Source organism: Tiliqua scincoides, chromosome 5 (assembly GCF_035046505.1).
Source record: "Tiliqua scincoides isolate rTilSci1 chromosome 5, rTilSci1.hap2, whole genome shotgun sequence".
NCBI lineage: Eukaryota > Metazoa > Chordata > Lepidosauria > Squamata > Scincidae > Tiliqua > Tiliqua scincoides.
In genome coordinates, this window is record NC_089825.1 from 29017273 (window position 1) to 29161451 (window position 144179).

Genomic DNA, 144179 nt, shown 5'->3' on the forward strand with positions numbered 1-144179 from the left:
GCGAAACTAGGATTATAATTTATGATCCTGATTTTTGTAATTGAGCCAGAGGAAAGTAGATATTCCACACTGATAATATGGAATATTATGTCTGTAGCATAAATGTCCTCCATGAAACCCATGATGGTAAGCAACCAGCGTAGACAAGACCGTTAGCACAATTCCATATATGTTTATTCAGAATTAAGTCTCACTGGGTTCAGTGGAGCTTACTTTGAGATAGGTATGGATAAGAAAATAAGGAAAGCCCTGTTGGATCAGGCCCAGGGCCCACCTAGTCCAACTTCCTATATCTCACAGCAGCCCACCAGATGCCTCAGGGAGCACACACAAGACCACAAGATGCTTGCATCTTGCTGCCACCCTGCATCTAACATTCTATTTATGCTCATACCCCCCAGGAAAGACACCAGATTACATGAATGGCTTTGCAACCTTGAGGTTATGAATGAGGAGCACACATATATGTACACATAAAGAGCTAAAGAGAATGCTGCTGCTGCAGATCTACAAAAACAACTTCCTTATATATAAGGGTTGGTATGAAAGTAATGTGTCCTTTTTTTTTGTTTCAAATCTGGTGCAGCATAATTTTTCACGTTTGACTGGGTGGTCACTAGAGGTGTTTAGTTTCACCACAAGGAGTGGCAATGCTATATGTCATATGAGTGCAGTGCATGAGAAGTTCAAAATGGTGGGTGCCTCAGATACTTGTGTAAAACAAAGGGCTGTGATTGAACTCCTTACTGTGGAAGAAATTGGTCCAATTCAGATCCATACTCGACTATTTATGGTGCCATGCCATTCTATCATGTGTATGGTGCAAGATGGTCTCAATCAGTACAAGGTAAGCTGTAAGCTGGAATCAATGCTATGTAAGCTGATTCCAATGTTAGAGTCAGTCCTATGATCTCACATGTGACAATTCTGCTCTGGCAGGGGAAAGGCGGGGTTAAAATCTTTTGAATGAATGAATCCTATGCCAAGTATCTTTCCCTTGCTACTGGATAACCACTGTTAGCCCTCATAGACCTACAGTGAGGCGACAATGCAATTCTTCCATACAACACATCCAAGTCAATCCGAGCCACAGTAGCTCCTTCTAGCACAGAATATTTTGTACAAATTGTGCTAAATTCTCATGAGCTGTGCAGAAAGTTCTGTATTATCAGTAATATTAGTAATATTCCTTGATTGTACAATCAATTTACGAGGGGAAGTGGGAATATCCCTTCTTATCCTTGCAAAAGATGATTTGGGCTCCACCTTGTGGGTTCTGATGGCACAACATTGGATTCAGATTAAACACAGTAGGGTAGTTTTGGTACTCACAAAACTTTTTTGTCACGTTTTCCAGACTCATAAAGAGAGTCTGGTCCAACAAGAAGCTGACAGAACATACCAAGATCCAGGTCTACAGAGCTTGCATCCTGAGTACACTTCTGTACTGCAGCGAGTCATGGACTCTTCACTCACAACAGGAGAGGAAACTGAACGCTTTCAACATGCGCTGCCTCCGACGCATTCTCAGCATCACCTGGCAGGACAAAGTTCCAAACAACACAGTCCTGGAACATGCTGGAATCCCTAGCATGTATGCACTGCTGAAACAGAGATGCCTGCATTGGCTCGGTCATGTCATGAGAATGGATGATGGCCGGATCCCAAAGGATCTCCTCTATGGAGAACTTGTGCAAGGAAAGCGCCCTACAGGTAGACCACAGCTGCGATACAAGGACATCTGCAAGAGGGACCTGAAGGCCTTAGGAATGGACCTCAACAAGTGGGAAACCCTGGCCTCTGAGTGGCCCACTTGGAGGCAGGCTGTGCAGCATGGCCTCTCCCAGTTTGAAGACACACTTGGCCAACAGTCTGAGGCAAAGAAGCAAAGAAGGAAGGCCCATAGCCAGGGAGACAGACCAGGGACAGACTGCACTTGCTCCCAGTGTGGAAGGGATTGTCACTCCCGAATTGGCCTTTTCAGCCACACTAGACGCTGTTCCAGAACCACCTTTCAGAGCGCGATACCATAGTCTTTCGAGACTGAAGGTTGCCAACTAGGTAGAGTGAATTAACTTTGCACAGCCTCCTCAAGGACCCCGCCTTCAGAAATTCCAGTTTCTCCCTTCCCTTAGAGTAGAAAAAACCCTCCCGCAGGCATGGGTTAGGCAACATGGTTAGGACTGGGCTGAAATCCCATTGAAACACTGAAAACTAATCGCACTGAAAACATCTCCTGCAGAGAGCATTCACATCGATAGAAACATGCAGTACTAATTCTCACTACCGGTCACTGACTTCAGGAGCAGGCAAACTTTCAACTTTAGGAATCCTGGACCTTTAACAATTGTACAGAAGAGGGAATTTCAGCAGTTGCAGCTTGTCTCCTATACAATCCTATCCACACTTTCCTGGTTGTAAGTCCCATTGACTCTAATGGGGCTTACTTCTGAGTAGACTTGGACTCTGAGGTTGCAACCCTATCCACTTTACTGGGAATAAGCCCCATTGACTCTAATGGGGTTACTTCTGAGTAGACACACATGGGCTTGGGCTCTTAGGCTGCAACCCTGTCCACACTTTCCTGGGAGTAAGTCCCACTGACTCCAATGGGGCTTACTTCTGAGTAGACAGGCATAGGATTGGGCTCTCAGGCTGCAATCCTAGCCACAGTTTCCTGGGAGTAAACCCCATTGACTCCAATGGGGCTTACATCTGAGTAGACAAGCATAAGCTTGGGGTTTTAGCCTCTTAACTAAGTGTCCACAGCCAAAGCCCGCATGCCCAACATTGAAAACCAGCGCCTTCCTTGCCCCCCTCAATGTTCCACGCCGACTCCGCCCCCTCTCCGGCGCAGCCAATCGCCTTGCGCCGAACCAGCAAGTGGTGCGAGACCCACGCCCACCGCTTCCCAGGCGCCCGCGTCCCTCCCGACTTCCACCGGAAGTGCTCCTCTCTCGCCCCGGAAGACGTAGTGGCGCTTCCGCTTCTTGCTGCCCTGAAGGGTGGGGAGGCGGAGGCGGCTGCTGGCGGTTCTCTGGGTGCGTGTCCCTCTGTTCCGCAGCTCTCCCAGGGACTGCCCTCTCGCCCCTGGCGGCAAGTCCGGCCCGTGGGTCACGTTCAGCGGCCGCGTCTCAGCGCGGCGCCGGGAGTGCCAGTGGGAGCCTCGCGCGGGCCAGGCCGGGGGGCTTGGGCAGCGCCTGGCGCTGCGGTTGGGCTGGAGCCCCGTCCTCTGCCTGTCTACTCAAAAGTAAGCCCCGTTAGAGTCAGTGGGACTTACTCCCAGGAAAGTGTGGACAGGGTTGCAGCCTGAGAGCCCAATCTGTATGTGTCTCCTCAGAAGTGAGCCCCATTAGTGTCAATGGGTTTTTTCAAATACTCCTAAAGGTCCTGGCAAGTATCCCTGGAGGTGGATTGGAAACCACTTTGATATTGAGCACCTTGGTATGATGCTGGATGACAGATGCAGCACTTCTGTTAGGTGACTCTCAATCCGGCTCTCCATCTAAACATGTGTACTGGCATTTCAGCAGGCAGCACCAACACAAATGTTAAATACATTAATACCCCAGCTATTGGTGAGGGATGGAGTCTCACATTGCACTCAAGATGCATTTTTAATTGAGGCTCAACACAATGACTCAACGTCAGGGGTGCTGTTTAAAGAAATCTTTACTGGGATTTAAAGATGAAGTCAGAGGCAGTACTGAAGCCTCCTTTGTTTAGCCAACACTCCTAAAAATAAGATGCTGACTCAGTGCATTGTGCTCAGTAAAGTGCTTTAATGCACCTTTGAAATTCCTTTTCTTTGTACTTCTGCGTCGGTGTCTTTCTTCTTAAGGAGAGGGAAAACCACACCCATTTTAACAGTGGTGTTTCACACGTAGAATCTTTGTCTAAGAGAGAAATTACCTAAAGCAGTATTCACAAAGGTTCATTAGACCAGTGGTGCCCAAACCCCAGCCCGGGGCCACTTGCGGCCCTTGGGGGCTCCCAATCCGGCCTGTGGGGAGCCCCCAGTCTCCAATGAGCCTCTGGCCCTCTGGAGACTTGCTGGAGCCCATGCTGGCCCGACGCAACTGCTCTCTGTGTGAGGATGACTTCAACCTCTCACCTGAGCTGTGGGACAAGGGCTCCCTCCACTGCTTGCTGTTTCACACCTGTGATGCAGCAGGGGCAGCGAAGGAAAGACTGGCCTTGCTTTGTGCAAGGACTTTTATAGGCCTTGAGCTACTTCAGGATCATTCATTCATATAAGTTCCATCTCTAATAAATTCATTTATGTAAATTTATTCAAATTTTAAATGGAACTTAATTTTTTTTCCCAGCCCCCAACACAGTGTTAGAGAGATGATGTGGCTTTCCTCCCAAAATGTTTGGACACCCCAGGGTTAGACTCCCATTACATAGTGACTTCTGAAGGAATTGGGGACTGAAGCATATATAAATGATATTGATGGAGAAGATATTTGCAGTATTTCTCCAGCTTATAGCTGGAAGATATTTAGGACCTCATTGTGTTTTAACTTTCTGTATTTTTTTTTAAGTGTCCACATGATTGAACACAGCTCTAGTCTTCCAGCAACACTTTAAATTAATTCGACCAATTTGCAGCAGTAGACATGAGTGGCTCCAAACCTGATATTCTGTGGGCTCCACACCACGTTGATCGCTTTGTTGTGTGTGACTCGGAACTCAGCCTTTACCACATTGAATCTGCTGTACGTTCTGAACTCAAAGCAGGATCGCTGCGTTTATCTGAAGAAACTACAGCTACCCTATTGTCCATTAATTCAGATACTCCATATTTGAAATGTGTGGCTTGGTATCCTAAATATGATCCTGAATGTCTTCTGGCCGTTGGTCAGGCCAATGGTCGAGTTGTACTTACAAGTCTTGGCCAAGATCATAACTCAAAGTCCAAGGATTTGATAGGAAAAGAATTTGTTCCGAAACATGCTCGACAGTGTAACACTCTGGCATGGAATCCACTGGACAGTAATTGGCTTGCTGCTGGCCTGGATAAACATCGGGCTGATTTTTCTGTACTGATTTGGGACATAAGTAGCAAATACACTCCAGAAACTCCAGTTACTACAGAGAAAGTGAGGCTTTCATCTGGCGATACTGAAGTGGGGCTGGTTGTGACAAAATCACTTTATGAATTGGGGCAGAATGATGCTTGCCTTTCTCTTTGTTGGCTTCCACGGGACCAGAAACTTCTTTTAGCTGGAATGCACAGAAACCTGGCTATTTTTGACCTTAGGAATACAACCCAAAAAATGTTTGTCAATACAAAAGCTGTTCAGGGGGTAACAGTTGATCCATTCTTCCATGATCGTGTGGCTTCCTTCTATGAAGGTCAGGTTGCCATATGGGACCTTAGAAAGTTTGAAAAGCCTGTGTTGACCCTAACAGAACAACCAAAACCCCTAACAAAAGTAGCTTGGTGTCCTACAAGAACTGGATTGCTAGCTACTTTAACCAGGGATAGTAATATCATCAAACTCTATGATATGCAGCACACTCCTACACCTATAGGGGATGAAACTGAACCTACAATCATTGAAAGAAGCGTGCAGCCCTGTGAACATTATATTGCTTCCTTTGCATGGCATCCCACAAATCAAAATCGAATGGTAGTAGTGACTCCGAACAGGACTATGTCTGACTTCACTGTGTTTGAAAGGATCTCTCTTGCTTGGAGTCCGGTTACTTCTTTAATGTGGGCATGTGGGAGACATTTGTATGAATGTACAGAAGATGGAAAGGCTGATTCCTTGGAAAAAGACATTGCTACAAAAATGCGACTCCGGGCTTTGTCCAGGTATGGCCTTGACACAGAACAAATCTGGAGAAACCATATTCTTGCAGGAAATGAAGACCCACAGCTGAAATCACTTTGGTACACTCTGCACTATATCCTTTTAAGTACTGTTTAATAATCAGGAAAGGTATTGTCAGATCTCCAGGACTGCCTTCGTTATAAGGCAGCGTTTTTTGCTTTGATAAAAGGTGAAAGGGTTATTACCTTAATGCATTAAATGTCTTTATTTAAAAATAAATAATATTGCTCATTCATTCGGTGCAACACATGATGGTTCTTTGACATAACTAAAAAAAAACCGTAAACCTTTCAAATGTAGATTGAACATTGTCCTGAGCAGACTTCAGGAAATAATCACCTGTTTTTATTCATTTAAGCAATTGAAGTTTAGCTTTCTGAGGCATTTTTGTTGCTTTGTGACTATCTTTGTGAATGTCTTTGCAATTACAAAAAAGAAAAAAGGAAAATCCAATTTGTACTGTTTACAAAATCTAGTTCTCCACGGTGATAGGCTACATTTCACTGGGATAACCAAAAGTTGTTTGTGTGGACCTGAGTAGCACTATGAGGGCCCAATCCTATTGTCCCGTAACACCAATGCTGAGCTGCAGCGCTGGCACTAGGTGTCGTAAATGTGCGTGTTTACGGCAGCACGGGAGAAGGGAGATCCAGCGCCAGGCCAATGCCAGTCAGAGGCCTCCTCCACGGATTCTATCCTTTTCAGCCCAATACGGAGGTTCTCAGGTCTGTGCTGGCAAAGTAGCCAGTGCAGACTTTAAAAGCCCCCTTGCCAGGCTTGTGCCCTTACTGGGCCTGTGCGAGGCCGCTGGATACAGCAGTTGCCATTTTGGCACTGCTGCACGCTGCGCTGATAGATGGTGTGAATGTTTCGCCAATAGTATGTTTTTATCAGGGGCTTAGGTAGACCAAATCCAGGAGGGAAAAACTTCCAGGACAGTGAAAGAGCAGCACAATGTTTACCCCACCCCATATAATTAATAACCAAGTTTCCTATATCTGAAAATACTTATGAAGCAGTACACTGAGGATATGGATCAGAAATTCACAGGAAACAAAGGATCTTTAGTTTATGCAGGCATCAAATCTATTGTGAAAACATCCATGGGTAAGTGCTTGTTGATTGGTCATTTTTCAAAAACATGCCTAGCCTTTTTTGAAATGAATGATTTAGACCAGGGGTGTCCAAAGTTTATGGCAGGAGGACCACATCATCTCCCTGACACTGTCTGGGGCCGGGGAAAAAAAGGATTAATTTACATTTAAAATTTGAATAAATTTACATAAATGAATATATTAAAGATGAACTTATATGAATGAATGAAGGTCTTGCAATAGCTCAAGGCCTATAAAAGGCCTTGCACAAAGCAAGGCTGGCCTTTCCTTTGCTGCCGCTGCAGCATCACAGATGTGAAACAGCAAGCAGTGGAGGGAGCTCTCATCCCATAGCTCATGCGAGAGGTGAAATAGTCGCCCTCATGCTAAGAGCAGTTGTGTCGGGCCAGTGAGGGCTCCAACAAATTTCCAGAGGGCCAGAGGCTCATTGGAGACTGGGGGCACCCTGAGGGCCGCATTGAGAGGCCTTGAGGGCCGGGGTTTGGGCACCCCTGATTTAGACCATCCTCTCTCTCTGCCTAACCTACCTCACAGGGTGGTTGTGAGGAGCAAATAATTAAATACCTGTATGTATGCTACTCAAGTTCTTGAAGGAAGGATGGGAAGAAAATGGATCTCAGAATAAGAATATCCTCCTCTTTTGTAACTTTTAAACTGTTTGCGTGCTGTTCCAGAGTGCACTTTCTGAATCTCTTCTCTGACTTGCATGAAATTCCAATTTGCCACCTACACCCCCAAAGCAAGAGCACAATTCTATGCATGTTTATTCAGAAGTAAATCTCATTGAGTTCAGTGGGGCTTACTCCCAATTAAATATGTGTTGGATTGGAAGTGATGTCATGGCCTGAAGTGACATCATCAAGCAGGAAAATTTTTAACACCTCCCATACAACAAAATCAGATTAAATATGCAAGGAAATTAAAAGTTTACAATACGTATAAATTTAAAGAATTATTTAAAATAAACAACCATCCTCCTAATCGTCCCAAGCAGTTACTGATCGGATTCAAAAAAATTCTCCAAACATCCCAAAAGCTGCAATCCTATCTACACTTACCCAGGTGTAAGCCCCATTGACTAACATTGTTAAAAGCATATACATATTATATGCATATACATATTAGCTTGTTAAAAGTACAGATCTGTAACATTTCCCCAAATTCAGTCATATATCATGGTAGTATCAAGTCTAATGTATTAAAAAATAAAATACACATTGAAATGGGTGGAGACCCACCTGAATTGGCTCATGACCCACCTAGTGTGTCCTGACCCCTAGTTTGAGAAACACTGTCCTAGACCAGTGTTTCTCAACCAGTGATGATACTTGAGGTGGTGTCCAACGGTATGCATGGAACCCCGAGACCCCTACTGCCTGGCAGCCTTCCAGCACTGCAATGCAACAAGCAGCAGTAGGAAGCTCAGCAGGCAGAGTTCCAGCGTGTACTTTTTGCATGCTCAAAAAAGCCCTCAAAAGGCTCATATCCTTCCTGAGCCTCTTACTGGTATTTGTCATGTTGCATCTGGCCTCCCAATCCAGAAATAAGTGGTGAAGACATAATCACCAATTACTTCTGGTGGTACTTCCAACAGGTGAACCGTGTGAAGTGGTACAGTGTGGGACAATGTTGAGAAACACTGCTTTAGACAATTATAGTTTGTCATGTTTTTGAATGCTAAAAGGTTGCATTTCTGTGTGCAATAACTCAAACGATTCCTCTTCAGGAACAACAGAGAACCTCAGGCATAGCAGGGGCGGCTCTGATAGACAGGCAGATATTATTCAGTATCTGAGTGAAGAGAGATCCTTGGCTTTGCAGCTTTGTGGATGGATAAAGAAGAGTACAGATCTGGATGTGGAGCCCTTTCTGAACTCCTTGGAACAAGAAGGAGACTGGGAACGAGCTGCTGCTGTAGCGCTGTTCAACTTGGACATACGGCGAGCAATACAGATACTGAACAAAGGAGCTTCTTCTGGAAAAGGTACGTATTTTGACTAGGTATCTTCCTGGATTCCTTTTTGTTGCATTTTGTTTATACCTGCTCAGTTGTGAACTAGGTGTTTATCTTGAATAGCATCTCAGCAAGCACTTGTACCTTCAGGAGCGTACTCTGCAAATGGTAGCTTCCTCTGTGAATAGAAGGAGTGTTCCATTCTTGGAGAAAGTTTCCATTTGTGGAGTGAATTCCTGACTGTGGAATCCCTAGTTGAGATGATAATAATAATAATAATTAATAACTACTAGGTATTTATATACCACCTTTCTGGTCATCGGATTACTCCTCTGACTTTATTCAAGGCGGTTTACATAGGCAGGCGTTTCTAAATAGGCAGGCGTTTCTAAATCCCTCAAGGGGATTTTTACAAAAGGTTCTCTCTTTCAAAAACCAACAACATTTCAGAATGGGTCTTCCTGATTTGGTCTCACTTCTGGCCTCCAGTTCTCCCAGGCAAGCTGACAAGCAGCTCCATCTCTCACATGGAGGTCAGCCAAGACGCTTCTTGCTCACACCAAGAGCAGGTGGAATCACTCAGCTCAGCTTGTCAGCTGCTTCAAGATGCCACACACTATCTCCAGTGTAGGCTTTATAAAGTACAGGTGTGCCTTGGTATCTGCAGGGGTGCAGTTCCGGAAGCTGCGCAGTTAGCTGAATCCTTGGATACCGGGGATGCCCCTTGCCCTCTGGAATTAAAAAAAAAAGCACCTTGGAGGCTTCCCTGGTCTTCCTGATGCCTTTTAAAGGCTTAAAAATGTCACTTCCAGTTTTACTAAAAAAGAAGTGACTTTTTTTGCCTGAATAGCCATTCTGAGGCCTGCAGAGACCGCAGGCAGATGCATACAGCCTCTGTAGGGCTCGGAAGACCCTTCAGAGAGTGTGGGGGGGACGCAGGGTGCAGGGGGCCCTCCTGCATCTGCAGTTAAGTGAATCCGCAGATATGTGGGGGGGGGGCTTCTGGATCTGAAGGTCACCTTCCATCCACAGGAGGTGATTTCTTCTTGCAGAAGGGCTATTTTGTGCCTCACCTTAAAACGTTGCATGAGAAAAGTTGTACTAAATTCAGAGATGTTCTCCTACTTGGAAAAGGTTGAGAATTGCGGTGAAACCTCCCTACTATAGCTCTGTGCAAACTCTTCTGCTTGCACAATAATTTATGGAACAGAGCTAACAGGTGATTTTTCACTTGCTATTATTTGGATCCAGCCAAGTACATTGGAAACAGCTGGCTGCCCAGTTCAGTTAGTGAATGGATGAGCATCGCAATCCTCTTGTACACTGAGATGTGTGAGCAGTTAGATGATAAACACTCAACCGAAGCGTTTATTTGATGGTGTATCAAGTCTTGGGATCAGCAGTTCCAGAGTGGCAGATCAGAATAAACAGTTTTGCAATAACAAACTGCAATAAGTATAAAATGGCCCATGTAGATTGTGTTACTTTTTCACTTTAGTAAACGTTTTATCTCGGCAAGACAACCGAATCTCAGGATGCTGTAAAACTTTCTGCATCACTGAGTAAGTTTTGTTTCAGGATCCATGCAGTAGCACTTTTATATTACTTGAGTGGTTGATTGCTACAGTGGAGGAGGGTGCAGATCCTTACACTGTTCTAAAAACAGTTGTATTTTTTAAATTATGTATTAGAAGCAGAGTCACACGGCTTGAACTGTTGGTTACTGTACTATGTTTGTGTTTGTTGTGCAGGCAACCTTAATCTCAATGTAGTGGCCATGGCATTATCAGGCTACACAGATGAAAAGAACTCCTTGTGGAGAGAAATGTGCAGCACGCTGCGGTTACAGCTAAACAACCCTTACCTGTGTGCCATGTTTGCTTTTCTGACAAGTGAATCTGGTTCTTATGATGGGGTTCTGGTAAGCCTATTTTGTTAGTCCAAACCTTCTTCAAGGAAATACAGTACAGAGTGGGGAACTTGACCTAATGGTTTATGTATTAGAAAATTGGTTCCTGGCCAGTTGCATGATTTCTTAAGTAGCTTTTGGGAAACAATACTCTATGGAAAACATTATAAAAAGAAAAATACCAACTTAGGTTTATAGACCGTGGTCATGAACTGGAGAGTGTTGTTGGGTATCTTCAGAGGTATCTGTGTTTTTGCCCCATTATGGCGAACTGCTACTAGAATTCCTTCAGGAATAGGAGGAGGTGCTTGGAAGGCAGAGAGAGAGAGAGAGAGAGAGAGAGAGAGAGAGAGAGAGAATGCCATATATCTTAATGGACAAACAACTAGATGGGAGTGTGGTTATAACACAGTGACTTTGAATTTGTCAGATGCAGTTTTCAGTGTTGCGAGATGTATGTACGTTCCAGAGCAGTTTTTCAGGGGGCAGAGGGGGCTCTCAGGCTGAAGTGGAGGTGAGGAAGATCAGTGCTATGTAGAAATCTTTCATGTGCCCCCTCTTAAAATAAAATCAAATATATTTACGGTATATTCTTAACACCATCCTTTTTGGAAGTAGTGATGCTTTTGTCTAATGCTAATATTTTGCATTCTTCCAGTATGAAAGTCATGTAGCTGTCCGAGATAGAGTGGCATTTGCTTGCAAATTTCTGACAGATGCTCAGGTGAGACTATAATACTTGCCATTATTTTTCCCACTTTACCATGGGTCTTTTCTAAAAAGAGAATGGTATAAATAATGTAAGCCGTAATATACACCTCTGTCTTTATGGAGGAAATGAAGGACTATCTTGCGCAAAGAATTTGATAGCTACTTGCCAACCACAAGTATGATATCAACTTAGAACAAGGGTTAATGTGGCTATTTTATTAATTTATATTTATATTATTTACTACATTTGTATTTGCTTTTCATGTAAGAGAATCAAAGCAGCTTACAAATATGAAGTAATATAATGCAACCATATTTTTTTTATAAAGGTAGCATAAAAAGAATCAAATTTAAACTAAGTTGAAAATGCTTTTTCAAACAGCAGTGTTTTCGGTCAGTATGTAAACTCTTGCAAGGAGAAAGCCAATCTGCTCTATGGGGGTAGTGCATTGGAGCGCCACCGCTAAGAAGACCCCCCCCCCTTTTAAAAGACCTGTGTACAAGCTTGCGTTTGTTTGTCTGTAGCAATTGCCTTCAGAGCAGTTGCCCAGGGAAGAATTTAACTGGAAATGTTTGTGGTCTGTTCTTAAGCCACTGATGTTTTCACAGATGAAGAGTCCATATGTGAAGCCAGCCAGGCTAGTAAACGCAGGAGGGCTATTAACTTTTGTTAATGGAGTTGCTGGGCTGCCTTTGTAGCAAGTTGATGTATTGTATGCTTACGTATTGTTAAGTTTCTTATTGCAAACCTTTGTAAATAGAATGTAACTGAAGATTATTTTAGATATTCCATGTTATCCTAACTGCAAAACACTGATCGTTACATTTCAGTGCTGTGCATGTTTGTTCAGAAGCAAGTCCCATTATTTTGAATGGAGCTTACTCCCTAGTAAGTGCAGTTTAAGCCTTCGATAATGTAATCAGGGTTTTGATGTTGCAGTGATCCTTCTCTGGACACTTCATGTTCACAGCTTGGGAGGTGGGGTTCTGAGGCAGGGTGGGACTGAAAATTTCTGTGGCAAAACCCAAAGGCTGTGGTAGATCATCTTCTGTGTTTTATAGCTGAATCGGTTCATTGAAAAGCTAACAAATGAAATGAAAGAAGCTGGGAACCTGGAAGGAATCCTCTTGACGGGACTAACAAAGGATGGAGTGGACTTAATGGAAAGTTATGTTGATAGAACTGGAGATGTCCAAACAGCAAGCTATTGTATGTTGCAGGTTTGTATTTCTCTATGTAATAATTCCAGATTATATTAATAAATATGCCAGTTTTATTAATGTTGTGATTTATTAATGTCGTGATACACAACATATACTGTACAAGTTAGAATACTAGGATACTGTGGTTTTGTGCGTTCAGATTTTCTAAAATAATCCTTTCTCTTTCACGTGTCACTATCACAGTCTATAAAATTATGGCAGATTACCCTCCTTATTAGTCTAATTTATTTTTTTGTTTTGATCTAGTGTTTAGCAAAAGTTGCAGGATACTTGGTTATGTATCTGAACCTTTTAACAATATACTCTACCATTTGATTCTGCTTTCTTAAATGATGAATGTCTTTCTTTTTAGGGTTCTCCCTCTGAAATACTCAAAGATGAGCGGGTTCAGTATTGGATTGAAAACTACAGGAATCTGTTAGATGCATGGAGGTTTTGGCATAAACGAGCAGAATTTGACATTCATCGAAGTAAGCTGGATCCCAGTTCAAAACCTTTAGCACAGGTAAATGTGCTTCTAATTTTCCTGAATGCACACTGGATAACTAACTCTCATGCACATTGATTAAGTTGCAGCCAATTCACAACTAGAAATTAATCTCTTGGACTTCCATTGCTTCTGATCTTACACTGATGAGTGAAACTTGTCTAATTGTATTATTTTATAAGTTCATGTCCCCTTCTAGATTTCATTAGTTCTACAAAAACATTTTTGGTAAATATATTGAGACATCCTTCTATTTATTTTTTTTCCATCTCCAAGGTATTTGTAAGTTGCAATTTTTGTGGAAAATCAATCTCCTACAGCTGCTCAACCATACCACATCAGGGCCGGGGGTTCAGTCAATATGGTGTTAGTGGCTCTCCAACCAAATCAAAGGTCACAAGTTGTCCTGGCTGCCGCAAGCCTCTTCCTCGCTGTGCGCTTTGCTTAATAAATATGGGAACTCCAGTTTCCAGTTGTCCAGGTATGGGCTCTTGTGTTGTTTATTTTTCCCACTTTAGTTCATAGGCTTCTAACATTGATATACAGACACTGAAATGTTTGTTTTGCTTACTTGCTTTCCTTTATAAATGTTGAATGGCATTCTGTTAGAATCAACTGTTTTATTAAAATTATTACTGACTTCGAACTGCATTTTATCAGCATACATCCGATCCTCTGTGTTGGGGGTATACTTTCCCCTTAATTCATTTTTAAGTGACTCCAAATACAGTTTGAATACTAGTGAATAGCTTTTTTTTCATTTTAAGTGCCAAGATCTGGCTTAGAGAAAGCAGATATTTGTAATACATTCAAACACCTGGTTGAGAAGGATACTTGAATTCTTGAGGCCGTTTATAGGACATGAAAAAAACTATAGGAATCCTGGAATCCAGAATCTGGAATCCAGAAAACTTCTTTTGTATGCACCAAGAGTTTGCATGTACCCGGATATTTTTGTAAACACGATATTTCAAAGTGCTACTGAAAGTAACTCTGCCAAGGGGAGGGGGCTGTTCTCAGACAAACACAAGACAAAGTTGCAAGCGTGAGTATATGGAATTAGTACTGCGCTTTTTGGGTTCTTGCCTATATGTGCCAATCTGTTGCACTGAGTACCCATGATGGGAAGGATGATTGACTTCACCTTTGCGTTATTCTGAGCTGTATCCCATGAAGAAGTGCTGTCAGTATAGGAAATGTAGAATATTTAAAAAGCCTCAGTGATTGCTTGCATGGCTTGGTACCCAGGGTCAGCATCAGGGACTAGCACTGTTGGCAGCTGCCAAGGGCCTACTGCTGGTCCCTGACACCATCTTTATGTCCATTGCTGTCCTGTGGTGGAGGAGCTCCCTCAGGGCCCTACCCAGTTAGGTGGGGGTCCACGGAGGGCAGTTTACTAAGGGCCACCTGAGACTTAGAACTGGTCCTCTTGGGAATAAAATGCTAGATTTTATTTAACTAAAATATCTGTAAGTATCAGTCAGATAATTCCAATTAAATTGTATAAAAACATAAGAGCTCTGCTGAATCAGGCCAAAGGCCTGATCCAAAACAGAATCCAGCAGATTCTGTTTCCCACATTAGCCAACCAGTTACCACTCGGAAGCCCACAAGCAGATAAGGCTGTACCCCTCTCCCACCATTGTTCCCCTGCAAATGATATTCAGAGGCAGCCTCTTGAATCTGAGGGTGGCATATAGCCAGCATAACTAGTTGCCTCAATAGACCACTTCTCCACAGAATACTTCCAACTGTATGATATTTGAAAAAATGTTCTGTGCTATAACAGGTATGAAATATAAGACTGATGAATATTTGTAAACTTATTTTTTTCTTCAGTCTGCATAAAGAAAATATGAAAATTATTGAATACTCTTAATACAAAGAATTAGCTGTCTGGATTTTGGTGATGAGATGTTGACTGCTAATTGTTTCATTTCTCCTGAATTATTTCATATATTATTATTCTGTATTCCTTGCCCTTTTGGTCTCTGCTGCTTTTAAATAATGACTATGGAAACAAAGACAGTGAATTTATTTTCTTATATATAGGAGGATCCAAATCAGATGAAAAGGTGGATCTCAGCAAAGACAAGAAATTGGCTCAGTTCAACAACTGGTTCACCTGGTGTCATAACTGCAGGCATGGTGGTCATGCTGGACACATGCTTAGCTGGTTCAGGTAAGGTAACAAGGCTTACTGTGTTGCATGAGGCAGATATCTTTTGCTGGCCATATCCCTGTATGCAGCCCTAACTGCATGGTTTGTTGGATCAGCATTTACCACCAGAATGCTAATTCTACAAATTGTAAGAATGCAATAGCTCTAATTATTAAGGCTACAACCCGAGAAATGGTTGGATTATCAGCAAATTACAGGGTTGCATGATTACAGGATAAATGTGCTTTCTCAAGATATATAACAAATATCTCTCAGCCTTTTTTAAATTAAAAATCCTAACATCCAGGGGGTAGCAGTTCTAAACAAAAAACCATTTGCAGTTTTTGTGCCATTATGTACCTAGTACATAATGTGGAACAAGCTATTGGTAAAACGAATATTTTAAGTGCTTAAGGAAACAGTTCAGAGCTGAGATTGCCTTCAGCATTTATTGAGTGTCTCAAGTGTAATGTTTAATGGCACTTGTTGGATCAGTGTGTTTCTCAGTCAGTATATTCCCATGTCTTGTAAAATAAATGAAGTGTGATACTCTGAGCAAGGACTGTTTTAGGCACGTTTGCACCTTGAACATTGGACCTTCATACTGAAACTCTTCTCAGTTTCACAAACCATTTGTCACATAGTATTGGGGCGGAGGCTCTTTGATGAAATCCAGATAGTCCTCCAAAATTATGGTTTAGGACAGCAGTTCCCAAACTCTCAGGGAAGAGTTTGAGAACCTGTGTTTGCGGGAGATGGGCAAAACCAGAAGTGGCTTTTTTTAGTATTTCACAGCTGTTTGGAGGCATGGGGAGGCCTGCAGAGGGGGTTTCGGGCTCCCTGGATCCTCTAGAGAGCCATAGTGGCCCCCACGTAAGTTTTAAAACCCTTTCCTTCCCCAGCGGTGGCACGACTGTGGCAATTGTGTCACTGTCACTCTGTCCCTTAAGGGAGCAGCAACAGAGATTCCCTGGCTGGGGCGTCACAACACCCAGTTGAGAACCTCTTGTTTAGGAGATAATGAGTCACAGTGAGCTTCTGGTTTGCATGCTTCCCCCCTCCCCTTTGAGAGCATGAGAAGAAACTAAAGCTTGTACTGAAGTCGTACTCTGCACCCCCTCTTTTGCCCATTATCTTCCGTTTTCTTCATTATCAAGCAGGCATGTTCTTTCTTTTACAAGCGCTAGAACAGGAATGCGACAAGCAGGCAGACAGTCTGCACACTAGAGGGACACAGAACGTTAACAGGAAGCAGGAAGCTTCTTGTTTCTGTCCATCTAGCACAAGGGTGCTCAAACATTTTGGCAGAAGGGCCGCATCATCTCTTTGACACTGTGTTGGGGGCCGGGGAAAAAACCCATTTGATTTGCATTTCAAATTTGAATAAATTTACATAAATGAATAAATTAGAGATGGCACTTATGTGAACAAATACATTTTACTGAACTTTATAATACAAAAACACAGGAGAACTATGAACTTTGAGCACTATGAACTTTCAATGAGAGTGGTGGAGCTGTTGTCTTGATCTCAATAGTTCATTGTAATCTGGTACTAGTTTGGAGGAAGGGAACCACAGGAAAAATTCCACAACAGAGCAAGCATTTTAAAAATCAGAGGCAGACAATACAGAGCAGGTATGCAACTTTTTATCCAGGAAAAGGGGGCGGGAGAGGAGGGGAACCACAGGAAAAATTCCACAACAGAGCAAGCTTAGGGAGGGAGCCTTATAGGTGAGGGTGGCGGCGGCTGCTTTTGCTTCTGTGGTGGCACTCACGCACTCTCCCTGGCACGAGCTGCTGCTGTGCAGTGGCAGTGGCAGAGCAGTCGCTCGCCCACTCTCCTTGGCATGTGCTGCTGCGCAGTGGCAGAGGAGCAGTCGCTCGCCTGCTCTTCCTCGTGCCTTGCGGCTGAAGCGCCTGCCTGCCTGCCTACTCGCATGCCTGCCCAACCTCCCTCGCGGAGGTGCCAACGCAGGCACTTTGTCTCTCCCTGCTGCTTCAGGCTCCACATGTTGCCTGGGAGTCTGGCAGGGAAAGACTAGCCTAGCGCGCACGTGCAAGGGCTTTCAGAAAAAAGGTAACGTGAGACCTGCAAGGCTCGCGTTACTTTAAGATTATAAAAGGTCCTGCGCAGATTGCTGGGCTGGTCTTTCCCTCGCTGCTGGCAGCGAGGAAAAGCCACACCGGGAGCTCGAGCGTTGGATCAGCACGGGCCCCGGTGATTCTTCCACAGGCTGTGTGCCCATTGGAGGCACAGTACCCACTTGGGGGCCAGATGGGAACCCACAGCAGGCCGCAAGTGGCCTGCGGGCCAGGGTTTGGGCACCCCTGATCTAGCATGTTGATGCCTCTCCCTCTAATGTGCAGGCTGTCTGCTTGTCATGTTCCTGTTCTAGTATTTGTAAAAGCAAGAAACATGCCTGCTGGGTAATGAAAAAATGGAAGGTAATGGGCACAGGAGTGTGAGCAGAATACTTGTCTATACGTATAGGGCTCCCGCATATCCGTGGTTTCTGGTATTTAAGTCTGAATGCCATCGTCTGAGTTGGTTGTTAAAATGAGAATAGAAGACTACAGGTATTATTTGAGAGAGGCCTTTGAAACGCACTATAATATGCTAAGCTTGGAGAAGCCCCACATACATAGGCCTCTGCTAAAATAAAATGAGTTGTGGGCAAAATTTCAAGTAGGAATAGCTCTGGAAAAACGAGAGAGAACGTAATCTTTAATAGCTCTTAAATTTCTTGTTGCCTAAATTTATTATCTGTATTTTGCTATATCTGTGTATTGTTTTACAAACCCTTTATGTGCTTTTGTTTTTTGTATGAAAAATTTGATTTTAATTTTTTTGGGGCAGTGTTTGCTATTGAACAGCTACAATTTCTGAGACAAATGCATTTATTTTAAAACAATCTAATAGTTTTATGTTCCTTTCTTTTCTTGTCCAGGGACCATACTGAATGCCCCGTTTCTGCATGTTCATGTAAATGTATGCAGCTGGATACAACAGGGAATCTTGTCCCAGCAGAGATGGTCCAGTCATAAAATATTAGACCTTCAAAACAGGGTCTCTCTAATAGATGTCCTTCTCAGCCCACACACATACCTCAGAACAAGTTGCTCATGACTTGCCTGTAATAGAAAAATAAATCATTCTATCACATCAACCAATTTGATGTGTGGATGGTTTTGATGTGCTTTATATAGCATAGGTATTGCTGGACCAAGTCTTCAAGTGTGTCATGTGGACTCTGTTCAGTGGATTGTGAAGCAATTCATTTCAAAGGCATTTACTGAGGCTTCATTGAAATTCGAAGCACCGTTCAGGAAGACTTTCAGCATCACACTGTCCAGACCTTGAGCCTTCCAGCATCTGAGATGAGCCAGCATTCTATATTGTGTTTCTTCAACTCCATGAACTTTCAAAATACTGTTGAATCTGTTCTTGGAAAGATAAATGAACTGAGTCATGCGGTAGATTTATTGTATGCAAACAAAGTTTCTGTCAAGTTTTTTAACTGATATGCCCATCTATAGTTTGTTCATATAGTGCTGTTCTATGACATCTCCAAGACAATCTTCAGGTGAGTCAAATCTTTTTTTGGTTTGTTTGTATGACTAGATAGCCAGGCTCCAATTTCAATATGACATGCTTTTGTGGGGCATCTAAAATTATAAGCAAGGTAATTTCTCATATTGGTTATTAATTAGCAGACACTGAAAGTATCCAGCATTTGAAAAACATGTCCTGGGATTTTGCAGTATGAATTACACAGATCCAAATTTTGCTTTGGGTCAAAAATTCATTTGTGCTAGAAAGCATAAGAGTATAATGTGTAATTAATAGTATCCTGAAACATAGATAGGGTTTAACTGCAAAGTTTGGGCAACTTATTTCTTACCAGTTGTCATTCTGGCAACGGTTGCTCATACTACACATTCATGAACAACTTCTTCCGTAAAATAAGAGATCTGGCTTAATGAAAAAATAAAGAGTTCTGGGGTTTAGGTGACTTGCCTGTTGGTTGAACAATATAGGAAGAATTGCCACTGAGAAAAGAACACAGGATTATAATACACTGACTGGTACAGTAAATATAATTTGTTACAATTTATGTTAAGGGATTTCTACTGTTAATTAGCAACGAGGCAAAAGCATGCCATTCAGACTTTGAATAGATAACTAGAAACTTGAATTTCCTTTGCAGTTTCAATGCAGTGTTGTAATTGTTTGAGATACATTATAGCTGCCTTGTTGACAATCTTTTAAGTCTTAGGTACAAGGGCTTGGATCCAAGGAACAGTGCATATTATGTGTGCTTTCCCACTTCAGTTCCTTGTGTCTCCTGAAAGGCCACCAAGGGTTGGGGAAGCCTTTGAAACAGGAGGTAATACAGTGCAGGACCTGCACCGCAAATCACTGAGACACACACATTCTGTGCTCCAGTGGAAAGGCGCAGGGCACTTGATCCATGTGCTTGTACACAGACATTTTTAAAAGGGAAAATTGAATCCTTAATGAAGATAGAAATATTTATTTCTACACTAAGTACCTACTTGACTTACTTCCATTCAGAATTCCATTTTTTTCTATAGAATTTATATTGTGGTGCATATCATAATACCCAACTTGTTAGTGTATTTTTTTACATTGACAAAAAATAACATTTGCTTTAATGATTAGGTTTCTAAAAGTAATTTTCAGCCATTAAGAGCAATGTATAGACTTTATTTTTGTGTCATATTTGAAATATTAAAGCATGAATATTGGTGTCTTCTTTGTAAATGGACTTATTTTTAATATAACGATGGATTGCCTTTAACCTGTAATCTGGGTGTCTAAAAGTAGTATTTTTGTAAAATAAAAGGAGCTGTATTTTAGACTTTAAAGGCATCTGCTCAGGAGTCTTTCCTGCACCTATCTTCTTTAACAGAAGAGGCAGCGCTGCAAGTATGCAGTATGTCCCTTGAAGGTATAGAGCTGTTCTCCCATTGAAATGTAGAAGACACCTGTGTATATAACAGGAGTTCCGCATAAACATTGATGAACTCGTGATCAACACCTTGGGCTTTGTCGTTGCACTGTATAATCATTCTGGCCTGCACCGTTAGGAGGGACATGCATTGACTTCAATAGATGAAGGTTTTTAATACATCTTTCCCTTCTTCCTGCAACTGTAAAATTTAATTTAAAAGGATTTAGTTTGACATGTTTCAATTATGATAACCTCTTCATGTTCCTCATATAGCTTCTTTGGGCTGCAGTTCAGTACTTGTAATATTTTTTCTATTATTGTCCAAGTTATTGTTCAGGCAGTGGAAGTGAGTAATTAAATTCTACAGGAGTAACTGGCATATAGCACACAATTTATAGCCATTTGAATTACTTCCACATGTTTTCCCACAACTCAGCAGTGAAAAGTACAGGAGTAAACCCCATTCAACAGTGGAACTTCTGAGAGCTTGCACAAAATTGACCTAGGAGTAATTTGTCCACATGCTTTAAGTTTTCTCTCATATCTACTCATACAATTGGAAACTCTGCAAAACCAAAGTTAGAATTTTGTACATTCCTTTTTGCTGTAGTAACCATTCAGTTACTTCAGTAACATATCTAGTGGTTTAATGTACTGGGAAAATAATTCAAAGGGTATACAAACACACAAGATTGTCATTTCTGTTTAGGCTTTGTTTACATGTGATAAATCAGATGACAGGCATTTTACAGAGATATCTAATTGTAATTATTTTAGCACATTCTACCATATAAAAAAGTGATGATCAGCCTGTTTTTGTAACCTTAATCTACAAAACTGGCAGCCTAATCCTAAGCTGCCCAGTGCGCAGAATTGCAGCATCTAATACATGGGTTCCTGCATGCTCCAGGAAACCGCTGGCAGCTCCTCAGGAGAAGGGGACATTGTAAAGCACATAGCCCCACAATGGGGCTACTCAATTCTACAGCAACCCAAAGGTTGGCGTAGAATCAAGAGTCTCCATGTTGGGCGGCCAGCCTGACACAAGGCTCCAGATCCGGTGGAGCAAAACGTCACAGGTCCCGTCTCCCTCCACTCTAGAATGCTTCCACCGACCTCTGCATGAGCAGCGGAGCCCCGGCGCTAGGGCCTGCAAATGTGCCTTACAGCATGCTGGTGGCAAGCTGTCGTGTAAAGTTTAGGATTGGGCCCTGAGTTTTGTTACTGTTCTGTTAAAGGCAGATGATAGCTCACATGAGCTATCTAGATGCTGGTCTACACCCATCAGTAAGTGGCATCCTTGAGTGAAGTCTGAGCTTTATGCAAGAACTATATGATCTTTAGTGTAAAAAGACTGTTTGATAAATACTTTCTTTAATCTCTCAGTAAGTCATGAAAGTAGTTTTTTTGGTACAAGCCTAGGCATGTCTACTCAGAAGTTTCACAATGGGACTTACTCCCAAGTAAATGGGTAAAGGATTGCAACCTACTTCTCAGTTTGTCCCCTACTGCCCTCTGCAATGTGGAAACACTACAAATCTTACTTCATATTTTCTAATTACCCAGTATTCCAAATACAGGTCCAACTTTTTATACACTTTTAAAAAAACTCATGTATTAGATTCACTGATGGCCACTGCAGATAAGAAAGACCCTACTCATCCCCTGGAGAAAAGGAAAAAAATTCCCTTTACAATCCCCATTCTAAAAACTTTTCTAGGGGGTCAGACTATTAGAACTGCTATTTTGCTGCTAGTTCCAAGAAAGGCGACCCTCTACCTTGCCCTGGCTTGCCAAATAATGGAATGCAGAAGTTATTAATCACCAGCCATGAGCCAGTGCAAAGGATGGAGGTCACTTTTCTCAGAGTGAGCTGCAAAATAGTAGTTCTAATTGACTACCTGACTGACTTGTGTTTTAACTGCTTTTATTTAACAGTTTTGGGTATTTGTGGAGAGTCCCAGAACCAAACCCCAGCAGATACTGAGGTCCCAACTATATTCTAAAAGAGCAGTGCCTGCTGCAAGTAAATGTCTTTAGGAGCCTCTAGATTCATGCCAATCTAATATTGTTGTTTTGAAAAGAACCACATTTCACACTGAAATTATAACGTTTAAAAAAAGATAGCATATATTCACCTCTTTTCAGAAACACAAAGCAATATAACTAGATTGCTTAGTTATAACCCCCATAGGTATTTTCTCATCCAATCTAAAGTACCAAAGTGGCATTCAAAGAACATTACCTTTCACAAGAGACAAAGGCTTTCCCCCAGGAAGAATAAACTTCATTTAGACCCACTGGGAAGTATAGAAATACAAAATCCAAAAGTTTATCATTTTAGCAGAACTTATTCCCCACAGAGATTCTTTAATAGTGCAGTTCACTCGTGTATCAGCTGTCCTCTTTAAAGTTGTATCAAGAAGTGTTGGTTATGGCTCAGCACCAAAAGGATAATACTCAGGAAATTCGTGGATAACTTTCAGAGCTTCATTATAGAGAGCAAGATCTGAAAGAAAGAGCAGGGGAGAAGAAGGAAGTGAATTTACTAATGTAGATGGAGAGAAACTGCAATATTTTCATAAATGAACTTCTTCCCCATTAATTATTCCAAAGTCAAAGCAGCTCAAAATATTAGAAGGGTTACTTTTACAGATACCATAATCAAGTATTAACTAACAAGAATTAGTTGCTAGAAATCCAATTGACCAACTGTTGCCAAGCGCACACACAATAGATCATCTATAAGAGCAAAATAACCAGATGGAATGGAAGAAGCCAGGATCTTGAGTCATATAATGGATTCTGGGCATTAGTAGAAAATTGTATTGGCTGCAACATCTAGTCAATTACAGTCATGCGTCACTTAGCAACAGTGAGGCAGACTGGCACCCCCCTCGCCAAGCAAGTCCTGATATTATGCAAAGCCTCTGAAGGCAAGGGGAGCCATTTCCCCCTTACCTCTGGAGGCTTTCTGAGCCTCGCAGAGGCAGCGTGCATTTTGTCTGTTTCAGGCAAAAAGACATGACTTCTCAGGAAACTGACGTCATGTGTTTTCCGCCAAAATGGCCAGTCTGAGCCTCGCAGACACAGCATGTGGAAGTGTGCTGCCTCTGCGAGGCTCAGAAAAGCCTCCAGAGGTGAGGGGAGCACTGCTCCCATCGGCTTTAGAAGCTGAAGGGTGAACAGGATCAGCGATAGCCATTGCATATGCGGGCTGTTGCGGGTTGGAATGTCGCTAAGCAACGTTCACCTGCATATCTATACCCTGCTTTTCAGTCACGATAGATTCCCAGAGCAACTTAGAATTAAAGTTCATTAAAAGGTACAACAGGTTAGGAATACTGAAGTATTTATTGCACTGTCATCTGATCTTTGGCATTTCATGGCATAGACCACTTTGCAGGCTTTTCACTTCAGAAGTTAGGAAGAAGAGCTTCAGATGGACACAGTGTGGCTGGTGGTAATGATGAGTAACATCCACAGTTTTCATTCCTCCAAAGCAAGGAAATGGTGGATTCTACCAAATAACAGTCGATATGGAAGCCCCTCTTAAGTTGATTTGCATTCTTTGATCTCTTTGAACAGCTAGGTCTGAGAATGATACACAACTATGAAACTTGTATTGATTTCCTGATAGCAGAATGCAAGACACTTAGATTAATGTATGGAAAGCATGTTTAGGAAAGCATGTATGGAAAACATGTTTAGGAAAGCATTGGGAATTGCTCACAAGATGAAATTTAAAATGCAAAAGAATACAATTTACGTACCAAACACACTTTTATCTTCTCTGAATTGTGTATATGATGCGCACATTATGTTTGCTTGATTTGTTACACTTCCTGTGACTTCAATGACTCCAGATATCTCTTCATCAAGCTAGCAAAGCAGATGTACTAATTAATGCTTCCAGATATTAGGAATTTTAGTTGGTCACTTTCAACCCTTTCTCCCCCATTCACTCTGCAGTCTGTAATAGGCGTCCAGCATAATCTACTTTTTGCCCAAACTCAGCAGCTATAGCAAACTATACTTACAGCTATGAAGCATCATCTCACTTAGGGAAAGTCTATGGAGAACCCAGTTCTATCAAGGCATGTTTATCTTAACCCCATCACTTGCCTCATTTCCTGTTATCTTTATTTTCACCCACCTCTAAAATTTAAATGGCAAATTAAATAGGGCAGGGGCTATTTCTTTTGCTTATGTTGCTCAAAGACATAAAATTTAATACTGATGATAATAATAAAAGAACATTGATATGGTTTGAAATGGACAACAAGCAATTCATAGACAAACCAACAGGGAAAAACAGTAGGGAATCATCATGTGTCTACCACTTTTATAAGATCAAGAAAGAGATAAAAAGCTGTTCAGTAGCAGAAAAATGTCCTTAAAATACAACCTCTGTGCATATTTGCCATACTTCAGTAATCACTAATGCAGTAGTGCTCATTCTTATTAGTGCGTAGATACTAGAATTGCACTAATTCTTTGTATGGACCAGAGTTTAGAATCTGATGTCCTTTCTCAAAACTTTGGTGCTTATGCAACAGTTCTGTTATTAGATTCCTTCTCTAGAATTAAACGTAGGACATGAAACCTTCCAAATAGATACTCACTGGCTCATTTAGCTCAATAGTTGCATTTTTTCCTTCCCCATCTGACAGGAAGAAAAATTTCCCAGATGGATGAATCTGCAAAGATTAAAAGATACTGCTTATTTTTGAAAATAATTTATATTAATTATAGTACTATACATAGTACTATACTGTACAGTACTATAGAACACTGTAATAGAACAACATGAATTCATACAGTCATACAAAGCAGTACTCATATGAAATATCTATAGTAAATCAATAGTAAAAAACAGTATTTGACTGGACCTTGCCCACCAAATAACCAATGAGCACACGTTTTCTAACACAAAGCTTTCATCGAGGAAAAGCAACGTTAATTGTATTCCAGTATAATGCTTAACATTAGAAAAATAGGTGGGAAAATACTAAAATTGGTGAGAACATCACTAGCTAGTTGGCTCTTCCATCATACATTTGTGTAACATGGACATGTAAACATGCAGAAATACCCATATCTATTCAAGGCCGCAAAAAACAGCAATGCCTTTAAAAGGAAGAGTGTACAACATGAAATAAATTATTCAGGTTTTGTCTGATCAATTGAAATCAACTCAATGGTGGCTGGTCTTATGACTGTAATAAAGATTTTCTTCTTCTTCTTCAACTCAGTGTTCACTGCCATGCACCTGATGAACACAGCTATATCTACAACAGCTGAATTATTTGTTTCAGGATGACAATGATCATCATTAAAAATATCCCATTAAACCAAGTGGCTTTTTTTTTTGCCTCTCCAGGCCATTCTGAAACCTGCATTAAACTGACATAGAAACCAAGGCCGAAGAGAATACAGGCAGGGCCTTGGGATCTGTTCTTGGACACCACCACCACCCCCCCAACCGAATTTTGCAGATACCCAAATCTGCTATCTTTGCCCCATTAATCTTCGCACCCAGCTGTGCTCTGGCCCTCTCTGGAGGGCTTTCTGAAGCCCTGGTTATGAGATTAATGGGGTGAAGATTGCAGATTTGAGTATCTGCAAAATTCAGTATGGGGGGGGGGTTCTGAGAATGGATCCCAAGGCCCCACCTGTATTCTCTTCAACCTTGGTTTTTATGTCTAATGAGGGTTTCAGAATGGCTTGGAGAGGCCAAAAAAGCCACTTCCATTTTCCCCGGTGTTCTTCAACTTTGTGGGGTTGCAGCAACTTACAGGAAAGAAAAAAGATGAAGATCACTGAAGACTAACTGCATGTCTACTCAGAAGTAAGTCCCATTAGAGTAAATGGGACACTCCCAGGAAAGTGTGGATAGGATTGGGCTGTAAAGCACCACCAGCTAAAGGAGGAGGCATCTGGAGTCCTTTGAATTCAGCCTTTTTGGTGTCCCAGTCCTGCTCAGCTTCCTAGCAACTGCGCTGACATAGCTTCTGCTAGTGCCAGGCTTCCAGGCAGCTTTTTCTGGTCTTTCTAATGAGAGCTTTTGGTGGCAGTGAACAGTGCTGGGAGGGCATCAAGGTGGTGGGGATGGACGCATGGTCTCGGTCTCATTGGGTTCGTGGCAGAAAAGGCTGAAGACATCTTCACCAGTCATGTCCAGGCTGGGAGGCCACCTGGAAGGCTTGGGGTGGCTGGGAGGGCTTTTGTGAGCATCAGAAAGCTGCTTTGGAGTTCTGCCCATCAAGCCAGACCTGTGTTGCTTGCTGGGTCATGCTCCTGTTGTCCTCGGGTCCTACCAGACACCACCACCAGGACCCTGGTGGTGCCCTACCATGCTTGAGACTGCTGCAGTGGACAAGATGCCTGGCTGCCGAGAGTGGGGCTGTTGGTCAGGCCCTGTGGCCAACACTCAGGCGAGCTTCAACCCTTTCTGCCCACATTTGGTCCCTGTTGCGTATATGCAACGCTGGGCAGAAGTGGCTTAACTCATCGCTCCTGGGTCAATCCCTCGCCCACGCAGGCAACCCTCCCCTGCGGGGGGAAGTCCAGGAAGGAAGCGGGGAAACGAACGTGAGCGGTCCATACACGTGAACCGCTGTTCACACGTGAGGCCTGCCCGCCCGAGGCACACGTGCCATGCAAGGCTTCGCTCAGCAGTGCGGGGGCTCCTCCTCACCTTCTCCACGCGCCCCACGAAACAGACGGGCCTCCCAATGTACTGAGCCAGCTGGCTCGTGGCTATGCGGGGCCGGGCCGCTGCGAACACGTCCGCCATCTTAGAGCTGTCACGCCCCCTGCCCGCTTCGTCGCAGCTCGCCTAGGCGGGAAACGCCGACTTCCGCTCCCGGAGAGGACACTCGTTGGGCTGCCATGGCAATGGCGACGCTTGGATACGCGGCGCCTTCCGGTCCCATTTTCTTATGGAACGTCACTTCCGCTTGGCGAGGGCGTTGTTGTTCTGCCCGGCAAACGGCGCTCCTATTGGTGCGACGCCAGTGTCTTTAACAGGATGTGCTTGTGAGGAACCCGGAAGCGGAGGGTTGGTTGTTGGTGTGGAGAAGCGACTGTAGGAGGTGAGTCGACTCATAGCAAGCAGGGTCTGATCCTGGCCACTGTGGCGAGCTTGGGTGGCCTTGCGCTGGGCGCTTTAGCCTTTACAACGGTTGAGACCGTTAGAGGCGGGTGGGTTCTGCGCATGCGTATCGTCGCCTGTTGAGGGGGGCTGCGCTGGGCGCCTTAGCCGTTAGTGACGGTTAAGACCTTTAGAGGCGGTTGGGTTGTGCGCATGCGCATCGTCGCATACTGAAGGGGGCCAGAGGGAGGGGGAATGACTGAGGTGGCTACGTCAGGTGATGCTCACCTGAGGGAGCCACCCCTCAACTTGAGGCAGGCTGACCAGAGGTCCTCTTTTTCCAGGACATGCCCTCTTGTTGTCCCCCTTGTCCCTGTGAGTAGCCCTTTCAGGCAGTGCAGGGATGTGCAGTGGGTGGGGAGGCAGGTGAGGCAGAGCCTCCCCCCCAGAAGTCCATCAAGAAGCACCACTGCCTTGTGAGGTGCCCAAGCACCCACAACCCTCTCGGGATGTGTGGTGGGTGGGGAGGCAGAGCCTCTTCACTGGAGTCCTTTGTAAAGTGCCAGTGCCATGGGAGGCACCAAAGCACAAACAACCCATGTGCTGTGTGCATGGTTTATGGGTGCTTGGGTGCCTCCCACAGCAGTGGCGCTTTTTGAAGGACTCCAGTGAGGAGGCTCTGCCTCCCTACCCACCGCACATCCCTGAGGCAGTACATAGCATTCTTTATATGTAATATCTTATTACATTCAATAACAATAACTAATGTTTAAATAAACCACACAAAAATCAGTACATGAGCCTTTTCACCTTTCGTTTTCTCCTGTCCTACATTCTTCTTGGATGCCGTACATTTTGGGGTGCCTGGTCCTCTAGTGGCTATGACATCCGATCACCCTGCGCGGAGAGGTGTTAGAAAATGCTGTTATTCCGTTACAGATTTTGTGAAAAAGATGTGTTGTGTGTTTTTTTAAATTCTAAGTTCTCATTTTTATTTAAGTGTTTTAAAAGTGCATGGTGTAGCTGATATCGTGTCAGCAGATGCAGCCGCAATATAAGTTCTAACTGGAAAAGTAATCTATTTTAGTTTCTGGAAAAGATCTTAAAGGCCAGCTGGCAGTGGCTTGTGTTTTTCTGTGCTTTTAGCAATAAAACACAGGCAAATGAAACCATGTCGAATAAAATAACCCCCAAATTAGCCTATTTTTTTGGATGGCCTGCTCCATTTTCTTTCTCCTATGTACACAACCATCTTTTTGGGAATTGGTTCTTCATTGCTGCTTCTTTACCATAATTGAAGCTTCCTCTAATAAATTGAAGAGGATGTCTATTAATAAACTGAAATACATTGAAACATCCTCTAATAAAAAGTATGTTTTTAAGGAGTGGAAACTCGTCTGTAGCAGGCTTTTTAAGCTGGGCCTGACGTCAAGTAAAGAAAGAGCCAGTGTCATGCAGTGGTTCAGTTAGGACTAGTGGTGACCCAGGTTCTAGGTGACACAACCTCCCAAGCTCACTGGACAACTTTGGGTCAGCCATTCTCACAGGGTTATGATGCAGCTAGGTGACAGAAAAAAATGTAGAGCAGTGTTCTTCAACTTTTTTCATCTCACAGCACACCATCAGTCTTTTGACAATTGACAAGGCACACTGTGCTGCCAATGTGGGGCTCACATCCCCCAATAGACCTACTAATAAATATCCCTCTCCCAAATTCCCGTGGCACACCTGGGGACCATTTGTGGCACACCAATGTGCTGCAGCACAGTGGTTGGGCTGAGGTCTTTTTATCTGTTTATAATTTGTCTTGTCTTTCTTAGCAAGTTCATATGCTTTCCTACGTTTTATATCCTTTCTGCTAAGTTACGCAGCACTTGTGCCTGGCACTATGATTTGAACATGTATTCACAATTTAAAGAATTTGAAATATATTTCCTTGCAGTAAAACTTAAAAATTTGTGTTAATTTCCAGATAGATTATCCCTGTCTCTTGCTTTCTGCTTAACTAGTCTGCTTAACAAATAACTAATGTGTTTCCTTATGTGTGTGCTAGTGTTTACTAGCAAAGGTATGGCAAAAAACAGTGGGGTTGGATGTTCAGGGGAAAACAAGATTGGGATTTAGATGAAAGATTCAAGGAGTGGCATTTGAAACTGGGACTGAGATGAAAACTTGGTTTGAAGTTCAGCAGGGAAGAGAAAAGAAAGGGGCTTGAATTTGGAAATCAGGGAAAGTGGAATCAAGATAGGAGGGTAAAGAATTGTATTTAGAGTTAGGATGGAAGCATCATACTTGGGCTTAACAGGAAAGATGGGGAAGAGTGGAATTTGGATTTGGGGGAGTGGGTGGGGTGGGAATTAGGATTGACGCTTCTGGGGGAGAGTGGGCTCAAGTTTTTGAAGGAAGAGAGATCTCTGTGGTACCTTCTGTTTGTAGGAAGCTGCCTGCTTCTTGAATAAAATGTACATCTTTCTAGATATGCTCTGTAAGTTTTTCTGGGTATGCTATACAAGCTCTTGGAATAGGTTGAGAGGGGAAGGGTTAGAACTTCCTGCTGTTTTTCTGCAAAAACCGGAGTCTTTGTTAGACTCTTCCCTCCTTTAGACTCCTGGGATATCTGTATTCAGAAATCCTAGTATAGAAATTGATATAGTAATATTAATGATAACATTTATAGAGCACTTTCTAAGTGTGTAAAGCACTTCATGTGTATTTTCTTGATGTTGTCCTCCTTAAATTTATCAGAGGGAGAAAATAATCCTGTGGTGAAGTTTTTGTTTTCTTTGATAGATATGTGGGTTCTTGATTGTTTAGAGCAGTGCTTCCCAAACTCCTTCAAGGGAGTTGGGAGTACTGAAAATGTGTGTGAGGGAGGGGCCGTGTCAGCAATGCAGTCCCCAGCATCATTGCACAGCTGCTGGGGGGGGGGTTTAAACTTACCTAAAGGAATGCCAGCCTCTGGGGGGCATGGGGAGTTCTGCAGGGTAAAAAAGATTGAGAACCACTTCCAGATCGAAAACCACCTCCCTCAAGGCCAGCACTCTCTCAGGTAAGTTTTAAACCCCCTCTCCCTGCCCCTTTAAGGGGCAGGAACAAGTGCTTCCTGGCTGGTGGGTTGTGACTCACCAGTTTGAGAACCACTGGTTTAGAGTATGATTTTAAAAAACAAAAAAACTAGAGCTCTGTCTTATATCATAATGTGTCCGATTGCATAGAGTTGTGTACTTAATCATGATTAAGGAAGTTAGTCATGTTTAAATTCTATTGAAATGTGTCCAGTCATGACTGATTAAACTTAAGATGCAACCATAATACTAAATTAATAAGTTTTGGTTGGACTTTAATGTGTTTCTTTGCATAATCATGTAGAAATCCAAAGGTCTGACCATCATGAATGAGTAAAAAGTGTAAATCTTTCTTTCAGTCAAATTTATCTTTCTGTTTGCAGGTAAAATTGTAAAATCATGTCACCATTATGAAGTTTCTATAACAGTGTGTAACTCAAGAATTATTGTTTTCTTCCTCTTGCTGTCTCGCATGTGAAGGAAAGGCATTCTTGAAGTTCTAGAAGAGTATATGGCATAGACAAGCCTTTTCGAAAGAAGCAGATGCTTTGGGGTTTCTTGAAGTGAAAAGGTAAGTAACACAGGATTGAGTGAGTGTCCTGCACAAAGGTTTGGGAACCAATAGGAAACAAAGGGTCATGGGACTGAGAAGGGCAGCTTTCCTGCAAGGGAGCACATACAGAATAAATGGGCTGCTGGCCATGGGAGATCAGGGATATGATGGGAGGAACAAGTAACAATTAGTAATTCTGATAATATAATGCCCACTTCCATGGGAATAAGCCCTATTGAACTTGAACAATGGAAATTACTTTTGAGTAGACTTGCATAAGATTGCTCTGTTAGAAAAGCAGACCTTCAGGGGCAAATTCCTTTCCCCTACTTGTTAGTGATGAGATACATACAGTTACAGGAAGTTTGCTGAAGGATATGTTATGGTGCAGAGGAGTTGCGATTGATACTGTTTTTTAAATTAATAAACTCCCAGATTGGCATGATGGGCTTGCAAATTCCATGTGAGTTAAAATTCACACACGTGCTCATGAAGGCATTTTCTCATTGAATAACTTTGAATTTGGTCTGGGCCACAGAGTCTGCTAGGAAATCTAACATAGCTTTGTATTTACAAAATTGTATTGGTTTATTAGCATTCTTTGATCTCATGGACTCCCTCATTCTGTTAAATCTTCCTAAAAGTTGATCTGAAAAAAAAGCTGGTTAGTGTTAGGTTACATTTGCTTTAAAATGTCTGTGTGGGTTTTTTTTTTTTTTGAGAGAGAGAGAGAGAGATAAAAGTAACTAACTTGATTCAAATGTGTATTTTATCTTCTTAGTAATGACTTGATTATCTCACTATTGAGTGTGGAAATAGCCATATTACCTTGGCTTACTTTTCCATTCCTTAAGAACAGCACCACTAAATCAGGTCAAAGGCCCATCTAGTTGTTGGCATCCTTCAGTCTCGGAAGACTATGGTGTCACGCTCTGAATGGTGGTTCTGGAACAGTGTCCTCTCCAGTGCGCGAAGCCTGGGTAAAGTAGATATGGAGGATAGGCTGTTACCCATGCAGCAAATCCCCCCTCTCCACGTCGCTGAAATGGTCCAATGGAAAGGCAGAGGCCAATACGGTTGGTTCCAGCAGCGTCGTAGGAGTTGCCAGAACGTGACTGTGTTCAGCCATGAACTGCCTCAGGGACTCTGGCTCCTGATTTTGCCTCGAGGTTGACTCCTGAAGCCTTTTCCATAACTGGATGTAGCCACAAGGCAGTGGAGGTTTGGGATCAGAGTTTTCCTTCTCTCAGATGAGCTGCCTTCTCAGGCTAACGAGTCCCATCTACCCGGTGGCTGTTTAGTCGCCTCTTAAGACAAGTACAGCCAAACTGAGGGCCTGGCCCCCCGGAGGCTGAGCTCTTCCTCCGCAGCGTGAGTCCGCTCCGGAGCAGCGCCGGCAGCTCCTTCAGCTTCTGCCGCAGCTGCACTTGCTGCTCCTGCTGCTGGTCCTGGGCTCTGGAGGGGCTCCGGCTGAGGAGCAGCGTGGAGTCGGCCCTGCCCTGCATCGCCCTGCATCTTCTTGGCCACTGAGCCCCCAGCCCCGCCAGGCTGCGGGGCATTCCCGAGCAGCCCTCCACGCTCCCTGCAGCCTTCCCCTGCCTGCCTGCTCCAGCGGCCGGGCGCACCCCCATCTAGTACAGCTTCCTATATCTCACAGTGACCCAACACATTCCTCAGAGAGCACACAAGACAACAAGATACTTGCATTCTGTTGCCACTCCCATGCATCTGGAAATCCTTTGTATACTTCAGCTTGAGAAACAACCCTATCTGGTTGGTGGTAACTTCATTCAATTTCTGTGAAGGAGTGACAGTGAACAAGTTGCTTATATTTTCATCTTTTGTGTTGATGATTTGTTTGACTCTGCAAAAATTCTCTTTCCATCTGAGTCCCTTGGAACTTGTTACATAGAATATTTTCTCATGTTTATTTTGGTAACATCTGAATGTTTCTTCATTCGTGCAACATTGTATGTTTCTGCCTTTTCTTTCGTAGTCTTTTATTTTGAAGAGATGTTCAACTTCTTTCGAAAAAGCCAGGATACCAAGAAGGTCTTGGTGACAGAAAAAGAAACAGATGGATTTGTTCTTCTGGGTAAGTGAATCTAGTCAATACTGAGTCTTGCTGACACTTGCACTGTCTCTACTCTGTTTACAGAGCTGGTCTGAGCAGTGGGAAAGCAAGATAAAAATATTTTAAATACATAAATGAAATGTATACACAGTATTAAATAGATTATAATGCTGAATCTATTGTATTGTTCTTTGAAGTCCTTGGACTTCTTTGATGGTGTTTTGAATGAGATCTAGAAATAAGTTCTAAAAAATCTGCACCAACTTTGGTAAAGATTTAAGCCACAATTCTAACCGCACTTATCTGGAAGTAAGCTCCATAGACTATAATGGGAATTACTTATAAGAACATAAGAACATAAGAACAGCCCCACTGGATCAGGCCATAGGCCCATCTAGTCCAGCTTCCTGTATCTCACAGCGGCCCACCAAATGCCCCAGGGAGCACACCAGATAACAAGAGACCTCATCCTGGTGCTCTCCCCTACATCTGGCATTCTGACTTAACCCATTCCTAAAATCAGGAGGTTGCGCATACACATCATGGCTTGTTCCCCATAATGGATTTTTCCTCCAGAAACTCGTCCAATCCCCTTTTAAAGGCGTCTAGGCTAGACGCCAGCACCACATCCTGTGGCAAGGAGTTCCACAGACCGACCACGCGCTGAGTAAAGAAATATTTTCTTTTGTCTGTCCTAACCCGCCCAACACTCAATTTTAGTGGATGTCCCCTGGTTCTGGTATTATGTGAGAGTGTAAAGAGCATCTCCCTATCCACTCTGTCCATCCCCTGCATAATTTTGTATGTCTCAATCATGTCCCCCCTCAGGCTTCTCTTTTCTAGGCTGAAGAGGCCCAAACGCCGTAGCCTTTCCTCATAAGGAAGGTGCCCCAGCCCCGTAATCATCTTAGTCGCTCTCTTTTGCACCTTTTCCATTTCCACTATGTCTTTTTTGAGATGCGGCGACCAGAACTGGACACAATACTCCAGGTGTGGCCTTACCATAGATTTGTACAACGGCATTATAATACTAACCGTTTTGTTCTCAATACCCTTCCTAATGATCCCAAGCATAGAATTGGCCTTCTTCACTGCCGCCGCACATTGGGTCGACACTTTCATCGACCTGTCCACCACCACCCCAAGATCTCTCTCCTGATCTGTCACAGACAGCTCAGAACCCATCAGCCTATATCTAAAGTTTTGATTTTTTGCCCCAATGTGCATGACTTTACACTTACTGACATTGAAGCGCATCTGCCATTTTGCTGCCCATTCTGCCAGTCTGGAGAGATCCTTCTGGAGCTCCTCACAATCACTTCTGGTCTTTACCACTCGGAAAAGTTTGGTGTCGTCTGCAAACTTAGCCACTTCACTGCTCAACCCTGTCTCCAGGTCATTTATGAAGAGGTTGAAAAGCACCGGTCCCAGGACAGATCCTTGGGGCACACCGCTTTTCACCTCTCTCCATTGTGAAAATTGCCCATTGACACCCACTCTCTGCTTCCTGGCCTCCAACCAGTTCTCAATCCACGAGAGGACCTGTCCTCTAATTCTCTGACTGTGGAGTTTTTTCAGTAGCCTTTGGTGAGGGACCGTGTCAAACGCCTTCTGAAAGTCCAGATATATAATGTCCACGGGTTCTCCCACATCCACATGCCTGTTGACCTTTTCAAAGAATTCTATAAGGTTTGTGAGGCAAGACTTACCCTTACAGAAGCCATGCTGACTCTCCCTCAGCAAGGCCTGTTCGTCTGTGTGTTTTGAGATCCTATCTTTGATGAGGCATTCCACCATCTTACCCGGTATAGATGTTAGGCTGACCAGCCTATAGTTTCCCGGATCCCCCCTCTTTCCCTTTTTAAAAATAGGCGTGACATTTGCTATCCTCCAATCTTCTGGTACCGTGGCCGTTTTGAGGGACAAGTTGCATACCTTAGTCAAGAGATCTGCAACTTCATTCTTCAATTCCTTAATAACCCTTGGGTGTATGCCATCAGGGCCCGGTGACTTATTGATCTTTAATTTATCAATGAGGTCTGAAACATCTTCTCTTTTAACCTCTATCTGACTTAACTCCTCGGTCAGGAGGGGCCGTTCGGGCAGCGGTATCTGCCCGAGGTCTTCTGCCGTGAAGACAGATGCAAAGAACTCATTTAATTTCTCTGCCATCTCTAAGTCTCCTTTTATCTCCCCTTTCCCTCCCTCACCATCCAGAGGGCCAACCGCTTCTCTGGCGGGTTTCCTGCTTCTAACATATTTGAAGAAGCTTTTATTATTCCCCTTAATGTTGCTGGCCATGCGTTCCTCATAGTCTCGCTTGGCCTCCCCTATCACCTTCTTACATTTCTTTTGCCACAGTTTATGTTCCTTTTTATTCTCTTCATTAGGGCAAGACTTCCATTTACGGAAGGAAGCTTCCTTGCCCTTCACAGCCTCTCTAACTTGGCTGGTTAGCCATGCGGGCACTCTCCTGGATTTAGTGGAACCCTTCTTTCTTTGCGGTATACACCTCTGCTGGGCCTCTATTACTGTTGTTTTAAGCAGCCTCCATGCACTCTGGAGAGACTGGACTCTTTTTACCCTCCCTTTCAACCTCCTTCTAACCAGCCTCCTCATTTGAGGGAAGTCCGCCCGTCGGAAGTCAAGGGTTTTTGTTAGAGATTTGCCTGGTATTCTTCCCCCAACGTGCACGTCAAAACGGATCGCAGCATGATCACTGTTCCCCAATGGCTCAGTAACGTTTACATCTCTAACCAGGTCCTGCGTACCGCACAAAATTAAATCCAGAGTCACCTGTCCTCTGGTGGGCTCCGTGACTAGCTGATCTAAGCCACAGTCATTTAGCACGTCAAGAAATCCGGTTTCCTTATCGTGACCAGAACACAAATTGACCCAGTCAATATGAGGATAATTGAAGTCCCCCATGATTACAACCCTGTCCTTCCTTGTCACCTCCCTGACCTGTTTCCTCATTTCAAGGTCCCCATCAGATTTCTGGTCTGGAGGACGATAGCACACCCCCAGTATTACATCGCTGCACAAGCCTGGTAATTTAACCCACAGAGATTCTACGGTGGAGTCGGACCCACCTTCAATCTCTACTTTGCTGGATTCTATCCCTTCCTTAACATAAAGGGCCACCCCACCTCCAACACGCCCCTGCCTGTCCCTCCTGTAGAGTTCATAGCCCGGGATTGCGGTATCCCACTGATTCTCCGCATTCCACCAGGTTTCCGTTATGCCCACTATGTCAATATTTTCCCTTGTCACCAGACATTCCAGTTCTCCCACCTTTGCTCGTAGACTTCGTGCATTCGCATAAAAGCATTTATACACGGAATGCCCCAGGATGGGCTGCTTATTCGCTCCTTTGTCCCCGCATCCTCTCATTGTGCCAAACCGTCTATCACATCCCATCTCCCTACCTTTCCCAATTTCTTCTCCTACCCTGCCTTTGTCTTGTTGTTCTCTAACCTCCCCATCCTCATCCCATAGGGATGAGTAGATGTGCTTAGGATTGACCTCTTAGTGAGATAACATTATTTAATCAGTAGAATGACAATTGCATCATAGATATAGATACATGAGCAATTGGAAAGAGAGAGGGAAGAGAGAGTCTTCTCTCCTGGGTGGATAACCACTCCTCTGTTTCCATTTCTAATTTGCTCATTACATTATTTCCCTGAGGGGTTGTCACTCCTCTTCATAAGTAGTCATGGATGTGAGACTTTGTCAATTAGTAACTTAAGAAGTTCTCAGAACTCCTTCCTGTGAGGGTTTTTATGCTGCGTCATGCCTCAAACCCTCTATGGGGTTTCCTGAGAATGAGAATAGAACCTATTCCAGTCATCTACCTGGGGAATTTAAATAGTAGTATTTTTGCTGCATGTTGTTTTTCACTAAGAGTTGCCTATTACCAAAGCATGTGTGCTCAAGGGTATGCGCTCATGTGCAGGCACACATTGTAACTGATAGACAAGAAACTTTTCAAAACTTTAACTTTGTAGGAAAGAAATGTTGCTTCCGTACAGTTAAATAGAATGCAATATATGGAATGTTAGCCTATATATTTTTCTATTTAATGCATTTGCACCTTGCTGTTCAGACAGCAAGACTCCCAGGGCTCAATCCTATCCAATTTTCCAGTGCCGGTGCTGCTGTGCCAATGGGGTATGCACTGCTTCCTGTGTTGGGGAGGCAGTCACAGAGGCCTCCTCCAGGTCAGGGAACACTTGTTTCCTTACCTTGGGGTTGCACCGCTGTTGCACTGGTGCTGGAAAGTTGGATAGGATTGGGCCCCCAGAGTGGCTTACATAAAATTGAGCTATGGAAAATCATTACAACAAAATAGGATTGGGGTGAGGAGAGAAGAGGTAGGCCTTACTTGCTTTTTCCCCTTCCTCCTTCTCCTCATGGGGTGGTTGGTGGTAAGAAGTGTTGGCCTCCTTCATTTATGGCCTGTGTTTGTGTTTAGTCTTTCCAGCTCTTGTCAAGCTTGATCATTGCACATGTTTGGTAGTATCCTGTATATGCTGAGGTTTTGTGGTTTTATGAGGCTTGAACAACTTTTCTCTCCTTTGACTTTCTTGTGGCATGTTCTGAATGTGATATGAATTCAGTGTTGTCCGTTCATAGGATGAACTAAAACTAGTCAATGTGACACATTTTTCAGTCAAATAATTCCCACTTATTTGTGATAACTCTATACCCTGGCAACTATGGGTAGTTCAACTGACCACATAAATTCCCCTGATCATGCTGTTTTTAGTATATATGCCTCCAGATTTTTCATTGTTTTTGTAAACCATATAGTATCATTGGACATTTAAAACTAGAACAGTATGATTACTGTGGGTTACCGTACTAAAAACTTCCAAGTTCTTGATACCATTGGGAGAATTCGCAAAACAAGTCATGCTAGATGTTACAGGAGAGGTGTGGAAAGTTGTTGTGTTTCAGCAGCCCCTCCTAGATAAATTAATATACAGCCAGTTCTTTGAAATGCCACAAAGCAGAACTTGGTCTTTTAATGTACAAATTGTAGGGTGATTTGTGAAATATTAGAATGTGTGTTTTTGCTAAATATGGCACGGCAAATGCATTGCTGTTTTAGTCCTCTACCCAAACACAGAACAACCAGCTGTTTTAATTGTGCTGACAGTGTATTTTCCTAAAGGATTTGCATGTGTTTGGGGCTTATTTTTTTTTTACAACCACTTTCATAGTGAGAGGTATCTAAAGGACAGTCTTTTTTGATATGAGCCTATCCACTAATTGGGATAAAACAGTCACTTAAGGATCAGAGCCTACATTGTGGAATTTCTTTCCCCCTAAGGCTCACTGCCACCTTCTCCACTGTAGTTTTTTCTGGTGAGTTGTAAATTTTCTCTATTTCATTAGGCATTTGACCTGAGCTGATCATGTGGTGTCATGGTGCATCTATGTACTGTATCCTGCACCTCTGTTGGTTGTTTTCTGTTTGTGATTTTATTATTTTAATTCTTATTTTTATTCTCATTTTTTTATTTCATTGTGAGATAACAGAACCTGAAGCTTGTTAAGGAAGAACCTGGTTATTTATTATGTTTATATCCCACCTTTCTTCCATCATCAAACTCAAGGTGACATGCGTAAAGTTCCTAGGCCATCTGTCACTGACCAACTTGCTTAGTTTCAGTTTTTTAGCTGAACATGTGCTTTCAGACCATACCTTGGGATCGTTATGATTAACTTGTTAATCAAGTTTAACAGATTTTGTGTGTGTTTCTTTAAGAATTTAGTGATAAAACTAGACCAGGGTAAAGTACATTCTATCCTGATAGTCTTAGCAAGCAATATAAAACACAATAGAACAGGGTACGATTTAGAGATCACAGTGACATTTTCCGAGAATGAAGTGGTTGAAATTGCATAGGCCACGTTGATTATCTTCCAGTCTTATTGACTGCTGTTCTGCTAGCCCAAATTGCGATATCTCCTCTCATTTCACATGCTGCCCAATTGCTTTTACTCAGTAAATATGCAGTTCCTGCAAGATGTGAATTTATTTTTGCTTATTTTAAGTATTCCACCCAATGAACACTTTTGTGCAAACTCTATTTTGGATTTTGCTCTACAGCAAAATGTATGAATAATGGCTGTGTATTAGTGAGGGATTGTGTGACTTACTTATTCTGCTGTTTGAGTTCTGTGGGCAAAGAGTATGAGGGAACTAGAAAAACAACCCTCTCCAGTGTCACTGATTTCTAGTCGCATAAGGAGATAATTGCTACCCCTTCATTCAGTGTGGAGTCATAGTAATCCTCTTGGGTACTAGTTTTTACACAAAAACAAAGTGCAGTATGCTTTTGTATCATTAGGTGGCATCTTTCTTTATGCTTTGTGCTCCTCTACCAAACTGAATACAGTATTATCACTTTACCTATTTCTCCTAACGTAGACCATAGGTTTTCGAATCTGTATTTCAGAAGTTTTATACTAAACTTTAATGGAATGGTATCTTCAGTCAGTCACATAAAAATTGTGTCACCTGAAATCCAAGGATTACTATTTCCTTTCAGAACAAGATCTCTAAAAGGTAATATGAGAGTCTCATAACACAATGGAGTGAATTTGCATATTTTACAAGAGAAAATAAGAGAATACAACACCACAAATAACTAGGAGTGTCAGCTTCATGCTGTACTTGATACTATTGAATAACATATGTAGGCTAACTCCAGCACAATTGTGTTTTTGGATAAATAAGCTCAGTTAACATCGCATATGCAGATTAAAAGAATTGGGTTACAGAACAATTGAAGTCCATGATGTTTTGTAGTACAAGCAGGTGTGTTCTTAAGACCAGATTGTGTTTACAACTTTCTCTGGACTTTATATGGCACCCTCTCTACATGTTCGCATTATCATTAGCAAACACAGTTGTCTTTCTGACTGCAACTGTGTTCATAGGTTCACCTTATCACATGGCTTGCAATTTTGTATATACAGTGGGTGTAACCTTTAAGAAAAAACCTCTGTCACACTTTGATGATAACATTGCTATAGCAGTTGTAAGGTATTCCTATTCTAATCACAGAGAAAACATTATAGTTTACTGATAACATAGGAATCCATTTAAATTCATAAAATTGCACAAACAGATACAACTATGGATGTGGTTTTAAATATATTGTTGGAAAACTATAATAGGACTCCAAAACATTCAGGGCCTTGAGGATGTAACACTTCAGATACCACTTGGGGCACTTCCTCCCTATCCTTGTGTTTGTCCCTCAGGACTATCTATATTTCTGGCCAGCTCATTGGTTTTACACACTTGTGGTTTGTGTTAAACAATTGAATGTGCTCATGTATGGATGTAAAAGGTACACATGCCTTACTTAAAATTTAAAAGAGGTAAAAAAAAACACTGCAACAAATGCTGTTAACATACTTTTTTCAATTTAATTTTGAATGTACTGAAGAATAGAAGTCTAAATTTCTTTTCCCACACTGCCAAATCTGAAATGGTACCCTTGACTTCAGGAAGCTTTGGTTTGCCATACCAGCTACTAAAATTATGGCCATTCTAGATTGCAACTCAATCTAGGGAAGGATCATTTTGCAGAAGTCTCTTGTCAAAATCAGATTATAGTGAACTGCAACCTTCACACAGGAGCTCTCCATCCCAGCTGTTGTTTCCCAACAGGGCCTAGGAGAGGGGGGTAAAGGGGGTAATTTGTATCTGGGCCCAGGGTGAGAAAGGAGACCCAGGAACCCAAAGAGGGGACCCAGAAATTTCCTGGGATCTTACATTTCCCAATATCACCCAAACTCACTGCCCACATGGGGTGCATTTCCCATCCTTTGAAGATGGCTGAGTAAAGAAACCTAGCCAACCACACTTGAGTTGGAGATGTATAAAAAAATGTTAACTGATACTGTTTTATTCGACAATGTATATGGTTTTTCATGAGGCCATCAAGTTGAACAGGGGCATTCAAGTAATGGTTCTAGTTCTTTCAAGATTTGGGGAAAATAATGGTTCAGTGTAGTTTTATTTTGGTTTGATATAAGCCTTTTTTGCCAGTAATGCTGTAAAATTAGATTAGTAAATTAGTAAGACTGTAAAAGTTCTACAAAGTAGAACTTTGGAAATCTTAGGAAATCAAACCAGAATATTAGGACACATAGTTGAGGTAGATAAAATAAGGCTTATTAAGAGAGGTGCAGATTTAATGCAGCCTTAATTTTCTGCATCAAGAGCTAAAGAGTATTGTTTCAAAGTATATCCTGTGCAGAGAGTTTTGTATCATGGCTTTCAAAATAAGTTTGAATTTTATTTTTGTTTTTAGATGCAGGAGATGCCTGCTGTATAAAGATGGCTAGAAAAATGGTTATTTTGCTTCCTCTTATTAAAGTTGTACTACAATAATGCAGTAAAATCATGTATGATTCTTTTCAGTCTTTCAACTGAATTTGTGAAATTGTGTATTCTTTCTGAAGGGCATTATCTGAATGCCATTCTGGAACCAGCACAGGTAGGAAGAGATGAATTATCCTTTTTCAAAGGGTCACCTTCTGCTTCAAAGCCATAACTAAAATTCTGCTGACAGTTCATTCTGTTCTTTTACTGCCTCAGCTTTGATATCCCACAGATTGCAGTTTCACTTACCATGGTAACTTCAAGCTTTTTGGGGTTAGTGCCATTTACACTTGACACTAGGTTTTGGATTCTTATTTTAGCAGCAGTAGCCATGCTGTACTGGCAGTGGTGGAGCTTTCAGAACTATTTCAAGTGCTGATGTGCTAGTATATGAAGACTTGAGGAGGCACTGCTTTGTCCAATAAGTTGCCGCATCAATAAATCTATTATAAAATAGAGTTAGGTTGTAGGAGTGACAGAGCTCCCAAGCCACCAGTTCACTCTCATTGAGACTTGCCCAATGTCAGAGTTTGACCAGTACAGTTCTGGTTTCTTCTAGCTTGAAAGTCAGCTAGCCAGTGACTACTGACAGAATTTGAATTTAGTAATCCTGACAAGTCTGTTTTCTGACGACTTTGAGAGTAATTTTTACACTGAAGTCACTGATAACCAGTCTTTCATGAAACACACAGAGAAAGAAATGTCTGGTTTTTTTTTTCTCAGCTAGCAAGCAGTTGCTGGATTGCTTCATAGTCTTTTTAAAGATAACAAAACATAACTATGTGTCAAGAACACTTTCTACATTAAAGATCTTATCTTCCAAATTGTTGTCATGAATATTATCATACAACTGTGTTTTATGTCTGCTTTGGAATCAAGTAGGCTGAGGGCCTATTCCTATGACCAGAAGTCAGTTGGCAGAGAACCCAATATAGCTTTTAGGTGCCTGAACAAACAATGCCTTTTTCATTCTGCATCCAGGTCAGCTCATGCTAAGCCATGGATTTGTGTGTTGGGGGTTGGCTCACCTGGCTGCTTCACTGTATAGCCAACTGTAAAACTACATGAGGTTGTACCAAGAGGTGTATCTTTTTTGGGTTTGGAAATGCTTGGTCAATAGGATCAATGAGTGGCGCTTCATACTTGTGTCTGATTCCAAAGCAGTTTAGGATATAAATCCTTCCCATTTTATTCATATGTTGCAGTACTGATACACAATTGGTTTGGTAAGTTAAGCTGATTTGAAGGTGATGGTGGTCGTAGTGGTGAGAAAAGAAAGCAGCAGTTTGGATTACAAGAGTCCAAGTTAGTTGCACATTTCTTCTAAAGATTGAGAGAGTTAACTGGAATGAGCTTTTTTCTTTTTCTTAGAGCTGAATTGAGTATAAGATGGCTGCTTTTCTTTTCATGCTTGGTCCTTATTTCTGTTTGACTTTATTTTCAAAACATGTTTTTATGTGTGAGTATATGGAGAGAGAGAGAGAGAGAGAAATGCAGTGAACTGAAATAGTGCCATAATTTTCAATTAACAGAAAAGTATGAATAGATGCAAATGTGCCTTAAAATATCAGTTCCAAAAATGGACACCATTAAACTAGTATAGCATTTGCTCACTCTGCGTCTACTGTCTCTTCCTCCTCTCTGCCTTATGGTTTAATCCTTTGTGTGCTAGTTATATGTATATGTATATGTAAATAATTGGCTTGGAACAGGGCAATGGGATTTGGTCCATAGGACACAATAATATTGGATACAAATACACATTCACACAAATAGTCTACTGTAAAATACAAAGTGGAAAAATAAACATTATGTGAAATGTTTCATAAAACATAAGCACAGTATAATTAGCAGAGGACAGTAGAAATGTGGTCTGTGAATAGTAACAGTCTATTAACTGCTGACATTGGGGAAACAGCTCATTATTTGTCAGCACTTTATGAAAATTGTTTGAAATCTTAGAAGCATTGGGGAGGAGATGAAGTAGTTATTCATACTACTATCAAGTAATCACAGTACTTTATACTTATGAAGGCTGCCTGCAGTCCACATGTATCTGGGAATAAGTTGAATTTACCTCTGAGGAAACATGCATAGTATTACAGTGTAAGTCAATGCAGTTGTTTTTCTAGTTGAGAGAGATGTGGACAAAGGATTATTTTTTAAATACGGATAGGAGTACTGTACTGTTAGTTCCGCTGGAATATTTATGTGTTCACTTTGATAAAATTTTAACTAACAACCACATGCAGAACAACTTGGAAGGACAGTCACGTTCCTCATGGGAAAAAGCCTTATAAAGAAAAAGAAATTCCAGGGTCACAGAAGGAAAGATGGGAAGCATTGAACTGAGGGGGGGAGGAGAAAAGCCTTATTTGCAGTATCCGAGCAGTAGAATAAATTGATTGTAGGTTGTAGAATCTTATTTTCTGAGCAGTATTAAGTGACAAATGCATGAACACCTTTCAAAGCACCATTTCTTTACTATTGGCTTAGACCCAGTTCTTAGCCTTTGTGTGTTTGATGCCAACCCTTGAGATTAAGGCACTGTTATTGTGTATTTCGAAGAACCATGCATGCATGCTCTCAGATACCTCCTTGCTTAAATTCTCCTATACTGCCTAATTCTGTGCTCAAACTAACTTGTAATATGCCTTTGTTTAATTCTGAATGCTCTTGCTTAAATACCTAACAGCTTGTTGGAAAAGTGGAGCAGTGTATGGCTGTATACATAAGTTGTTACAGATACATATGGTTTCCATGAGGACAGACATCTTCCATTTATTTAGGCCAGGATCCAAAGAACTGCTTCACTAATTTTTCACTCCCAAGGGCATTTTGGCCCTTTTATTTCATTTTTAAATGGCGGCTTTTTTGATTCATGTTAAAAAAAACTATTCAGGCTTGGGAAATGGTAAAAACAATTTGATATTTGACAAGCATCTTCTGTTCAAAGTAAGTAAATTAAGTAAGTATAAGTTTAAAAAAAAAAACCACTAGGAGACTGCAAGCCCTTTGGCTATTTTTGCATCCCAGGCGCATATTAGTTTATATTTACAGCTTCAAACTTTAACCTTTTCATCCTGAGGGCTGGTTTACTCATGGCCTGATGCGTTGAACATGTAATGGAGCCTAGAATTAAAATGTATGCTTAACGTGCTCTAATTCACTTCATATAACAACTTGATTGTGAAGTGGGTCCTACAAGTGTAAACTCCTGTCTGAGTCTACTACTCACCTTACTCATTGGCACTTACTCTTATAGAAACTGCTATCTAAGGCTTTCTTCCTGTTGCATCTTGTAGAACCTATGTTCATGGTGTGGAATGACTCTAAAATTCCATCAGTTGTGACAACTAAAAGGCTTGAATGACTTTGTTTTGAATTCCTCAACATGTCTTTGGGTTTCAGAAATAAGTAACATTATTATTTTTAGACTGGTTGGTGAGTCATTCTAACATGAGAATCACTGTTTTAGCAAGAGCATATCCTACCCTTTGCATGAGACTTTTTCCAGTTGACTTTCTGAATCTAGAAGGAATGAGCTCAATAGCCTTCTTCCATTTCCATTTAAATCTTCATGTAGGTTTCCAAGCCATGATTCTCCTTTTTAATGTATATTTATTTTATTTATAGTAATAGTAAAAGAGACAATAAACCAACATAAAATAAAATACATAAAAATACCTAGATAAAATACATAAAAAACAAAAACAGAAAAGAAAAATAGAGGGGGAAAACTACATAGAATCTCTAAGAGTGTAGCAAGAGCGAAGCCAAAAAAATTTCAGTTGCTTACTGCATTTATATTAATGATCTAAATTTCCACTCTTACAAAAGCTATATTTCCCTCTTATGACTAATCTTCAAATCCAGAACTCATTAAATCATTACTCTCTCTTGCAAAAAGTCAATTATTGGTTTCCAGTTATTCATAAAGGTCTATGTTTTCTCTTTAAGTAAAGCTGTAAGTTTATCCATTTCTGCATAAGCCATGATTCTCCTTGAGCAGGAGACTTAACAGCTTCTTTATCCACATCTGATTGACTTTTAAGAACATGGCAAAGAATTCCAGTTTATTGCCTTGTTCTTCAGTTTGGCACATCTGACAGCTCGATAACCCTTCACTACTTGCACATATCGGTCCCGACAGTGTCATGACATCTAGCTGGATACAAACACAAGTAATTGCAGGCTAACTAAGAATCCCCTAAGAGGTTGCTCCTCTTGCTTCCCTGGATGATTGCAATGGCAAGTGGAAGATCAGCTTGGCCCCCAACATTGGCCAGGTACTGGAACAGCTGCAGAAAGGTCACTTACCCCTCCTTGCCTGAAAAAGAGCTCTTCTGCAACTTCTCTATTGTCCAGGAGCTGGAGAAGTGAGTAGAAGCATTGGTCAGAGGACTAAAGAACTCCTAGGACCTAGGTAGTTTCTGATAGTGTAAGCTTTCTGAGAATTATTTGGATAAAAAGATGGGGTAAAAATCTATAAATAAATATAAGCCACCTTGAACACCTCCCTTGTGGGAAGGGAAAAGTTGTATATAAATATTTGGAACAATTCTTTGGGAACTTGACAAATATGGGTAGCATCTACACCTTTAGTGAAGCCCTGTAAGTAGAGGATGGTTCCTTGTACAAGTGAACAGTGGTGTCGCTAGGGGGGTGTGGGTGTGCGGGCCTCACCGGGTGACACGCATGGGTGGGTGATGCGTACTGGGCAGGTGACATGCTAAAATCACGGTGGTTAGGAGTAAACCCTTCTTGTTATATACCATTGGATACGGAATTTCCAGCGGAATACAATGCAAAAAAATGAAGTGTAATATCTCCTTTCTATCAAAAGTTATTGGCAAAAAACTGGAAAACAGAAAAGGCATGGAACCCAATGGAAAGTGAAACGGAGCCGTATTGTGCATTTACTCGTGAGTAGGCGAACTTTCCTTAGTCATTCGGAAAGGGCAGACTGAGAGGAATCCAATGACACCAGAATGGTCCTGATTCAATGAATGTAGCCCCCTAAAAAAACACCCAAGAAGGAGGTCCCTCCCTCCAAGCTGGTGAATGTATTGAGTCCTATGAAAAGCAAAACTAAACCACACGATCATGTTTACTCATGGGCAAGCAAATGTGAGCAAACTTCTAAAAGTGAAAATTTAGAAAATATAGTACAGGGCATTAGGGAAAATTTAGTATATATTATATAAATAAATGGATAAACTAATAAGAGGCAGAAGTAGATTAGGAGATATAGTGTAATTAGTAATGATATATGGTATTTAGCACTTCTAAATGTATGTTATATGTTTGTATGTCTGTGTGTGTTAATTCTAAATAGATAAAAAAGGATTGTAGCCTTAGGGAACTTCTAAACAGCATTTCTGATATAACATGGTTCCAATTCTGCTGCTCAAAGAAAAACAGGCAAAAATTCCATTGGGTATTTCCAGCCGCTTGAGTATCCTTGATGTAGCTCTTCGGATCCCAGTCAGTCTGTGTGTAACAAACTGGATGGTAGGACTGCTGAGATTAATTAATGCAAAAGGTTATTAATAATAAAGGAAGGTTGAAAAATGTGCAAAAATGATTAATAGCAGAAAAGGGCAGCACTATAAAATTTTCTCATTCGTGAAAATATTTCATAGCAGACATTCTAAATCGGCATTAATAGTACTATATGCTTAATGGGGCAGCAATCTCTTGTATGTTGACTTAGAAGTAAGTTGCACAATGTTTATTGGGGTTTTTTCCCTAGGAAGTGTATTTAGGACTTAAGCCACAGTCTCTATTTACTAAGCATTTCAGGAATGTATAAAGTTGAGATTTCAATCTGTTACACCATGGCAGAAGTTTCTCCTTCATAATGTAAAGTTAGGTGACCTTGAAATGAATTATGAATGTTTGCATACATTCCAGTGCTCTACACTGAGAATACTCAAGTGGATTAGTGGGTGTTTTACTAGTGAAGAAGCCTATTTCCAGTCAGAACTCTGAATTTACTTGTATGTTTGGGGAGGAAAAAATTGAAAACCTATTCCCAGTATTACTTCCTGAGGGAAGTGCAGGGCCAGGAACTCCATAAAGGCAGGGGAGGCCAATGATGAAGGGGGAGCTGGCAAGGCTAGCAGCTGGGAGAGACTGCATGCCTGTGACCCAGAGGACACCTCTGCAACCAAAGAGGGGGACCAGGGTGCGTTGAACCCCCCCCTTGAGACCTGAGGCCACTCAACCTTACCCCAGGGACCTGTTGCTGGGTGAGTCTGAAACCCCTTTAACCAGAGACCGCTCCGACCCGCCCCCCGGTGAGCTGACAAAGTCCAGGGTTTATAAATTACAGTTATTTAACAATAGGTAATGTTGCAAGGTCAAGAGCAAAGTTCAAAAGCAAACTCAGTAGGCAAGAGTGATCATCTGCAAGCTTTATTTCGTTGCCAGCAACGGGCTTCTCAGGGACTCCTGTCCAAAATGAAGAGAGCAATGAGAGCTATGTGGGAACTGTCAGAGCTCTCAGAGAAAAAGCGATTTTTCTCTGTGTGCCTCTCCCTTTTATTTGATTCTGGCTCCTTTGTCTGAGGAGTCTTACATTTCTCATTGGCTGGTGTGTGACATCAGAAATGGGGGCTTTCTTAGGGTTGGTCACAGATAACTCTACAAGCATTTGATTGGTTAGCTTCAAGTTACAAACTCAAAAAAAGGCAAAATGTACATTTGAGACATTATAGAAAACGTTGTTTCCAACAACCACTAGATGGCACCGTTTACTCATTTATTGGCCTTTAGTATGTCTTGTGTTTATTTCTGACTCTGACAGAGTTATCAGCGTTATCTTTCCAAATTCCTTTCTGTCTGGTCTCATCAAACTCTGTAGGCTTTCTGCCAACCTCTGTTTAAGCTTTTTGGTTTTCCCTTTATTCTATGTGTGATTCTCTGTTTGTGGTGTATAGTGGTATAATTTTATATTTAATACAAGACAAACTAACTTCTTATTGTAAATAAGGATTTTAAGAGACCTTTCTCTTTATTTCAATTAAATCTAGCCCCTCCTGTCAGCTTTCAGTTCAAACAGAGGCTCTTGTTATGTTTTGGCTTAATTAGGGGCTTTATTACCTTGTTCCTGTCCAGTTGTTTCTGCGGGTGTCTGTATCTTGGAAGACTCTATTTTAATTAGCAACAGATTTACTGTCTTTGCCAAGGCTGTCAACTGTCTTATCTAATGTTGCTAGTTTTCCTTCATTAAAAATGCTTCTAATCTGTGTATAACCTTTAGGTTTCACCTCTTGGTGCCAAGAGATAAGTTTTCCCAATTAATTGCTGCAGGTACTTGCTGCTTCCTGCCTCCTCCCTAGTTCCCTGTGTGTTGTATCTAATCTCACTTGAAGTTGTAAATCTGTCTCTGAGTTCCAATTAAAAGTATCTAAATCGATCACTTTGAGTCTACAGAGATATACAGAGTTCTTATCTTGTGAAGAGTAACTTTTCTTAGAGTCTCCTTGTTAGACTCTCTTAATTAACTTTGCCAGACATATGCCTCCTCAAGGTTACAGGAATACAGCTCCTATATTCCATATCTGTGAGCTGTCTGCAAGACAGATTACTTCTGCCAAGGTTGCATCTGAATTACAATTTTCAAACTTGTGGCTGTAAGCCTTTTTAATAGTCAAATTTAATTGCTTTTACTATTCTCTGTATTTCTATACTATTTAACTTTCAGTAACATCAGGCAATTAAGCTTTACTCTAATAGCTAATTTATATATTGGTTACACTTAAAAAAACAATCTCTATAATTATTGAGGCATTAAAGAACTATTGGCATGCAAGCATGCTAATTTAGTAATTTATCTGGCACTTCTATGATGCTCTGGTGTCTCTCAGTATTCATTTAAAATGGCAAAACTGTTTTTGTTTTCCTTTTTGATTTAAGGAAACTAATAGAATATTGTTTAAAAATCCAAAGATGTTCTTTTTCCATGTGTTTTCATAGCAGGGAAGAAGCTGGGAGTCTGTTTCACTCCCTTTTCCATGAAGCGTTCGAACCTTATCTGATGTTCTTGACAGTTTGCTAAGAAACTTTCATTGAGACTGATTTACAGCCTGTCTCTGTTTGCAGTTTCAGAGACCAGCTTGAGACTGAGAGAGGGCAAAATGGATTTTTGTAAAAATTTAAACATTTTCCCTATTAAACTTCCTAATGATTTGCACTGTTTAACTTTTAATTTGTTTGTGTTTGGCTTATGGCTTTCATTAGACTGTATCAGGTAATACAAAAGGCCTTTTTTCTAAGTCAGACTGTTGAAACAAAGAAGGGTTGGGGCAAACAAGAAGTAGATTTATGTGTGAATATCTCATGAGCTCACTTCTGATACTGAAAACAAATTTTTTGGCTAAGCATGTGCTTGGAGGTACCCTGTGTTTGAATTTTAGATCCACATCTTCCTTATAACAAGAAGAGGCTAAAGGAGGTTGGGGAGAGGATGATAAAAATCTCCTGAATGGAGTTTTATGACGATCTCCTGCAGTCAAGTGAGACAAGAAACAAAGACTTGTCTTTTGCATAAGGTGGAACACAGTATCACTCTAGCTGTTCAGTTTGTTTTATTTTAACATGTTGACAAGAGATAGAACCACCACTTAGTTTATAAAAAGAAATGTTGTGACTTTACTTGTATATGCCAGTTGTATTATGTATGGCTCATGGCTCTAATTGATTCTGTACCTTAAGCTATTATTTTTACTTAGTTCAGATTGGTGGACCTTGGGGATCCTAGTAAAGAAAACATTAGATCCCCTAAGTTTGAAGTCTGTCTGCTCCTGGCCTATTGATCAGCTTCACGCTCCTAGAAGTACAACTGGATCATTTTTACTTAGTTTTATCTTGAGATTTGTATTATAGCCTGTCTTGGGCCTATGAGGCATGATGAGAATTTAAAAAAATTCCAAGAAGTTTTATGCATTTAAAACCTCACTTAACACCCCAGGTACTATCTTTGACTGAACCAGTGTGCTGAGTTTTACAAAGGCTTATGTGCCTTTTAAAAAAAGCACCCCTCCATATTTGTCCATTTTTGGTGAAACAGAAAAGAATTTAATCTTGGCATGCAGGAGAGGTAACACATACGGGCATAGTTTCATTAATTTGGTCCCAAAAGACCATGACTTAATTTTGTTGTTAAAGTTAACTGAATTCATTTTGGTTGTTTACAGATATTTTAATTTGATAAAATTAGTACTGGTGAAGAATACAGGGGGGCCTGTATCCACGGATCGGGTCCGGGGGCCCCCAGTGCGGGCATCCTCTCGCCTTTGGAGGGGGGCAGCCCCCTGGGACTGTGAGGATGGGCATTCAGCCACATCCACTGTCTCAGCTATCTGTGGAGGGTTCCAGAACAGAATAAGCGGACATGCCTGAATAAGGAGGCATGCCTGTATCTACACTGTATGGTTTGCTTAAGTCAGCCTTTTGGAAAACTAATTTTTAAGCTAATAAAAGCTTGCTAGTTTATTTTAGTGGCGTGTTGGTCACAATGTCCCCAATACAGATGTCCAAAAAAATGTTTCTAATTTATCAAATGGTTGCAGTATGCTTCTGGCATTTCCTATGGAAATCTCATTTCTTACTATGGGAGATGTTTCCATTACTACTTGTAATTGAGTAGCACTATTTTAAATTATGGATTATATGAGGGTAAATGCTTTAGATCTTTGCCTATTTGGGGGGGGAGAAGAGACCTTAATTTTGTCGCACTTAACTGGTCTGTTCACATAATGCTGGTGAACAGTATTTTTGCTTGATGTTAGAGAATGAAATTTATACCTAATGCATCTGGTAAATTACTACAAATTTTTGCATGGATGTGTTTTTGCAAGCATACTGGGAGATCTATTATGAAACTAAAGACCTAACCAGCAGAACTTAACATGTTTTCCATATATATATTGGTTGCCTTTTTAATATAAATGGTTTTCAAAAATTGAAAAGAGTGTGGTTTGTTTTTACTGTGAAACCTATTGGTGGAGAACAATTTACACTCAGTGCCATTCTTCACAGCTGAATGGAGAAGAGGTGGCTGTTCAGGGAAATGGAGCAGCTGCACCCAGTTTAGCTTGCCTCACATTAACATTTTGCTTTTTCATCAAGACCTTCACAATCCTCTGGTATAGTTTTTCATGAGAGAAGTGGTCAGTAGTGAGGCAGCTGTAGCATAATTCAACATGTACATGAAAGTAAAATTAAAATAGAAAAAAAACTTCTGAAAAGTGAACTAGTCTTTAATGTCACCCAAGTGAATTTAAAACAATTTCAGATGGCAGAATAGAGAGCTTGTAAGAAAATAATCCATAGTAGTATTTTTCTACTGCAAAATAGAGGTTGTTTTACCATGTTTATGACAGAGAGAGAGAACAAGTGTATCACGTTGATATCTCATGGCAAAATTAAGGTAGATGGAATTGTAATATCATAAGGATTAAGGAAAATAGATATAATTCATGAATTGTTAAATGTATCATTTTCTGTAATCTATCGGGCTGGTGTTCAGAATGATTTAAAATTGCAATTGCAGAAATCCATATGAATTAGACTAGCAATATTCCAGTTATATGTGTGATCTGAAGCAGTGGGGTAGGAAAGACATCACCAGGATTTATTAAGTCCACATAGGAATCTGAATTTGAATCAAAATCATCTCTCCCATGTTCTTGATCTTTCCTGGGCAGGGATATCCAGGCAGCTCCATGTGTTCAGTTCAAAGTATTAATCTTAACCTTTAAAGCCCCTAAGCACAGTAGGACCAGTTTATCTCCAGAATTGTCTGTGCAAACTTGCTCAAGCTCTGAGGCCCTCTTCCAGGTCCCTTTGCTCTCAGAAGTACAATGCTATTTATGCGAGGCAGGATCTTTTGTGCGGTGGCACCAAGACTTTGAAACACTCCTCCGAAGAGAGTCTGTCTCACCCTGATTTTTGGCAGGTGGTTTCAACAGTCCTCTTGGGTGCTGTCTCTTAAGAAGGCATTTGTCCTTGCTGCTTTTCTGACTGGTAGATCGTAGTTTTTCCTTGGACTTGTCTATAATTTTAGCTTCCAAGTTGTTTTGCTTGATCGCCTTGTTTGCTGCTTTATTACAAGAAAAAGTCTTGATATAAAACTCTGTAATAAATGTATATACATGCTGTCACCTGATTTTAAGAGTCCTGTAAGTCCTAGAGTGATGCATGTGGGTGTGCTTTAAGACTAGCTTAGCCCTACAGGTGTTTCCCCTGCAGGAAGGAGCCATGCAGCTTGACTTGCAACTCAGTGAGTGAACTTGCAAGGCAAGCAGAGACAGCAGATTGTATGTCTGCCACCATGAGAGTCCTGTATTTCTCTCAGCCTGTGGGTATATGTATCTGTACATGGTGTGTTGGAACTTGCATTTCCCAAAGTTTGCTAATTAAATCGACAGTGCTGTGTATCCTTTATGAAAGGAAGTAAGCATAGGTTGACAGCTGAGGCTTTTAAGGGAGACGGTTATGTCTCTGAACTTACTATCAGTATGATAAAAATGAAATCCTTTTGCTTTACCAGACAACACTTCCTGCAAAACCATTTGTTATTTTAACTCTTTCATGGTCTTGATTTGTATTTAGAAGTTATGGCTCATTTGTATTGAACATTGCCTTTTGATGTTCTCTTGTGAACTCCGCATTCTTCATGTATGCACAACTGTTGTGCTGAATTAGTCTGCCATCATACTGTAGTTCTCTCTGTACAGTTGCATAGTCTGTATACCTACTTTAGTTGGTGCCAGGTGCTAGCTTAGTTTTAAAAATAAACTAGATTGGGTTATTTAAAGGATGTTGACAAACAGACTTGGTATTGAATGTAACAATAACAGGTTACAAGCCATGATGTGTATGTACAACCTCCTGATTTTAGAAATGGGCTATGTCAGAATGCCGGATGCAAGGGAGGGCACCAGGATGAGGTCCCTTGTTATCTGGTGTGCTCCCTGGGGCATTTGGTAGGCCAATGTGAGATACAGGAAGCTGGACTAGACGGGCCTATGGCCTGATCCAGTGGGGCTGTTCTTATGTTAACAGCCGCAAAAATTTGCAACTGGAAAAAAGCTGGAGCATCACTAACTTTGGGGTGTTACAAAAGAATATGTAGCATAACTTTTATTACTAAATTGATTTACATTAGGAAATAGACTGATAAGTTTATTTAAAAAGCAACAGCATATAATTTTCTTGAAATAAATTTCAAGATGGCATTCACCCTTACACATTTTCCTCTAATTCATATTTCTTGTTTTATTTCCTGTTGTGTTGGCGGGGGGGGGGGAAGCTAGATTAGCAAATAATTTTGAAATTTTAACTTGTTTGCAACCATTGACCTTTGCTTCACTGTACTCCTAAAAGCAGTGCTATCTCAGTGGAAGCACTGTGAATTGAACTTCCTAGAATTCTTGTGATAGAACTGGAAGATCAACTCTTTTTAATTATTGCTTTATTTTTCTTATTCATGAGGGTGTTGGTCCAAAAGTAAAAATACAACTTTTATAACTTTACAGAATAGTATGGACTACTTTGTGTGTCTGTGTCCCTCCCTCCTACTGAATTAGAAGATTCAAGTGAGAAAAATACTTTGATATAATTAAGGCAGCCCGGGTTACTTGGCTTTAGTTTGGAGAGAGACTCTTGTTTCAGTCTCTTGGCCTGGGAGTTCTCTGAAGTATTGCTGCTGATACAATGTTTTGTGTGAGTTGTGCATTAGAAATTCCTATTTGAGCCTGTAGAATAAGCCTGAAAATATGTTCAGAAGCAGCTGGTTGATAGGGGAAAAAGAACAGACTCTGTTTAACACTGGTTTTCTGAATCTGCTCACCTTGTGCATTTTAGTGAACTTGTTTCCATGTAGAAATGAAACAAGAGGACTAGAGAAAACTTCTGGAAATTGCCTTGCAAAATGTCCCAGTTAATTTTTTTGGTTGGGTAGAAAGAAGAGATGAATTGTTGCTTCCCCCTCCCCTTTCAGTCAGTGCAATAGAAGCTGTGGTGTTGCTTTTCCTATTCATTTCCTGTCAGTTGGGGGCAGGGGTCATTGGGCAATTCATTTTTTGACTTTTTTGCCTTCCCATGGTCCCTTCTATTGGGCTAATATGTCCTCATTCCTACCTCCTTTTCTTCTTTTTATTGACTTGCCCCTGCTTACAAACAAGTCCAGGAGTGGCCAAGCAGTTCATTGTCTGTTGTAGTTGCCCTTGTCAGGAAAACAAACTACTCTTACTTCCTTCCAGGGGGTTCACCGTGACACATTCTTTGATAATGGCCTGTGTACTTCAGTCTCCTGCACATCATCATCTGGATTGCTTTTGTCATACCAGATGGAAAAGACAAAATATGTTCTAGCCATCTTAGCTGTGGATGTCAGTGCCATCTTAGCTGTGTTCCGTGTGCTCAAGTGTTTGTACTCAAGATAAGACTACTGTAAGGATGAGCTTGGGGATTCATGTCTTCTGTTTTCCAAGAGAAATGGTCTCTACATTACTTTGTTTTCAGATGGTGTGAGAAGGCTCAAATAAGAATGACACTAACGAGTGTCACAAGTGTGGCATTAAAAAATACATTACAGGTTGAGTCTTATTATTCACGAGGGTTCCATTCCCAGGACTTATGTGAATGGCAAAAAATGCAATAAAGCAAATCAATTTAAAGAACAAAGTTCCTTTGCTCCAGTGATTTAAAAACAGCCTTGCTGACCTTTTGAAATGCACACCGAGGCAATCAGTCTCTCTCCAGGCGCTTAGGCTTCACTAGGAGGCAGCAATCCCTCCCTTCACCAGGAACCCCAGCAATGGGGAAAGAATGGAGAAGGTGATAATCAGTGCCATTAAGCCTTCTTTCATGTGATTAGGGGGAAGGGAGGAGTGAAGCTGGAAAGAAAATGATTGATGGATTGTCAGCCAGCTGCCCTCTCTAGCATTAATGAGGCTATTGTTAAAGAACTGTTTTCCTTTAATTTAAAGGGTACTTCTCATCACATTGAGATAGAAAAATCTGTGGATAATTAGGTTATACCTGTAATCACTTGCATTACTGTCTCTCTACAACAATAAAAAGCAGTTTTTTAAACTGTGATTTTAAAGGAATGCATTTTTCCCCTTCTCCAGGAATCAGCACATTCCTTCTCATTTGCAGGGGCCATTTGTATTGAGTCAAATCTGTGTATAAAAAAATCTGTGTATAACAAGGTTGGACCTGTAGTTGATTACTATTATGAATACGTTTGTCTTCTGACTTCTTTTTCCCATATGACCTGTAATTTGAGACTTCATTCTGAAGGATGGCATCGACAGTATATAGTAAGAACTGAAGCCCAACAGCTGAAAAGAAATTTGGTCCAGCATTGGAATCAGCATGGTGTTTTTAGAAGTTTGGAGTGCCTAAACCTATGCTGCTTCAGTTGATAAGTTTACTCAGAAATACAGCTTAATACAACAAACTGTAAAATATTACAAATGCTTGACCTATCCTGTCAGTAAATTTCTCATTACTTGAAAAGTGCTTTCATTAGAATGTAAAATATCAGTTGTGTGAAATTGTGCAAACACATACTTTGCTGCTGCTTCTTGATAAAATGTGGCATAACATGACTTTTGTTGAATAATGCCTGGGCTTTTATAAACAAGTTTTCATTTTTTAACGAGTTTTGAAAAGGTTTCCATTAAGAATAAAGTAGATTTTTAACATAGAATCTGCAATATGGATGACATTGTCAGGGATAAATTAAACAGAAGCTGGTTTAAAATTCAGTGGTGTGGAGCATATGGAATACAATGACTCACTTCTCTTGAACTATGTTTCTTAAGCATATTTCAATGCCTACTGCTTTCAGCATTACATTTAATTATTAAACAATTGAAAAATTTATCAATTTTTACATTGTAGGAATGCCATAATTAAAAAATTAACACATTTCTTGTATTATAATCTTCTAGGGAACACGGTTAATGAAGAAAGAAATGAATCTAAAGATAAAACTTCACTTTGCATTACTGGGCCCGGGTATGAACACATTTCACAGGTCAGAAAATGTTCTTATAACCTCATGTTATAACCTCATGTCATGCCATGTTTGTCCATGGCAAAAAAAAAAAAAAAATCAGTGTCCTAAGCCATCCAGCGGATAAGGAGGCTTTGAGAGTGAGCCTTGTGATGCATCTAGCAGCACTACAGCAGCTTGGGCCACAGAGTAACAGCTGAGCTGTAGTTCTTGCAGTACTGTTGGGGAGATGGCACTTTAAATGGGGCTACATGTAGCTCAACCTGATAATTGTGGCATGACAAATGTTTGCTTTAAACTCTTTAACCTTTGTGTGAAAGAGAGGATTTTCTATTAATATATTAATGCTTTAACATATTTAATTCAGAATATTGTCATAAAAAGAGAAAGTTTAGAAATCAGAACCCTGAAGTGAATTACAGTTATCTATGGATAGCATGAACCACTGCTGTGTGCGTAACATTAGGCAAAACCTGAACTACCCTGCAGTGTGGTTCAGACAAACAGATGTGATGTTATCTACTGGTGCTGCTCAAACTCCTGCTACTGTGTTTATACCTCTCTACCATTATCTTTAAATGGCATTTTAAGCAATAGCTACCACTGCATCTCTCTGCCTACCATCATTTTACTTATTTGGTGTTCTTCTGCAGAAAAAAATTAAGATGATGAACAGCAGGAGTGAAAGAACTAGTTGATCATTGAAGTCCCTGTCTCTGAAGACCAGTTTCAATCTAATGGCTGACTCATTTTGGTGCTTTTGGAATGCTCCCATGGAAACACATGAATGAAAAATTGTTTGTCAGGATTAGCAATGCATGTGGTATTTTTCTGAAAGGATTCTCTAATGAATGTGCTAGATTCATGAACTCTGGATATCTTTATGGGAGTGGGAAACCCAAACAGCTAGGTGTATTACTTAGAGTGACTTGTACTCATCAGCAAGATTGCATATGCTAAGAAACTGCTTTGGAGGACATAATTCAGCATCCTGAAAATGTCAGGTCTGAGGTGGTAATTGTAAAAGTCTTGAGGCTTGTGTAAGGTAAACACATTCAGCTTTGGTTGACACCAACTCTTGATTTTTGTGTGTGTGTGTGTGTTTTAGCACAGTATATATGCATTTACACAGTGCAGTGTTATATAGCACTTTCCTATACATGCAAAATTGGGGTCATAACTGTTTCAGTCGTTAAAGAGATGGTAATGAACGATGCTAGGTGCATTTTATATTTGCGGTGGTCAAACATAAATAATAAAGTATCAACGTGTTATGGTGAATAGAAGTAGCATAAGAGATATAGATCACTTTTTCTGGAATATTCGCAGGCATTGTCTCATGTTAAATCTTTATTTCTTTGTCTATGTATTTCAAAGAACAAACTGTAAAGTTGATAAATGTTTGTGTTGGAAGCTTTGCATTGAAATGGGAGGCAAGAATGCCTGTGTGGTTATGAATAAACAAGGAGGCATAAGTACCACCAAGTTATATTTTGTGTATTTACACGTCAAGAAATTCTTTGCAAAATATTGCAGGAGGCTATTAAACATTTCCAACTTTGTCCCCTTGCAAATATATAAATATTTGCTTAATGTGCAGGAGCCTGCCCCACATAATCCCATTATATTAAATGTGTGTAGTATCCTGGGAAATGTCCTCTGTATGCGCAAGTGTGACCTTCATATACAAAGTGTTGGAGCTTTCAAATTCCACCGTGGACTTTGTCTCTGTTCTATTGCTTATAAGGATGGCTGATGCTTATGAGTACTGAAGCCTTGGTCACAGTAATTTTCCTGAATTCAGAGGCACCCATGGTGATGGTATTGCTCATCTAACAGGGGTGAAAGTGTACAAGGTTGTCACTGTCGTAATTTATAATAACAAAGGAGTAAAGTTGTCTTTTTTAGTAATGTGCAGCTCATTGCAGTTTGCTGAAGTAGAAATGAGGCCTGTTAGGGATGAATGGCAAGGAAATTAAACAAAAAACTGCAGTTTTAGAATTAGCAGACTGGCCGAAGTGTGTGGCTTATATAGATTCTTATGACTTTTCTCTTTGGACTGGTCTCATTTAACAAAAATGGATTTTAAAGAATTGAATGGTATAACATGATGTCTGTTACATCAAGAAATGAAGTACAGGACTCATTCTCTCTGTAGAGTGTAATATGTAAAGTCAATTTTCTTAAAGCTGATTTTTCTTGAAATTATCCTTTGGAGAAGAATATGTTACAACAAACAAACTCTTATCTACTGACTCTGGAATTTGCTGTTAAATCATGAGACATTGGGATTCTAAATTATAGTTAACATGGCTTTGGTTATAATATCATTTTAGTTGTACAAATACAAATGTAACAAATGCATTGGAACGGATGTAAGTCACTGGGGTGTCTGAGTTTTGACAAGGTGATCCAAGTTCAAAGCACCACTCAGCCATGAGGCTTGCTGGATTGCTTTGGCAATTTACTGAGTTAGAGCCTAACTCTATCATTACTCTTGTGAAACAAAGAAGATAAAAATTCTTTGATGTAGCAACAAACCATGATTAAGCAGTGGTTTAGCCACTAACTTTAGTGATAGTGGCACAAGCCTCAAACTCCATTTGCTCTTTCTACGAGCTTATACCTTCATTTGTTAACAATCAAGTATGTTGCCAAAGCTGCTTATTTCCTCCACCATGTCAGGAAGGACTGGTGGTGCATGCAGTTGTGAGCCTGAAGTGATTGGGAATGTGTGTGAGCCCACAGTATGGTCAACACATGTAATGATTTTTTTACATGGGCAAATGCTATAAACTTTGCAAGTGGAACCTGTTTATCTGCAGATTATATATCCACTGGACCCACATTGAACCAGACTCAGCTCCACCTGAGCCCTCTGAAGGGAACTGGAACTGCGCTCCCATCCTCCCCCGGAGGACTTTCTGAAGCCTGGAGAGGCAGCGTGTGTCTGCCACTGCCTCTGTGGGCTTCAGAATGGCCCAGAGGCGAAAAAACGGCACTTCCAGTTTCTGAAGAGAAGTTAGAAGTGATTTTTTTTTTCTTTAAAGACATTCTAAGACCTGAGGAAGAATTCCAGGTGCTTCCCTGGACCTTAGAATGCCTTAAAAGGCCAAAAAAAAAAACCTGGTTTCCTTTAGGAAACAAAAGTGGCATTTTTTGCCTCTCCAGGCCATTCTGAAGCTTACAGGCGGATGTGCGCTTTCTGGGCTCCAAAAGGACTTTGGAGGGGTTAATGGGGTGAATTTTGTTGATTTGAGTATCTGCAAAATTCTGTAACAGTGGGGGGTCTGAAAACACATCCCTCGCGGATACCGAGGCTCAACCTGTATTAACAATTTTGTGCGGATGATTTTCCAAATTCTGTGTAGCAAAGAGCAAAGCCATGTAGACTAGGCATAGAAGAACAATAGGAGGAGGGCGAATAGAATCCCCTGATTTTCCTTTACTAAATTGTTGAGCATGGGGATCTCTGGCCTATATTCTTGTCTGCTACTATTTGCCCTCCTCCTACTGTTTTTCTATGCCTAGTCTTCATGGCTTTGCTCTTTGTTATCCTAATCCTTGCCTAAACATCCAAATTCTTTTTTTCTCATCAGAACCTTAATTTCAGGAATAATTCTGCAAATTTACTTCATTGACTTATTCCAAACAGAATTTGGATTTATTAGCATTGAGCACAAGTAGCCAAGTCTTGTAATCAGGTACAGTTTATAGGAAGTGTAGCATCAGAAAGTCTGTCCATAGCTATAATTTCTTTTTGTTTAATTCTCTGACTAGTTAAGAACTATATGAGAATTACGGGTTTTTTAACTTGTAGGAACAAATTGTATTGTATGTACCTTCTCAGGTATTACATAAAATATTGCCTGACTGTTGGCATGGTTATGAATGAGCGTTGATTAAGCTTACCAAATGTCTGTTTTGGAGCCCCTGGGGACTGACTGATGCAATGAACAAAGAAGGTAGTTGTAGGAATAACTCCTGTGGTTTGTATTTTTCTTTTGCTGTCTTGTAAAAGTAGCTCATGGTTGCTCATTTGACATCACATTGTGCACTGATGGCCAGGTGTGTTTTTCTTTAGCAGATGTCAGAAATTTTATTGGTACCATTGGCGCTTCCTGTCAGTTATAAAAAGAAGCCATCCAAATACAGTTTCTGCAAAAGTTTATCTCTTTATGCAGAACATTCTTTGTTCTGCAATGTACATTCTTCACTGCCATGAAGTCATCTTCATGATTTAGGGAGTGTCTTATACTTCTGAAAAAGAAAAAGTGTTAAGGGACTGCTTGATCTCTGGTTTCTGAAATTTTGCATTGTAAATGTTTTTCATTTTTTATTAAAAAGGCATCACATAAGATACTGTATGTGACTATATCTGTGTATTTTGTCTTTATTTGGGGCTAAGATGTTATCGCTTTTGAAATGATTAATCAGTTGTTGAATTGATCAAAACAGATGTACTTTTAATTTGAAACTGGATTGTAATGCAACTGGGAAGTCCATTCAGCTTTTGCTTGTGTTTGATGTTCCCCAATCCTTGTTCTCAGTTTTCTTGGGATTATTCCAGGTGCAGGAGGGGGGGGGGTCGGTTCTTGTTCACATCCTGCATAAAAATAAGGTTATTCGGACCTGAGAGGCATTCTACTCACCCAGCTCAGCAGAAGCAGACCAAAACACTTTGGGGATTTAAGCAGACAATTCAAATGGCAGCCCTGTTTGGTGGCAAAGAACTGACAGTTTGCTGCATGTGAATGATATTCAAATCTGCTGTCAAAAGTCGAAGCAGGCTGTCTCACCAATGGGTACAATCCCATGGGTTCAGTTTCTTTCAAATCTGCAAGATGGATCTATTGATGGGTCAATCCTTATTTTCACCTTTGTCAATCAACATCCTTTGTCGTCGTTCTGCTCCTCATGTAAAGGATCAGCAAGTTGGATCTTCCATACTGCCTGAGAAAGAGTAATCCTGTGTGGCAGTGCATGTCTAGGTGTGGACACCCAAAAGAGAATATGGGGAGATCCTCCATTGCCATACTAGCTGTATGTAGCTGAACCCTGCTATTCAGGAATATGTCTAGCATGTTCATGGTTCCATTAAGGTGTGGCTGGCAGGGACTGGATGAAAGAGCTAGTGGTATTGTGTACCTGATCCCTGTGGTCTCTGCATGCAGACTCTCAGTATTTCAGCTGGGTGCTGGATCATGGCTAAAAATACTGTAGTGTCTGTACATATAGTTAAACTTCAGTTCCCCAAGTATTTGCTGCTGTTGCAAGTCTTCAAAATGTTAGCTAGGCAACACAAGTGGCACATAGGAGAAACTTTGTTCTGTTTCATCTTTCCTCAACTGTCCCATAGTATAGCTTCTTAAAGTCTACTGTTCCTTTAATTTGCCCAGATATATAGCCCAACTTGACAATGGACCATGAACTGTGACCAGATCTCTTCTTGATCAGCTGTTTTACTGCTGATGGTAATGTTACTGTCTTAAACTGTACATATGTGGTGTCTTAATTTGAAATCTAAATTTTTAGACACTATTCTAGATTATTTGAATTCAGATTTCATTTTGGCTGAAAGTTATATAGCATAGGGCAGTGTTTTATATAAGAAACATGCAAGTAATATATTTTGAATGTACCACATTTCAGCAATAGTGCCAGTTGGATATATAAAGGAGAGTTCTTTGTAGAATCAGCATGTCTTTCACCATACATGCTGTCATGAATAATGGGCTTAAAAGACACAAGCATGGAAGCAGAAGCCACTTTTATAACCTTGACTTGGTGCAGTACAGTTTTGTTATGATACACATTTTAGAACCAGCTTGGTGAGTTGACAACATTGATAAGGTGCTATTAGGCTGTCCCATGGTTCCATACTTAGTAACTGCCAACTGAAGATGTTATGCCAGCTCTTTCAACACTATCCTTGCTCTTGTCACTGATGTTTTGTGCAAAGAAAGCTAGAGAATTATTATTTAATTGCTAGCATTGGAAAGCAAAGGTTAATCTAGCTTGATAAATAAGCTATTCCATGTAGAACTTCATCTTTTTAGACAGCCTTGTACTGTTGTGTAGGCGAGGTTCCTTGCTTGGCTTTAATCTCCTTGTTTCTCCCTTATTTTCTGTTGGTTTGTTTTCTCATGCACCGGTCTACTCTCCAGCATTGAGTACTTCAATGGTAAATATTTGACCCTGTTCCCAAACATGCAAAAGCCTGTTCCAGTGATATTTTTACTTTGAACGGCAGCAGATTTGGCAACGAGCAACAGTTCAGCTAAACTTCAGTGTCATTTTTGTAGGTCTGGGGTGCCCACATGGCTAACGGACAAAGTTAGAGAGGCTGTAAAAGGCAAGGAAACTTCCTCTCATAAATGGAAGTCTTGCCCTAATGAGGAGAGTACACAGGAACATAAACTGTGGCAAAAGAAACGTAAGAAGATGATATGGGGGAGGCCAAAAAAATCTATGAGGAACACATGGCCAGCAACATTAAGGTGAATAATAAAAGCAAATATGTTAGAAGCAGGAAACCTGCCAGAGAAGTGGTTGGCCCTCTGGATGGTAAGGGGGGGGTGGAAAGGGGAGATAAAAGGAGACTTGGAGATGGCAGAGAAATTAAGTGAATTCTTTGCATCTGTCTTCACGGCAGAAGACCTTGGGTAGATACTGCTTTCCGAACGGCTCCTCTTGACCAAGGTGTGAAGTCGGATAAAGGCGAAAAGAGAAGATGTTTCAGACCTAATTGACAAATTAAAGATCATTAAGTCACTGGGCCCCAATGGCATCCACCCAAGAGTAATTAATGAAGAACCGAAGAATGAAGTAGCTGATCTCTTGACTGAAATATGCAACTTGTCCCTTAAAATGGCCACGGTACCAGAGGATTGGAGGATAGCAAATGTCACACTGATCTTTAAAAAGGGAAGGAGAAGGGGCCCAGGAAACTATAGGCCAGTCAGCCTAACATATGTTTCAGGTAAGATGGTGGAATGCCTCATCAAAGATAGAATCCTAAAACACATAGATAAACAAACCTTGCTGAGAGAGAATCAGCATGGCTTCTGTAAGGGTAAGTCTTTGCCTCACAAACCTTTTAGAATTCTTTGAAAGGGTCCACAGGCATGTGGAACCTGGGACCTTCTGCATGCAAAATATGTATTTATCGCTTACTCTGTTGATCTGATCCAGCGAACCTAAATGTTAGACTGGATAGACATTCTTTTCTCTCTCACATAATACCAGAACCAGGGAACATCCACTAAAATTGAGTGTTGGGAGAGTTAGGACAAACAAAAGAAAATACTTCTTTACCCAGCATGTAATTAGTCTGTGGAACTCCTTACCACAGGAAGTAGTGATGGCATCTTGCCTAGATGCCTTAAAGAGGGAATTGGACAAATTTATGGAGGAAAAGTTCATCAAGGTTTTCAAGTCATGGTAGGTATGTGCAAGCTCCTGGTTTTAGAGGTAGGCTACCTCAGAATGCCAGATGAAGGGGAGGGCACCAGGACACAGGTTGTGTCTTGTCTTGTGTGCTCCCTGAAGCATTTGGTGGGCCACTGTGAGATACAGATAGCTGGACGAGATGGGCCTTTGGCCTGAGCCAGTGGGACTCTTCTCGTGTTCTAAGCTGTTAAAATAAGGAAATTTGTTTTAATTTTGGAAGAAGTGAAGGGGTAGCTATTTGTGATGCACATGGCAACTTGTATTGAATTTATAGCAGTGAGGTGAGGATGCAAAACTCCAGAGTTCCCAAACTGTGTGTTGCAATACCCTGTGGCACTGCAAGCCAGCAGTAAAACCATGATGGGAACTACAAGTGGCAGTAGGAGGCTCAGCCTTGTGGGCTGAGCTCCTGTGCGCAGTTTTCATGTGCTGGGAAAAATACGTCATTTGTAGCTCCCATTGCAGTCTCTGAAACCAGAAGTAAGTGGTAATTGTATCATCGTGGTAACTTCCAGAAGCCACACACTACATTGCAGCACATGGGGGAATTGCAGAACACTGAAGATTGGGAAGCACTACTCTAGGGGAGAAAAAAGTAGTCGACTACACAGGCTGAGTCTGAAAGAGTAAATGGAAGACAATTGGACGCCTTCTTGCTTTATTTTTCCTGCTACTTTCCATTGTTTTGCTTCCAGCTAGTTTTAGCAAACTGAAATTTCACTAGGGTTGGAAGGAAGTACAGTGGTGCCTCGCATAACGAAATTAATCCGTTCCGCAAGTCCTTTTGTTATGCGAGTTTTTCGTTTTGCGAAGCGCGTTTTCCCATAGGAATGCATTGAAATTTAATTAATAATATTATAATAATAGGTATTTATATACCGCCTTTCTTGGTCTTTATTCAAGACTTTATTCAAGGTGGTTTACATAGGCAGGCTTTATTAAATCCCTTATTAAATAGGGATTTTTACAATTTCAGAGAAGGTTCTTTCTTTCAAGAACGACTATATTCAAGGTGTTTCATTCCGATCTGGCTTCACATTCTGGCCTCCATCCTCCCACGCTCAGAGCAGATGGAATTGCTCGGCTTCAGCTTGTCAGCTGCTCCAAGGTCGCACGGTGCCAGTGGCCTCGAACTGGCGACCTTGTGGATGTTATCTTCAGGCAGACGGAGGCTCTACCCTCTAGACCAGACCTCCTGCCCAATGCATTCCTATGGGCAAGAAAAGTCAGAACAAAGTCAAATTTGTTTTACAAAGTGTTTATTAAGTGCTCTTTAAAGGCATACATACTGTACAGAGGATTTCAAAAACGGGGGGGGGGGATGCTGAGTGGGGAGCTTGAAGGCTGTAATCCTGTGCACACTTTCCTGGGAGCAAGCACAATGGGACTTACTTCTGAGGAGACACACACAGGGTTGTGCTCTAAGCTGGGTAGGACAGAGCAGCTGCACTCAATTGCTTGCTTTTGCCGTGATCATGGGGGGAAACGTGACGGAAATGGGGCAGTGAGAGGGTGAATGAGCGATGGGGGGGATGCTGAGTGGGGAGTTTGAAGGCTGTAATCCTGTGCACACTTTCCTGGGAGCAAGCACAATGGGACTTACTTACATAAACTGACATGAAGATCCTCCCCTTACTAGGGTGGACGGGATCATAAACTGACATGAAGATCCTCCCCTTACTAGGGTGGACGGGATCATAAACTGACATGAAGATCCTCCCCTTACTAGGGTGGACGGGATCATAAACTGACATGAAGATCCTCCCCTTACTAGGGTGAAAGGGATCATAAACTGTCATGAAGATCCCCCCTTAAGACAAACCAAAGCAAAACAAAACAAAAATTCGTTTTGCAAAGCATAGGTCATAAAAATTCGTTGTGCGAGTTACCAAACTTCACAAAACGCTTTCGTTCTGCGAGTTTTTCGCTGCGCGGGGCATTCGTTATGCGAGGTACCACTGTATATCCAACTGCCTTTCTGTTTTCTTGTATGTGCAACAAAGATGTGATAGAATGCAACAGAGTGAATGAAGAGTGTAACATTAGACATAAGATATGTATCCTTTTTCCGTTTTAGTGGGAGGCAAAAGGATGACCAAACAAGTCTAGACAATGAAATTACAAGTTGACAAGCAATGTGCAGTAGAAGCTAATGTGGGGAAGTGACTTAAAATGTAGAAGCTATATATGTATGATTTTAGGTATGTGGTGGTTTGAGGCTTAGGAATCCGATAGCTAATATATTTACATAAAATAGGCATGCCTGTGTGTGTGTGTGTGTGTGAGAGAGAGAGAGAGAGAGAGAGAGAGAGAGAGAATTGGCCAGAAACTTTTATTTGATCTTGAGTTTCCCATCCAGACTATTTCAATACTCAAACCCACAAAAGCAAAGAATTGAAAGAGGTGCCAGGGCATTAGATGTCACTGTGGCTTATGCTTGGTACTGTTGCCCAGAGAAATAACAACACAGCACAACCATAAGTTTGTAATGTTATATTACCAACCTACATATTTAACAGCCAGATCCTAACTCACTCTGGAACAGGCCAGCTGGCTGGCCTGCGCTGTATCCAGCACAGGGTTGAGGCTGGTTGCAGATCAGTCCAGGGCAAGGGAAATTAATTTCCCCCTTGGTAATGCAGCAGCAACCCCAATGGGGCTAGTTGGATGTGCGCCACCTAAATTGGTGGGTCACTTTGCTGGGTCACCCGGGAATGGGGTTAGGATCTGACTTAGGTGCTGGATCCCAACCCAGGGCCGGCCCACCCACCCTAGAACACCCCATTCCGCCCACCCCAGACCCCCATGCCAGCCAGAGATGACCAGCACGAACTTGCCACTCTCTCAGTGCAGTGGTGCCAGATTCAGCCTCCTGACTCCTGACACCTCTAGGCCGGTGCAAGGGACTTGTGCTGGCCCGAGCTAGATTCAGGATTGCACTCTTAGATTCTTTGCAGTAAGTCAATAACTTCATTAATGACATTATTTTCTAACACTTTTGTTGAACAACATTGCTTTACCCACCTTTGAGGGGAAAGGACATTTTTAGACAAAACTACAGATGTACCCTTGTTATTCATGAGGGTTCCATTCCTTGAACTTATGCGAATACCAAATTTTTCATGAAACGAAGTCGCGCCAAATTGACTGTACACCCAGCTCCAGATATGACCGGACCCTTCCTCTGAATGCATCCGGAGCTGTTCTGATGCCTGTGGAGGCCGTGCACAGCCTTCACAAGCCTCGAAATGGCCTCCGAAGGTCCTAGAAGGGCACTTCCAGTTTTGGGGCGAAAACCAGAAGTGCTCTTCTCAGACCTCTGGAGGCCTTTCTGAGGCCTGTAGAGGCTGCACATGTCCTCCACGGGCCTCAGAAAGGTCTCTGAAAGCCTCAGAACAGGCAGGCTCCATTTTCCTGTGATGGGGACAATACTGTGAATCATCATCTGCCTATTAACATTTAAAAACTCAATTGCCATACTAACTTTAAAAGGTTTAAGTTGGTCTATACGCCACAGAGCTCACTCATGCAGTAGAGCAATAAAAAGGGCCGGCACGGCCTAAGTTGGCATGTAGGCCACAGGCCTCTCTCGGGCAGTAGCACAGGGGAAAAAAGCCAGCCAGGCCTAAGTAATATGAAGGGGTCTGTAATTCACCCCCGAATCTAGTTAGATAGATATATGAATACACACACACACACGTATGGATGGATGGATGGATGCATATACATGTATATGTAAATGTATTGGGAAGAAAGAGTGTGTGTGTGTACACATGTGTATGTGTACACACATATATACATACACACACATATACAGAGAGAAAGATGTGACTTGATCATAAAAGATTAACTTCTGACTGTGGTTTATCTTCAAATTTACTGAATCCAATTCACTTGAAAGAGAGAGAATTGAACACGGGTAATAAGAACATAAACTTATCAGTACTTCCCCTCTTTCCAGTTCTTTCAAAAAGTGTAGTGAACTGAAAACTCCTCTTCCCAATATCCCCAATATCCTATTATTGTGCAATAGTTAAGCTGCAAACAAATGTTTCCAGGGATGTATTTTAGCAAGCAAACAAGACTCCAGGGGTTTGAATTATTCCTTAGGCTTGCACTAGGATGGTGTGCATGCTAGAACCCTAACATGCTGGATTAAGTTAGTCTGATCTGGTACATACAATTGTGGTCATGCTGTCCTGCGAGGGCCACTCAGAACCCATATTTGGTATGGGTTTCTTTTTGGTACCTGGCCCAACCCAATATGATAATCACAATGAATGGACTATGTGGGGGATAGTATGGAGTCTTTCAACTGCAAAATGTGGTGTTTGTGTTTGTGTATGCGTGTGTGTGTGATAGCTAGAGGTGTTTCAAAATGGTGTTAGTTACCTTACACAAAAGTAAGTTCACTGTGTTCACTAAGGCTGTAACCACTGTGTTAGAGGGAATACTGTGTTTTTCCAAGTAAATAAAAACCCAGTATTCCCTGTATCACAATGTTTACAGCCTTAGTAAACACAGTGGGCTTACTTTTGTGTAATGTAAATAACACCGTTTTCAAACACCTCTAACTATCACATATCAGTGGGATAACACAGAAACGAGCATTAGCAAGCATAACAAGCAAAGAGTAATTCGAATAACAGCAAAAAGACTGAACTGCCGGCCTCTCGGAACCTCCCACTCGACTCTTACCTCTGCTGTGAACTCACTAAATGGCATTAAACAAGTCATTCCCTCTCAGCCTCTCTCCTTCTCCCCACTTGCAATATGGGGATAATACCTACCCTACAGAGTAGTTGTGAAGAGAACCTTAAGATAATCCATTTTAAAGAATCATGTTCATCATGGAGAATTAGCAGTGTGTCATAATTTGCACACTTGGAAAGTATTATACAAATGCTGTCTATGACTTAGCTTGCCATAGGTCTCATCAAAGCAGGATTGACAGTTTGTAATTTAGATTATTCCCAATAATTGTGTGACATGAAGAGGCCACTGTGATTATCCTGAAATGCATCATTTTTGCTACTGAGGATCTTTTTCCCTTATTTCTTTAGACAAACAAATCCAAGTTGACTGAGGCAAGCGCTGAGGTGGGAACCGAAAAAAAGAACGTGGAAAGCAGTTCTTCTATGTTGGAACTCCTCAGTGATGTACCTTTCACTCTTGCACCACATCTGCTAGCTGTACAAGACACCTGTAATGACATCCCCAGACAGTTGCTCTCCTATGATTTCAGTGACAATTTGACAAGGTTTTGGTATGATTTTACACTGGAGAATTCAGTGTTGTGCGAGTCATAGTTGTTAAACCACTTAAACGTGTACCTTGATCACTTGAAATAAAATGAACAGATGTTGTGTATTATGTAACTGCTTCTTTGTGGCATGCTATCTGAATAATGTCTGGCTAAACATTAACATTTTCCATCCTCTAGTCTGTGGCATAATAGTTTGAAGTAATTACACCAAAATTGGTAATTTAGTTACAATAAATAGTCTACAGTTTGAGCTGCTTTAAAATAAGAGTTTTCCTTTAATTTTGAAATGGAGATGAATCGCATGTTACATTAGTCTTGCTTGCACTTTGATTTTGTAAATATTTATATGATAGTGAGTAAATTAGTTGGTTTTATTAAAGCAGCCTCCAAATTCTGTAGCATCAAGTATTTTGTACAACACCTCCACATAGCATCAAGTATTTTGTACAACACCTCCACAATACAGCATAGATAACTGTCCTATTACTGACTCCAGTTTTGAGTTTTTTCATTCATGTTCTGAGGTCTCAGCTGTTTTTTTTAGTTGCTTTTTGCTTTCATCTTCACATATGTTCCTGATTTTCCATGTTGATCAGTCTTTCCATTGTAAGCCTCTGTGCCTGCTAGAGAGAGAAATCTGGGTATTTGTCTGTATATTTTCTTATTGGTTTACCACCACTTATGTTTAACATATATGGGTCAAAGTTAAAGATTAGTAGGGTTTGGCTATAGGAAAAGATCCAACCCTTTCAAGTTCAGCAACAAAATATTAATTTCAGGCCTGAATGTGTCAGTTGGCATTGCAGCTAAAGTCTAGCTAAATTGCTTCACTTACTAGTATGATACACTGTGGTGAATATGAATTATTTTTGTTACATGCAAGGTTTACTTTTCTTTCGACCAGGGGCAGGTGGTTGGAGAGAAAGGAAAAGGTATGTTTAACCTGTGTCCTATAAGTCTTTTGGGGGGGAAAATGTGCAATATGGATATGTGAAAGCATACAGTAAATGGTTTTTGCATCATTTCGTTATGCTTTCATGATATGGTAACAAATGTAGTCTAGTAAACCCTCAGTTTAACAGACTAATGAGGGGTAGGATGACCATTGATACCAAAAGTCTGTTAAGTCCAAATGGATTTAAGTCTGTGGAGATGCACATATGACTAGTTCTTAATGAAGAAGAAAATGTTTGGTGTGTTTTTTTCTGAAGTTCTGTAAAATCAAGGTCCATTAAGTGTTCTTTGTAAATAACGAGTGTAGCTTACATTTGATTTGGTTAAATTGTTCAGATGTGTATCTTTTTGTTCTTAGGAAATCCTTTAATTTTATAAAGTTTGAAAGATCTGTGTGTGTGTGTCATTTAAATATTTAAACATTTTAAATGTTTAAGAATGTACATGTATTTCTGTTGAATAAAAGCTCGGATTAAATGTTCTGTCTTTGGGGGAAATGGTATCCTTGTGTGCCAGGTTCTTTACAGCCATGTTTTACAAGATATCACAGGAGATACTAGACAGTGTTTTTAATATAGTAAATGAAAAGTGATTGTTTATTAAATAACTTGAGTGATTTCCTAAATAATCTATGAAAATTATACTATACCAGAAGTGGTAGTTGCTTGGACAACTTACTTGGGTAGTTGTTAGATCCAAATAGCTAACCCTTGGCTAAAAGGAAACCAATGGAACCAGATAATGATTTGTGCCTTTCAGCAAATGGAAAGAATCATGCAATATATTTGACAGTATTCATAGTTTTGGAATGATACAATTCAGGTTTAGTAGTCTCTAAAAAACAGCAGATAATGACAAGGCACCAGTCTAAGGAAACCTCAAAGGACCTTCTCTCAAATGTGCAGTGTTAAGTGGGGCAGAATCAAAATAAATATTATAATATTTTTTGCCAGTCTTATGTCCAATAATCCTTTTATGTGTGTTCATCTGTGTGCAAATGAAGCCTAGAAACATCACAGGGACACTTGGTAGTCTCTCTGAGGGGAAAGGAAGGGAAGACCAGGAAAAGTTCAGTCACAAGCTGGCAAAAATTAAAATAACCATAATTATTAGCTAGTCTATAAATGAGTTTTCACAGGCTCTGTGTTTTACAAAAACAGGTAAGTTCCCTTACAAGCCTACACTTGATTCAACATTACAGAGATGCTCAACACTTGTTTCTTAAGTTCCAGTTCTCAGGTTGGAGAACATACAGCATTCTTGTCATTACTGGGTGGGTTTCATTTTATCCCAAGTCTAAAAGAATTCCTAAAAGCAAGAGTTCTCATATATACTCCTTCAAATTGGCAGATCATTTCTTATAAGCAGGATTTAAGTAATACCATTGGTTTTAAAAAAAAATTTCAGCAGTGTATCTCCTTTTGGGATCAAGATGGAATTTTTCAAAGTAATCGCATGTAAAGAACTTAAGAACTTAGTAGACATAACATAGCATAGTAGCAAGGTCATATTTTCCAAGGTCTTGCCAGTCCTGCTACCTGAAAAATCTACAACTAAAGATGCTGGGGCTTGAATGTGGGAGCTTCTGTATGTGAAATGTAACTACCACTGAGCTATGGCAATAGTTGGCAACCTTCAGTCTCGAAAGACTATGGTATAAGCCTACAGCACCCAGTATTCCCAGGCGGTCTCCCATCCAAGTACTAACCAGACCTGACCCTGCTTAGCTTCCGAGATCAGACAAGATCAGGCATGTGCAGGGTAACAGTTGCTGCAGTTTGGCAGTGCATTGAGTTATGGCCCTCCTCCAAGGTCATGTTCAAAGCAGAGCCATCCTTTGTTCTGTTGAATGCCTTTTTGGCATGCCATTGTTTGCCCTGCCTTCTGTTTGAATCCAAAACATTATATAAAAGAAACCAGGAAAGTTTTGTGTGTAATGAAGTATACCTTTCTGGAAAAATGAGGTTTTTTTTTTCCTAACTTCTTTTGCAATATGTTTTTACCCTTGCCATTGTTTGTTTCCAACACAATGCGATTGCTATCCAACACCCAATCCTTATTATTGGTAAGGTTGGGCAGCACTGTAACTAATCTTGCAGAATTTGATCTTATAGAGGTGCATAGCTGTGGCAGCACACAAAGTGGCCTGGTCTGAGAGTGGAATTTGTTTCACAACATAAGTATGTGCGCATTACTCTAAAGATAGGTATAATGAAAAAGACTGTGGTGGCCAAATGTTTTAGAATGCTCCTTAGCTCAGTTGCTCCTCAACCTATATTTTATCTCTAATACCCCTCAATTCTATATCGGAGAACTGTGATATGCAGATTATTGCCTAAGCAGTGATCACTACAGTCTTGGATATTGTAGTACCAAGATGTACCTCCTGTTATATGAGATCCTATTTGGGTGTAATAGAGTATACAACTCTTGATTTGTGTTCTTATGAGTACTGCAGAGTTTCACATACATTATGAAAGTGATATTGTGTATCTAGAATTGTAATGGAAAGCTCCTACAAAAGGGTGTAGAAACCAGCAGAACAGCAGTTTGTACCTTATCCATGTTGGTTGATGTGTCTGGGAGCACTGGCATAGCTAGAGGGGGGCGGCACACTGAGTTTTGTAGGGAGCCTCCCTGCAGCATGCAAGCGGCTCCTTCCCTTGCAAGCCATTCACCTCAGTTCCCCCCCCCCACATGACTCCAAAGGGGAGGGGAGGAGCCGCTTGCACACTGCAGGGAGGCTCTCTACAATACTTAGTGCGCAGCCCCTCCTCTAGCTACACCAGTGTCTGGGAGTATGCTGGAAGAACTATTCTGTTTCTCCAAAAAAAGATGGCCCTTCCTGGGCCTGATCTGTCTACACTGGTCTGAGCGGACCTGTAGCTGTAATATCACTGGCACAGGTCTAACCCATAGCAGCTACTGGGGCTTACCCTAGAGCAAAAGGTAAGGTAAAAATGTCCCCTTACCACAAGGAGACCTCCAGCAACCAAAAATCCCCTGTGGGTTACTGCATAGTCTGTGATATTGCTCAGGAATTTAGTTAGAATTGAGCTGCCTGTGTATTCATTTGAGCAACTGGTCCATCCTTTGGATCAAATGGATGTAATGAGTTCTATTTGTAGACTTTTTCAGACCATCTGCTCAAATCTGGTTTGGAGCTAAAACAGCATAAAGCATAAATTTCCTTGTAAGCAATTTGCAACCATGATCAACACAATTCCAAGTCAACATGGGACTGGTATTTAAGGTTGTCAAATATCCAGTTGACCATGGTTGTAAATTGCTTCCAAGGATGCAGTTGTAGGATTGCAGCCTCTAGCTGCAACTTATTTCTAGAATTTAGTTTCCATATTGCTGTTATAGTATTATTATGAAAACAAATTCTTTACATCTGTATCTAGTGAATGGACTTGTGACTCCATTTTGAAGCACAGTGTTCATTTTTGTACCATAGCATAGTCTGCATTTGTGTGATTTTGTTTCAAGAACTCTGTCTTCAGCAAGATACTGTTTTGGACTTATAAATAATATGCTGGGAGCAGGTAGGCAGCTTGGCTTTCTCTTTCCAATATTTATGATGGCCACTTGTACAGTGAGCAGCCAGTTTACAGAAAAGAGAGATTATGAGCAGCCCAATCCAAAAGGGCTGTGAGGATTTTAGCAAAGTGAATTTTGAAATGAACTGGAAGGCCTGATGTTTGCTGCTCATTACAGCAGCTGGGGATGTGGGCGGTAGCTAAGAGAGACCAGCTCAGATGTCGTCGTAGATGTAGGCAGCAGCTGCAGTACAGATGAAAGAGAGCGCTTGGTTCAGCCACCCATTTCATTTAGTTTTATTTGTTACAGAGATAAAATAAATGCTTGAGATCAAAGATTCCATTTAAAAGCCTGTCTCACTAAGTCACTCACCATGTACACATAACTCAAAGGACATCAGAAATTATTTTTGCGTGCAAACAGCAAAAATATGAAATCAATCAACATCTCACCAAATACCATTTTCTGGAATCTTCATTTCTGCCATAGTGGTCTCAGCTTTTCCTATAAGCAATTTTATGCATTTGTCCACACCAAACAGAAAAGATACCTGAAGGGTATAGAACAGATTTTCTGCCCATTAAGTGTGTGTGTGCTCTCTCTCTCTCTCTCTCTCTCTCTCTCCCTCCCAAAGTTGCCTCCTGCAACCAGATTCAAAGGAGAATGTGGCAGAGCAGGAAGAAAATTAGGGGTGGGGAGAACAGCACCAGATCCCTGATGCTGGTTGAATATGGGTAAGATGGTTCTGCATTTTTAAAAAGTATATAACTCAAAGAAAACACAAACTTTTAATCTTCCAGTGTCCCAAACAATGCAGGAGTCATAGCTATATAGGGGCCTGCTGGTCCATTTTCATAAAGTAACTGATGACTATAAAACAACTTCCTTATCTCTCAACAGTTCCTCTCAGTTTTTCCATCCAATTACGTATTACTGATAACTGAAGATTTAATATGGAAGTCTCATTAAATAATGCATTATTCTTGTTGTTGGTCAACTTCTTTTTATTCCTTGGTCATTTTCAGAGCACAGCGAGCTCCCATGGTGGTGATGCTTCATGTTAATGCAATTGCACAGCTCATACTTTCAAATGGAGCTGTGGTACAGATGTGAAACATGTCATTGAAAGAAATGCTGGATTTTTTAATGTACCATGGCACTTCATGGTTACAGAATCTGCCGAAGAATTTGTGTGTCTGGTGCCAGATTGGATATTGGACACGGAGGGAGAGTTAAGACCAAAATCTGGAGAACTGTGTTTGATCCTCTTAAAAGTTAAAGAAGTGCCTTCCTGCTTGCCAAATTCCTTTTTAGACTTAAGATTTTAACTGAGAATAGAACCTGGCTTGAATATTTATTACTGTTTCTATAGCCGCATGATAGAAAACATTCTTTCTCAGGCCCAACAAACACAAAGCAAAATAACGCAAGCAAAACTCCTGATATTAAATAACTTGCAATCACCTTTCTCTTAATGTGAGTCACAAATATTACTCTCTTGAAATTCTGTTTATCCATTTTGACTTCAGATGCTGAAAATGTTTTGGAGTATCAAGAAGCAATATAGAGCCAAGAAATAACCTGTAAAATTAAACTGGACCTCAGTTTTAAATCTTTACTACCTTCACCTTCTTGATTTAAAGTGTTCTGTTAACGCAGTGGTTCTCACACATTTAGCCGGGACCCACTTTTTAGAATGAGAATCTGTCAGGACCCAACGGAAATGATGTCGTGACCGGAAGTGACATCATCATCAAGTAGGAAAATTTTTAACAATCCTAGGCTGCAATCCTATCCACTTTTACCCAGGAGTAAGTCCCATTTACTATCATTATTAAAAGATTATACAAAGTAACCTGTTAAAAGTACAGGTCTGTAACATTTCCTCAAATGCAGTCACATACCATGGTAGCATCAAGTCTAGTATATTAAAAATAAAATATTGAAATGAATGGGGACCCACCTGAAATTGGCTCACGACCAACCTAGTAGGTCCCAACCCACAGTTTGAGAAACACTGAATTTATGGAATACTAGGAAGTATTTTTTTAATTAAGGGAATATCTAACGAAATTTCCCAACTCTGTTTTTAGCTGATTAGGTATTGCTTTCATCGTACAAAGGTAAAGCGATGGAAAAAATAAATACGGTTCTGATTCACCAGAACAACTTGTGTTTTGTCTCGTGTTATTTCCCCTTGTATTTAACTCGGGGCTGGCCCAAGGCGTCCTGGGGTGGCATACCAAAAGCTGTCCTCTTATTCAATGATGTGCCCTCCTCTGCTCCTCCCTCTCTTCTGTGTTCTAGTTCAGCACCTTTATCCCCTTCATATTTTGTGTTCTTTCCATCTCAGTTTTATCTTCCTGTTCAGTTTAGTTTTCCTTTTACATTGCAAAGCCATGAAGGGTTTGCAGAGGTCAGAGCTGGGCAGATGAGGCCCAGGAGGAAGGCAAGGAGAGCAGCAGTGGCTGCTGCTGAATCCTAAACCTCCTCTCTAGAAACAGAGACACAGATCATCTTGGTTCTGTATCCGCTAAATAGCGGTTGTAAATCCATCAGGGCTGCCTGGGCTTGATGGGGGGTAAGGAAACTGTTCTCTTACCCCAAGGAGACTTCTGGGAGCTTCCCTGGGCCCATAGGCTACCATTTTGGCAGCCATTTTGGCACCGCTGTCTTCCTGGGCTCCAGGGAAGCATAGGAGTGGGCCCTAAGTGGGGATGTTACTGATTGGGCTTAAAGCTACATCCTAGGTCTGAAAATAATTGGAGATGACAGAGTTAGGGTTCTCAGTACTTGAATTGTGGGAGAATGGGGACCCTCACTAGCCACAAGTCCTGCCCTGACTCCTAGTTTATCAATATCTTGCCCCCAATAGCAGTATTTTTCAACAAGTGATACTAATATTTATTTAGGTAATGTTTTCTGGGCACGTAGAGTGCTTCACATGTATTACCATGCTGTCTTCCTTGCCCATACCTTTTCCATTCACCGGAAGATGAATACCATCAGGGATCTGAGGCTGAGGCTTGCCTTGGCTTGCCTAAGGCCACCTAGTACGTTCATGGCAGAGATGAGAGTTGAACTGGGGAAGGTCTGGACTTCCAACTCGGCCTCTTAGCACTAGTGGTACTTCACACCATGTAGGTGGTAATTGGCCCCACTGCCCTGGTGACTGTATGGCAGTACCCCACCTGTCTTGACCTTACTTGAAGTGGAGATGGTTGGGGTAGTGTGCAGCAGTGGGCAAAATGGGACTGTGCAGCTGCCTGGCCCTTCAGGAAGGATGTAAGAAGACCCCTGTTGCATCAGGCTGAAAGCCCATCAAGGCCCATCCCTGTATCTCACAGTGGCCCACCAGAAGCCTCAGGGAGCACACAGACAAGATACCGATATTCTGTTGCCACTCCCTTGCATCTGGCATTCACAGGTAGGCTGCCTCTAACTCCATAGTAAGACATGGTGGAGGAGGTGGAGAGTCCCTAACTGTTGGGCAAACTGTCCACTCTTGTGCACAGCAGCCATGTTAGCGGTATGGGTGGAGGTATGCACAGAAGTGGTCCCTGCAAAAAGTTGTATTTGTGCAAATGAAAAAGGTTGAAAAAGCATTCTCCAAAGAGTGTCTTCCAAAGAGTAACTAAGGGAGACATTCTCCAAAGAGTGTCTTCCAAAGAGTAACTAAGGGAGACAAACAAAAGTCCCCCGAATATTTGTGGTGGAAGATCCTGCTATAGGGTAGGGCTTTAGACTGGATCACTTTGGGTTTCTTTTCAGTCCAGTGATTTTTCCATGCTGGGCCCAAATGTAGTTGAGTAAAAAGAATGGAATGCTCTGTGTGTATGTTCAATTCCCTTTGCTTTGGCTGACAGAACAGGCTCACCCACCTCGCCCAGATCTCCAGCAGCAACAAGCACAACCTGATACAGATAGGTGAATGCACTCTCAATGACCTTGGGAAAGTGTGTTCTCTGCAGTTCAGTAAAACATTTGTGTCCAGTATTCAAAGACACAGTAAAAAAAGGGCACTATCATAGGTGTATAATGCCCATTAGACCTTTTCCATAAACTCTTTCTGAGGAACACAGAGTACTTTGTACATTCATTGAGAGATGCTCTAATGACAAAGAACCCCACCCTAAACATTTATTTTGGGAGGAGCATGGAAATGCCATAAAAATGATGGGCCTGTCACTTAAGGAAGTTGGCGTAGCTTTACCGTATGAAGCCTGCAGCTGGCTTGCCAGTATTCTGGAGCCCATTTTGAGAGAAGTGTTATGGCAGGACTGGGTAAAGAAAGGCTTCATGTTGGAGCTCTTCCTCAGGCAGGCCATCAGTGTGTTTTCCCAGCCACTGGATTGCACATAGAGTCATACTGATCCACCTTACAGACCTGCATTTAGGATTACGGAATGACAGTGCATAGCAAGAAGCTCTTTGACTACTTGAAATACACTATAGAACTTAGTGCTAAGGTTGTAAATGCTTGCCCTTGAAAGATGCCTCTTAATAGCAGCATAGGCGGAAGAAATCTGGTAGCTGTAACTTCTCATAACACTAGGCATTTGGAACATCTATTTACTATTTGACATTTTTATCCTTCCAGAAGCTCAAGGTGGTGAATGGGATTCTCTCCCTTCCATCCTTTCCTCTCAACAAGGTCACCTGGTGAGTGACATGGGTGAGCAGGGATTTGTATATGGGTCTCCGTGATCTTTTTTGTGTCATGTTTAACCACTACACCACTTGCATCTCTTAAAGGAACAGGAACCCCTATGTGAATTTCATAGTCGTGGGCCTTGCAGTCATCTTGAGAGTTTTGTGACAACTAATTTAAAGAACTGTGTTAATTACCACAAGTGGGTAAGTCAGCAGGTAATGTATTTCACTGCACCTGGTTAATACCTAATTCCTAGAAATAAAAGAAAAATGAAGTTTGTTTGGTTTTTTTCCTTACATAAAGAAAAAGAAGCCTAACTTTATTTAAAATATCTTTGCTCTACTTTTCCCCCATTGCCATGGGCTCCTCGGGTAGCATCCATAAAATCCACACAAGTGTAATGCAACAATCAAACAGGAAAAAAAGCCAGAGGTGGCAGTACCAAAAAATCACAAAAACATCAGTGATGCTTAAAAATATAGGAGCATGCATACAGTGGAGCATCACAAAAAAATAAAAGCAGCAATAAATGATAACCAAGCAGTATAAGGTAGCCATTAAAAGTGGCAATAAAAGCAAACATAACATTGTAAAACCAACACAACACTACACAGATGCCAAACTGAAATAAAAATGTTTTTATTTCCCCTTGGAACACTTTGACGGAGGGGGCAGTTTGTAACTCATATGGGAAGGAGTTTCCTAACTGCTGTGCCACAACTGAGAAGGCCGTACTCTTTGCTGCCACCTCCCCCCTCTTCTTTAGGGGGTAGTACATGCAAGAGGGCCTTCTCTGACAACCTCAGGGTGTGGGCCAGAATTTATGGGAGAAGACGATCCCTCAAAGATTCTGGTTCTAAGCCTGTAAAGGGCTTTAAAGGTCAAAACCTTTAAACTTCAGAAGCTTTCAGGCTTTAGCGTACTAACTGATGACCTTTTAATAGAACACTTGTTCTACACATGGATGCAGCAGTTATAAATTTCTGGATTCTCATATTGGTTGACTTCTGACATTTCAAGAACATCTCAGGAGGTTATATATTGCATTTTTCCCAGCACTGTTCCTGTGTGTAATATACAGTTCCAAAGGCTGAGGACCACTGCATTGCTTTCAGCAAACCAGATGACTGCATTCTATATTTTAGGATAGCAGATTTCCTCTCTATTTAAATCTCTTGTCGTTGATTAAAGAGTTTAAATTAGCATTTCCAGTCAAGGGCAATTTCTTACTTTAATTGCAATTCCCTGTAGAATTTCTTTTTTTTTTTTTTAATGTGTGCAATATTGATTTAACATTATTATGCAAAGAATGCTAAGCTCATGAAACTACATCAGAAAGGAAGATGTATTTTTATATAATGGCTAAGTATGTTTTTCCAGCAAGGAGAGATTTCATTCTAGTATCCAGTTTCTGCTACTCATCAGGCACCATGAGTAAGTCCACTGCGGAATGGGAATCATGCTAATGGTGTATGATAGCAACCCTAGATCAAGAAAACACTTTATTTGGACCATCCTCAAGTCCTATTCAGGAGTCAGTGGATGTCAGTGCAGAGGTAGTCATAGCTCAGTGGTAGAGCACATGCTCTGTATGAATGTAGAAGCTCCCAGATGTAGCTGTCAGCTTTTTCCCCAACTGAGGGTAAACTGACATTAAAGTAATTGAGGTCAATCTGAAAAAGTGATTGTGAAGAAGGAGAAAGTCATGCTACATCCAGGAAGCCTTTTTTTCTTTTACATAAAGTTGAAACAGATGCAAAGGTTTCTTCGCCTGATTCAGTATAAGTCTTCTTGATACGTAGATAATACTCCTTTGCCATATTAGGTATAAAGGCCTCACCCTGAGACCTCTTGGGAGTTGTTATGCGGAGATGCACAAATGTACTCTTAGCACTGGTTAACTCTTTCTCTCCTCCCCCCAAGCACAAGACCAAATGCAACAGAGAAGTAGTTAATCTTGTTAGTACTGTTCTATTTTAAGCAGTTCTTTGATGCTTCACAATCTATTAGGCTCTTTATATAATGCCATTTGATTAGAGCTAATGAAGTACTTCCCAGAAGGAGGGGAGGGGATCCTGAAACAGTTCACCTGCTTCTTCAGAGGTTGCTTTTGTCCTCCAAATATATTTTGCCAATCCTTTTAAATAGCATAGTAATGGACCTCTTGTGATCTGGTCAATTTATTTATCCATGGGAGGCAGTGACTGGATTCCCCTGTGATAGGGAGAAGACTGAAGGGAGTCTTTAAAGAAGTTTTTGTACACCCGCATCATCTTATCAATGAGACTACCTCCAGAGAAGGGATGCAAGATCCTTTGGTAGCCCAAACACAGATGGGGAAACCCCAGAGCCTCAATATTCCCCTGAGGGATGGTCAGAGGCCACCTCAGATGATACCCAACCTGATAAACCTTCAGTAATTGGGAACTAATGTCCGCTGTCAGGACCCGCTTCTCAGCTTCAGACCCTTCTTCACTTACTTGAGTTCTCAGGAGAAGTGGCAATGATGAACCTGTTAACACTGTGCACATTTGCAACTCCAGCTGGTGTCCTTGGAAAGAAGAGGAAGCAAGCCATGCTTATCTTCCAAATCCTGACTAGCCTAGACCCTGGGAAGATACAAGAAGAGGCAGAGCCTCCTGAGCTGCTACTAAAGCTCCAAGCCCTCGCTGCTCAGTGCTAATGTAACAGCTCTACCAGGTATCTCCTTATTTGGTTTTGTAGACCCAGATCTGGCAAAGATGGTCCAGGGTTCTGACTCTGTATCTGTTCCTTCCACTTGGAACCTTCCTCACCATTAAAGGTTGGTGAGAAACAGCTACTCCTTCATCTCAAGTCAACAGGCAGAAGAATACATAGGAGTTTTAATGGAAGCTTTCAGCTGATGGGGGCCCAGCTTGCAAACTGCTGTATACTGCCAATTAAACTGGGGGCAGGGGAGGTCACATGCAAAATCTCGGGGGGGGGGGGGAATGCAACAGAGCCAGTACAACTATTGTACCAGATCTGGAATATTTTGTTGTCACTTGCATCCAAAATTGTCCCCTTGGTCTTTCTAAGGTCCAGTTGTAGAAAGTCTACCCACTTGAACTACACTGTCAGAAACAGAGTCAGCTCTGGACAAAATGGCACCCCCTGGAGCAAAATGTTTTCATTCGCTCCCCACCCCCTGATTTGCTCAGCTTTTGAATGCTGTGCCTTGTTTATGATTGCATTTGTAGTCCCTTCCCACAACTTTGATGTCTGCATGCATGTTTTATTCCTGTAATGCCAGATTTGTACACACTGACTGGTAAATCTATATTCATTCATGTCATATTCAAGAAACAAATGTGTGCCCTCTCATCTCCCAGAAGTATTTTAATATTAAGAATAGCAGAAATGTCTTGCATCCCTCAGAAGCCGGCTGTCCCTAAAACTGGCCCTGGACAGATGTTCTCAAATTCACATTTGTTTAATTTGTTAAATGTGGGAGGAAAGAACACACACATGCAATTATATGTGACTGAAATGGTGATGACTGTGTCAGTTGCAGTGGTTGTATGTAAACAGGTACCCACCTACCTCCAACTCACACACCAGTTTGGGAAAGAGCTGTACATCATGGATAGAGCAGTGATGTGCAGTCTGGGGAGGCAGAGCCTTACCAGACCCAACAAGGAAAAAAAAAGCTCCTTGCCTTTCCGCACTTCTCCTTTCTTCATTATAACGCACCCATTATAATACATAAGGAAGCACCCAGTAGCTGATTCGCTGTAATCAAGGCTGGGTTCCAGTGAAAAAAATAAGAACTGGTAGGGTGCCTGTGTCAACAATCTCTGGGGAGGCAGCAGGAAGATTTGCCTCAGCAGGTTAGGCTATAATCATGGGTGTCTTCCAATTTTTATTTTTTTTTAAGTTGCTGGCTTCCAATCAAAAAACAGCAGGACACCTTCATCAACCATCTCTGGGGAGGCAGCAGAAAGAGTTGCTTCAGCTCTATTCTTAAAAAGCCATGAAAAAAGCAGGGACTCTGTGCGAATGATCACTCTGTATAGCACCAGGAAGGGCAGCTTTTTGGTTGCCACAGGGAGTATGTCACTGAGATCTCCCTAGTTCCAAGTGGGGGAAGCTGGGTTAAAAAAAAAAAATTATTTCTCGGGGGGAGGGGTGAGAGAGTGTGCTTCAGAGACTAAGCTTATTTATTTCCGGAGTATGTGTTTTTATGAGACTGAGCTTAAGGGGGGGGGAGTGAATGTGGATTGCCTCCCCGGGCTTGGACCTCACCACACATCACTGGGATAGAGCACATGTTGTGCATGCAAAAGACCCCAGGCTTAATCCCTGACATCTCCAGGTAGGGTTGCAGAAGACCCTTGTCTGAAACTCTGGAGAGCTGTTGCCTATCACTGTTGACAGTACTGAGCTAGATGGATCAAGGGTCTGACAGGCAGCTATTTGTGTGTACTGCTTCCTTATGAAGAAAAGTATAAGCCTGAGGGTATTTGCATGGAGGGGAATCAATGTCACGGGTACATTTGTGAAGCAGCCCAGTGGTGAAAGACTGGTGAATAGAATTGAAATATTTTTTCACTAGTTTTGGTTTATAAACATTTTCTAAAGGGTGAGAGGAATACAAATATAATATAAAGTGCACTTTCTCACATTTACTAACTAGACATTCATGCCTAATTCCTAGAGATGTTCTTACACTTTTTTATTTTTTTCCACAGATTTCGTTTTTTCCCCAAAGAGGAAAAATGCAGAAAGTGGTGTTGTGTATTTTTATTCCAGAGACACGTTTTTTAATAAGTTGTCATAAATTACAATTGGTTTAAAATTGTACTAGGTAGGTGATATAGTTGGTGTAGTGTCAGTAGATGCAACTGCAGTCATTACCCATGCACACACACACACACACCCCGCCATCCAGCCCATTATGTATTTATTTTTCTGCAAGTTTCCCAGTTTATTTTTTTGCCAGTTTGGGTTTGTTTTTGTAAACAAAATGAGAAGTGCAGAAAGCAGTGTTATGTATTTTCATTTTGTTATCACCAAAAAAAATCACACCTCTACTAATCACTATAAGAACATAAGAACAGCCCTGATGGATCAGGCCATAGGCCCATCTAGTCCAGCTGCCCTCACAGCAGCCCACCAAATGCCCCGGGGAGCACACCAGATAACAAGAGACCTGCATCCTGGTACCCTCCCTTGCATCTGACATCACCCATTTCTAAAACCAGGAGGTTGCATGCTGACTGTAGGTATTTGCGTCCCTCACTGAAAACTCTAGTGTGAGCATCATAATTTATTTCCCTTTCTGGAAATATGTGTATTTTGCAAAGTTATACATGTCACACATGTGTGACCTAAAACATTATTTTTAAACTCTCAAGCACATGCCTTCTGCACAGTCTTTACGAGTAAAACAAACTGTTGAGTACCAATGAGTTACAGCAAAAGAATGATGCTCTTTCTCACAGTTATTTTGCTATGTGCAGGTGTATACTGTGGTTATGAAAAGGAAGTGGGTGGTTTGCTGGCATGTGCATTGCAGCGAGCCTCTTCTGCATTTTTAAGTCCAGGCTGTGGCTTATATTTTTGTTTCACTGGAGTTACATATTTCAGTTTTGATTCTATTCTATAGCATTTTAGAAAAGTGAGCAAGCAACAGAAACCGTTAGCTAATTAGATGCAGTGCTGTGACAATCTTTTGACATCCATAGGGCTAACAAACAACAAAGGTTTATTTGTAAGGGAAGGGTTGTAGCTTTGGTGGTGGCACATTTACTTTGCAAGCAGAAGATTCCAGGTTCAATCCCCAGCATTTCCAGACAGGGCAGAGAAAGGTTCCTGTCCAAAACCCTGGAGCAGTGGTTCTCACACATTTAGCACTGGGACCCACTTTTAGAATGAGAATCTGTAGGGACCCAACGGAAGTGATGTCATGACCAGATGTGACATCATCAAGCAGGAAAATTTTAATAATCCTAGGCTGAAATCATACCCACAATCCTACCCAGGAGTAAGTCCCATTTACTATCATTGTTAAAAGAATATACATAATAGCTTGTTAAAAGTACAGATCTGTAACATTTCCCCAAATGCAGTCACCATGGTAGTCACCATGGTAGCATCAAGTCTAATATATTAAAAATAAAATATTGAAATGAATGGGGACCCACCTGAAATTTGTTCACAACCCACCTAGTGGGTCCCAACCCACAGTTTGAGAAACACTGCCCTGGAGAGCCACCATCAGCCAGCATTGACAATACTGACCATGATGGAGCAATGATCTGGTTCAGGATAAAGCAACTTCCTGCATGAATCAATTGTCTTCATCTTTTTTCAGATTTAAGATGTACTTCAAAGCCCCAACTTATGACATGACATCCAGTACCATAGCTAGAAGGGGTCAAAGCACTAAGTTTTGCAGGTACCTGAACATGTAATGCAAGCTGTCCCTCCTCCTTGGAGCCATTACCAGTGGCTAGAACAAAACAGAGGTGTCTCTTCCATTTTGCTGTAGCTGCCCAGAGTGGCTTCAGAGGGAGAGGGGCCACTTTGACCCCCTCTAGCTATGCTACTGATGACGTTCACTTTTTTTTTACCTGTCTCTTTTTCACTCTACTTTCACTTTATATTTTTTTTCTTTTCTTTAACCCCCCCCCCCCCAAAAAAAAAAAAGAAAAACCGATAGTGGCCTTGTACATTACCTACACAGTCATACTCAATAGAAGGCATTTTTCTATGTTCCTAAATATGATTTAAATAGAGCCATATTCTGTTTCTCAAGGAAAAAGCTATTCTCAGCCAAAAAAGGGAGGTAGTAAGATTTTTAAAGGGCTTGGCTGGCCCATCCATGAGACCAATTGAGAAGATTGGCAGGGGATTCCCACCATGGAGTGGTCTCACTAGGCAGCAGTCTTGAGTCTGATTCTCCATCAGGTAGGTCCTTTGGTTTCAATCTCCTTGGTCATCTGAGCATCCTGCTTTCAGTTGTCCAGTGGCAGTCTTCTGTGACTGTAGTGATAGTGGATTCCCATCATTTTGAGAGTCTCTATAAGAGGTCTTTTTGGTGTTCTTCTATGTCCCCTGATGGGGTAAGAGAATGAGGGATGTTAGGAAGATGGGGCAGGAAAATGAGCAGGGGGGTGAGAGGACAAAAAAAGAGGTTACTGTTCTGGCTCATAGTTTAAACTTGTCCCCGCTTGATCTCAGCCACCAGATTGCAAAGCAATGTGAGCCCAGACCAACATTTCACAACCACTCACAACTTCTTAAGAAACAGATATGGAGAATAGGAAGCATGGCAGAAGAAGACAGGAGTGAGAAGAGATAAAGAAAGAGCAAAGGGCAGATGTATTTAACCAGAATGGAAGGAAATAACAAATAAAATAAATAACAAATAAGCAAATAAAATAAATAATAAATAAAATAAAGACAGTAGATAAAAGATAATCTGCACAGAGGCCCTTTAAAAAAAATGATTTTCCCTACATGACCCTACCCACTGTCCACAGGACAATATCCCAAGCTTGCATAATGTGTGGCCCTGCTATGAACATATCAAGTTGCCTTATACTGAATCAAGCTACTTACCCATTTAGTGCAATACTTTATGTATGTATTGGTAATGGCTCTCCAGACAGAAATTTTTCCTGATGCCAAGGATTAAACCTGGAACCTTTTGCATGCAAAACAAGTGCTTTACCATGGAATCAAAGCCCCTCCCTGTCCTACAGCTCCTGTCCTGCCCTTATGGCAGTTGGTAATACTTGCATGGTTCCTACATTGGGGGCTTTAAATCAGGGGAAATGTGTGTTGCAGTGCCAGAGAAGGGAAGAACATAACATTCTAAATCAGGGGAAATGTGTGTTGCAGTGCCAGAGAAGGGAAGAACATAACATTCTAAAAAGGACATCATCATCAACAATTGCAAAGGAACAAAAGAAGCAGAAGCTTCATGAAATGGCAAGGCACTGCTGGAGGGGAAAGGGTGTGGTTTTGCCAGCATTCACTGCATGAAGCAAACAGTTTGTGATCTCATGATTTCAGTGCTACAGCTGTGGAGCACTGGACCTCTAAAAATGTTTTACATGAATAAACATGAAACTTGTTTAAAGTTCATCAAATGCTGTTGGAATGAAGTGGTGTTGCTCATGGCCTTGATATCATAGCCATTAGATGCCCATGAAGCTTTTATAACTCTATTTCCACATAACACTTACAGTGGTAACTGATGCATTCACCAGGGGTGGGGTGGGATTACATCGCTCAGTGACAAAATAATTCAATGCAAGAATAGGGAAAATGCCATTTGTCTGCCATTATGGGGAAAATATGATTTGCCTACCATCAAAAAGCCACTGCATCTAAAAATGGCATTGTGATCCCATCCTACACAATTATTGTGCATAAGAAACATCCGGAGAATCCTGTTGTCCATTTCTGAGAATTAGGATCACCACATGGAGGTTGTTTCCATGCCCACATAAAAGTACTAATTTTGGTGAGTTCAGAAAGGGTAACCATATTTGCAGAGATCAGGGCATCCATGGCAATCTCCAAAGAGAGGCACTATTTCTCATAAATGTGTGCACAATTTTAACAAAAAGTTTTTGTTTGTTGTTAATATATGAAAGTGGGAAATTCCACCTGTAGAACAGTAGAACAGCGATTTTCAACCAGTGTGCCACAGCACATTGCTGTGCTGCGAATGGTCTGCTGGAGTGCTGCAGAACTTTGGGAGAGGGTCATATATTAGCAGGACCATTGGGGGATGGGAGCCCCTGGACAGCACTGCAATGTGCCTTGTCAATTGTCCAAAAACTGATGGTGTGCCTTGACAATTTTAGCACCTTCTGGTTGTGCCATGAAATGAAAAAGGTTGAAAATAGCTGAGCTAGAGGAAGCCATCAGGTATGACCCCCAAAGTTAATTTAATGAAGATTGAAGAAATGAATGCAGGCATTGTGAAAAGCAATGACGAGGAAAATAAATGAAATGGATAATATCTTGTGACTTTCCACCAGACTGGCCTGTTTATTCTTTAGTGGTAGATATTTGTCAGAGTGACATTTGCTTTATCGCAATGTGGTAGAAGCAGTGAGGAAACAGCAGACAGCTCAGCTGATGCAACAGTTGTGGACAATATATTATAAGGCTCTTGTCTTGAGTAGCACATTAGAATACAACCGCAGGATCACAACAAAGACTTTGGCTCCTGTGATAACACATGCTAGAGCCACATTTGTTACTGACATTAACATTGTGAAATTGTCCTCCTGTCATCCACTAAACATATAATTCTAAATATGCCTCCTTCCATATGCCTCCTCCCAAATATGCCTCCTTTTAAGTGATGGAAAAAAAAATCCACCCACAATTTTTTGATGGCTGCTTCCATACTAATCACCTCCCACACAAATGCTGGGGAACACTTAAGTAAGCATCATCATGCTGTTCTTTATTGCTCCTGAGTTGAAAATCCTCAATTTTTCTCTATTTTGTCCATTTTTTCAGTGAGTTTGAGTGCCTGTGATGTGTGTGTCATTATCCTGAAAGGACTGATGAGCCGTTGGAGACAGTAGCCATGTCTACCCTTTTGGAATTGTTTGCCCCTTCCTCAACTGACCAATAAACAGAGAACTTGGATTTGAGCCAGTTCATTGGAGCATGAAGTCCATCTGCTTTCCAAGAAGCAGATGAGTCAAAGGCTCAAGCAATCCTCCCAATCCTGCAGGTGAAACTGAATAAATGTGTACATTTTAGGAAAAGCCTTCTTTTGTCTTTCCATGAGTCTCCAGGTGCCTTAATTTTACCCCTTGTCTTGGCGTCTTTATTTGTCTCATAAACTCTTTAGTATTACTATTTTTACCTGTCTGGTCTCAGTTCACTCAGGAGGGAACTGGTTGTCCCATCTTCCCATAACACCAGTGTTCGCTATCTGTCTGGCTTTTAAGGGGACCCCCCAGAGATATGGGGGCTCTTCATTCTTCTAGGAAGGAAGTTCCCCAATTCAGACTCCTTCTGTCCATTCCAAGGCACTAGCATATACAAAAAAATCTGCCATCGCTCTGCACTTTGGAAAATCCTGGAGTGTAATGGACTTGCGCAGCAATTGCTAAAACAGTCTGGCCACCAGCTCCATAAAAGCCTCTAGCACATGGATCTGTCAGGTAAAAAAGGGAGAAAAGAGAGAAGGTCATTTTCTGATCGCTAAATGGAATTTCAAACTCTCCAGTTGCAGAGAATTGGGAGGGGGGGTATCAGAGGGCTCAAGCCTTCATGCCTTCTTCTGGGTTTGTTGGATGCATCTGGCTAGCCACTGTTGGAAGCAAGATACTGGACAATATTCACCAATGGTTTCACCTTATATGCTTATTTTCTTTGCTCCGTCCATTCGCTCCAGTTCAGTGTCTCACTGGTTTTCACTAGTTATTGAGGGTCGAATCCTAAGCTCAGCCAGCACTAGCACTGAGCTCTAGTGCTGATGTTTACAGCACCTAGCAAGTAAAAAGCACAGGTGCCGGGCCTGCAACAGTCAGATGCTGGGCCTGGTGCCGGCAGGAAGAGGACATGCTGCTGCCAGGGATATGTTCAATTGCTGGGCAGCAGTGTGGCCTCTGGGGAGTGGGCGGAGAGCAGAATGAAGGCAAGGGAAGGAACTGAGGTGGAATTGGCGGAGCTCTGTATCCTGAACTTCATGTCAGGTTGGAAGGCCCTACAGTGAGTCTCTCAAGTCTGCACTGGGAAAATAGCTGGCACACACTTGAGGAACCCCATTGTGGGGCTTGGGCTTTCCCTGAGGGAAGGAGACAAAAGTCCTCTTCCACTGAGGAAACCTCTGGCTGCTTCTTGGTGCCTGCTGAATATAGCAGTAGCTACTTTGGCACTGCTACTCCAGCAGGCGCCAGGAAGCTCAGAATTGGGCTGTCCATCATTTGTGTCTCCTGTACTACTATTTTGGAATTATCGGTCTTACAATCACCTTGAAAAAACTCGTAATTATTATTCCCATTTTACAGATAAGAAACCATACCCAAGAGATAGTTATATAGGCATAGCTGCTCAGTGGGATAAGGATTAGAAGAGATGTGCATATCACTCTCTCAGACTGAAACCTGGTCCTTTATCTATGATGCAAGACATAGTTTACATATCTTGTTTTCATTTCACCATCAGAACTGAGTAATAGCCAAAGCTTTTTTATTTTCTAGGGGACACAACCTTTGCAAACCCGATCCATGTTATGCAACAAAAGATGAGATATGTTGCTCACTCTTTATATCCTTTACCTATCTAGCTTTACCAATCTAGCATTGTGGACAGGTACTGAACAAAAACACAAGTCACTGAGGGAGAAACAATTGGGAAGAGCAGTGCATCAAATATCTTACCATTTTCCTTAAGGGCAGGATTAATTATATAACAGAGATCCATTACATTCTGTTTATGCAATTATGAAGTATTATGGCTAATGAGTTTATACTAAATCTGCAAAGAGGAATGCATAAAATACAGAGTCCACAGTCATTATAATTTCCACTTGTATACCACCGGTCATTTTGAATATTCAGCCATTTTGAATATCAGAATGAGACTGAATATTCCTTATGATTCCTTATGAGAAAATATGAATATTCCAAAACAACTTTGCAAACTGTACAATGAGACTTGGATTCCTGGCTCTATTATGAAGTATTATGGCTAATGAGTTTATACTAAATCTGCAAAGAGGAATGCATAAAATACAGAGTCCACAGTCATTATAATTTCCACTTGTATACCACCGGTCATTTTGAATATTCAGCCATTTTGAATATTCCAAAAACAACTTTGCAAACTGTACAGTGAGACTTGGATTCCTGGCTCTATCAGAAGGTACAGTGATCAGAAATGGGGATCATAAGGAATTTTCTTAGCTTAAATAACAAATGAAAAATCTCAATTATATTTTTAATTGAAATAAATTGTCTCCCTTCCTGTCCTCACACTTGCCTGCAATTGCCAACAAAGAAAACTTCCTGCCTTCATTTAACAACCTCCAAGTTCAATGAGAGGTTTCTTGTTGTTTTTTTTAAACACACAATAGACCTCAATTATGCTGCTATGTTTTAGGTTGAACTGTATGGTATCATATTTGTATACTCTGGTAGCTGCAATCCTATGTTGAGTGAGGCAACTGAAGTCTATTGATTTAAATGGGCTTAGGAACAGCTAAATTTGAATAGGATTGAGCTGCAAATTCTAAAGCTTAGCATGCATTTTTCCTCATTTTAGATTTTTTCCCCAACTTTTGGATGCTGCAGGAATATCAATTTTCTGTTACCCTCTCCTTATTTCTCTCCACCCATCATTAATTTTTAATAATATTTTACATAGTGTTGTCAATAGCTCTTCCACCAGTACCATCATGTCAATCCAAAATTCACATCTGATTCGTTCTCTTAAAGCACCTGAAACAATCCAGCACCTGAAACAAACAAAGCAAAAAATTTAAATGGAAAAATGAAAAGTGCATGGGTGTGCACACACGTACATGTGAAACCTTTGCATTTTATTTAATCATTTCCCAAAGGAATTACTCTTATATTTGTGATCTTGGCATCTGCCCAAACCCTTCATTTTCCAGCCATCAGACCTCCCTAGGCTACCCTTAACATTTAATTCAAAGTCATGACATCGTCAACAACAGTTATTCTAAAGGCTTTATGGATGGTATCCACAAAAATTTGGAGAATCAAGAGTTAAAATAAATGGAAGTACCATTTCCAAAGAGTTCAAGAAACAAGGTGAAGCAAAGTTGCTAGATAATGAAGAGACAATTTGTGGTGTCTGAACGAAAGTGCAAACATTGTGTTAGATGGACGTGTGGTGATAAGGAGACATCTATTATGGCTCATGTGACTACAGTGTTCTAGAATAACAGACAGCACTTTAGACAAAGAATGTCATGGCACCCCAGCACCTGATAAAGTAGGCTCTAGCTCATGCCACTATAAATCAGCTTGCCTTTATGGTGTCAAAGGCTATTCTTGTTTGTTTGTTTTTTGCAGATATGGGTAATCTTCTGGTACACTGTATTTGTCCCTGTTCCATGTCAGAAAACTATAATTTGGATCATGAAGGGCCTAATGTGCTCATTGGCTCCAATCTAGCCAGAGGTGTAGCCTGAGCCTAAGCATATTTTCTTGAAACTAACTGGTAATAGATACCTTGGACATCTCCTATTGGAGGATGAAACAACTTTTCACCTAAGGTCTCTGACCTGCCTGGTTAGTTCAGAAGGTGAAGTCTTCCCTCTGGTCTGGAAGCAGCTTGGCTCTCCTGTGGCTGCTGGTTTCCCCTTGTATACTGACAGTCCATTTCTGACATACAAGGGATATTGTGGAGCCAAGTCTCATGTCACCTCTAGGTTTTCCATCCATACAGATATCAGCCAAAAATTCATTATGTGGCTGTCTGTTGTCCAGCCATAAAGATGAAGACACCAGTAGCAATGTAACTGGCTCATGGACAGTTAAGGAGTTCAGTGAGGAAGTCAGCACCTCTCCTATATAATGCGATGGTGGAAGGGGAGCATGGCCTGGAGAAGAGTATATAGCAGCCCAGTTCTGTTTGGGAACCACACTTTCACACAGGTGCCAGTGCAACATCCTTCATATTCTAAGCCCATCCAAGCAACACTTCACAGGTGTAACCTTCCCAGCAATACTGACAGCATCCATGGGAACTCCGATATGTCACCCACACAGCAGCATCCTGACATCTGTGTGTGCATCATGAGTATGATGTCTAAAGAGCCAGTCACTGCATCTACCCACTCCCAACATGAGAAGCATAGCCAGAGTGAATGGAGCAGGAAGTGGGAGCAAGTACAGGGTCAATGAGCGGCCAATGTTGGAGACACGCCTGCCTGCTAGCCACTGGGAATGAGTAGCACAGCAACAGGTATTTCCACTAACCATAAGGATGTGCGTTAAGGCTATCACACACACAACATGATACAAGGATACCATACCATCCACATATCCTAAGGAGCTACAGCACCGTAAGCAAATAAGGAGAAAAAGCTAGGCATCCCTGCACCCAGGAAGTTACCTTATCCCAACCACACAAACAGCTTTTGGAATACCACAGAGGAAAAGCAGAAAGATAGCTCCCACAGAAGAAGGCAGCCATGTCTCTCCAAGGCAAGGGTTTGAGTGCTTGTGGGGACATTCACCACATGGAATGAACCTTTTTGCCAAAGGAGAACCTGGGAGAAAAGGGACAAGGGGAGCCTCAACAGCATCCAGGCAAAACAAGGACCTAGCAGCTGACTGCAAAAAGACATAGGCTGGGAGCCAGTTGGGTTTGAACCCAGCCAAGCGATGTGCCCTAACTAGCAAAACATTCATCTTTTACATGACTGGCCAGAAACATCCATAACAGAGACTATGCTAGGAAGAGGCATATAAGGAAGAGAACATAAGAACAAAAGAACAGCCCCACTGGATCAGGCCATAGGCCCATCTAGTCCAGCTTCCTGTATCTCACAGCGGCCCACCAAATGCCCCAGGGAGCACACCAGATAACAACAGACCTCATCCTGGTGCCCTCCCTTGCATCTGGCATTCTGACATAACCCATTTCTAAAATCAGGAGGTTACACAAACACATCATGGCTTGTACCCCATAATGGATTTTTCATCCAGAAACTTGTTCAATTCCCTTTTAAAGGCGTCTAGGCTAGACACCAGCACCACATCCTGTGGCAAGGAGTTCCACAGACCGACCACATGCTGAGTAAAGAAATATTTTCTTTTGTCTGTCCTAACCCGCCCAACACTCAATTTTAGTGGATGTCCCCTGGTTCTGGTATTATGTGAGAGTGTAAAGAGCATCTCCCTATCCACTCTGTCCATCCCCTGCATAATTTTGTATGTCTCAATCATGTCCCCCCTCAGGCTTCTCTTTTCTAGGCTGAAGAGGCCCAAACGCCGTAGCCTTTCCTCATAAGGAAGGTGCCCCAGCCCCGTAATCAACTTAGTCGCTCTCTTTTGCACCTTTTCCATTTCCACCATGTCTTTTTTGAGATGTGGCAACCAGAACTGGACGCAATACTCCAGGTGTGGCCTTACCATAGATTTGTACAACGGCATTATAATACTAGCCGTTTTGTTCTCAATACCCTTCCTAATGATCCCAAGCATAGAATTGGCCTTCTTCACTGCCGCCGCACATTGGGTCAATACTTTCATCGACCTGTCCACCACCACCCCAAGATCTCTCTCCTGATCTGTCACAGACAGCTCAGAACCCATCAGCCTATATCTAAAGTTTTGATTTTTTGCCCCAATGTGCATGACTTTACACTTACTGACATTGAAGCGCATCTGCCATTTTGCTGCCCATACTGCCAGTCTGGAGAGATCCTTCTGGAGCTCCTCACAATCACTTCTGGTCTTCACCACTCAGAAAAGTTTGGTGTCATCTGCAAACTTTGCCACTTCACTGCTCAACCCTGTCTCCAGGTCATTTATGAAGAGGTTGAAAAGCACCGGTCCCAGGACAGATCCTTGGGGCACACCGCTTTTCACCTCTCTCCATTGTGAAAATTGCCCATTGACACCCACTCTCTGCTTCCTGGCCTCCAACCAGTTCTCAGTCCATGAGAGGACCTGTCCTCTAATTCCCTGACTGTGGAGTTTTTTCAGTAGCCTTTGGTGAGGGACCGTGTCAAACGCCTTCTGAAAGTCCAGATATATAATGTCCACGGGTTCTCCCGCATCCACATGCCTGTTGACCTTTTCAAAGAATTCTATAAGGTTCGTGAGGCAAGACTTACCCTTACAGAAGCCATGCTGACTCTCCCTCAGCAAGGCCTGTTCGTATATGTGTTTTGAGATCCTATCTTTGATGAGGCATTCCACCATCTTACCCAGTATGGATGTTAGGCCAATTTTTATCTGGCCTCAGAGGCCCATAAATATAATTGTATGGCTAAAAAAATTGCCCACAACTTCATTCATATGAAAATTTTAAGTTGTAACCAAAAAAGACTATTCTGTTTTCTGATTTTTGCATGTTGTGCCTTCGCTGTGTCTGAGCTCATATGTTCCAGAATAGAGAGATCTTTATAATGTTAGATCAACAGCAGCTCCATTAAATCAGACAACTTGTAAAGGGATCCATGTATGGGGCAAGTTAAGTGTCTGAACCTTCCTCCTTCCAACAATTCAGATAAGAGTGACTGGAGAATACAGAAGTGTGCGACACTGGTTTTCGTAATGGCTGTTTTTCACACATTCTGTTTGGTTGATATTTATTTTCAGTACAGATTTGGTTGCATGCTATGAGTTAGAAGTGACTATTGAAAGTGATGATACAAAGCTATTTTAGAAATCACTTGTGGGTATAATATTTGGCTTCACTAAAATACAACCTTGCAATTCTAAATATAGTGGAGTACAAATTAACCTGAAATATGTTAAATATACACCTACATGTTACATAAGCAGTTTTCACTTAAGGCCCAATCCTGTCCAACTTCCCAGCACCAGTGTAGCCATGTAGCCCCAAGGTAAGGGAACATAAGAACATAAGAACATAAGAACAGCCCCACTGGATCAGGCCATAGGCCCATCTAGTCCAGCTTCCTGTATCTCACAGCGGCCCACCAAATGCCCCAGGGAGCACACCAGATAACAAGAGACCTCATCCTGGTGCTCTCCCCTACATCTGGCATTCTGACTTAACCCATTCCTAAAATCAGGAGGTTGCGCATACACATCATGGCTTGTACCCCATAATGGATTTTTCCTCCAGAAACTCGTCCAATCCCCTTTTAAAGGCGTCTAGGCTAGACGCCAGCACCACATCCTGTGGCAAGGAGTTCCACAGACCGACCACGCGCTGAGTAAAGAAATATTTTCTTTTGTCTGTCCTAACCCGCCCAACACTCAATTTTAGTGGATGTCCCCTGGTTCTGGTATTATGTGAGAGTGTAAAGAGCATCTCCCTATCCACTCTGTCCATCCCCTGCATAATTTTGTATGTCTCAATCATGTCCCCCCTCAAGCGTCTCTTTTCTAGGCTGAAGAGGCCCAAACGCCGTAGCCTTTCCTCATAAGGAAGGTGCCCCAGCCCCGTAATCATCTTAGTCGCTCTCTTTTGCACCTTTTCCATTTCCACTATGTCTTTTTTGAGATGCGGCGACCAGAACTGGACACAATACTCCAGGTGTGGCCTTACCATAGATTTGTACAACGGCATTATAATACTAACCGTTTTGTTCTCAATACCCTTCCTAATGATCCCAAGCATAGAATTGGCCTTCTTCACTGCTGCCGCACATTGGGTCGACACTTTCATCGACCTGTCCACCACCACCCCAAGATCTCTCTCCTGATCTGTCACAGACAGCTCAGAACCCATCAGCCTATATCTAAAGTTTTGATTTTTTGCCCCAATGTGCATGACTTTACACTTACTGACATTGAAGCGCATCTGCCATTTTGCTGCCCATTCTGCCAGTCTGGAGAGATCCTTCTGGAGCTCCTCACAATCACTTCTGATCTTTACCACTCGGAAAAGTTTGGTGTCATCTGCAAACTTAGCCACTTCACTGCTCAACCCTGTCTCCAGGTCATTTATGAAGAGGTTGAAAAGCACCGGTCCCAGGACAGATCCTTGGGGCACACCGCTTTTCACCTCTCTCCACTGTGAAAATTGCCCATTGACACCCACTCTCTGCTTCCTGGCCTCCAACCAGTTCTCAATCCACGAGAGGACCTGTCCTCTAATTCCCTGACTGTGGAGTTTTTTCAGTAGCCTTTGGTGAGGGACCGTGTCAAACGCCTTCTGAAAGTCCAGATATATAATGTCCACGGGTTCTCCCGCATCCACATGCCGGTTGACCTTTTCAAAGAATTCTATAAGGTTTGTGAGGCAAGACTTACCCTTACAGAAGCCATGCTGACTCTCCCTCAGCAAGGCCTGTTCATCTATGTGTTTTGAGATCCTATCTTTGATGAGGCATTCCACCATCTTACCCGGTATGGATGTTAGGCTGACCGGCCTATAGTTTCCCGGGTCCCCCCTCTTTCCCTTTTTAAAAATAGGCGTGACATTTGCTATCCTCCAATCTTCTGGTACCGTGGCCGTTTTGAGGGACAAGTTGCATACCTTAGTCAAGAGATCTGCAACTTCATTCTTCAATTCCTTAATAACCCTTGGGTGTATGCCATCAGGGCCCGGTGACTTATTGATCTTTAATTTATCAATGAGGTCTGAAACATCTTCTCTTTTAACCTCTATCTGACTTAACTCCTCGGTTAGGAGGGGCCGTTCGGGCAGCGGTATCTGCCCGAGGTCTTCTGCTGTGAAGACAGATGCAAAGAACTCATTTAATTTCTCTGCCATCTCTAAGTCTCCTTTTATCTCCCCTTTCCCTCCCTCACCATCCAGAGGGCCAACCGCTTCTCTGGCGGGTTTCCTGCTTCTAACATATTTGAAGAAGCTTTTATTATTCCCCTTAATGTTGCTGGCCATGCGTTCCTCATAGTCTCGCTTGGCCTCCCCTATCACCTTCTTACATTTCTTTTGCCACAGTTTATGTTCCTTTTTATTCTCTTCATTAGGGCAAGACTTCCATTTACGGAAGGAAGCTTCCTTGCCCTTCACAGCCTCTCTAACTTGGCAGGTTAGCCATGCGGGCACTCTCCTGGATTTAGTGGAACCCTTCTTTCTTTGCGGTATACACCTCTGCTGGGCCTCTATTACTGTTGTTTTAAGCAGCCTCCATGCACTCTGGAGAGACTGGACTCTTTTTACCCTCCCTTTCAACCTCCTTCTAACCAGCCTCCTCATTTGAGGGAAGTCCGCCCGTCGGAAGTCAAGGGTTTTTGTTAGAGATTTGCCTGGTATTCTTCCCCCAACGTGCACGTCAAAACGGATCGCAGCATGATCACTGTTCCCCAATGGCTCAGTAACGTTTACATCTCTAACCAGGTCCTGCGTACCGCACAAAATTAAATCCAGAGTCACCTGTCCTCTGGTGGGCTCCGTGACTAGCTGATCTAAGCCACAGTCATTTAGCACGTCAAGAAATCCAGTTTCCTTATCGTGACCAGAACACAAATTGACCCAGTCAATATGAGGATAATTGAAGTCCCCCATGATTACAACCCTGTCCTTCCTTGTCACCTCCCTGATCTGTTTCCTCATTTCAAGGTCCCCATCAGATTTCTGGTCTGGAGGACGATAGCACACCCCCAGTATTACATCGCTGCTCAAGCCTGGTAATTTAACCCACAGAGATTCTACGGTGGAGTCGGACCCACCTTCAATCTCTACTTTGCTGGATTCTATCCCTTCCTTAACATAAAGGGCCACCCCACCTCCAACACGCCCCTGCCTGTCCCTCCTGTAGAGTTTATAGCCCGGGATTGCGGTATCCCACTGATTCTCCGCATTCCACCAGGTTTCCGTTATGCCCACTATGTCAATATTTTCCCTTGTCACCAGACATTCCAGTTCTCCCACCTTTGCTCGTAGACTTCGGGCATTCGCATAAAAGCATTTATACATGGAATGCCCCAGGATGGGCTGCTTATTCGCTCCTTTGTCCCCGCATCCTCTCATTGTGCCAAACTGTCTATCACATCCCATATGTGATATGAACAAATGATCCCATATCTTGAGGAGGCTTCTGTGACTTTCTGCCTACCACAGGATGCAGGAGGCCTCTGTGACTGCTGCCACACCACAAGATGGTGTGCATGCCCAATTGGCACAGCTGCACTGGCCCTTGAAAATTGGATAGGATTGGGCCCTTAGTTATCTATTTGCTTAGAACAAATAAATGGTTTATTAGATAATTTTACATTTAGCTGAATACTAGTTAGCAATGGAATTTCTAAGCCACTGGCCAAGAGCAAAAGAATGTGGAATCAGCTGGTGAGAAGGAATAATATCTTGAGAACCAGCCTGGGATGTGATTTGCAGCTGCTTGTAGAAGCTTGGAAAGTGCAAGAGTTTAGCAGCCAGGATGCTGCTTTCCTTTCACACAGGAAAGGAAAATGCCTGAGAAATGGAGGTTTCTATTTGCCCACTGGGGCATTTGGTGGGCCGCTGTGAGATACAGGAAGCTGGACTAGATGGGCCTATGGCCTGATCCAGTGGGGTTGTTCTTATTTCTTATGTAGGCTGACCGGCCTATAGTTTCCCGGGTCCCCCCCTTTCCCTTTTTAAAAATAGGCGTGACATTTACTATCCTCCAATCTTCTGGCACCTTGGCCGTTTTGAGGGACAAGTTGCATACCTTAGTCAAGAGGTCTGCAACTTCATTCTTCAATTCCTTAATAACTCTTGGGTGGATGCCATCAGGGCCCGGTGACTTATTGATCTTTAATTTATCAATGAGGTCTGAAACAGATGTTTCAGACAGAAGAAGGGGAAGCAGTTGTAGAACTTACACCAGCTACTCCACAAAGCTGTTCATAACTACTCAGACACAGCAGAAGGCAAGCAATGTTCATCCAGTATTTAACACCTTACATCACTGCAAACAGGCACACCTGACTTGGGAGGCCATAGCGCATGGATCTACCATTGGGAGCACTGCATGTGTCAATCATTGGACTGGCATATGACACAAGTTGCCTCCTGGAGCAGCCTGCCCATACCCACACAGATCCTATACCCTCTGCTTCATTGCTGGCACCTGCCACCATGGCCGTTATAAGCAGGGGAAAAGAAAAGATAGCATACTGTTTGCGCCACTGACCAATGGCAGCAGAGAACGGGGAGCTTACCTTACCTTGAGAACATTCCCTTACCTTGAGGAGACCTCCATGACTGCCACCCAACTGCAGGATGCAGTACATGCCCCATTGGCACAACTAGACCTGGTTATATCAGTGCTGGAAAATTGGTTAGTATTTGGGCCTTAGAAATGAACAGTTAGCAGGTCTGAATGGCATCATCCTTAAAGAACACATGTGGGAAATTGCTACTCTTCTGACAAAAATATGCAACCCATCCCTAAAATTGGCCTCTGTGTTGGACAGTTGGAGAGTAGCCCATGCAACATTATTTTTACAAAGGGATTTTGGAGACTGGGGCAGGGAGTTATAGGCCAACTACCCAGGCTTAATGTCTGTTCTGAGCAAATTGGTGGGAAGCATTCTTCAAGATAGAATGATTAAGGCCCCAATCCTCTCCAATTTTCCACTGCCGGTGCAGCCGTGCCAATGGGACATGCACTGCGTCCTGTGGTGGGGAGGCAGTCATAAAGGCCTCCTCAAGGCAAGGGAACATTTGTTCCCTTACCTTGGGGCTGCAATGCAGCTGAACCAGTGCTGGAAAGTTGGATAGGACTGGGCCCTAAGGCTGCAATCCTAACCACACTTGCTTGAGAGTAAGTCCCATTGAACAAAATAAAACTTACTTCTGAGTAGACCTGGTTAGAATTGTGCCCTAAGTGTATAGCAGGGCAAGACTTTCTGAGGAAGAATCAGCAAAACTTCTGCAAAGGGAAGTCCCAAGGGTATTATCTCCTTAGGAGCCTGAATGATCCAAGGCCCAGATGGACCAGCAAATAGAGACAGTCCCCAGATCAACTGCATTCACTGTTTCACCAATCTAAATATTTTCTGCATGGGCTTTTCTAGTGTGTTGTAAGTAATAAATTAGTAATTATTAAAAGTATATGCTTCTAGTGTGTGCATCTATTCTCACATATTCAATATGTGCTCCCTTCTCCCTCCTGGTCAGTCATAAGCCATCAAGAGTATATGCCTAATTACACACTGGACAAATGGCAGGAAGTCCTTTCCTTCATTGCCTCTTCTAAGAGAAAAGCCCAAGCACAGCAAAGAGACAAATGGATAGTAGCTCCCCTTTTCAAGGGTGAAAGTCCTAGTTCACAAGAAGAGCAGATGAGGTAGTAACACTGGCAATCCTGCCCTCTGTGCCACCAGGGGCCAGGACTGCAGAATGTCCCACCACTGAGAAGAATGCCAGGCCTCGCACAATCAGGGACCTGGTGCATGTCGGCACCAACGACGTGGGTAAGTGTAGCTGGGAGGTCCTGGAGGCCAAATTTAGGCTTTTAGGCAGGAAGCTGAAAGCCAGGACCTCAAAGGTAGCGTTCTCTGAAGTGCTACCTGTTCCACGCGCAGGGCCAGCTAGGCAGGCGGAGATCAGGGGTCTCAATGCGTGGATGAGACGGTGGTGTAGGGAGGAGGGGTTTAGATTCGTTAGGCACTGGGGAACGTTTTGGGACAAGCGGGGCCTGTACAAGAGGGACGGGCTCCATTTGAACCAGAATGGAACCAGACTGCTGGCGCATAACATTAAAAAGGTGGCAGAGCAGCTTTTAAACTGATCCCTGGGGGAAGGCCGACAGGAGCTGAGGGGCATCCGGTTCGGGACTCCTCATCCCTATGGGATGAGGATGGGGAGGTTAGAGAACAACAAGACAAAGGCAGGGTAGGAGAAGAAATTGGGAAAGGTAGGGTGATGGGATGTGATAGACGGTTTGGCACAATGAGAGGATGCGGGGACAAAGGAGCAAATAAGCAGCCCATCCTGGGGCATTCCGTGTATAAATGCTTTTATGCGAATGCCCGAAGTCTACGAGCAAAGGTGGGAGAACTGGAATGTCTGGTGACAAGGGAAAATATTGACATAGTGGGCATAACGGAAACCTGGTGGAATGCGGAGAATCAGTGGGATACCGCAATCCCGGGCTATAAACTCTACAGGAGGGACAGGCAGGGGCGTGTTGGAGGTGGGGTGGCCCTTTATGTTAAGGAAGGGATAGAATCCAGCAAAGTAGAGATTGAAGGTGGATCCGACTCCACCGTAGAATCTCTGTGGGTTAAATTACCAGGCTTGTGCAGCAATGTAATACTGGGGGCGTGCTATCGTCCTCCAGACCAGAAATCTGATGGGGACCTTGAAATGAGGAAACAGATCAGGGAGGTGACAAGGAAGGACAGGGTTGTAATCATGGGGGACTTCAATTATCCTCATATTGACTGGGTCAATTTGTGTTCTGGTCACGATAAGGAAACCGGATTTCTTGACATGCTAAATGACTGTGGCTTAGATCAGCTAGTCAAGGAGCCCACCAGAGGACAGGTGACTCTGGATTTAATTTTGTGCGGTACGCAGGACCTGGTTAGAGATGTAAACGTTACTGAGCCATTGGGGAACAGTGATCATGCTGCGATCCGTTTTGATGTGCACGTTGGGGGAAGAATACCAGGCAAATCTCTAACAAAAACCCTTGACTTCCGACGGGCGGACTTCCCTCAAATGAGGAGGCTGGTTAGAAGGAGGTTGAAAGGGAGGGTAAAAAGAGTCCAGTCTCTCCAGAGTGCATGGAGGCTGCTTAAAACAACAGTAATAGAGGCCCAGCAGAGGTGTATACCGCAAAGAAAGAAGGGTTCCACTAAATCCAGGAGAGTGCCCGCATGGCTAACCAGCCAAGTTAGAGAGGCTGTGAAGGGCAAGGAAGCTTCCTTCCGTAAATGGAAGTCTTGCCCTAATGAAGAGAATAAAAAGGAACATAAACTGTGGCAAAAGAAATGTAAGAAGGTGATAGGGGAGGCCAAGCGAGACTATGAGGAACGCATGGCCAGCAACATTAAGGGGAATAATAAAAGCTTCTTCAAATATGTTAGAAGCAGGAAACCTGCCAGAGAAGCAGTTGGCCCTCTGGATGGTGAGGGAGGGAAAGGGGAGATAAAAGGAGACTTAGAGATGGCAGAGAAATTAAATGAGTTCTTTGCATCTGTCTTCACGGCAGAAGACCTCGGGCAGATACCGCTGCCCGAACGGCCCCTCCTAACCGAGGAGTTAAGTCAGATAGAGGTTAAAAGAGAAGATGTTTCAGACCTCATTGATAAATTAAAGATCAATAAGTCACCGGGCCCTGATGGCATACACCCAAGGGTTATTAAGGAATTGAAGAATGAAGTTGCAGATCTCTTGACTAAGGTATGCAACTTGTCCCTCAAAACGGCCACGGTACCAGAAGATTGGAGGATAGCAAATGTCACGCCTATTTTTAAAAAGGGAAAGAGGGGGGACCCGGGAAACTATAGGCCGGTCAGCCTAACATCCATACCGGGTAAGATGGTGGAATGCCTCATCAAAGATAGGATCTCAAAACACATAGACGAACAGGCCTTGCTGAGGGAGAGTCAGCATGGCTTCTGTAAGGGTAAGTCTTGCCTCACGAACCTTATAGAATTCTTTGAAAAGGTCAACAGGCATGTGGATGCGGGAGAACCCGTGGACATTATATATCTGGACTTTCAGAAGGCATTTGACACGGTCCCTCACCAAAGGCTACTGAAAAAACTCCACAGTCAGGGAATTAGAGGACAGGTCCTCTCGTGGATTGAGAACTGGTTGGAGGCCAGGAAGCAGAGAGTGGGTGTCAATGGGCAATTTTCACAATGGAGAGAGGTGAAAAGCGGTGTGCCCCAAGGATCTGTCCTGGGACCGGTGCTTTTCAACCTCTTCATAAATGACCTGGAGACAGGGTTGAGCAGTGAAGTGGCTAAGTTTGCAGACGACACCAAACTTTTCCGAGTGGTAAAGACCAGAAGTGATTGTGAGGAGCTCCAGAAGGATCTCTCCAGACTGGCAGAATGGGCAGCAAAATGGCAGATGCGCTTCAATGTCAGTAAGTGTAAAGTCATGCACATTGGGGCAAAAAATCAAAACTTTAGATATAGGCTGATGGGTTCTGAGCTGTCTGTGACAGATCAGGAGAGAGATCTTGGGGTGGTGGTGGACAGGTCGATGAAAGTGTCGACCCAATGTGCGGCGGCAGTGAAGAAGGCCAATTCTATGCTTGGGATCATTAGGAAGGGTATTGAGAACAAAACGGCTAATATTATAATGCCGTTGTACAAATCTATGGTAAGGCCACACCTGGAGTATTGTGTCCAGTTCTGGTCGCCGCATCTCAAAAAAGACATAGTGGAAATGGAAAAGGTGCAAAAGAGAGCGACTAAGATGATTACGGGGCTGGGGCACCTTCCTTATGAGGAAAGGCTACGGCGTTTGGGCCTCTTCAGCCTAGAAAAGAGACGCTTGAGGGGGGACATGATTGAGACATACAAAATTATGCAGGGGATGGACAGAGTGGATAGGGAGATGCTCTTTACACTCTCACATAATACCAGAACCAGGGGACATCCACTAAAATTGAGTGTTGGGCGGGTTAGGACAGACAAAAGAAAATATTTCTTTACTCAGCGCGTGGTCAGTCTGTGGAACTCCTTGCCACAGGATGTGGTGCTGGCGTCTAGCCTAGACACCTTTAAAAGGGGATTGGACGAGTTTCTGGAGGAAAAATCCATTATGGGGTACAAGCCATGATGTGTATGCGCAACCTCCTGATTTTAGGAATGGGTTAAGTCAGAATGCCAGATGTAGGGGAGAGCACCAGGATGAGGTCTCTTGTTATCTGGTGTGCTCCCTGGGGCATTTGGTGGGCCGCTGTGAGATACAGGAAGCTGGACTAGATGGGCCTATGGCCTGATCCAGTGGGGCTGTTCTTATGTTCTTATGTTCTTCAGCAGGCTAGGGAAAGCAACCTGTGACCACTTACGGCCCTCCATGGGCCTTCTGAGGCCTCAAGAAGGCCTTAAATGTCACTTCCAGTTTTCACCTTTACTGGCCCTTGAAAGGTCTTCTAAGGGCCTTAAACATCACTTCCAGTTTTCAGCTAAAACCAAGGTTTAAAGGCCCTCCAAAGTTCTTGGGGGGGAGGGGGGAAGAAAGGCACCACTGCCCAATCAGTATTTCAGCCCAATCCAATGCATGTCTACTAAGTCCCATTATAGTCAATGGGACTTACTCCTAGGTAAGTGTGGCTAGGATTGGGTTGTCAGAGGCCAATCCCATGCATGTCTACTCAGAAGTAAGTCCCATCAGAGTCAATGGGGCTTACTCCGAGGAAAGTGTGGATAGGATTGCAGCCTTAGACAAGTTCACATCAAAGGGGAAAAGCAGAATGGAAACAGGTAGCCCAGAACATGTGTTGGTCACGTGCTTCCAAAAGCTCAGCCTGCTGATTGGGCAATTTCCACTGCCCCCTCCCCTCCGCTTTCGCACAAAGCAGCTCCTCACGCCGACCCCTCCCTCCTCTCCGCTCCCCCTCCAGGTGACTGCGGGCCGCCAATTGGTCGGCGGCGCTGTTACTCCGGGGCCGGCGCCCAATCAGGTGGGAGGTAACGGAGGCAGGGCGTCCAATGGGCGCGGGGCTGGACGCCCCTCGCCCGCCGCGGACGGGGCGGCGGAGCGCCATTCGGAGGGAGGGCGGCGGCGGCGGCGGAGGCGGTGCCGGTGCTGCTGTGTGGCGGCCGGCTGCAGCTGCGGGAGCGCGCTCCAACCCCCCACCCTCCCCTCAGCCGCAGACGATGTGAGGCGCGCGAGGGGCTGCGCTGCCGAGGCGGGCGGGCGGGCAGCCGGTGCTCCTGCGCGGCGCTAGCTGGTGCGGAGCCCCTGCCTCGCTCGGGCCCGTCCCGTGCGTCCCCGTCCTCCGCTCCAGGGAGGGGGCCGCCAGCGAGCGCCCCCCGCCGCCATGTCCAGCTCCTCCTCGCAGACCCCCCCGCACCACCCGCCGCCTCAGAGGATGCGACGCGGCGCCGCCGGCTCCCCCACCAGCAGCGTCGGGGCCGCGGCCGGCGGCGGCGGAGGAAGCGGCGCCCCTGGCGGCAGCGCCGGGACTAGCCGGCTGCTCCAGCCCATCCGCGCCACCGTCCCCTACCAGCTCCTGCGCGGCAACCAGCACAGCCCGACCCGTTCGTCGGCCGCTTCCGCCTCCGTGGGGAGCAACACCGGCCCGGGGGGCCCTCGCAGCAGCCCGCCCCCGTCCAGTTCCACCCCGCCGCTCGCCCCAGCGGCTGCCCCTGCGGCCACGCCGGGCACGGGCGCCGCGGCCGAGCCGGGGAGGGTGAAGGCCAGCCAGCGGCGCTCCCCCGACAGCAGCCACGGCAGGCGGAGGAGCATCTCGCCCGACAGGAGGAGCCCCAGTTCTCCCGTCTGCAGAGGTAACTCCCCCTTCTGTCAGTCCTTTGGGGCAGGGACCCTCTCACTGACTCGCACCCCGATCCCTGGCATGTCTACTGGGAAGTAAGTCCCGTTCTAGTCAGTGGGACTTACTCCCAGGTAAGTGGATAGGATTGCAGCCTTGGAGTCCAGTCCTATCTGTTTACTTCTAGTAGTCTATCATTCTAGTCCATGGGGCTTACTCCCAGGTAAGCGTGGATAGGATTGCAGCTTTAGAGCCCAAGTGTCTGCATGTCTACTCAGAAGTAAGTCCCATGATAGTGGGGCTCACTCCCAGGTTAGTGTGGATAGGACTGCAGCCTTAGAGCCCAATCCTGTCTGTCTGCTAAGAAGCCCCAATCTAGTCAATGGGGCTTGCTCCCAGATAAGTGTGGATAGGATTGCAGCCTTAGAGCCTAGTCCTATTCATGTCTACTCAGAAGTCCCATTCTAGTCAATGGGGCTTACTGTCAGGTAAGTGTGGAAGGATGGTGGCCTCATTTTACTGTATCAACTGCTTTGTGAACTACTTCTTTGTTGAAAAGCAGTATGTAAATATTCTTAGTAATATTAACAAAGTCATGCACACATGTACAGGGAGGGGCGCTGAGCCTTGATCCCTCTTCTCTCCATTGTCAGCACCTAAGGGCACAACAGACCTTTGAGGCACCCCTGAAAAGAAAACAAACTTCTGAGGAGAGATGAGGCTTCAGGGCCCCAGTCCTTTCCAACTTCCCTGTACTGATATGGCTGTGCCAGTGGAGTATGTGCGCTGTATTCCTGATGCGGACAGTCACAAAGCCTTCCTCAAGGCATGGGGCTGCTTGTTCTCTTGTCTCCCAGTGCAGTCCTAGGTAGGTCTACTCAAAAGTAAATCCCATTGTCTTCAGTGGGCCTACTCCCAGGAACTTGTGCATAGGATTGTAGCTTCAGCCCTGGAAAGTTAGAGATAGGATTGGTCCTCCGTTTTGTGACATGACCCCCCCATCCCTCTACTCAGCTTGCCAATCCAGCTGTTCAATTTTGTGCAAGTTTACTCAGAAGTAACTCCCACTGTGTGGAGTGGAACTTCTTCCCCGGTAAGGGTGCAAGCCAGCCTGATCAGGATGGTCCAAGCATAAGCTTCACAAATGCTGGGGAGGCCTTTCTTCCAGCTGGAGCCTGAAATAGGATGAATGTCAAGTGGGTTTTAATGTTGAGCTGCCCCTTTAATGCTCTGTTTGGTGTAGTACTGGTAATAGAGGTGCTTAAAGGAGGGTCAAGCTGTCCCACTCTAACTCACATTTGGGTGAGGTGACCAGATTAACCGATATAAGTGATAAAGTCTGAGGTATGGGAACCACAGCTATTTTTCATTGACTAATCAAGAATGCAGCATACAGCTTGTGTGTGTTGCAGGCTTGGCTTGTGTCCTGAAGCAAGATTCTCAATTTAATACCTCTTAAAGCACAGGGAGAAGCTTTAGGGGAGCATCAATTGGCCTGTGTTCATGCCTTGTATAGGAACTTTTCTAATCCATTTCAGTGACTGTACAGGCAAACAAACCAGATTGTTTCTGATAAGCTAACCTAGTCTTTGTATGCTTTATTTCTCTTTAAGAGGGTCCCAAGATATTTTGTCTGCACAGGAGCCAGATTTGAGGGAAGTCATTTTCTTCAAGCCTGTAGGATATTTATTCTTGAGTAACAATTAGATATAATGTTAGTATTGGTGGAAGTATTCATGTTGCCTTTTACCTTCACCACAGGAGCGAATACAAACTGGCTGAAATAAGCACATGTTAATACAAGTACAGATTGTTAGTACTAACATCAGTGCAGCTACTTGTGCAGTTTTTCCAATCCTGTGATGCAGAACTGTACTATTAGGGGCTAGAACCCTGCTTCCAGTTGATCAAGTTTAAAATAATTCCTTCCCCTTAACTGTAACCACTTTTGTAAAGCTAAAAGTAAACCATCAATATTGGCATCTGGAAACTTCCAACACGAGTTCCTTAGAATACTGTTAAATTTGTAATTTAATAGTAGGGCTATGATCCTTTATGCACTTTCCTGGAAGTAAGCCCTATTGAACACAGTAGGAGTTACTTTCAAATAGACATGCGTATGGTTGTGCTGTGAGAGTCACCAGATCTGATGCAAAATTAAACCAAAAAATGCTTTGAAAAGTTGAAGATGGAATTCTTGCTATGTTTAATTTTAAGCTGAATAAATACCTTGGGTTGAATTCTGTGGCCGTTTTAGCTGTCCACTCCCCCTTCTTCTGCACTTCAGCAGTTGAATGAATCATACTAAATGCACTACTTATCATGCTATAGCTATCGGGCATCATGCATCTTTCAGCACTTCTGTTTCTTTAATCATGCCAAGTCTGTGTTTCATTTCAGCACCAAATTAAGTACTCCTCTTTGACTTAGTATGGAAAGTACTGAGTTGAAGGCATCCTCCCCTTATTTGCAAGGGTTTAGTTATGTAGGTAAGGTTATTTGGATCACATCAAATCATTTGCTACATGTTTCTATGAATTGCTGCTTTTAGTATGTTTTACTGCAAAAAAGTATGCTAAATCGCTTCTTTGCATCCTAATCTTTGAGATTCTTATGAAAATACCATTGACTGTCTAAATCAAGCCTAGTGTAAAAAAGGGGAAGTTTAATTCATGTTCTTTGATCTAGAAAATTTCCCCATAAAGGAAAAGGCTTACAAGTGTGTGCAGTCCTAGTCAAGCTAACCAAAACCATGTTTTGCTTGTAACCCTCCCTGCCTCTAAATGGAAAATTGATGAGAAGTCTTCTGGTATTTGAAATCTGCACTTTACATAAAAGCGAAAAAAGGGAGGGTGTGTTGGGAAAAATACTGTAGCCTCTTAGTGTATATATAACTGTTGTGTTTTCCCAAGAACACCCTATTTTTTAAAGGGAATGAACTTACAATTGTTACCTTGCATCTAGTTATTCAGTCTTGTAAATTAGAACTGAATGATTTCATTAAACTTGTTTGAGCCTGCCTTAAGTCATAGTAGCAGCATCCAGAGCTTGATATAGTTAGGAGTAAAAGACATAATTATATATGAATCAGCTGCCAAGAACTGTTAACTGTGGGAGGAAATGACCCCCCCTCCGCATAGTTAAGCCAGTTTCTAAAGAAAATGGATATCTCTGGGTAAATCTGAATGAAAACAAAGTGATAGTCATGCACTGGCCATTATCAATTTCTGTATTCATAGGTGTCTACTGCTTTTAGATGGCAGAATAACAATCTAATTCTCTAAATTTAAAATGTTTAAACTAGAGAAACTCCACAAAATATCCCTTGTGAGTCAGTGTTCATAGAGTATGGATAATGATCAATTCTACTCTCCTGATTTGATCTGTTCTGTTGGGCCTTTTACTGATGTAATAAAGTTGGAATGGTAGCCTGTATTATAGGATAGTTGCAGAGAACTCAAGAGGTGCTTTGGAGGTGCTTTCCCAGTACTGAGAGACAGTAAATCTGGCTTTTAATTATTGCTCAAAATTGAGCTTATTTTAACAGCTGCCAGTGGCATATTGTATTAATAAACTTTATATCTGTTATAGTTCAGAATGTGTCTAAAATGAAAAGTGTAATCTTGCTTTCTTTTTGCATTAGTGCTTATACTGCAGTCCATGGCTTTGGTTATGCAAGTGAATTGTAGCATTCATTTTTCTTCTGGGGACATCTATGACTTGAACAGGAAATATTTTCTTATATAGATGGTTAAGTCAGTTTGCTGAGAAGGATTTAAGGCGTTTAATAGTAAATGAGCTGCCTGAGGTTCGTAAAATAAATCTGCAAAACTGCTCTGGGTTGGAAGCCTCTACAGGTCAGGCAGCTGCCACTGCAGACACTGACATCACTACTGCATGAATGAAAATAGCTTCCTGTGTATGTTCCCCCTCCCATCATCCTTTCTTCACTTGCATCTTAAAGATACTCTAAAATATTGTGTTAAAACAAATATTAGCTTTGGTGTTAAATACCATCAAGCCAGGAAAATTTTTAATTTGTGGGCCAGCTTTTTGCAGAATACTGCTTTCTCTTGTTGCATAGATAATGCCTGTGTTTGTGCTTCAGCTACTAAGCTTACTAAAAAAGTGTTCTTCATATGTACTTTGCTTATGCATTTTGAATACTACAGGATATTTGATGTGTTGCAGTTTTTGTCTTTTCCCCACCTCTTAACTGTTTCTTTGCTGTGTAAATCTGCAAAGATTACACATGCAGTTATAATACTACATGTATTATATTGGTTTATGAATAAGGCAGGTGTGAATAAACCTGCATAGGAAGTTGTATGGAAGAATATGTAGATGAGACTAAGTAATAATTACTTGAATGTTGCTGTATTAAGATACTAGCTGACCAAATAAAGTCGTTTCTTTTCACTTGGGGAAAAAAAGCAAACTGCAAAAGTTTCAGTAACAGTTAATTTTTGTAATAAAAATAGATATGAAATTATGTAATTGGAAAACATTTTAATTACTGGTAAGTTCAAATCTGATCTCAATATAAATGATCAAGATTAAAAAACACGACCCTAAATGAACATCCTTAAAGCTTAATTCTGAAATCTGCTCGTCAGGTCTTTCTTCTATCATGACAAATTGACTGTCTCAGTAGTTTTCACACATTTAACACCGGGACCCACTTTTTAAAGTGAGAATCTGTCAGAACTCACCAGAAGTGATGTCATGACTGGAAGTGACATCAAGCAGGAAAATTTTTAACAATCCTAGGCTGCAATCCTACCCACACTTACCCAGGAGTAAGTCCCATTTACTATCATTGTTAAAAGCATATACATAGTAGACTATTAAAAATACAGAGCTGTAATATTTCCTTAGATGCTGTCACATACCATGGTAGCATCAAGTCTAATATTAAAAATAAAATATTGACATGAATGGGCACACACCTGAAATTGACTTGCGACCCACCTAGTGGGTCCTGACCCTCAGTTTGAGAAACACTCGTCTATAAATTTGGTACAGGAATTTAACTTTAAAACGACTTGTAATTAGGAATTTAATGAACTGCTGCTTGTCACAGTGGAGACTTTTTTTACAAGACTTGAACAGACTATGGATAAATGCATTACTCTTATATCACCTGGCTAACAAGCTCACTAATTCTAGAATACAGGTATGTTCTTTGAGGCCTGGAGTCTCCTTGCCCATCGTGGTCCCCCACTTGCTGTTTGTTGGCAAGTGTTTCTTTAAGTGCCTGATAGTATGGTTAACCCCACTTTGTTTTCATTAAATGAAAGGTCCTTGACCAATGTTACAACTCGCAGATATATTTGTGGAACTCCCTTCCCCTAGAGCTGAGAACAGCTCCCTCTCTAGAGTCCTTTTGGTGGAGGCTTAAGACCTTTTTATTTACACAAACGTACTAATGCTGACACAGGGAGGCATGGCCTCTTCTTTTTTTTTGGGGGGGGGGAACCAATTGTTTTGTTTGTATTGTTTTTAAATGTTTGATTTTTATACTTTATTTTTTCATAGTTTTCATATTTTATTTGTTAGCAGCCTTGAGTGCTCCTTTCTGGAATGGAAAGGCGGGATATAAATTCTAATAATAATAATAATATATGGCAAAAGTAGTATTCTGAAGTTTGATGGTGTTTCTTACTATTTACAAGTCTTTCTTTGAAATATGTGGGCCTGATCCACCAGTCCCTGTGTGTACTGGTGTTAAGTATGTACTTCCATCACACTTGGCATGTGGTAGTGTATGTTCTTTTAAAAAATGTAGTCTATGTAGGACTTTCTACTTGGTCTGTGTGAGAGGAAACATTGGACCTGTCTGCTAGCTGTCTTGAAACTTTGCTGAAAGATGACTTTTGTGAAACCATTTTGTGCAGATGTGATCATGTAGTAGACTAGTGTGTCACAATAGATCTCCCAAAAGTTTATTCTATCCCACTTTTGTGTACAAGTAGTTCTTTGTAAGCAGACCACAGCTTTTTAGTAATGTGCATGTCCATACCAGGGGGATACACATAGGAGACCATGCATGATGCTCTGGATCCCAGACAAAGTTAGTTATGTATGGTACCTTGAAAACTTGAAAAGTGTGGGGGGACCGAACTCTTCCATTTTACAATAGCTTTGTTGCTTAGTTGGGAGCAATTTTACTCTCCCATTGCCTCAGACTGGCTACTAGCAAGTTTACTTTAGCCAATATTAGACAGCTCGGTCACTGAAAGCACTACTGGAAAGTTGCCATCACATATTCAAGCCTTCTCATGCAACTACTAGGGCAAGCAAGATCTAACAGATCTAATTAACTGTCCCTAAGGGAAGATGGTATATTGCATGATGATTATAGTATGATAACCTCAAGCCACTACACAGTAACTTTTTTTGATGACTAGATAATCTAGCTTCCAGAGAAGATGTGAAATCATATGGCATAAGTCAGTTTTTATAAATTGTAAACTTCTAAACCAGTGTTTTTCGGAGTCCCTTCTTATACAGTACAGTGTGTGTTACATTCATGTCCCCATTATCCAATGAGGAATTTTGGTGATTACTCTCAAGCACCACATGCTTGACCAAATACTGGAGATGGTAAGAAAATAACACTGGTGTTATTCTTGTACAGTAATAGTTGATTATTGCAGAACATAAGAACAGCCCAACTGGATCAGGCCATAGGCCCATCTAGTCCAGCTCCCTGTATCTCACAGCGGCCCACCAAATGCCCCAGGGAGCACACCAGATAACAAGAGACCTCATCCTGGTGCCCTCCCTTGCATCTGGCATTCTGACATAACCCATTTCTAAAATCAGGAGATTGCACATACACATCATGGCTTGAACCCTGTAATGGATTTTTCCTCCAGAAACTTGTCCAATCCCCTTTTAAAGGCGTCCAGACCAGTTGCCATCACCACATCCTGTGACAAAGAGTTCCATGGACCAACCACACCCTGAATAAAGAAATATTTTGTCTGTTCTAACTCTCCCAACACTCAGTTTTAGTGGATGTCCCCTGGTTCTGGTGTTATGTGAGAGTGTAAAGAGCATCTCCCTATTCACTCTGTCCATCCCCTGCATAATTTTGTATGTCTCAATAATGTCCCCCCTCAGGCGTCTCTTTTCTAGGCTGAAGAGGCCCAAATGCCATAGCCTTTCCTCATAAGGAAGGTGCCCCAGCCCCGTAATCATCTTAGTCGCTCTCTTTTGCACCTTTTCCATTTCCACTATGTCTTTTTTGAGATGCAGCAACCAGAACTGGACGCAATACTCCAGGTGTGGCCTTACCATTGATTTGTACAACGGCATTATAATATTAGCCATTTTGTTCTCAATACCTTTTCTAATGATCCCAAGCATAGAATTGGCCTTTGGTGAGGGACCGTGTCGAACGCCTTCTGAAAGTCCAGATATATAATGTCCACGGGTTCTCCCACATCCACATGCCTGTTGACCTTTTCAAAGAATTCTATAAGGTTTGTGAGGCAAGACTTACCCTTACAGAAGCCATGCTGATTCTCCCTCAGCAAGGCCTGTTCCTCTATGTGTTTTGAGATCCTGTCTTTGATGAGGCATTCCACCATCTTACCCGGTATAGATGTTAGGCTGACCGGCCTATAGTTTCCTGGGTCCCCCCTCTTTCCCTTTTTAAAGATAGGCGTGACATTTGCTGTCCTCCAATCTTCTGGCACCGTGGCCATTTTATAGCCGAAGATAGCTAGATAGATAGCACCAAAGATAGCTAGAAGTCCTGATTGTAGATAATCCTAGAAAAGTTCAGTACAGAGATATGTTACTAAAATTTGACTGGCGGTTTCATTAGTGTTGTCCATCCCAGTGCATCTAATGTGTAATTCTGTAGTACATGGTCATGTAATTAGCATATACCTCAGGCACCCGCCTATAAGTCAACCTCACAGATAAGTTGAGGGCAAGTTTTGAGTCAACAATCACAGAATTTTCTATGACCCTCGGATAAGTCAAGGGTTAAACTTAGGGGGGTGTCTGACTATAGTTTTGTCTGATTTTACCCCAGGCCAGATCCTGAAAAGTAACCTACCAGTAATTGTTACCTAAGAACTGTATAGTCCCTAATTTATTAAAAACATAGTAAAAGATTCATTTTTATTCTTTTTAAATTCTGGTCTTCACACCTTTTTGTAAACACTATCAGAGTAAGTGTACTGTAAACTACATACCAGTAAAACAGTGGTTCCCAACCTAGTATTCATGTACTCCCAGGGACACTCAACAGGACCTTTAGGGATACTTGCAAAAGAATGGCATAATGGCAGAAAAAGGCAAGTCATGCTCTAGAATACCTTGCAAGGACCAGGAAGGGAGGTATCTAGTTGGCTGTGAAAACCCCACCAGTAGCTAGTTTTTGTCATCAATTCATCTATGAACCAGTGATTGAAAACCAGCACAGTAAAAAAGCTGAAACATAATATGGAAAGTGATCAATCACCCAGAATTTCTCAGCACTCTTCTGGTGCAAAACAGTGCAAAGGCAGAGTCTTCTATTCTTCAAACATAAAAAGAGAACACACTGTGATAAATACATGAAGTTTGGGCTTTCATATAGAGGAGATGAGGGCTTGTATTATTAATTACAAACATTTTGCTAATATAAAGGGTACAATTTATGGAAATGGGATATACAAGTGGAAAAGGTTGAGAACCACTGCAGAACCATGAATCAAATCCACCTTTAAGGTGTCTGGTGTGTTAAGCCAGAAGCTCTATGTACAACATGCAACCCATAACACATAACTGGGAATGTGCAATTCAATTCACAGAAGAGAGATGCAGCTGCATATATTTGCAACCCTTTTTACTCAGAAGTAGACCCACTGCTTTCCATGGGTGTTATTCTTAAGTTCATGGCTGAACACAGTCACGTTCTGGCAACTCCTGTGACGTCGCTGGAACCAACCGTATTGGCTTCTGCTTTTCCATTGGACCATTTCAGCGACGTGGAGAGGGGGGGATATGTTGCATGGGTAACAGTCTATCCTCCATATCTACTTTACCCAGGCTTCGCGCACTGGAGAGGACACTCTGTTCCAGAACACTATTCAGAGTGCGATACCATAGTCTTCCGAGACTGAAGGATGCCAACAAGATTCTTAAAAGGGTGCATTGAATTGTAGCCTGCTTCAAATGGAAAGGAGGATTCCCATCCTGGTGTTTCAAAAAACAGACCTGCTTTGCAAGCATTTGCAAAGCAGAACCAGGCTGCAGCAGAAGGAAGGAGAATAAAAGGTTAACAAATTGCTTCTAAGGAGCTGTGCCTGCCTGCTGCTTGAGAAACTTGGCGCTTGTCTGGGCTTGAGAAACAAAACTTTTCAGAGTTGAAAGGCTTTGCCCTCTGATTGACCCGGAGATAAGGCAAAGTGATAATTTGAGCTTGATTACTTGGCAAAAATTTCACCTACTATAGGCGAGTATCTACGGTAATAAATTATATAAAATAAATTATATGTAATATAGTTTTAAATTTAATAAGTAATATAGTGTTTAAATTAACCACATGAAATCCATATATGAGCATTTTTATCTATTATTTTGTCATGTCCTACACTTTTTGGTCAGTGAAGTTGGCAACCACGGCAGGAGAACCGTGAATCAAATCCACCTTTAAGGTGTCTGTTGTGTTAAGCCGGAAGCTCTCTATACAACCCATAACACATAAATGGGAGTGTGCAATTCAGTTCACAGCAGAGAGATGCAGCTGCATATATTTGCAACCCTTTTTACTCCAAAGTAGACCCACTGCTTTCCATGAGTGTTATTCTTAAGTAATGGTGCATTGAATTGTAGCCTGGGATGTTCAAATGGAAAGGGGATCCCTTCCTGATGTTGAAAAGAAAAAAAAGACCTCTGCCAAATGCAAAACTTTTGCAAAAGGGAACCAGGTTGCAGCAGCAGCAAAAGGGAACTGAGGAGAATAAAAGGTTAACTCTGACTGGAATTTCCCAAGAGAGTTACTATAGCAACTAATGAGGTGCCTGCCTGAGCTTAGCAAAAGGAAACTGTAGCAGTGCAATGCTGCTTTGGGAAGCAAGGCTTAGGCCTTGTTGCTTGAGGGAGTGCAAAGCGCGCTGAGATGTAGCAGTTCTACGCTGCTTTGGGAAGCACTTAAGGCTTAGGCCTTGTTGCTTGAGGGAGTGCAGAAAGCAGGCGCAGTGAAGGGACGTTGGGAGAAGGACCTGAAGTAACAAGGAGTTAGAGCAAATGAATTAGACTGCAGTCATGGATTCCAAGTGTAGATGCTGGGGAAGAAGCCGGAAGCGGGACGGAGTGAGATCGAGAGAGAGTGAGAGAGAGTGTTTGAGTGAGAGAGTCTCCCCTCCGGCCAGCCTCCTTAAGCCTTTATTGATTCTCAAAACACATGAAGCAATACCGTGCAATACGGAAAGTTACTGAAGGTTTTTAAGATTACACTAGCTGCAACTAGCTAGCTCTAGCTAACTACACACATTCCTAGCTATGAGTGCAAATTCATAACATCCTATTGTTTACAGGCACGGGGCTTAGAGACTCAGCGTATTTCCAAGGCTAGCAAAGTGTGCTCTGCGTGCAGACGCAGATGTGTCTGCTGTCGTTGTTGCCACATACTAAGGCTAAGCCCAGTGCCTGTGCATAATTACAACAGAAACTGTTCAGAGTTGAAAGGCTCTGCCCTCTGATTGACCCAGAGATAAGACGAAGTGATAATTGGAGCTTGATTACTTGGCAAAAATTTCAGGTACTATAGGTGAGAATCTACGGTAACTAATATTAGTGATGGTTATTGTTAACTGTATTGTCAACTAGTATAGTTGTTGTCTGAAGTGATTGTGCACGTGGGATCAAGGGTTGTGTTGCCTTTCAGATTGTCTTATTTGAATAAGAAATGGTTAGGATGATTTATAGATTAAGAGTATGTCCTGAAGAGTCATACCTGTACTATACTTCAAAAGCTATTTTGATAACACTTCCATGATAATAGTATAGTATCTCTATACATTGGTTCCTAAGCAATATTACAGCATTGGGCTTTCCTTTCACTTCCAGGTACATCTTAAGCTGAGTGACATTTGGTTTTGGCCCAGCTCCTTCATTCTTTCTGGGGCTACTTGTAATTGTACTCTGCTCTTCCCAGGTAGCATATTGAATGCCTTCTGACCTGAAGGGCTCATCTTCCGGCGTCATATCTTTTAGCCTTTTGATACTAAAGTCCATAGGGTTTTCTTGGCAAGGATACTGGAAAGGGTTGGCATTTTCTTTTCCAGTGGATTCCGTTTAATCAGAGCTCTCCACTATGACCTGTCCATCTTGGGTGTCCCTACATGGCATAGCTCATAGCCTCACTGAGTCACTCAAGCCCCTTGCCACAACAAGACAATGATCCATGAGGGGGGGGGGTATGAAGTCAAATGGGTCTTAGGAAGCATTACTAACAACAAAGCTAATGGAAGTGACAGTTTTGCAGTTGAGTTCCTTAAAAGTTTAAGAGATGATGCCATTAAAGAGCTGCACTCAATCTGCCAGCAAATTTGGAAAACTCAACAGTGACCTCAGAATTGGAAAAGATCAGTTTACGTTCCAGTCCCAGAGAAAGGCAATGTCAAACCACTGCACAATTGCGGTTATTTTACATGCTAGCAAGGTTATGCTCAAAATCCTACAAGGTAGGCTTCAGCAGTATGTGAATGGAGAACTACCAGAAGTACAAGCTGGTTTTCGAAGAGGCAGAGGAATTAGAGATCAAGTTGCAGACATTTGCTGGATTATGAAGGAAGCTAGGGAGTTCCAGAAAAACATCTGCTTCTGCTTCATTGATTATGCTAAAGTCTTTGATTGTGTGGTTCACAACAAATTGTGGCAAGTTCTTAAAGAGATGGGAGTACCAAACCACCTTATCTGTCTCCTGAGAAATCTGTATGCAGGTTAAGAGGCAGCAGTTAGAACTGGATATGGAACAACTGATAGGTTTAAAATAGGGAAAGGAGTATGGCAAGACTGTATATTGTCACCCTGCTTATTTAACTTATATGCAGAGTACATTATGCGAAAGCTGGGCTGGATGAATCTCAAACCTGAGTTAAGATTGCCAGGAGAACTATCATTAACCTCAGATAAGCAGATGATACCTCTCTAATGGCATAAAGTAAGGAAGGAGGATGTAAAAAATCTCTTGATGAGGGTGAAAGAGGAAAGTGCAAAATGTGGCTTGAGATTTAATTTAAAAAAAAATTAAGATCATTTTGTCACAAAGCCAATGAATATGAATTTGTACAAACTTTGGAAGTTAGTGGTAGATGGGGGGGCCTGGTGTACTGTGGTCACGAAGAGTTAGACGCACCTTATGAACTGAACATTACGTATGCATTACATATCAGAATTGACTATTACAAAGGTTAGGACTTTTTCAACCTACAAATATATTAAGATATATAGTACAGTCCTGCATATGAATGCATGATTGCCATCTCTTGTTTACTTATCCTGCTGCCCTTCCATGTCTTTCCTTTAGTGCTTCCCAAAACAGGGGTCAAATGAAGATCACATGGGGGTTTGTGAGCGTCGGGGAAGCAGCATTCCCTGTAAGTTGTATGGCTGGAATTGAAACCCTGTGCAACTTTCTACTTGGCAAAGATGGTGACATCACTGAGTGCTCCAGAGCATCGTATTATTATCACATACAAATTTCATGGGTTTTTTGGACTGAGAGAAGAACTCTCAGTTGCAGAAGAGGGTTGCAGTCAAAAATTTGGGAAACACTGCTTTTAAGGCTTCCAAGAAAGCACAGGTGCACAACTATTGCACTCTATTAATAAAGTGAAGTGGTTTGTATTTGAGTTTCCAAAATGCACTTCCAGTTGGGGAGGAGCATGTGCAGCTTGCCACTCAGGTGTTTACTTAAGGACAAAAGTTATTTTTTTGCAGACAGGTGAAAAATACAAGGCTGTAGTAATGGATTTAAATTGCATTTTAATCACTCTGGCCAGGATCCAAAGAATTGTGAAACTAGTCTAGGGCCCCATCCTGTCCTCCCCAAAAAGCCTCCCTGCCTCTTGGCGGGGATACTCACTGCTGGTTGGCCATCCTGTGCTTCCTTCTGGCACTGAAGCCCTGCATGGGCTGGTGCCACATGCTCCCTGCTGGCGGTGAAGTGCCTTAAGGCACTTTAGTGACAGCTGTTGCTGGGCGGCATGCCTGCCACTAGCACAGCGCTGGCATATGATTGGGCTGTTAGTAAGCCCAATGGGGCCTCAGACTTTTTCCAAATAGCAGTCTCACCCTAGTGACACATGGCATACTATTTTTAAAACTATCATCTTTGCAAACTTTGCATGCATCAGCAGTTCGAAGAGCCATATGCCAAAATGTTATCCATTACATTGGCCTAAGTAGTTCTCTGGATCCTAGATTCTGTGAACGAACTTGGAACTGAAATGTGAAGGGTGAAGCACTTGCCCGTGTAGGTACTCTTTTGTGTTATCTTACGAGCACACATGCCACATGAGCCAGCCTGTTGGCGTACTAGTAATGCATGCCTAGGGTGGCAAGAGCTAATGTTGTAACTCTCCGCATGCATAAAAAAGCACTTTTACCCATGGTTGCCATAATATCTGTTCTGATGATTAGAAGCTAAATTGATGATTAAACAGTGTTAACTTGCTCATTCTTCCCTTATGCCTGCAGTTTTCAAACTCTCCAGGAGTTTGAGATTCCACAGTAAGTCTTTGCGGGGGTGGGGGGAGGCGGCAGGGGGAAGGCAGCAACGAGGCAGTCCCCAGGCGATCGCCCCACACTCCCTTTCCCTTACCTGGGGAGCCCTGCAGGCACTCAAGCAGGGCTCCTCGTACACAGGGACGGCTGCTGCAGGGACTGGAGTGTGCACCCCAGTCCCTGCAGCCCCGTCAGAAGGGAAAGCGGAGCGATTGTGCTCCGCTTCCGGTTTTGCGGAGCAGGGCGTGATTGCTCCGCTTTCACTTTTCCTGACCTGACCTGGGGAGCCCTGCCAAAGGTTGCGCAGGGCTCCCCGCACCCCTGGGAGGCTGCAGGAGGCTTGGGCAAGTGCACCCAAGCCGCTGCAGCCTCCCTGAGCAGCACGATCCTGTGGATTGTGCCGCTACCTCACCCTTGTCTCCTGGCTGCCCCACCCCTTAAGGGGGCAGAGGCCAGGACCCACAGGCTGCGGTGTCGCAACGCCCCAGTTTGAATACCACTGCCTTATGCAATAGCATTTAAGTGTACTTTCTAAAGTTTTGAGTATACTGTATACAGGTTGAGTCTTGTTATTCGTGAGTTCCAAGAACTCTCCTAGATGGCAAAAAATGCACTATAGCAAATCAATTTAAAAAATGAAGTCTCTTTCCTCCTGTGATTTAAAAACAGCCTTGCTGACCTTTTGAAATGCACACTGAGGCAATCAGTCTCTCTCCAGGTGCTTAGGCTTCACTAGGAGGCAGCAATTCCTCCCTTCACCAGGAGCCCCAGCAATGGGGAAAGAATGGAGAAGTTGATCATCGCTGCCATTCAGCCTTCTTTCACGTGCTAACGGGGAAGGGGGGGTGAAGCCTGCAGAGAGAATGATTGATGGATTGTCGGCCAGCTGCCCTCCCTGACATTATTAGACTGGCATTATTATTCCTTTAATTATTATTCCTTTAATTTAAAGGGCCCTTCTCATCAACTTTGAGGTGGATAATTAGGTTATACCTGTAATCACTTGTATGACTGTCTCTCTGCAACAGTAAAAGCAGTTTTTAAAACTGTGATACATTTTTTGGAGTGCATCTCCAGGGATCAGCACATTCCTTCTCATTTGCAGGGGCCATTTGTGTTGAGTCAAATCCTTGTATAAAAAAAATCTTTGTATAACAAGGCTGGACCTGTAGTTTGAATAAAATAATCTGAAAACAGCTGAATTGGGGTACTAAAAGTTTGCCAGAGGAAATTAACAGCTTGTGGAGACATGTTCAGAGGCAGAATAATTCTTGCTTTAATAAATTGCTTAGAGCAGAATTTCTCAGTGTTCTCCTAGGAGCTCTGGGGCACCCTGAGACCCTTGCAGGGACTCCATAAGCACACCATAAGTGGCTGCTATCTACTTGGCATTGTACCACTCTGGATATATGCTCTGAGACTCTAGGCATGTATCAGTGGGGCTCCCTGATACCTCTTTTGGGGCTCAGGAGACTGAAAAGTTTGAGAATTGCTGACTTAGAGTGTCACTAACCTGTAGACTGCCTTATGGATCAGATCTTTTTGACTCTTATTCATGTCTTTTTTATTTTTGTGCATACTTCTTTGCAAATAACCACCAGAGACAGTGACTGTGCACAGGAGGGGTGGCTTGTCCTAATGTTGTCTTAGCAGGAAGGGAGAAGCTTCATCAGTTGCTGCTTTTCCTGATTTCTCCTTTTCTCTGCATCCTGCTTCCCCAGGTCACGTTTAGGAGAGCCAGACAGCTGAACAGAATGTTTTCTTATTGGTGCATCACTGTACCAATCATCTCCATTTCCAGCAGAGTTGTGCCATGCAGGGCAGTGCTCCACTGTCACCATGGCAGTGGAGCTAGGTACCATTTCCATACTGTGAAGTATTGCATGTGGTGCTGCTATTAGTTTTAAAGCAGAGTTAAACACTAGCATGATAACTATCGTTTGGTCCTGATTCTGTAAAGCCTGTTCTGTTGTGGTCTTGTTTGTTTTTTCTCTGATGGGTACACTGCAAGGTTGTAAGAAACTGTATTCCTCAATGCCTAGTTCAATTAAAGTACTGTATTTCCAGTAGGGCTGTTAGGTTAGTTGACAGGTGAACTTGAGAAGAAGTTTGTAGCTTGTATTAACTTGTACTTCCAAAGCACAATTGTGTCTTCCAGAACACAATTGTGGTCACCTCCAGTAGGCAGTACAGTCCCCCCCCCTTTCCTCCTACACTGGAAAAGAGAAGCGTGTTGCTTAAAAGATGTCTTGGGGTTCCTTGACTCACTGTGGCCAATAATCCTGCCCTTCCCTCTCAAGCTCTGGAACAGGAGCAGAAAGCATGGGCCTTGGCTGTGCTCAGCAGAGGTGTCCACAGTGCCTCTGCTGAACCGAGGCAGAGTTGCTCACCACCCTTGCCAGAGGGCACCAGCCAACTCTTAGTTGAATGGGTTGCAACTGAAATTGTTGAAGCCTGCCTGTACTGTATATGAGTTACTGAATAATGTGTATATGAGTTTCTGCTTACCACAGTGGTGTTGGTAATTTGCTGTTATTCCTTCTAATAGTGAACTTGGTAGTCCCAGGTCTATAAGCAGTGAAATGGACTTATACACGGTCAGGCTAATGGCTTCTGCATGTTTGGGCAGGAGGATGACTTTCTAGGTGTGTGTACTGTATATAGTATTGCAATTTGTATTAAAAAAGAAGGGAATAACAGTGGGGGGGGGGTTGATCATGACTAGAAGATCACCTTGTCTCCTCCCCTCATAATAGGCACTCTAATCTGTGAAGAGACCAGAGTTGCGAACACCTTAAAGTATTCTTGAAGGAGAAGTGAAATTTGGAGTCTTAGAATTCATCCTATGGGAGCGTTTCCCTGTAGTATATAGGGGAGGGTTATGCATGTGTATCTAAGTGCGTCTGTCTTTCTTGCTACTCTGCACTGCACTGTTCAGATTTAGAAATATAGAAGCTGTATCCTATTCACTGAGCCATAAATCTCAGCATTTGGCACTACTGAGTTTGTGTACTGGGTAAACTGCTGAGGTTCCAGGCTATTCAATACGAAGCCACTCATCTATCTCCAGAGTAATATTGTGTAATGGCAGGGGAGGGGGATGGGACAGATTTCTCAGTCTGTTCATAACCATCCCAGTTCTTCAGTTGAGTCTTCCTATGTACCAACCTGCAAAGAAAAAAAAATGTGTGTATTGGTGTTCTTAACCTGTCTGAATAAAAACAAGATGGTCTTATATAGTGTAACCTCGATATACTGTGGTTTCAGATATACCACAGGTATGATAACATCTCCCAAGATGTATACAAATTTTAGTTTCAGTTTCACTTATTGCAGGTAGATTATAATGTGGACGCAGTTGTCCCCCGACAGCTCCATCTTATTGAGGTTGCATTGTATTTCCTAAAGTCTATTGGAAATTCAGACTATTAGGGTGAATAAGTTACTTTTTTCTTTCAAGTGCCTCTAAATTATAAAGTACTGGAGTGGTATTCAAGTTCATAAGAAAATACTTTGTTTTAATTTCAAAGTATTTTCTTATGAACTTGAATACCACTCCAGTACTTTATAATTTATAATATAGTTTGGCTTAACTATATCCTAGAAAGTCATGTTTGGGAATATGATCTAGTTTGGGTTGTACTTCAAGCATTTATTAGCCATCATGGGGTCATGTAATCTTATCTTCATCGGTAGTTACTCAGTGGTCTACATCTGTCTTAGTTTTATTTGCTGCTTTAAAAAATGCAGTAGTGCTAGTTGCACGACTCTAGTAAACTTGTCTGAAAAACTCATGTTGCTATATACTTTGGGATCCTGACTTCAAGAATGGTCTTTTTATTTTGCTTTTGTCCATGACCATGGTACTATAGCTAAATGCAAATTTTTTTACTACTACTGTACTTCTCAGTTCTTGCCCTGCCCACATGTTCTGTAGGCACATTGAAGAACAGGCTAGTCATACTGGAAGTGCTGGTACTCTATATGGGTTTTAAAAAAGACTTGTCAACTCAGAAGTATAAAACTTTCTGGGAATAAATGCCTTGGAAAGTGACTTTATTCTTCATTCACTTATTTGCAGCAAATGCAGTACCAGAATTAAGTCTTGTGACTTTTAAGTTGTAAAAGTTCACATAACTTAATTAGCACACAACTGTATAAATTATGAAATGTGAAAGTTTGTCATCCAAGATATTTAATCTTATGCATACTTACCTGGGAATACCCAATTAAACACAGTAAGGCTTACTTCTGACCAAGTAAATGCATAGGACTGCACTCTGTATTTATGAAAAATTTACAAGTTCAGAAGTGGTTTTGTTACCCAGCATGCACTGGGGTGAAACTCCTCTGCCCTCCTTCCTTCTTCACTAAGGTTTTCACAGAATGGAGATGTTCCTCTTCTCTTCTTGAGAAGAGTAGCAGTGCAGAGGGAGCACTCTCAGGTAAGTGAAGGAGAGTAGACTGGGGGAGGGGTTTGCTTAATAGACACTTCATTAAGCAGTATACTTATTTAACTGGTGTCTCTGGCTGAGGCAGTAGGCAGAGATTCCAGTTAACATAGCTTGTCCCTTAACCAAGGGCCAGATAATACAACTTTACTGTGTATGCAATACCAGAGATGAAGCTGCAAGCTGCTGTATTCAGATATGCCTTTGTTTTTGCTAGTTAAATGTTGAAAACTGAATCCATCAACTTTACAGTAAATGAAGGAAGTTTTTATAGTCTTAACTTAAAAAAAGAAAGTGTAGGCCTTAGCAGCAATATTCTACAGAAGCAGAAGAAACTTGTAATTCTACAGAAACTCAGAATAATATTCCTTTAAAGTAACTAAGGAGTAGCAATCAATTTGGAAATTAGCATATTATATAAATAAGGTTGGTCTTATATATTCTTAAATGGAGTGAATACCATTTAACTCATTATTAACTATCTTGAATCCATATAAATTTTCTACTGACACTAAACTTAAGACTAGTTCCAGTTTTTCTAATTAGAAAGCACTGGAAAGATTTGAGCTTTGTATTTTGAAACTTCACTTGAACCTTTGTGTGAATCGGAAAATGGATTTGTGCAATTTTCATTAGTGTGAATGCATTAGTCTTCTGTATTTTCATGTTTGGGTAGTTCTTGATTTTTGAACTGTGGGAAAGGGAAAGTAGAGAAGGTGGGATCTTCCAGGTTTCATCGAGCTCATGGGCAGATATTTTTGGGCCCTCTCTGCTCCCCCTTGGGGCTGTTGGGAAATTTTAAACTTATACCACATGTAAACTTAACAAGGCCTGATTTAGTTTTACTTTCTAAGGTCAGACATGCTAGATCAGATCCCAGTTGATTTAAGGCACTAGAAAAGTTTCTGATTCAAACCTTTCCGCAAAGCCCACATCACTGGTAGGGGTTTTGATTGTGATAGTTATGCTGTGTGACAGTTTCAAATTAGCTTGAGAGTCTCAAAGTTCATCTTGAGTTATGAGAGAATGCAGTCTTGGTAAGAGCTCCTGGTGTGTGTGTGCCAGCCAGCCTGTATATTCAGACTAACCTTGAGTTAACTTTGCACTGTTTTCTCTGATGTTCATAATGATGAGCAGAGGATAGTGGCTTGTAAAATAAATATTAACCTCCCATGCAATCTAAGTTTTTAATAATGGCAGTATTCCATTTTAAGGTTAAGGTTATTCAGAGGAAGCCAGTGTCAGTTGTGGTAAATGGCATTAAGATTAAGAGTGTTCTTTCTTGTGGCTTCTCTGGAATTCCAATCCCAGTGAAGCTTGGTTGGTGGACTAATTTCGTGCATTCAGATGATTTGTGGAGCAGTGGTTTTCATTTATTGCATTTCTGAGTTGAGTTTTGATTTTAAGGTTTTATTTATTAGATAGATTTCTAAATTGTTTTAAATGGCTTTTAGTGTATTGTGTTTTGTAAGTTGTTTAAAGTAGCCCAATTAAGGTACCTAAGCAGGATATACAGTAAATGCAAATACTAAACACATGTCTACTAGTCAAATTCTTTGACAGTCTGTTACTTTATACTGCCTTCCTGCATTTGGTCAGAACCGCTCCCACTTTTGTCAGAGAGTAAATTAAGGGCACAATCCTAAGCAGGTCTACTCAGAAGTAAGCCCTATTGTGTTCAGTAGGATTTCGTCCCAGGAAGGTGAAGTTTGGATTGCAGCCTAAGAGGCAGAGATGGGCAGACACAAATACATAACACTTTGACTCTCCAAATGTCCACAAAATGGTGGGAATTAGGAGTGCAACATTAAGTTGATCAGTCAGTTAACTTTTTCTGTTTGCTAAAATGATGCTCTGTCTGGGCAACAAGTGGTTATTTTTAAAACTTAATTTTAATACAGATACTTACTAAAATGTGAGTGGCAGTCTTGGGGTGCAATCCTATCTAGCTTTCCTGTGCCAGTGGGGTGTGCATTGATGGTGGTGGGGAGTCACAGAGGCTTCCTCAAAGTAAGGGAATTTGTTCCCTTACCTTGGGGTTGCTTCAGTGCTGGAAAGTTGGATAGAATTGGGCTCTTATTCCTCCTTCTTTCTCTCCCACACAAAGTTGAGCATGCTGTCTCTTAGATGTTTATGTGACATATGTGCATAATCTAAAAATAGTGTGCTTTTTTCTTTTTTTAATGGATCAGTTAACATACAATTAATGGACTGAAAGTCATCAGTTCAGTGACAATTGTAGGGAAATGTGTATAGTGTAACTGGCCTATTGCTAACTTCTGTACTCCTTTCATTTTCCATGTGGTTGCTTAGGTATGTGAAAAGGTCACCGGTGTGAACTGGTGCGATTGCTGCAGTGGATTGCCTAAATCTGGGGAAGCTCTGAGGATTGCGTAAAACAGGGAAAACTGACATCCTTCTCCTAATTAGTTACTATGGTAAAATGATAATTGAGAGGCTCAGTCTGATACTTCACCTGCCAGGTCTGGCAAAATTTTTCAGAAGGAGGTTGCAGAGATGTGTAGATATATGAACTATTGTAAAAAATTGTATTCCCATAACCTGAAATTTTCAGGTCAATATTGTAAAAGTCATTAAAAGAATCAAAGATAAAAAAGGGGGGTGCATTGGTGGAGCAGTATATTTCCCACAGCTCTGATTATATTGCTGTACTATATAGACTATTTGTCCAGCACCATTGCTGTTTATGCATATAATGAAGTATGCTTTTGCCCATGACAGCTGTACTACAATAATTATGTCTGCTAGAAAGTGATGTATAAATATTTTTAATAATGTCAGTCTGTAAATACCATAGTCTTCTATATTTTAACAGGTGGTCAGGCAAAAAATGTTGTCACCAACATGCTTAGCAAGGAAGTAGGCTCTTCAACATGTTACCAAAATGCATGAAATCAGGAAAGACATATGCGGAGTTAGATTTTTATACTAGATCAGGGATGTCAAACTCGTTTAATATTGAGGGCCGAATAGCATTCATAATGCCTGCTGAGGGCCGAAAGTGATGTCATTAGGCAGGAAGTGATGTCATTAAACAGGTTAAAACCAAAAATAACCACTTTTTTACTTAGGAACTCATTAGCTGCAAATGACAGAAAAGACAGAAAGTGACAGAAAATCTTGATCATATTTCAAAATATTGGAAAGCCCAGTTCTCAAATGGGCTGCACTTTCAGCAGTAACACCTCAGCACTGTTCAGCAGCTGAGACCCTGAGGGCCAGATAAAAAGCTTCTGTGGGCCACATCTGGCCCCCTGGCCTTAGGTGTGACACCCCTGTACTAAATGGTAGTAAAAGGGTTGCATTGGGAAGGGTATGAAATAAACTTTCATGAATACCCTTTCCTGATTTCACTTTTGCCCTAGTGTGGCTAACAGATGTGCTTATTCCCTCTTGTCACAGACTTCTGGACTTCTGTGGACTTCTGTGACTTCTGGAAATTTTGTCTACTTAAGGGAGTTGACATAAAGTTGATCTTGACAGGTTTTTTCCTGATAATTAACAAGCAGTTTGTTTAAGCTGCCACACTGAAAACAGATGTAGACAGCTAAATTATTCACAGCAATGTGCTAACACTGTCGCCATAACATGTTTTTGTTTCAGTGGACAGGACAAAAGCTCAGCAAATTAGGACATCTAGCACCATAAGACGAACCTCATCTTTGGACACAATAACGGGACCTTACCTCACAGGACAGTGGCCACGAGATCCCCACATACATTATCCTTCATGCATGAAGGATAAATCTACGCAGGTAAGTTTGAAAAGAAAAACACGGCTGCATATCATTTGGCTTGTGAGATATTGGTTGCGGGCAGTCTGTAACCAGTTCTTATATCCCAAAACACTGGGGGAGGTTAGGAAAGAAAATGCAAAAGTAGATCAGGGTGGGGACAAGCTCTCTTTCATGCTGTGATCTTCCCAGTTGGGGATAAGCCTCTTGTTTCTGGTTCATCTTTACATCTCCCATATTTTCCTGAATCTCTCTGTTTTGGCCAGTGCCAAAACCTAGGTAAGCACTTGTCTCATTTTGACCCACACGCCCAGGCTGTGTATGTGTTCTTTTCAACCCTGGTGTGACTACCTGTGGTCACTTTTTTAAAGGAATGGGGAGCAGACACCCCAACAACCAAGCCTCTGTCCATTCCATTATAAGAGGAGATAGGCTGTAGTGCATTGGAACGGAAGTTTTTTTTTTTTTAAAAAGCAAATTCTCATCAGTACTCGTCTGAAAACACCCTAAGGTTCTGAACAGTAGCAGTAAAAGCAAGATAGTAGCCATGCTTTTTTTGCATGAGTTGGACCAAATGCTGTATTCAGCTCATGAAATACTGATGTATTATCAGATGTAAAAAACTATTCTTGTAATAACTGAGGGATTGAACTTATTTGAAACAATTCTAGCTTTTCTTTGTGCTCACAGGTTCTTCCTGATCAGTTGAGTGTAAATTTCTTTCATTTATGAAAGCAACTTTTAAAACTGAAGGATGAGTACATTGGACTTGGATGTGCAGGAGATCAACATCTGGTTTTAGTTGTTTTGCCTTTCAAATAGCCAGGGAGCTATTAGAAGCTCCTTAGGAGCACGTTCTTCAAGGGACAAGTATGTATCACATTGACGAGCAATTCTTGCTCATGTGTATCTGCAGTATTGCATCTGATATTGTGGGTTTGGAATATGGAGATACTAGCTTTTTAGTACAACTGAGTAGGGTTGCTAATTGCAGACAACTGAGTAGGGTTGCTAATTGCAGACAAAATTCTGGATGCTAAATAGGTCTTGCGGAAAATAATTGAGTAGACGTCTTGAATTATACCTGAGGAGCTTTTACTGGTTGAAATTGGGACCTATGTATGTGTTCATTTTCCACATCCTGAAGCATTTCATACGGTTTCTGTACTTTCTTGCTGTGTTCACGAATAGAGAGAAAATGATACTAGTTAGTACTAACCTAGATAATCTAAATAGTAGATTGCTAGACCTTCAGACTTCACTGCCCTGCTTAAGGCATTGCTAAAAAGCTGAAAGCAAAAGCAAATATGACAGTTTAGCTACTGTCTGAACAGTCTATTGACTGTTCTTGCATCCATACCCTAAATATTTTTTTTGATCTTTTAACACTTTGTTAAACAGTAGCAGCTTTGGCATACTAACTAGAATAGATGGTCTCCCAACTGTCTTCTGCTTAAACTTTTGTGAACAGTATCGTTTTGATCCCCTTCTGCTTTGTTGGAGGCTTTCAAACTGTCCTTATTAATCTCTCTCTGTGCTCTTCAGTAGCAGCATCTGCCTATTGATTGCTCTACTGATATTGCTTGGGAGTGTTAGATGATTGAGAATTATATGTGGTATTAGAATGGTGATATACTTACTAGATGTATTGTTTTGGGCACTCTTATGTAAACGAATTGTGATCAATGATCGCCTGCATTGGATGAGAGCACATGTGCCTTTCGCTATTAGTGGCTTAATTCTGTAGTGGTATATCTGAGTTACAGCTGCCAGAGCATTATTGAGAAACACCAGAGCATTACTGAGAAATACTCTGAACTAGATTAGTTCTGAATGCCAGTTCAGGATCAATGGGATCTGCACAGGAAATGAATCATTAACACTGCGCACATTTACTAGGGAAGAAATTGTATTGAAGACAGTGAGACTTATTTCCAACCAAACATACATTAGATTGTACTGCATGACAGTGTTTATTTAAAAAAAGTATTGGAAGTGAAACCCTTCCAGATTTTTGGCATTTCTTACATCTTGGCATTTGCTGGAAATTTGTCCACAACCTTTGGTGATTCTATTTTCTTTGTGAATTATTGTTTTCAGATCAGTTGTGTTAGACTTTCCACCCTTTAGTACAGTGGTTCTCACACATTTAGCACCAGGACCCACTTTTTAGAATGAGAATCTGTCAGGACCCACCAGAAGTGACACCATGACCGGAAGTGAAATAATCAAGCAGGAACATTTTTAACAATCCTAGGCTGCAATCTTACCCACAAGTACCCAGGAGTAAGTCCCATTTACTATTGTTAAAAGAATATACATAGTAGCTTGTTAAAAGTGCAGGTCTGTAATATTTCCCCCAATGCATTCGCATACCATGGGAGCATCAAGTCTTGTATGTTAAAAATATAATATTGAAATGAATGGGGACCCACCTGAAATTGGCTCGCAACCCACCTAGTGGGTCCTGACCCACAGTTTGAGAAACACTGCTTTAGTAGCTAACTGACGGGCTTTCTGGGGCCTACTGTAGCTTGCTTCAGAACTAAAGTAAACCTATACTTCTGTGACTAGAACCCATTCACTCGTCAACATTCCCATCCTTGGTTCTGTGGCTCATGAGAATCTTTTCCTTTCATCCCTCTAATTAGTTCCCACCCAGTTGCTGAAGTGCTCAATAAAAATAGTGTATGGAAATGCCAATGAGTGAATTGCGCCAGTTACTTTTTGATAACCTTTTTTTTAGCAAGGTGGATGTTGAGCTGCTAATCTGTTTTCACATTAATTATGGAAGTCACTTTAGGAGCATGGATCTGAAATGAGTCAGTGGGGACTAAATTAAAACCTACAGTAGCTTGGAAATCAGTGTTAATCCCTGGTTTCAGTGAACAAAGTAGGCAAATGAGTTACAGGCATGAAAGTATGTATTAAAATAGTTCGTTTTCAAAATAGCTGAAAGTCATTTTGTTCACCTCTGAAATAATCCAGCATATCTATTTTGGCAATACTTATTCAGCAATATCTTGCTTTGAAAGCAAATAAAGTACTTTAATATTTCAAAGCGTGGCCAGTTGACAACCTGGAGAAGTAGACGAAGATATGACCTGCAAAAAAATGTTTCATGCCTGGTGATTCTGCCAAATTTTTCATTATAGTATAGTAAAAGCTCTTTTAGATACTGAGCCTTTGGAACAGAGATCTATCTGTTTTTCATTCTGTGTAAACAGCCATGTGCATAGATGGTACTATATAAATAATAAATGCGAAGTCAGGACAGACGCCCATGGTTGCTCTGATAGATATTTGCCAAGGATTAGAATAGGGATGTAGTGCATCCCTGCTGGTCCTGTTGGACCTTTCAGTGACTTTCAACACTATTGGCCGTGGTATTCTCCTGGGTTGGCTAGTCGAAATGGGGCTTGGAGGCGCTGCTATATGATGGTTCCATTTCTTGTCTGACAGGTCCCAGATGGTGATGCTGGGAAGCACTTGTTCGGCACCCTGGCCCTTGCAGTTTGGGGTTCTGCAGAGTTCTATCCTATCTCCCATGTTTTTTAAAATCTACTTGAAACAGTTGGGGGAGATCATCCGGGATTTGGAGTTGGGTGTCGCCAATATGCTGACAACACTCAAACTCTATCTCTCCTTGCCATCCTGCTCCAAGGAAGCTGTGAAAGTGCTGGGGTTCTGTCTGGATGTGATTGGGGACTGGATGAAAGCCAATATATGAAATTTAATCTTGAAAATACAGATGTCGTCCTGGTCAGGAAATCCGCAATGCAGGTACTGAATCATCTACCCACTTTGAATGGGGTTGTGCTCCCCCTGCAAGAATGGGTGCACAGCTGAGGAATTCTCCTAGACCAGGGCTTTTCAGACTGGGGCGTCCCCAGGATCACGCCGCTCAGGAGGCTGCAGGGGCTTGAGTGCACTTACCTGAGCCTCCTGCAGCCTTCCAGGGGTGCAGGGAGCCCTGCGAAACCTTCTGCAGGGCTCTCTGCAGCTTTGAAAGTGAAAGTTGAGTGATAACGCTCCACTTCCAGTTTTGCCTACTTCTGTCTGTCTACTTCTTAGGGCGGTATCTTCTGCAAGACACTTGCACATTTGTCAGCATCCTCTCCATTAGTTCCTCCATACTGCTGAAGTCCATGAGAAGCACTTACTACTAGGTAGCACCAACTTTGTTATGGACCAGTACTGAGGTTGTTGAGTTGTACGGCAAAATGCATGCCTGGCCATTGAAAGCCTGGCAAAATGGCCTTGCAGTTAAGCACAAGTGATTAGCCTAGAAAAAAAATGGTTGCCCAGCTGCCCCCACAAACCTATTCTAGTAATATGTGGCACATTGATGTGAAAAAGCAAGAGTGGAGGTGGGTTGGTCAGCTCTCTTCCATTCCTGATCACCTACCTAGTGGTAATTCTCCACAGGTGAGTCTCCTGTACCCAAGTGCCTCTCAGGAAAGTTAACCATTTTTTATTTAAAGTGCTTGCAAAAATAGTCTCTAGTATTTGTCAAGCTAAACCTGAAATGGTGAATAGAGGCGGAAGTTAAGAGTTGAGTGAAAACATGAGTTTTAAAAGTTAACTTTGTTGCAAGAATGTTACAATTCATGTACAAAACAGATCAGGTACTACTTCAGAGAACTAAATCTTTAGGACAGGTTTTCTCAAACTGTGGGTCACAAGCTGCATCTGAAAAGGATAACAGGCATTGAGCCATATGGAAAGTGAAACTGAGTGGCATCGTACATTTACTCATCAGTAGATTACCGTGCCTCAGTCCAATGCAAAGGGCAGGCCTGGAGGAATCTAATGCCACCAGGTGAACACAGCCTGTAAAAAAACACCAGAGAAGGAAGTTCCTCCCTCGAAGCTGATGAATGTATTGGGCCCTACATTCAAAATAGTGGGTCCCAGGTGTGAAATGTTTGAGAAGCAATGCTCTAGGACAGTGTTTCTTAAGGTATGTCTTCTGCTGTATCACTTCACATCGTCCACCAATTCAAAGTACCGCCAGATGTAACTGGCAGTTATGTCGTTGCCAGTTACTTCTAGGTTGGGGGGCCAGATGCAACGCAGCAAACACTAGTAAGAGGCTCAGGATGGACAGGAGAACTTTTTGAACACGGAAAAGCATGCTTTCAAGCTCTGCCCATTGAGCCGAACCTCCTGCCTCTTTGTTGCCTCACATTCCTGATCTCATTGCTGGGTGGCAAATGTCCCAGGGGTCCTGCAAGTATACCACCAGACACCACCTCATAAGAACATAAGAACAGCCCCACTGGATCAGGCCATAGGCCCATCTAGTCCAGCTTCCTGTATCTCACAGCGGCCCACCAAATGCCCCAGGGAGCACACCAGATAACAAGAGACCTCATCCTGGTGCTCTCCCTTGCATCTGGCATTCTGACATAACCCATTTCTAAAATCAGGAGGTTGTGCATACACATCATGGCTTGTACCCCATAATGGATTTTTCCTCCAGAAACTTGTCCAATCCCCTTTTAAAGGCGTCTAGGCTAGACGCCAGCACCACATCCTGTGGCAAGGAGTTCCACAGACCGACCACACGCTGAGTAAAGAAATATTTTCTTTTGTCTGTCCTAACCCGCCCAACACTCAATTTTAGTGGATGTCCCCTGGTTCTGGTATTATGTGAGAGTGTAAAGAGCATCTCCCTATCCACTCTGTCCATCCCCTGCATAATTTTGTATGTCTCAATCATGTCCCCCCTCAGGCGTCTCTTTTCTAGGCTGAAGAGGCCCAAACGCCGTAGCCTTTCCTCATAAGGAAGGTGCCCCAGCCCCGTAATCATCTTAGTCGCTCTCTTTTGCACCTTTTCCATTTCCACTATGTCTTTTTTGAGATACGGCGACCAGAACTGGACACAATACTCCAGATGTGGCCTTACCATCGATTTGTACAACGGCATTATAATACTAGCCGTTTTGTTCTCAATACCCTTCCTAATGATCCCAAGCATAGAATTGGCCTTCTTCACTGCTGCCGCACATTGGGTCGATACTTTCATCTCATGTACCTCATATACCACTAGTTGAGAAACACTGCTCTAGGATATTTCAAAATTTATGGAGCCTGGACAATGCACTTTCGAGGTGGCAGGCTACATAAATATACAACAGAACCCAGGACCTTAAACTATCGTAATCCTGTTTTGGTTCTAAATAAGTGAATGCATGACATGAGAGAGTTGCAGAGAATTCTGTAGCACTTTTTTTACTTCACCTTAGCAAATGAACATTTCCTCCACTCCATTTAGAGTTCTAAGTTGCATTTAGAACTTAGAAATGTTCATCCCATACACATAGTTAGAAATGTGCAGTTTAAAATATTATCGCTTTTAACTCTTTTGCACTTGTTTAAGATGGACAAAACCGTCTGTATTACAAAACCATGTCATAATTGATTCGTTCTTCATTTGTAAAAAATTTTATGTACTTCAAAAGCACTGAGGGTTGTATCCTAAGTGCTGCTTCTGTTCTGTGATGAAGCTGCAAGGATTCTTGTTCATCTCCTGTTTTGCATGAAGCCCCTCATACCCCAAAAAATCTGTTCCTGAGGGTTGAGGAGGGACCATTGGAGGTAAATATTTGGGGGTACACAGGGGACTGCTGATGGAAACAGAGATAAATGAAAATAGCTGTCTGTTCCTCCCCCCCCCCCCGAATAAATGGAACTTTGAAATAATTCAGGTTTGTATCACAATGAAGGGAAAAATTTTCACTTGCAGAAGTGTAAAGTTAAAAAAAAGAAATGGTGATAGAAGTTCCAGGATATAATCTGTTCCAAAATACTCTGTCCCCTCTGCTATGTATGCTGCAACTTCATTCTATGTTTGTGGTAATGCCATTTGAAATGAATAAAAGTTTAATAGTATAAACTGAGAGAATTTGACTCTTACACAGCATTTTAGCTCTTCCTGGATTAGATTTCAAAATTCTGTTTGCTTTATTGTCCTCAGTTTGTTTGGGGTCTTTGAGGGCATAGTACAAGCTGTTAATTAGACATTTTTAATAATCTCAAAACTTGACCAGCTAGTGAAGTGGAAAATAGACTTGTTACTCAAATCACCTTTTGTAAGAGGCAGAATACAAATAAAGAAAGGCAGGAGAAACTGCAAAAGACACTAGCTGCTTAGCTAGCTGCTAGCTTTTGGATTCTGGCAGCTTGTTCTCGTACCTTCTGTTCCTTTTCTGAAGTGATTATCTTTAGCCATGCACCTGAATCTGCTGGTTGTGATTATACAAATTTCCAAATCATTTTTCAAGGTGAAATAAAGAATAGTGATAATTTGAAGTCTCTTCTGCAAATATATAACGGGGACAATATTTTGAGTCTGAGTTAGCTACTAATTCTACTTACTCACTGACCCCCTGTGCAAATCAAGACATGCTTGATTTTACTCACTAACTCATTGCTTACTCACTGACCCCCTGTGCAAATCAAGACATGCTTTTCCACATTGTAAGTGGTAGAAGAGGGTGGTTAATATTTCTACACCCCCTTATGAAAAATTACTTTAAAAAACCTGGTACATAAGTTTACTCTGGAGAATTCAGTATATAGAAATAGAGTGTCATACAGCTTGGCTCAGATTTGCAATAGCCTCAGAACTGTAAAGTGGTGTTTTGTTGATTCTTTATCTAGGAAATTTATTTTCAAAGATGTACAGTATGCCTCTGTATCTCCCCCCCCCCCCATGCATAATACATAGAGCTAATTGTGTAAGAGAAATCCACATTTATGAAAGAGTTACCATGGAAGGGCTCTCACAGTGTACCAGGCTTTTCACAGGTGCACAGTTACGAAAATTGAGAGAACCCCATGAGCAGTCCTGAAAGTACTGGAACAGTCTCATAGTTGAAAAATTATGCTGTTTCAATACCCAAGCTAATAGTTGGGCATTTCTTTCATTCTGAGTATGTAGTTCAGAATAGAAGAGTCCCTGCTGAGAAAATATAGATACAGGGTGATGTAGATGATGGTGGACAAAAGGTAGAAAATTGAGGTTCATGCTAGAGCAGGATGATGGGGGAGGAGACCCTCCGACTGTAATATTAATATAACAATGTTGTTGAGTTACAATTTGACAAGAGCTGGTGAAATTTTTTCAAGCTCATTCAAGATAAGATTTTAAAAAGCCAACAAATGAACTGAGGGGCATGTCACAATTGAAAGACACTCTGGGTTCTAATTATCTTGGTACTATGGTTTTTAGGGATGTGATCATGCTTGTATTTAAGTACAGGTGCACAAACTTTTTATACACTGATTTTTTAATCTGCGCATTTATCTCAGTGCAAATGGGGGGAGAATTCAAAGTCACACACATCATTGCCCTGCGCTGGTGTCTCATGCTGTTTCAAGGCAACCCAAAACATTGCAAAAAAGCTTTGCCTTGGAAGAGGCTCTGAAAGATTATGCACCTTGCGCAGGAACAGTATGACTCCTTGGAACCCCTGAGTCATCAAAGAGGCAAGTGCAGAAGACTCGGCAGGAATCCATGGGAATCTTGTGGGGAGAGGGGAAGCTCTGTGCTCTCACACACAGATTAGTAACAGAGGGGGTTTGCTCTAAAAAACCCATGGAGCATTTTCCTCCAGCTTGTTTCCCAAAGCGGAAAATGAGAAGAAAACCAGGCACTGTCTGCCAATTTCTCCCCTCCTTCAGACTGAGATGCTGCAGGCTGTGCTCCAGCCTACACAAGCAAAACAGCCCAGCAAGCAAGTCTTCTGAGCAATCCCAAGCATTAAATTTAGGCTGCAATCCTCCCCGCACTTTCCTGGGAGTAAGCCCCACTGACTTAGAATGGGACTTACTTCTCAGTAGGTAGGCATAGGACTCGGATCTACGGCTACAATCCTCTCCATGCTTTCCTGGGAATAAGCCCCATTGACTACAATGGGATTTACTTCTAAGTAGAATCCATAGGACTGGACTCTTAAAAGCTCAGCATCTTGCCTGTGAAACAAGCAGGGACAGCTGGCAACAAGGGAGGGCTGAGTATGGGAGCAGGGACATCGTGGGGGGGATTGAGAGCTGCTTCCTTACTTTTCTTCCATCCCCAAGTGTCAGGCTGTAGCGCTATTTGCTTAACTGTATGCGGTTTCTGCAATTTGTGTAAAGTCACATGTTTCTGGTTGATTTGGCACAGTGTGAATTTTTCCAATTCCCGGAAGTTCAGGGAATGAAACCCCTGTGCATAAAAAGATTCCACCTATATACAGTATACTGGCCTTTAGAAAGAGGTACCACCTTGTCTAGAAGTTGAAGGAGTGTTTTCTTCTCTCCCGCCCCCCACCCCCGCAGGAAGGGAAATGGCTATTGGGGAAAAGCCTTTCTGCATCTAGACCTTATAATGAGGATTGAAAACAAGGAAAAGTGTGAAACATAGGCATACAGATATGTAATGCTAGATTACCCAAGAGGCTTCTTTCCAGTTATAGATTATCTCAGAGCATATCTACACTACAGACAAACTTCAGTGATACTGTCTTTTCAGGGAAAAGTATATTGTCTGGAAATGATAGTTCTGTAAAGCTGAGTAGGAATCTGAATTCAACACCCTCATCAAACTGCACATCCTAAGATTCTCTGAGGGAATTTATCATAAACCACTATAAAACTAATATGCACTTGTAGTGTAGATTTGACCTCAGATCATCTAACAGTGTGCATACCACTTAAACCACTTTTATTGAGTTTTGCCTAAGGTTACTATAATAAAACACTGACCTTGCCTGATAATGATAGGGGAAATTAATGAATACTGTACACAATAGCATATTGGATTAATGATGTGCACTGGCTTGATACATTTCACTTGGTCTGAGCTTAACAGAATTCTAGTTCTAGGACATGACTTTTTTTGTAATGAAGTTGCAAACATTTTTTCATTCCTCAGGATGTGGGCTGCAAAAAAGGCACTCTAATACTATGTGAACAAAAAGAAAAGCACTAATAGGAGGCAAGAACTACATTTCCCATAGCTTTCTTTTGTGCCCCCCCCCCCCCGGCCAGGGCAGTATCTGCAGTAGGGATAAATGGCAATGTGAGCATTGCGAAGGCTGTTCTTTGCCTTTCTTCAACTGCAATCCTAACCAAACTTTCCTGAGAGTAAGCTCCATTGAACAAAATAGGACTTACTTCTGAGTAGATCTGGTTAGAATAGTGCCCTTCATATCTTATCTAGACCTTTGAATAGGTGGAGGTCTCTTTCCCCCAATTACCACAATGACATAATGTATTAGAGTCCTCTCTCTCTTGCTTGAACCTGCTTGGGAGCCCATCCACTTGATTCATTTCCCTCAAAAGGGAGAGAAGAAATACGCTTCTACGTGATCAAGCATTTTCATAGAGATTCTGCTTCTCATTTTTGGTCATCAGTGTATTAGAAGTGGAGCTGAAGCTTTTAGTGAAGCAAATTACAGCTAATGTTAACTGGGGCTTTGTTCTATTTCTGAAATGGACTGAATACATGCCCCAGATACAAAGGTACCTTTGATTCCCCCCTCTTATTTAGAAATATATATATTCCACTCTCCTCAACAAGGATTTAGAATACAAACTTTTAAAAACCAAGTACAGGTCCAACCTTGTTATACAGATTTTTTTATACACAGATTTGACTCAACAGGAATGGCCACTGCAAATGAGAAGGAATGTGCTGATTAAAATGCTTTTTACTGTTGTAGAGATTTTTATCACAACAGGATGAGAAGGGCCCTTTAAATTAAAGGAAAATAGTCCTTTACAATAGTTAAGGGCAGCCAGCAATAGAGGGCAGCCAGCTATCTATCAATCATTCTCTCTAAGAGACCCCCTCCCTTCCCCCTGAACACTGAGAGAAAGATAATGCTTTCTAAGCACCTGGTGAGACTATTGGATTGTTAACATCACAAAGGTCAGCAAGGCTGTTTTTAAATCACCTGAGCAAAGGGACTTTGTTTTTTTTAATTGATGTGCTATCCTGCGATTTTTGCCATCCATGTGAACCTTTGATAATAATGAGACTCAATTTGTACACTTGAGAACCTAAAGAACAGCCAATACAACAGAAATAAAAACAGAACTGCCAAACTTATTGATAGCAAACTATAGCAAATTGATGATGAGAAGGAAAAGCTAGGCTTTTAACTCTTGGCAAAAAACCTGAGGATGGTGCCAAATATGCTTCCAGGGGATAGGAGTGTCATACTGCAGAAGCTGTCTCTGCAAAGGACTTTCATGAGCCAACAGACATAGAATCATTGAGTTGGAAGGGGCCTTCTTGGCCAGCCTCCTGCCTGAAGCAGAAAAATCTTCTCTAGAACATCTCCAGATGGTGTGTGTCAAGCTTCTGCTGGAAGACCCTCTGTGAGGGAGAACCCATCACTTCCCTTGGTAATTGGCTCTATTGTTAAACTGCCTTAGTAATAAGAGTTTTTTCCCCCTGATATTCAATCAAAATATCCGCTCCTGCAGTTTAAACTCCTTAGCTCTAGTTCAGGCATCAGAGAACAAATATTTGCCCTTTTCCATGGCAGTCCTTCATATATTTGAAGACGTAGGTTGAAAAAGCAGTACTGCTTTGCTTTCAAATGCATATGAATGGCGGATTTGTTGTTCCCTGTGGAACTGGTTTGGTCCCTGTAGTTAAAGGGAAATGGAGTACAGTTGGCATGCTTCTGGCACATGATTGAGTTGTGAGAATTCAGATATGTACTCATTCCCCCAAAATAGAGAGAAACAATAGTTTGAACAGTTACTTTTTATTGCGTAACTAGTACATGGTAACTGTGTACTTACTTATTCTGCATATAACTATTTATGCCCTGAAGTGAGCCTGAAATGGGAGAATGAAGCTGTTGTTCCCATGTGTCTTTTGTACTGTTCTTTTAGTTCTTGGTGACAGTACATGTTAGTTGGATTTAAGAGAATTTCAGCTACATGCACCTTTGGCTTTGCACTCCAACATTGCAGTATAAGATGCAGGCCAACTGTATAGGCATTACTCTAGAGCTGTGCTGCAGCTTATCCATTTAGAATTGTCAGTTTGAATATTTGGTAGTGCTAACCATCAGAGCCAAAGCACAAATAATCTATCCCAGGATGTGGTGATATATAGGAATGGTGCATATGTGTTTTCTGTATACATTGGTTACCTGAACTCCTATTGTATGTAGTATTGCCTCTTCATCTGAGCTCTTTACCAGAAGGAAGAGCAAGTAAGCAAACTCCCATAACAATGTGTGCTATTGTTTCTTTCCAATTAGTGCAACTGGACACTGTAGAGAATGATGCTGACCTGCATACTTTTCTCAGCAGAGATCCCAATATTGTAGATAAAGCAGCTATAGATATCTTGTGTTGCCTACCCCTGCTCTAAGTTTGGGTGGGATCTCTCTACCATGGACAAAACAGTCACAGCTGTGGCTGCTTTTTGTGTGTATCAGAAGAAGATGAGAGGGGATGGGGCCTTGCCTATGAACAACTTTTATTTGCTATTGATCATCATGCAAGTGCCTAACAAGATTGCTCTGTGTGCACCCCAAAAATTCTAAAGACTTCCTCAATGTTGAATAGGCATTTGGACTACAATCTGTTCTGCTACAAGAGATATTCACTGTAATGTTCTTCTTTCTATACACCTCTATAGTTTTCTGCATGGTTACCAATTTAAAAATATGACCTGTTTATCACTTTTAAGGGATAAGCCACCTTGGGTGCCCTTTGGAAAGAAAGGCAGGATAAAGTGATCATAGTATTAAAATTTGCACAAATTAGTTGATAGTGTTGTCATCTACTGGCAAAACAGTTACATAAAGTTCAGTATAACCTGATTAAATGGCACTGAGTGATAAGATGTTTTTGGGATAGCCCTAAAAAACTGTCTTAAAGAATTTCTGTGACTTTTGTTACAAAACTCCAACTTTGATTTCTATCACTTCCATAGAATGACCCTTTAGGTATTTTTTTTAGTACACCACTTCCTCCCTGTCCTCTTTTCTTGAGCTAATACTTACCATCTTTTGTGAATTATTGTCTAGTAACAAGTTTTGCAGTTACAGAACTGAAGAGTTCTACTTTTGCACTTCTAAACAAATGTTCCCTTTGTTATGAATTTTTTTCACATCTGCTTCTGTTCATGTGGCTTAACTTGCCTTGGGAAGTAGCATTTTCAGTATAGCAGATATAGTGCAGAGAAAGTGGGGGATGTGACCAGAGTGCAGCTTGAAGCCTGTTCCACTGCACAGTCTGTGTTCTCTGTTTATGAGTTTTTAATGTTGTGTGTATTCTAAACACGCAGCTATGATTTTAGTGTATCATAATAAAGTATGCATGTTAACAATGTACAAATTATTCAGTTTTAAAGTGAAAAATTTAAGAAAAAGCTCTTTGTAGAGACCTGGTTTTGCGCAACTACTAAAAGCGGATATGCTAACCAGGAAGTTTATTGGCTCAATTCAATCTCAGCCACAGTCTCACCCAGTGACTTAAGTAAGTCCCAATAATCATAATACTGGTTCAGGGTTGTTGATGGGATGATGTGTCAAGTGTTTTGAATACTCAAAGCACAATACAGATGCTTAATTGTGGTGTTTTGACCTTCTTATGTAGAGCAAGTAATGGTCCCAGATCATCCATATTTTTTGTTCATTTAGACACCTAGCTGTTGGGCAGAAGAGGTATTAGAAAAGAGATCGCATCAGCGTTCAGCTTCATGGGGGAGTGCTGATCAACTCAAAGAAGTAAGTGCTTAACAGTTTGGCAAAGTGGGGTCCCTTTAGTCTCACAACATGCGGGTTAAGTGTTTGTACTCTAAATTGCTTTCTACAAGTTCTTGCAAGCTTCTGTTTTCAAGGTTTCTGTACTGTGAGTGCCTGCATGGAGGGCAACCAAAGCAAACATAGAAATCTCTCAGAAGTGATGTTTGAAATACAACATAGTACCCCAGTACACCAATTTTTGTGGTTTGTTTTCAGGCCATGCTTAGTATAACATTCTGTTAACATGTTTGGATATGAAAATAGAAGGCAGTTTTATGCATTCTTGTATGTTCCATTAATGTCCTAGAAACAGAATGTTGTATGCCAATATTGTGCTAACATGTGTTTAAGAAGTTGGAAGTATAGAAAAGCAAAATATACATCCTTGTGATATTAGGGTAGCCTTGATTTGAACTGAATGGGTTTGATACAATCCTAAACTTTGTGTGGGTTACAAGCATTGAAGAGTAAAAATATCTTGATATGGTGCCAAGTATGACTAGTGCTCAGGGAAGAAAAAATGTCCCTTCTGATTTCTCCGTGAAACTAAGAATTGCATTATTTGAAGTATACAGCTCAGCCTGAGCCTGGCAGAGCCTGGGGATGGATGTCCTCTGCTGAGCTCAGACTCCCCTCCGGAGGCAAGGGAGTAGAGCTCCCCTCACCTCTGGAGCAGGTGCTTGTGGGTGTGCCCACGCTGGGCCCGAACCCAAACTGAATCTGCAGATACGGGATCTGTGGATATGGGAGCTCCCCTACAGAACTTTTTGTCTTGAGAGGATTTGTTCAAGCCTCTGCAAACAGCTGCAGAATTAATGTAGTGTATCATCTTTCCAAGTTAAGTGCAACATTATATTTTGTGAACAGTTAGATATGATGGTATACCCATTACCTGTTCTGAAGTATCCAATAAAGAGTTCCTTCATTTTATGCTAAACTTATAAGAAAACCATATGTTTAGAAAATAAGACTGCAGTCCTATACACACTTGTGTGGAACTACTGTAGGTCCCATTGAATTTATTTCTGAGTGGATTTATTTCTGAGTAGATATTCATAGAATTGGACTGTAAGAGAGCATTTAGTTCAGGGTGACTATATTTCTTGGAACAAGCAGTAATTGCATCCATGCCCATCTCTGTGCCAGTGGAGTTGTGCACTTAGTCCTGCTTGCAAAGGACTGGACTTTTGCTTCCATTTTGCTGGTCTCAAGGCAGAATCCTTGTCTGTTCCAAACATTCTCTTATTTCATGTCTTCCTATCAGATTGCCAAATTGAGGCAGCAGCTCCAGCGCAGTAAACAGAGTAGTCGTCACAATAAAGAAAAAGAACGTCAGTCACCTCTCCATGGCAACCATATAGCAATCAATCAGACTCAGGTAAGCAGACCTCTGTACTAGTTCAGGCAGCATTTTCACCTCTTAGAATTAAAACTGAATGTCCTTTTTCAGTTCTGAATTTCAAGCCCCCTTTCAAATAGCATTGAATTCCAGTGGAAATTTTATTTCAGTGTTAACTCCAGGCAATAAAAAGCTGAGGTATGGCTATAACCAAGTAGGAAATACATTTGAAAAAAGTTGACGAAATATTCGGTTTAAAACACACACACACACACACACACACACACACACACACACCCCCTCAGCACTGATGTTTCATAGCAACTTTGAGGTGGTCAGAAGCAGGCATTAGGTTTACTTGCTGTCTCTGTATTTGAATTCACTGAAGGTCTCCTAAAGAGTGCCAGTACCTCAGTTTTCAAGGTGATTTTACCTTGCTGCACTTGTGATCTTCAAACATGCTAATTTAAGAGTACCTGGTTCACCAGCCCAAAGAGGTCATCTTTATCTTTGACCCCTTCCCACCTATGAAATCACAGTAAGCAGGATATCTGGATTTCATTATTTAGTGGTCAGAAATTCTTAGTTTTTGCTAAGTTTTTGCAGAAAGGGTATGATCCTGAACCCTTTCAGATGTTGCGTGCAGAGTAGCTAACTGTAGCATCAGCATGGGCACCCACAGTATTTTTAATTGGGCTTCTTGATATTGCCTCCTTTTCAGCACGCATTACATTTTTCTGTAATCATGCTACAGCACATGGTGTGAAATATCTTAACAGAATATGGCAGGCACCATGGAACCCTATAGACCTGTGTTTTTACTTATCCCTTGCAATTGCAAAGAAAAACTAAAGGATTCATTTTACTGGTCTTACCAACATTTAGAAATGTGTAAGAAATCTTCATGAAAAATGGAAATGTACTAGTTTTTTTAATTTTGTAGCCACTGTGGGCCTGCACAGAAGTAGGTTACAATTTAGAACCTCTTGTGTAAGTGGTGAGCAGTGGAGCAAATAAGTTTTACTCCATTTTCTTTAGAAGACTGAAGGGATTCATAATCTGAACATCAGGACCTTCCCTAATTTTTTCAGAGGTTTCCTGTGGGGTAAAAAGCTTTTCTTCTACTTAGGAGATTAGCTTTTCTCTCTTAGTCTTCATTTTGTGACTGGTTTGGTTGTAGCTCCCCCCCCCCCCCCCCGTATGTTACCCTGTGACATAGTGTTGTCACATTGAAGTGCCATAACTGTGATGCCAATGTCTCTTGAATTATGTGTTTCACCCCTTTGACCATCTTATCTGTTTGAATAGTCTGGGTGGAATTTTTAGTATGATAGACCTGTGAAGCAGATTGATACCCATAATCTCATATGAAGTTAGATGTTGGATTGTATCTGGCTAGACTACTGTGAAGACTTGATTTGCAAGTGTTTTAAAGAGATCATGTGACTCTTGCCTTGGCTGTGGTATATGCAAGTATCTTCATGTATGTTAGTGTGTTAACATTCAAAGGGCTATTTGTATCTACCAAAGGATATTGCACATTTTTAAATGATTTATGGTTAGACACAATAAACTCTAGCACTAATTAACATTTGGAACAAA

General features: G+C 41.9%; 4 protein-coding genes, 1 long non-coding RNA gene and 1 pseudogene across 7 annotated transcripts in view; 3 read left to right on the plus strand and 3 right to left on the minus strand.

Annotated features, from left to right (window-relative positions):
• The first annotated feature begins 3006 nt into the window (after positions 1–3006).
• Positions 3007–20280, plus strand: MIOS (meiosis regulator for oocyte development). Of its 2 annotated transcripts, none has more exons than XM_066627252.1 (11): positions 3007–3041; positions 4548–5919; positions 6855–6953; positions 8688–8945; positions 10667–10836; positions 11483–11548; positions 12598–12756; positions 13112–13264; positions 13523–13727; positions 15299–15428; positions 18358–20280. In XM_066627252.1, exons 2-11 carry the CDS (start codon positions 4623–4625, stop codon positions 18452–18454), a joined length of 2634 nt encoding a protein of 877 aa, XP_066483349.1. In that variant the 5' UTR covers positions 3007–3041; positions 4548–4622; the 3' UTR covers positions 18455–20280. The 2 variants fall into 2 exon arrangements, with proteins under 2 accessions (XP_066483349.1, XP_066483347.1); XM_066627250.1 differs by having other exon boundaries at positions 3014–3250.
• Positions 20281–21010: 730 nt separating this feature from the next.
• Positions 21011–27256, minus strand: RPA3 (replication protein A3). Its single transcript, XM_066627253.1, has 4 exons — positions 27086–27256; positions 25011–25085; positions 24159–24267; positions 21011–22894 (listed from the first exon to the last, which is right to left on the minus strand). Exons 1-4 carry the CDS (start codon positions 27182–27184, stop codon positions 22818–22820), a joined length of 360 nt encoding a protein of 119 aa, XP_066483350.1. The 5' UTR covers positions 27185–27256; the 3' UTR covers positions 21011–22817.
• Positions 27257–27360: 104 nt separating this feature from the next.
• On the plus strand, positions 27361–71207 carry UMAD1 (UBAP1-MVB12-associated (UMA) domain containing 1). Its single transcript, XM_066628809.1, has 5 exons — positions 27361–27482; positions 31027–31117; positions 33096–33194; positions 56559–56644; positions 69139–71207. The coding sequence occupies exons 3-5, from the start codon at positions 33113–33115 to the stop codon at positions 69382–69384; spliced, it is 414 nt and encodes a 137-aa protein (XP_066484906.1). The 5' UTR covers positions 27361–27482; positions 31027–31117; positions 33096–33112; the 3' UTR covers positions 69385–71207.
• A 747-nt stretch (positions 71208–71954) lies between these two features.
• LOC136654571 (5S ribosomal RNA) lies at positions 71955–72074 on the minus strand (annotated as a pseudogene).
• A 15421-nt stretch (positions 72075–87495) lies between these two features.
• LOC136651285 (uncharacterized) lies at positions 87496–107810 on the minus strand. Its single transcript, XR_010794508.1, has 3 exons — positions 107759–107810; positions 90892–90955; positions 87496–88651 (listed from the first exon to the last, which is right to left on the minus strand). It is a non-coding gene; the product is annotated as an uncharacterized lncRNA (long non-coding RNA).
• Positions 104775–144179, plus strand: part of GLCCI1 (glucocorticoid induced 1) — a 52028-nt gene continuing 12623 nt past the window's right edge. The window contains exons 1-4 of one of the 2 annotated variants that reach the window (XM_066627537.1): positions 104775–105545; positions 127339–127490; positions 141134–141220; positions 142503–142616. In XM_066627537.1, coding sequence (XP_066483634.1) covers positions 105077–105545; positions 127339–127490; positions 141134–141220; positions 142503–142616 — 822 coding nt within the window. In that variant the 5' untranslated portion in view covers positions 104775–105076. The remainder of the gene's footprint in view (positions 105546–127338; positions 127491–141133; positions 141221–142502; positions 142617–144179) is intronic. The other variant, XM_066627536.1, reaches the window with a different exon arrangement.

Coding starts and splice junctions, on each gene's coding strand:
- MIOS (XM_066627252.1), top strand. CDS start 4,623: ATGAGTGGCTCCAAACCTGATATTCTGTGGGCTCCACACCACGTTGAT. Junction 13,265..13,522: donor GTTCAAAACCTTTAGCACAG/GTAAATGTGCTT, acceptor TCCATCTCCAAG/GTATTTGTAAGTTGCAATTT. Junction 13,728..15,298: donor TCCAGTTTCCAGTTGTCCAG/GTATGGGCTCTT, acceptor TCTTATATATAG/GAGGATCCAAATCAGATGAA.
- RPA3 (XM_066627253.1), bottom strand. CDS start 27,184: ATGGCGGACGTGTTCGCAGCGGCCCGGCCCCGCATAGCCACGAGCCAG. Junction 25,086..27,085: donor TCGTGGGGCGCGTGGAGAAG/GTGAGGAGGAGC, acceptor TAATCTTTGCAG/ATTCATCCATCTGGGAAATT. Junction 24,268..25,010: donor CTATTGAGCTAAATGAGCCA/GTGAGTATCTAT, acceptor CTGCTTTGCTAG/CTTGATGAAGAGATATCTGG.
- UMAD1 (XM_066628809.1), top strand. CDS start 33,113: ATGTTCAACTTCTTTCGAAAAAGCCAGGATACCAAGAAGGTCTTGGTG. Junction 33,195..56,558: donor AGATGGATTTGTTCTTCTGG/GTAAGTGAATCT, acceptor ATAATCTTCTAG/GGAACACGGTTAATGAAGAA. Junction 56,645..69,138: donor GGTATGAACACATTTCACAG/GTCAGAAAATGT, acceptor TTATTTCTTTAG/ACAAACAAATCCAAGTTGAC.